The sequence below is a fragment of the Castor canadensis genome, chromosome 16, assembly GCF_047511655.1.
Source record: "Castor canadensis chromosome 16, mCasCan1.hap1v2, whole genome shotgun sequence".
Classification (NCBI taxonomy): Eukaryota; Metazoa; Chordata; class Mammalia; order Rodentia; family Castoridae; genus Castor; species Castor canadensis.
In genome coordinates this window covers 27,230,098-27,345,531 of record NC_133401.1, presented here as the reverse complement: position 1 = coordinate 27,345,531, position 115,434 = coordinate 27,230,098, and the positions used below count along the sequence as shown (strand labels likewise).

Here is a 115,434-nt window from a genome sequence, read left to right as displayed (position 1 = left end):
ACCCCAGCAAGAGAGCTGGAGCCCATTGCCATACACAGGCTTGAGCCAGATATAGGGGATAGTGGAAAAGTACCAGGAAGGTCACAATGGAATACAGTTGCTGGGCAACCGAGGAAGATAAGTTGTGGTTAGGCCACTGTCTGTTCAACTGTCCTTGGCACCCATCCAGAGATAAAGGTTAACAACTGTCCCTTTGTCAGTCTATGGGATTGGGTGGGGAGTTTCTAGTAAGCCACCTGCAAGGGGGGAGGAAGTCTGATCCTAACATGGCTGTCCTCACTTAACCCCAACAAGAATAACCTGATTTGAAATACTATCATTGTTGCTTAAAGACTATGTGTCTCTCAAGAAGGAAGAGATACAAATTTTGTTTTGACTCCAGGAAACTTCCTGAGTCACATTTGCTAATAAGTGGGGGGGGGGGGGGGATACATAACCACAACCTTTGAAGTGAGACTTGTTTGTTTCCTTTTTTAGAACAAGAATGGTAAATGGTTTCAAATTTTTTACCACATTTCACTCCTCTGCTTTCTCTCTCTGCCCCTTTCCCACCATCAAAAGCCCTTGATTGGGCCCAATATTGCAACACCAGCAAGCAGCTCAGTACAGTGACTCCTGGATGACTCAAGAACTGAGCTGAGCAGCCTGCATATACAGCCAGAAGGAGGGTGTGTAAAAAGTCAAAGGTGTTTGCACCAATCATAGCACAGCCTTCCATGCAAATAAAGAGCCACATTGCACCCATCTCTGTGCAGTATGAAGGACTGTGCTTGTGCCAATCACAAGTCTTCTGCTGGTCCACCGGGGGAAGTGCTCTCCCCTTGATCTGGGTGCAAGTGGCTACTAGAGTTCACTGAGGTCTACACTTGATCTTAGCCAAAAGGCCAAGAAGCAATTATTCAATGAGGTATGGTTTCTCTTTCATACATATTTTGGTCCATTATTTCCAATTTCATTAGATTCTGTTCTCTTGAGTGCAGATAATTAAAGGTAAGACCTTAAATTCAGGCCAGATATGGGGATGACAAAAAGCTTTCTTGGACCTCTATTGGACTCAACCCCAAATTCTAGGGTATTAGCAAATTTTTTCTATAAAGGGCCATGCACTAAATAATTTATGGTCACATGGTCTCTGCCACAACTGATCATTGTTGTCACAGTATCATGAAAGCATCTGTTGATAATAAGTAAATGAATGAATGTGGTTTTGTTCCAATAAAACTTTATTAACAAAAATGGATAGGAGGCTGAATTTGGCCTTTAGGCTGTGGATTGGTAAAAGATAAACCCTTTTACAAAGATTTATAACACCATTTCTGAGTGTAGTTTCCTTAAGTTTTTATTAGCATGTATTAATTCTACAAAGTGAGGGGTTTCATTATGACATTTCCATTCATAGATATGATGTACTTTGATCATATTTGCTCCACTATTGCCATTTTTTACCTCTTCTCCCATTTTCCCCTTCCTCCACATCCCTTAAAAGTCCCCTTTTATGATCATAGTTTTTACCCCTTGAGATTCCAAATATGAGAGAACACATGTGATATTTGTTTCTCCGAACCTGGCTTATTTCACTTAACATGATGATCTCCAGTTCCATCCATTTTCCTACAAACAACATAATTCTTTATGATTGAGTAATGCTGTATTGTGTATACACACCACATTTTCTTATCCATAGTAGATCCCATCTTATTGGACTTATTAGTATCAGGTGGTTATGACTCTGAGAGTAATAACAAGGTATTTTTGATCCTTTGCTGTAGTCTTTGAATGAACACATGTCCTCCACAAACTTACGGAGGGAAGCGATACCAGTCTTGGAAAGAGTCGGGTACCATGTGGATTGGCACTGTTACTATCTGTACAACCATCAGAGATCCTTTTGTGACATCTGGCATTTCTCAATACAACAAAGGGGAAAGGTGATTATGATGACTTAGACAAATGGTTCCCCTTGCTATTTCCTGATATGTGAATTTTATTATTTCAGGAAGGGCTCGTAGGCATGCTTCTTAGCATGTCTCATTAAATCAACAGGTGAAAAACTTCCTACTGGACAAGACATGACCACTGCCTGTGTATGAAGCTCGACTTCATCCTGTATCATTGCAGACATTGCTTCAATGTCAGCTTGTATCTATTGCTGTTTATACTACTTTTTCTTTATGTTCTGATGGTGGTAATTTGTTCCTTCTTAGTATGAATTATTTTTTATTTAGATTGAGGTAACTTAATTATTGTTATTTGTCCCTGCAGATTCTTGAATCACTTAAAATGAGACTTCTGAGAAATATCTGGATTTGTGATTGGAAGATTTCATGTCATCTCCCATCCTCTAAACAGGATCAACTTCTATTCACTAGCTCTTTTTTCAAGCTACCAATTATTTTGGTCAGTTTTTTCATCACTATAACCAAATACCTCAGGAAAACAGTTCAAAGGTGGAAAGATTTATTTTGGCTCACAGGCTTACAGTTTTAGAGGTTTTAGTCCATGGTTGACTGGCTCCATTGTCTGTGGAAAAGTAGAAACATCATGGTGGAAGTGTGTGGCAGAGAAGAGTTGCCAGGGATGGGGGAGAGATTGACATTCAGATAGAGATAGAATGGGGGGGGAGGGGGGAGAGAGAGAGAGAGAGAGAGAGAGAGAGAGAGAAAGAAGAGAGAAGAGAGAAGAAGAAGAAGAAGAAGGAGGAAGAAGGAGGAAGAAGGAGGAAGAAGAAAGGAAGAAGAAGGAAGAAGAAGAAAGAAGAAGAAAAGAGAAGAGAAGAGAGAAGAGATCGGCCAAGGTAGGACACCCCAGTGACCTACTTCCTCTAACCAGGCCCACCTCCTAATAGTCCATTGAAGCTGCAGTTTAAGCCCTCCTCCCCTGATCACATCATCATTTGGGGACCAAGCCTTTAAGACATGAGCCTTTTGGGAAGATGCTTCATCTCCAAACCATAACACCAGGAATCTGGTTGGACCCCAGGATGCCTGCATGTTTGAGGGAGTAAAGTGAATTGTGGAAGCAAATTTTAGGAACAAGAAAGAGAAGGGCTCAAGAATTCTCTTTTTTATTAATAGCAAATAAGTATCAGGTTTTGCTCCTGGAGTTTTAAACTTTTACAGTCCCTCTGGATTCTCACAAATCCACCTACAAGGGAGTTGACATGGAATTATGAGGCTGCAGTTCGGGCTCAGTGGGTTATCTTGATTGAAAGAGGGGGGTGAAGACTTTGCCTTCAGTTGTACCACTCTGCCTGCTAGCACATGGAGAATTCCAATTTATCAGGTAGAGAACCTGAATTTTGGCACCACTTGTCCTTTGCCATCACCACACACAGGCTGGCTTTCAAAGTAATGCAAGATCAGTGTATGCTAATTAAAAAGTAAAATAAAATAAAATAAACAAGACAATGCATTTAAATTGTAGACAAATTAGGGCTGGCAGAGTAGCTCAAGTGGTAGAGTGTCTGTCTAAGAAAGGTTCAAGCACTAGCAATGCCAAAAAACAAAAAGGAAGGATAAATAAAATGTAGATAAGCTAAAATGAAATCGTATTCTTCAGAGACATATCCGGGTGAGAGCTGCTGTCACTTGGCTTGTCTAAGAACATGAAACAGTGGCCCTTGACTTCATTCCATGTCCTGATCAACAAGCAATTGTTGATAGGGAAGGCTGGATACAGAATAAAAGACTAGATTACCAGTGTGATCACAATGTCACTATTTTGTGGCTAAACCATTCTGGAGTACACAGTTGCCCAGTAATTAGGCTAGCTATTTTGAACCAAGCATCTACAGACAGAAAGACTTTGATTGTGTACAATATGGAGATAGATTAAATACTACCATGGTTTCAATGTATAATATGTGAGTATAAACAACTTCAAGGTGACTTAACAACATAAATGTGATAAAAAAAGGTATCTGTGACTTCCACTGATAACAAATCCATAGCTATAAAACTATGGCTCAATGTCTGCATATCTAATGAAAGAAAAACACTATAATAAGGGGTTGAGGGGGAAGGTAAGGCAGAATGATGGGGGAGGTAAATGATGTGGGAGAATAAAGGACAGTATATTCATGGGTGAAATACATGGTGAAACCCCTTTGAACAACAAATATAAGCTTTAAAAAATGAATGACAGGAATGTAAAACAGGTCCAGTTCAGGGGTGAGTACTAGTGGGTGGGTACAGAGTGTGAGTGAACAGAGAGGAAAAAAGAAGGTGAATATGATTGATGTACTTTATACACTTGTATGAAGATAGAGCAATGAAACCTGTTGAAATTGTCTTAAATGGGGGTGGGGGGATGAGGGAGAGTGATGGTGGGGTGAACCCATTGTAAGCATATATGGAAATTCACAATGAAACCCCCTTGTACAACCAATGTATGGGGGGTGAATTCAAGTATGATATATTTGATATATTGTAAGAAGTTTTGTAAATGCCACAATGTACCTCCAGTGCAATAATAAAAATTTTTAAAAAATGTTAAGAAAATTGCTAGATTTTTACAATGTAAAGAAAATAATAAAATGACTTATCAATTTAAGTTAATGAACTCTCAAAATACTATCCATGAATCTCTCAGGGATCCAACAGTGGACTCAAAGTTGAAAATGCCTGCATTGATAGAAGGTGCTTCGGTCCTGGGACCTGCTTAGGAGGGCATTGCCTGGTGTCCACTGATGATCAATCAAGGAGCTCTTATATACTAAAGCCACTGAGATTTGGAAGTTGTTTGTTACACCATCAAACATTACTTTTTCTGACTAACACAGATATCAAGTCTTGGATTCAAGAAGTCCAAGCAACCCCAGGAGGATTAAAAAAATTTTTCACATAGACACATTATAATAAAATTGCATAACACGCAGACAATTAGATGATCTTTGAAGCAGCAGAGGATGAGAGAGATTGATTTCTGAGGAGCAGCAGCAACACTGACAGCAGATGTCAGTAATGTCAGTAGGCAGTAATGGAAGGCAGTGGGCAGGGTGAGATTTCCTTCTGTATTCTGGGAAAACAGACTGTGAACCTCAAATTCTACATTCAGCAAAAGCACCTTTTCACAACAAAGATTAAACAAAGACATTTTCAGGCGAAAGAAAAAATATTTTAAAAATATTAAAAAAATTGACAAGTAAAACCTGTATATATTTATAAAGTGTACAACAGGACATTTTAATAGATAACTGGATGGACAAGAGAATAGAAAGAACAACAGCTTTACACAAGTCTCCTCTGGCATCCACAAACTTATCTTTCGTTTGCAAAGAGTAGGAATCCTCCTATGTTGAATTGACACGACCCCTAAAACTCAGTGACATCATGTCATTTGCAGGAAAATGGATGGAACTGGAGATCATAATGCTGAGTGAAATAAATGAAGCTCAAAAGGTCAAATATTGCATTTCTTGCTTATTTGTGGAATCTAGATCTAATATGATGTTGACAAAGATGGCAGAGTCCCACATACACATTCATGTTATATACATTCAGTTGTATCATTCAGTGGGAGGTTCAGTGAGAGGGGGAGGAGGAGAAGAAGGACACTGAGGGGTGAAGAGGATAGAAGTATGCTGCTTATATACATATGAAGACCACAAAATGAAACCCACCAAACACTTCTTGATAGAGGGGTGAAGAGGGAGAGAGGGGGGAAGGGAATATAGTGGAGGTGGTGAAATTGTTCAAGGTACATGGTATCCACATGGAATTATCATAATGAACTCTCCTTGTATCCTTAATATATGATGAATCAAAAATAAAATTAAAGTTTAAAAAAACATTAAAAAACCCTAGGTGCTACATCCTTGCATGCATCCCAGAGACAAATCAGACCCCACCTTCAAGAAGCTTACAGTCCCGGCATGAGGACACAATAGAGAACATTAAGATTAATGTGTATATAGTAATGCTAACACGGGAAACTAGGCAGAGAGGTGCCTTACCTCAACCCCGAGGTCAGAAAATGTTTCTTAGTAGAAGAAGCATATACAGTGAAATCTTTAAAAAGTACATAAATGTTCCTGGTGAGAGTATCTGGGGCATGGAGTAGTTTATGGTATGACCCAATGTAAGTCAGGATGCAACAGGTGTGCATCCTGCACACCCATATTTATTGCAGCACTGTTCACAATAGCCAAGCTATAGAATCAGCCTAGGTGCCCATCAACAGATGAACAGATAAAGAAAATATGGTATTTGTGAACAACGGAGTAGTATTTGGCCATAAAAGAATGGAATTATGTCATTTGTAGGAAAGTGGATGGAACCAGAGATTATCATGTTAAGTGAAATAAACCAAACTCGGAAAGACAAATATCACATGTTTTCTCTTATATGTGGAAGAGAGACCCCAAGGGAGAAAATGGACATCAACATAAAGAGGGGGACTGTTAGTGGGGGAAACTGGTGGGGGAAGGGGAAGAGAGGACGAAGAGGAATATGATCAAAGCACATTGCATACATGGATGAAAAGGTCATAATGGAACCCACTGAAAATGTGCAAGGCAAAAAGGGCAGTGAGTGGTTGGAGGGAAGATAAGAAACAATAATATAGAATGTGAGTATGATCAAAGAATAATATATGCATGTATGGAAATATCACAATGAAACTGCTCATATTCAATTAATATGTACTGATAAAAATTACAAAGCTAAAACAAAAAAGAAAGTGCAGTGAGATAGGATGTAGAGGTTGGATTAAGAATTATGGGTTAACCAATGGAGTTTTCTTTATCTCCACTGGGTAATGAGAACCATAGAACATTGTAATCAAGAGAGAGCCATTTTGGGACCGGATGATGATGCATGGCCCCAAAGGTGAGGATCTTGTCTTCACATCTAGCCATTGCTACATTGCTGTGATCTGAGTTTGAGAAAGGGCTGTGATTTCCACAGAACACCTCCCCAGTTCTTTCTATGAGGATTCATGGGGCTCAGACAACCCTTGATCTGGGCTTAGCATTTCACGAGTTCCATGTACATACTAGTTTCTGTTGGGGATTCCTTGAGCCTCTGGGAAGTGGGAGTGATCTTTTTCCATGTGTAAACCCAATGATCCAACTCTGTGTATGTCACTTCCTGTGTCACCTCCTCTGTTTCTTCTCCTTCAGCCTCCTGGAAAGAGGCTAGTGTTGGGTGAGGTATGTGCACACATCCTTGTGTTGCATGGGAGAATACAACTTTATAGAAGAGGGTGAGATGAGGTGGATTTACCTCCATGTTCATGCTTCTGTTAACTTCAGGCTCTTGGTCCATGACAGCTGCATCTGTAGGAGACGGGAGTCATCAGAACATCTCATGGAGGACTTCTAAATGCTTATTTCACATTCATATGCAAATGCACTGAGGGATGCAGGGGGTACCTGAGGTTTCTCAGATACCTAAAAGCAGAGCTAGATATTCTGCCTATGTTCAAGGACCCATCCCATTAGTAGTTTCCAACTTCTATCCATTAATTCATTCTCCAATGTTCTCTCTTTCACAGAGACTTCTCCTAGATATCAGTGGCTTCAGAGCATGTGAGGATACAGTGAAGAATTTGACAATGGTATGTGAACTGAGGGAAGAGGTAAGGGCTCTGGTGTTCTCTCTTGAGATCCCTTCCTCAGTAGCCCCTGCCGTGGACCAGGTATCCTTCTGCAAACAAAGAACACCCACCTGCATTCTTTCATCCAGGCTGCCCCCGCACTGCCCAGATGGCACTCACTGGTTTCTTTTTCCCCAAGACTTACTCTTTTTTGTAGAGTGCCAATGATGAATGAGAAAGACAAGTAGGAAGGCAAAGAGGATGATGGCCACTGAGAGCCCAATCAGAAGTTTGTGGTTATCTGCAGGAAGATCTGAAACCAGGAGGAAACAAATCATACCAGCTCCCTTCTGATAGATTGCCAGAAAATCACATACTATATCTCTTTAGCACAAGTCCCTGGATGGCAGGTGGCATAGCTCTTTTACTTTTTTCTTACCTGTAATTCTCAGAATAACTGTAGAATGTGCTGAGTATGAAATGTGTTGAGATAAGTAGATAATGTTTAGAACAGCTCAGATCTTTCCATCGGTCCTGTAATGCTTTAGCCAAGAAGTTCCTGTTGCTCCAGGGTGTAATACAACTTTTGGGTTCCTTGATATTCCATGAAAGGAGATAGGACTCCATCCACCCTCTTCAGCTTTCCTGAGCCTTGGGATACCACAAATCTAAGACTTCTGTCATCCACTGAACTTATTTCTAATCAATAAGCCTGTTCATGCAACTTGTGTGATTGTTCCACCTCACCAGACTTGTTCAAGCAATAGAAACTGGTGTGACCCCAAGTGCAGACCATGAGATATTCAGAGTACTCCCTTGGGATTGATACCAGTGCACAGGGGATCTGCTTTACAATCTACATCCACAACACCCTCAAATCAATCATATTAAATTCTTCAGTAGAAGGGGAAAAGTGAAATCAAGGTCAAAAGAAGTGAAGTGGAGTTGTCTTGCATCATACAGCTGAGAAAGGATGATGAGGCATGTGAACCCAGGGGAACAGAATGCCATGTGATACTTTCTGTAATCCCATGAGGCAGAGATTAGAATGATTCTCTGCCTGTGAGCAGAAGGAAAAGAACAATCCCCTCTCTCAGCCATTGCTAGACATATTTGTTATCTATTTCCTTCCCCAGTATAGCCAGTCTTTCTGTGAGTTAGGAGGAAGCTGGCCAGTAAGTAGAGCTGTCTGAGTCTAGATCTGAACTCACTCAAAAGAGTATTGGTGTGCCCTTCCCAGTGCTCTGTGTATACAGGTTGAGCATGCTTAATCCAAAATTCAAAAATCCAAAGTGCTAAAAACAATCTGGACCTTTTGAGCACCAACATGATGTCACAAATAGAAAATTCCATGCCATGAAGCTTTGTATTATACACAAAATTATTAAAATATTGTATAAAATTACCTTTAAGCAGGCTATGCTTACAAGGTGCATATGAAACATAATTGAATCTCATGTTTAGACTTGGGTCCCATTGCTAAGATATCTCATTATGCGTATGCCAATATTCCACATTCCCCCTCCTCCCAAAAATCCCAAATGTGAGCACTTGTGGTCCCTAGTATTTTGGATAGGGGATTCTCAACTTGTATCTCCACAGGTGATTGGAAGGAGGTGGAGCTGAAGGTTTGGAGTAAGGGTATTGCAGGTGGCAAGTTTTACACCACAGGCACAGCTCTCTTCTGTCCTAGGACCTATGCTGGTAGAGAGGATGTTTTCACACTTCCAAAGTGGCCTATCTTCACAAAAGCCTTAGAGAAATGGTTGTAGCCTACTTCTATTGTGTCTAAACAGAATACCAAAGAGTGGGTAATAGTAAGATGGGGGAGGAAATAAGGAGAGACTGAAGGAGGGGGCAAATATTGTGGGTGCATTTTGTACTCATGTATGAAAACAGAATAATGAAACCTGTTGACATTGATCTAAGAAGGGAGAGGATGAGGGAGAACGATGTAGGGGACAAATCTAATGATATATTGTACACACATATATAGATGTCACAATGTATCACCCTGTACAACTATTACAAGACAATAAAAAAAATCATAAATAAAAAGAGAGATAACCATGCAGAGGTAGAGTAATGGTGGTTTGAATGTAAGTGTCATTGCCAATCTGGGCTAATATACCACAGGGTCTTTCATTTGTGACCCCAGCCCCATATATTTTTTCTCTCCTAATGACAAGTATGGATTTAGATGTAGTAAAAATGAGTCTCAGAAAGAAATGAGTGCAGCCCAAACCAAGCAACTAGGAAAAATGAGACCTGGCAGGACTTCCCTACAAATGATTCTACCTCAAGAACACATCTCATACTTATCTGCATCATCCATCTGATACCTAAGTCAGTAGCTCTTTCACCAGGAATATGGTTATTTGCTCTTTCAGGTCTCTTATCTTCCATTTGTGTATGGGAAAGTCTCTTGTTTGGGTATCAGTCACTATTAGTCATATATGAAACCCTAGTAAGAGCCAAGATGAGTTTGAATGGCATGCAGCACCAACTCCTTGTTCTTCTGAGTCCCCTTACACATCTTGTAATTTTCTCCACCTCACTTACAACATTTCAAGTGCAGACTCATCCTTGAACTAAAGAGCACTCTCCCGTTCCTACCTTCATGGCTAACAACTCTGCCTGGGATATTCTTCCACCAGTCTTCCAAGGGTTGAATTCATTTTGTCATTAAATTCTCAAATGGTGCTTTAACACTGCTGTATTTATTTTCTGCTAAAATGCCCACTATGTATTTATTTAAGTTTCATCACTTTTATTTAAGTTTATTTAAGTGTCTCTTCGCTATTGATCATTCACTCACTCACCCATTGTGCATTCATTTTTTGCCTTCTTGTTGAACCATTCTGCAATATCAACTTGCCAAGAGCAGAGGACAAATTCCTCTTGTTACTTTTTGTGGTAGGCTGAAGAATACCCTCTCCAAATGCTCATTTCCTCATCTGCACCATTTGTGCATAGGTTATATTGCATGAAAACTAGCATTTAAGGCTATTGTGTATGGGAAAGTCTCTTGTTTGGGTATCAGTCACTATTAGTCATATATGAAACCCTAGTAAGAACCGAATGGAAGAATGGAGGATGCTCATTAGATGGCAAAAAAAAAAATTAGGGAGATTATTTTGGATTATCTGGGTATCCCGCGTAGTCACAGAGTTCTTACAAGAGAAAGGAGAGGAAGAAACATGGTTAGAGAAGAAGGGACTGGGAGACTCAAGGCGAGAGAACTTGGCTAGTCATTGTAGGCTTTGACGGAGAATGTGGACCCTGGGAAAAGTAGGGAAGTAATTTGTCCTCTCTCAGCAAGGAACACAGCTTTGCTAACACCTGGATTTTCATCCCAGTGAGACCTATTTCTGACTGCTGACCTTCAGAAGTCTCTTTAAAATTGAATTATCTTAATTCACCAAAATTGCAAGACATTATTGCAACAGCAATAAAAATGAAATAAGCCTTTCATACTCAGTTCATGGAGTCATCAGTGAAAAGAGGGAATTAATGAATGTGTTGTGTCTGTGGATGAACTTGGTTCTGTCTTACTGTAAGGCTCTCACCCTACCAACTGCACCACAGTTGCATCCTGGCAGACAGAAAGGAGCTCATTCTCTGGTCAATGGGATTTCTCTAAGAACTCCTCCAACAGTTTTGTCTCCCTTTCTCATTCATCTCCTCCCCAGTAGGATCAGAGCTAGAATGAGTGCTGCGGGTCTGAGTTGCTCTCCTGTTCCTTTCTTGGAGGAGATCTTAGCTACAGGAAACTGGAGAGTCAGAGTCCCTACTAATCCTTCTGCTGGCCCCAGACCTCTTCAGCTGTTGTGAAGTTTGGGGATCAGAGAGGGAAGATGACAAGTCTAGGACCACAGAGCTGGAAGGTGGCTGAGCCAACACTAGAACTCAAGGCTTCTGGTCCCAAGGTTTCTACGGCAGAGAGAAGAGGATGCTTTACTCTTAGGCTGCCTGTCTTCCAACCTATGGAGGCTTCTTTGAGGTTGGTCAGGAGCCAGAACTCACTTTCCCCCCAACTCTGAGCCTTGTCAGTCCCAGGGTACCCTTCCCTAGAGTCTTTGGAGGAGATGACTCCCTCCCTGAGACCTCAAGCTGTGAAGAAAGGACAAGAGATGCTGGTGGAGAGATCTCTGTGTGTGAGAGGTCAGGAGGACCCACTGGGAAATGCATAAAGGTGAAGGGCTGATGCCACCTCTGACCTCCCAAATTGAGCCCCGCCTCACCTCCCCCTGGGTCTGCCCTGACCTCTTCTCCATCTGCCTGGCTATACAGACACCCCAATGCAGGAGGGTTTAGGAGGAGTCCTGTCTACCATTCTGCACCCTGATGCCCTCTCTCATACTCAGGCTGTGTTTTCCTCTCTCTATTTCTCTGTGCTTCTTTCTCTCCTTTCTCAGCAGGACATTCCTCAGCCATGGCTTTAAGATTCAGTTAGTTTTAGTGACAAGACGTGGGACAGATAGAAGGCTTCCTCACCTCTGACAGAAAGGTGCAGGGGGTCACTTGGGGATGACCAGGCATAGGGAGAGCCATTGAAGGAGCCATAGCATCTGTAGGTCCCTTTGTGGGTCACAGGACCCAGAGGGAAGTCAGCCTGGAATGTACCACTGTGACTCTGCACTGCAGGGAGACAGTGTCCCTGGGGCTCCCCCTTCCTAGACAGGTGGTACATGCCAAAGGAACTGTCAGAACTGCAGGACAAGGTCACATTCTCTCCTGACCTCACCACAAAGTCTGGCTGGGCTGAGATAGATGGTTTCTTGAATTGATCTGGAAGAAAAAGAGGCAGTTTAGTTAGGGAGGCTATTCCTTATCACCGTGTTCTTCACGCCTGACCTGAGAACTCTCTCTCTCTTCTCCCAAGACATAGCTGCACCTCACATATTCATATTTTATCTTTGTGTCAGCCATTTAGGCCCTGAGTTTTAGGGCTTTTCTTTGCCATTACCTTTCAGTCTCTCAACTTCACTACCCCCTCTACTCCCCTTCTTTTTCTGAGTCCCTCAGTTCCCATCCTTTGGCTCACTGTGTGTGTCTATGCGTGTGCATGTGTGTGTGTTTCTATGTCTTTGCTTTTCACTGAGTCTGTTTCTCATTGATTGGGTATCTTTGTCCTCAGTCATCCTATAACATCTTGCTCACTTTTGAGCATGGACCTGGGGAAAAAGTTAGGAGACACAAAGAACACATAACATAGGCACTGGTATTCTGCTTTTTTACCCAAAACCATGCTATTCTGGGACAAATTATGGCTCAATCACATGGAAGGAAGAAGTGTTAAAATGAACCCACATCTGTGGGTGCCTCCTGGACCAAGGCTTTAGGATCCATGGGGAATTAGCCTGAGAGCCCAGTTCAGCCCTGAAACTCAGGTCAGATCTGTGACATGCCTGGCTTATCTGGTAGAGAAGTGAGAGCAGAGATAAAATGAAAACCAAACTTCTGAACAGTCCCAAGTCTCTGAACAACATCAGAGTAGAGGACTCCTTTCTCTAACTTATGGTTATCTGTCACCATATCTCCATTTATGACTTTTCTGCATCACCCTTGTATATGTGATTTATACCATGAACAATTGTCTATACTTGTGTCTCCTTATTCATTGTCTGTTCTGGTAAAACTCACCAAATCTGTCTCTGTTCACAAGAACTCCACACTCATCTTCCTCATAATTCCTAGGGCTTCCAAATCCTAGAACATCTGATCTTTATCTCAAAAAGGATGAGGGGCAGATCTCAACACTCACCTGTGATCACAATGTCCAGAGGGTCACTGGGTTCTGACCACACATAAGGCTGATGATTGAGAGAACCATAGCATCTATAGGTTCCTGCATGGACAGGGGTCAGAGGATCTATGGAGACATTGGCCTGGGAACCCCCATCATAAGACTCCCCAGAAAGATTCAAGAGGTCCTTGGTTACTTTCTGTCTGTGTAGAACAAAAATGAAGGTCTCAAACATGACCTCAGAGCAACATTGTAGGGTCACCTTCCCTCCGTTTTTCACCAGGGTACTTGGCTGGGCCGAGAGTGAGGGTTTTTTGTAGATTCCTAAGGACAAAAGGGTTGTGAGTTTAGGAGACACCCTGGGACCTGGAAAGACAGGCTTTCCCTTGCCCAGTCTGTCTTCCTGCTGCTCTGGGTTCACATGTTCTTTTCTGTGTCTTGTCTCCTCTGTCCTCACCCCCACCATCTGTCTCTGTATCTCTGTCTCTAGTAGCACCAGGCTGTGTTCCCACTGGGCTCATTCTGGGCACATGTCTATTGTACCCATCTCCCATAGACCTCTTTCCTGCCTTTAATGGTGGGGTAGACAGGGACCATAGCAGGCTGTTCTTCTACCCTCTCTTTTCAGCCCATTTCATGTTCTTTTGGACAAAGTGGAAGCCCTGACAGGAAGTAAGAATTAGCTCCAAGGCAGATAACAGGAAATCTCCCAATGTCCACCCCACCTGTTCCTGGAAGAGGTCCCTTGCCATGTCTAGACATTCCCCATGGCCCCTCTTTTTACATGGCAGTCCTGAGTCTGAGTCCAGAAGTACTGACCCCTCCTAGCCTGGTTGTGGCCACAGTACCCTCCCCTTTTGGATATAGCTTTCCTTCTCTTGACTTCTCAATTTGTCCTTGACCTGGGTACCTGTATTAGATTTCAATTGATGCTTTAACAAACTGTCAAAACATAGTGCTTAAAAAGAACACAGGTATACTATCCTACAGTTCTGGAGGTCAGAAGTCTGAAATAGGTCCCACTGGTATGAACCAGGTGTCTACAGGGCTGTGCTTAGGAAGCTTTAGGGGGAAACATATTTGTCTTTTGCTTCCAGTTTCTAGAAGTCTCCAGCATTCCTTGGCTCATAGCCCCTTCTTCCGTCCTCAGAGCTAGCAGTGGATGGTGGAGTCTTTATTATGCTGCATTGCTCTGACCCTTAATTTCTGCTGCTTCTTTTCTGTGTGGAGCCTGTGGTTACATGGAGCTCACTTGGATGATCTAGGGTAATTTTTTCATCTCAAGGTCAACTGATTAACAACCCTTTTCATCTTCTACCTTGATTTTCCTGTGCCATGTAACATAAACACTCACAGGCTTCAAAGATCAAAATGTGGTTTTCTTTGGGTGACCATTGTTCTGCACACCACAGTATCCAGTTCCCTATGCTGAATCCTCCTTTATCTAAAACACATTCCTGTTGTTCTGATTGGACCATGACTGACATTCCTTCTAGAAAAATCTGGGATTTGAATACTCAGAGGAGTGAATTTCCACTCTGAACATGAGCTCTGACCTGAAACTTTGATCACCAGAGGGTCACTGGGTGCTGGAACTCCATTAGAAAAGTGAGGATTAGAGTTGTAACATCTGTAGACCCCTGCATGTGCTGGGGTCACAGGGCCCAAAAGGAAGCTCTTCTGGAATACTCTGTCCTGGAGCTCAGGGATATGAGCCCCATCTTCCTTGTCCAGCCTAAATATGTCAAATCCAAGACGAGAGTCACAGTGAAGAGTCACATGCTGTCCTTGAGGAACAACAGGGCTTGGCCAGGCAGTCAGAGAGAGCTTGTCATGATCTACTTGAGGAGGAGGCATAGAGAGAACAATATCAGTTTTCCTTTCCATCCTTGTGCTCAGTCTCCTCATTATTTCCATATTTCTTTTATAAAAAGATTTTATTAGTGCATATTAATTATGCAAAGGGATTTCATTGTACATTTACAACAAGCATATCGTGTACTTTGATCAAATTCATTCTGTCTATACTACTCTTTCTTAACTGTCCTCTCTCTCTGTCCCACAAATTTTAAGTTTTTAGTGGGTTTCCCTATGGTATTTTCCTACATATATAATGAGGGGTGAGCAGGACTACAAGAAGTCTCCTCACCACCACACAGACATGACACATCTTCCTATAACAAAATGTGTTGACTGAGAATCTTAAGCAAGTACTGAGTAAGGGACTCTCCCTAGATTTAACCTTTCAAAATTAATTGCTAAAACAAGTAAAATTAGATGTAACAGAGGGCAAGATGCGTGTGAGTGAAATAATGACAGCTGACGAGTGATGTCACCAAGAGGGTGCAATAGGAATTCTCTGTCTTCACAATAACGACCCCCCAGAAATCCAATTAAACACAGGCAAGAATACCATTGTCAATATCCTAGAAGTTGGAGGTAAGGCGTAGACAGTTTTAGAACCAAGAATTGAGAAAAACCACACTAGAACACAAACATGAGTGAGTCTCTTGGACCACAATGTCTGTTTTGTCCTGTGCAGGGCTGCATGATAGAAATCCCTGTGCCCATGGTTTACACATTTGGAAGAATGAGTTAGAGGCATACATTTGGCTTATGCCAGCTTTGGGACCTTTTTCAGGAAACTTGCATGGGAAACACTGGGAGTACTGGAAGGGCTGGATGATTTAGGGCCAGCTGGAGATGGGCGTAGAGCTCACAATGGCCAGTGCATAAATCTTGGAATTTGGTTTACATTCAGCCAATGGAGGTACCTCACAAGAGAAAAGAGCCAACAACACGAAACTCCAGGAAACACCATATAGACTCCAACCAAGAGTGACTCTCAGCCAGGAAGGACATCCTGCCAATCCTCCCCAGGCAGAGGCAATCATAGATCCCAGCCAGAAACCACACCTGGTGAAGAGTGCAGCCAGTGATCCCTCTGGACCTCAGAGCAGAGGCAGCAATGTCACTTGTCATTAGAGAACAGGGAGGAATCCAGTCCAGTTACAGAAGTGGACACCAAGGTCTGCCTGTCCCGGATTCCAGACATTTGGCCAATCTAGAATCCCAGGGTAGACTAAGTGGTAAGGCTATCACCACCAAAGTACTCCTGAAAAGACCACAAGAAGCAGTTCCCTTCTCAAATGTTCAGGTGCCAATGTATGGACTATAAAAAATCAGGGAAATATGAAGCAAGAAAAAAACTACTAAGCTCTAGTAAGAGAGCCAGGAAAAAGCAGACCTATGAAATGACCGACAAAGAATTCAGAGTATTTCTCTTAATGAAGGTCAAGGAGCTATGAGAGAGTACAGATAGAAAATTCATTTACCATTTGGAAATAAATTATTGAAGAACACAAGTAGTTTGACAATGAGAAAAACAAAACTAGAAAGAAAATATATAAAGAATATAATCCAAAATTTAAAAAAATAGATAGCTTCAACAGTAGACTTGGTCAGGCAGAAGAGTCAGTGAGCTCAGAATTTGAAATTATCCAATCAGGGACAGCCAAAACAAAAACCAATTGGACAAATAAAGAGGGAATGAAGAAAAATTACATGATTTATGAGATAGCATCAAAAGAGAAAAATTTCCATTTTTGGCATTTAAGAAGGAATAGAGAAAGACAAAAGAGAGTGAAACTCAGAGAAATAATCACAGAAACATTTCCATAACTGAAGATAGCTATAAACATCCAGGCACAAGAAGGTCAAAGGACACAGGTGAAATTAAATCCAAATAACATTACCACAATGCATATTATCATCAAACCATCAACATATCAAAGACAAAGAGAGGATCCTGGAATCAAAGAAAAGCTACAAGCACCTAAAGGAATTTCAATATGGCTAGTGTCAGACTTCTGAGCAAAATCCTTACATGCCAAGACAGAGAGGAATGAGGAATTCAAAGTATTGAAGGGAAAATGCCTACCTCTAATAATGAGCCCAGCAAAGCAGCCCTTCAGATATGAGGGAAAGACAAAGACTTTCTCAGAAAAACACGCTGAGGGACTTCATCACCACCAGACCTGACTCACAGGAAATGCTAAAGAGAGTTCCTCAAGCTCAAAGAAAAGGTTGTCAATGAGTAACAAGAGCACATCTGGGAGCATAAAACCCCTGGAAAAAGTATGAAAAAGTAAGTAGAGTGAAAATTAGAGCCTGGCAATAGTGTAATGGTGGTGCCAACTCATATGTGCAGCATGAAAGTTATAACAGAAAAATAATAACTTTAATCATTTGTTATGTTATGTGCAATCTAACAAGTCAGAAATTGTGACATAAGGATCTAAAAAGATATGGGGGATGGCTGAGAGGTGAATAAAAGTTTAGGGCTTTTTTTTTTGCAATGGAAGTTGGAGCCTGTCTTATCCATTAGCAGAGTAACTGGACAGGTCTGGGACAGAGTTGGGGGTGACAGGTTTCCAGGACCACCACTTTCCAGTTTATAAGAGATTTGCCTACAAGTTTTCCCATAGTCAACCCACCAGCCCTGGTCCTGTTCTTCCTGCCTTCCTATACAGTAACATCTTTCCATTAGAGGTGGATGGTGACCCAAGGTTTGGGGACAAACTCACCCACTTGTGCCCAGATCCTCTGGATCAGGAAGAACCCTGGAAAGAAAGACTCATGATAGACAATGCATCTTCTTACAAAACTCAAAACCTTTATCCCTCCTGCTCCTTCCTGGTCTGTGAACCTCAGCAGCTAGACCCCGCTCAACAAAGGTCAGCTCTGTCCTCAGTGCCCACCCACACCGTGGAAGCAGTGTTCTTTTCTGTGGCCAGGGCCAGCCTCCCAGGCCAACATTTCCAGCCTCCCAGGCCAACATTTCCAGCCCAGTGCTCCCTACCCTTCATTCCCAGCAGGACTCACCAGGACACGCCAGGCAGATGAGCTTGGGCAACATGGTGCTGAACCTGCTGTTGGCGGGCAACAACCCAGCAAAAGTGCACAGGATGTTGTGAGGTCCCCAGCTCATCTGGCTTAGCAATTGACCACAACACGGAAAGATGACAGACATGAAGTCTTCTTACCTTCGCCTGGAGGAAGGCAGTTTCCTGGAAATTTCTCAGACTTCAGCTCTCCCTTGGCAACATGTGCTATGGCTGGACCTGCAGCTCATCTTGGACCCAATCCATTTTATTCAGAGTGATTAAAGTGAAATTGCATGTAGATGTCACAATGTAACCCTCTGTAAATTTTTAAAAAAACATTTTGATGCATTTTTAATTTTTTTCATACTAAGTCTGTTTAATATGATTAGCTAATATGAATTGTACAAAACAATGGTTTTCCTAATCACATTTTAATTCAAGTATATAATGTAACTATATTCACCCCATTACTCACTCTTGTTATCCCTCCCCATCCTATTCATCTTTTTCCTCTTTTAAAATCATTTCCCCTTCTATTTTCATGTGTTTTAAAAATAAGGATTCTGCATATGAGAGAAAATGTTTTTCTGAGTACTTGTTTTTCTGAGTCTGGGTTGTTTTATTTAACACAATGATCTCAAGTTCCATCCATTTTCCTGAAAATGACATAATTTTGAACACATTTGTGAATAAAAATTCTGTTTATATACCACATTTTCTTTATCATTCATCTGTTGATGGCACCTAGGCTGATCCCATAGCTTGGCTACTGTGAACACCAATAAACATGGGTGCCTGTGTCCTTAGCAATCATCAGTCCCCAAGACTTCATGTAAGCACAACTTTTAAATTAATCTCATATGTCAGCACCATTGTGGACCACATGGGATTTGTCCTTTCTTTATTGTACGGTCAAATGTAGTTTTGCCTCCCTAAGAGATAAGTTTGCCTCTGTTTGAACTTCATGGAAATAGACTATCCTCTCCCACACTTTTAAACCATCCTGTGTTTATTCAACATCATGCTTTTTTATTGTGGTGCTGGGTTTTAAACTCAGGGCCTATACCTTGAGCCACTCCACCAACCTCATTTTTTTGTGAAGGATTTTTCCAGAGATGGTCTTGAGAACTATTTGCGTGGGCTGGCTTCAAAACTTGATCCTCCTGATCTCTGCCTCCTGAGTAGTTAGGATTAAAGGTACGAGCCACTGGGGCTTACTAACATCATGCTTTAAGACTGATCTCCATTGCTGTTGTCAGATTAGTTTGTGCATTTTCATATAACATTCCACCATAGGTATAAGGCATTAATACTCATTTTTAGTAGATGGATACTTGAGTTTATAGATCTTGTCCAATATGAAGGGCCCTATAGATGTTCCTATGAGTGTGTCCTGGTGCACAGTCACACTCATTCATCCAGGGTACATGAATAAACTTCTTGGCAATGCATCTCCTCCTTTAAACTAGATTGTCCAAATGCACTCCCCTAACTGATAAAACAATTGGTACTCTGAGTGGTAATAGACTGCAATTGTATGTGATCAAGATTTTCTCCCAAATGAGGTTGCTATTTTTCCCCTAATGTTGATGTGCTAGGACTCTAGTATCTTAATTCCCTAGAAACAGTTCTGTAACAGTATAGCATGGTACTGTCACAATCTTTAAACAAAAGGAGACAGGTGCACACGAGGCTGACAGTGAGATGATTGCTGCTGCCTCACACTAGCTACAATTTTGTGCATCACTTCTGACTTTCCACCCACAGATGGAACACTGTTGCCTGGAAAGTGGTGTTTACACTGTGCACATTGGCCAAAGCTCCAAGCAGGGCTTCTTTTAAAAACTGACTTTTTGAGAACTGGTTGCCAGCTCACCACTGGGCTGTTGCTTCAGACACCAGTGTGTTGATCCTATGTGATGACATGTGACTAAACTACACAGGTGGTGTTGGATGCAGAGAGAGAGGGTCTCAGGGCAGTTTTGGGATGTATCTTTTCCAGGCTGCAGTCTGGTTTGTACATAGTTATCCTGTTACTTAAACCAGATTATGTATTTGGAACAGAAGATGTGGAGACTCATTAGTGCGCACTGGGTCATGTGATCATTAAAAATAAAGCAAACTGTGTTGCATAACAGTGGAGCAGAGCACGAGGTTACAGAGGAATGGGGCAGAGCTGTCATGGGGAAGTAGCCTCATGTCATGGGAGTGAGAAAAGAGGGCCATAGGCAGAGAAAGCCAAAACCAGCCGAGAGGAGTCACACAGTTCATTGGAGGAACAGTCGTCTATGGCAACAGCTCAGATGGTTTTCCTGGGCGCAAACTTGTTTATTTATTCAACTCTCTGCAGACAGCTTCTTCAACTTATGCCTCAGATTTTTTTGAGAACCTCCTGGGACCTTCAAAATTATTTCCAAGTCTCTTACAATCATATTGCTCTCTTTCCTATTTATCTCCTGGATGCATGCTGGGTCCTTCTGTGACTCCACTGAGCCTCAAATAACAGAATCCCAAGGACAACCAAGACCACACCAGGCATGCCCATGTGTGTGAGATTCTCCACTGTGTAATCCCAGAGGTGTGAGGCTGGGGATTGTGGACAAAAGGCCACAGAGGTCATGGCAGGGCAAATCTACTCCTGGATCCCTGGATGTCCACTCAGGGGTACCTGCCTTCCTTAAACAGGACTTGTTCCTTTGTATCCATCCTATAACTCAGAATTCTCCTTACTAACCTGTCTTGGGGTCTGGCATGTTCTCTAATGGGCTGATGGCCCCAGCAGCTCCCGAGAACCAAGGAAGACGAATAGGATGTGTGAACTGTTGAGGACACCTGAGCCTTTCCCCTGGTCTCCACATTCTTGTGTCTTATCTTCATGACATAACATCAAATAGATCCTAAATGAAACACTTCCTTGATGTATCAGGATTCTCCCTGATCTCCTCATTGGATTCTTTGCTGATCCTACCCTAATTTTATTCAGTTCTCTTTTCTTTGTTGATATGGGACACATTTGTCTATGCCCAGATAGAAAAATTTTCTCTCATTCAGAAATAATGGAACCCTCGTGTTCTCTCTGATGAGTCTGGGACACAGGACTGTGTAAGCTAATTCCCCCGGAGATGAACTTCCCCTGAGCAATGTGCAGCTCAGCACCCAGGGACCAGGGGTGAGGGGTTGGTCCTCAGAGATCCTGCATATCAACAGCACAAGGGGTGACAGTCTGGGGCTGCCTCCCTGCACCCATCCAGCCCATTCCCCTGAGGTTCATCATCTGTTTAACTCTCACTAACCAATTATTACATAGTTAGTAATGTCTGTAATGGGATATGTGTGTGTCTATATTACATAAGCATCCATTTCACATACAAACACACATATGCCTCCACACAGGTGTGTTGCATATGCACCTATGCACATAAATATTTTTCCAAATACTGCTTTTAAGTCATTGGTTATTAGGTATATTTCTAATTTGAATGTAGTTGGGTAAAGACAAACATAAGCATGGAAACATATACCAAAGAAAGTCAGGTAGATGAAAATTTTATACTGCAGATTGTATGTGCTATGGTTTGAATATTTGTGATCTCATTAAAATTCACATTGAAATTCTAATTCCCAGAGGAACAGTACTGAGAGGAGGTATTTTTCAGTGACTAGGCCACAAGGACTATGTCTTAGGCATGGCTCAGTGCTCCTGTGCAGGGATGGAGGACACTGGCTGGACCGCTTCTGTCTCTCTGTTCTTCGCACCATGTTAGGAGGCTGCATCTCCCTCTGGAGAGCACAGCATTCAAGCAAGCAGAGCCTGGATCCTTGCAGATGCCCAAGTACCTGTGTCAGGACTGTAGACATCTAGTCTCCAGATGCAGGCAGGAACTGTTACCCCGTCTCAAGGGTTTTATAGCAGATACTACCTGAAACAATCTATATGTATGGAAGTATGTGCATGCAATGGACATATGCAATTTTATTACATATATAAATAAAACTATGAATATGTACATATGTGTGCATATGTGTGTGGATGTTGAAGAGAGAGAGAGAGAGAAAGAGAGAGAGAGAGAGAGAGAGAGAGAGAGAGAGAGAGAGAGAAAGTTTTGAAATGTATTCTGAACAGTGTCACATGAAGATCTCATTTGGAGGTAACATTTAAACTGATCCCTGAGGGAGACAGGAGACTGGAAGGGAGACACATGAAGACCCTTCTCTATTCCTGATGTCCATCTTTCATTTTCTCTCCTTCACTCATCACATCTCTGCTCTTACTGTCTCTCATGTTCTGCGACCCTATTTTGCTTCATCCCTCATCACACCAACAGATCATCTGGGCCTAAATAAACCATGAGCCAGAATATGCCTTTCTCATCAGAGATCTGGATCTCCAAGGGGGTCACTGGGTAATGACAACACTTGGAATTTGCTCCTGTGATAATGGCAGCATATGAACTTCCACCTTTGGCTAGGGTCACGATGACCACAAGAAACAGGGTTTCCATCTTCTCCTAGGAATTTTGATGTGAGTCCATGGTCCAGAAAAGTTTGTGCTCTCCTGCAGTCATAATGAACCTGCTAAATACCATACTATACTGAAGGTCATGGTCCCTCCTGAGGTCACCACAGGGCTGGGCAGACTGGGTTTGCTGTAGAATCCTAAGACAGACAGAGGCAGTGTGTTAAATGTGGTCACACCTCCCACATTATCCCCAGGGCTGGCTATGAGACGGGGCACCCCTAAAAGCAGACCACCTTCCTGAGGGTAGAGTCTGGGGATGGGACCCCTGTATGTTAGCTCACCTGTGCTGCCGGGGTCATTATGCTTGGTCAGCCAGCAGGACTATAATACTTGCAGCAATATGACCCTGCATATTCATCTGTCACTGAGGGGACTGGAAACTTGGTCTTGTTCCCAGGCTGCAGTGGGTAATGTCTGTCCCAGGGTGCTGGGCTTCCTTATACAGATGATACTCTTGGACCTCCAGGATCCTTGACAACAGATGGTTACAGTCTTCCCCCAGGTGATCACAGAGCCTAGGTCAGCTCAGAGGGTAGTTTTAGGGAGGGTCCCTGCAAAAACAATCAGAGACTAGTTCCCAGGACATTCCTCCCTAAGATCCCTGCTCTTAGCCCCAGGATGCTCCCAGCACCCCCAGCATCAACCACACATGCTGTTCTCTATCCCTACTGCCCAGTGGTGACTCCTTGTCTCCAATGAGGAGTTGGCACCTGGGGACACACTCACCTGCCTGCATGTGGTTCCTTGGCTCCAGACTCAGTCCAGGAAGAAAGCCCCCTGTGAGAGGTTTGTCCCTGAAGCCTGAGCTGGTCCTCTCTTCCCCAAAGCCTCCTGAACTATTGGGGTCTCCTGATAGAACAAGACTTTTCCTGCCTTGGATTGGGTGTTCCTCACTGGCAAGGGCATCCCCTCTCCTCTTCACAACTCACCAAGGCAGAGTAGGTATATGAAGGTGGGGTTCATGGTGTCTCTTCCCACTGGACACAGTAGTGAAAATGGATAAGACCACAGAGAAACACCCAGGGTATCATCTTTTGAGGCTGTGTCCTCCCCATCATAGGGTTGTTACATTAAAGCAACACAAAGTGGAACTGCTCTCCCATGAGCCTGGTTCTTGTTTTTCCTGGGCTTGGGCTGAAGTGAACACCATGCTCTATGCAGACATCTCAGACAGAAATGGGATCTCCCCTGACTACGTCTATCGTCTTTCTGATCTGTCTTCATCCCACTGAGGTACAGGATCTAGCACAAAAATTCCAGGTTTGAAGTTGACAGTGTGACTGAAGTGGTAGAGCACCTGGCCAGCAAGTACCAGGCCCTGAGTTCAAACCACAGTACCACCACAAAAAAGCCCCCACACCTGGTGCATTCTCACACAGGTCAGTTCCAGGTAAGGTTGAAGGAGGTCTGGTCCTTCCCTCCCAGAGTCTCCCTGTGATTTCTCCTTCATTTCTTCAGCCTGTCCTTACCACAACCACTTGTCTCCCTAGCTTTGTAGATGACTCAGGAGGATGCAGGTTTCTGCTGCAGGTAGAGAGCAACAGAGATACAGTGAATATTTGACTGTGCTACTAACATGGAGTTTCATCATAGGAGGGGTACAGCATAGATGCAGGGAAATGGGGGATGATAGTGTGAATCTCTCCTTACCCTGGAGTGTGGGTTTTCTTTGTAGCAAACATTCTATTCACTGACTTCCCTTTTTATCATACAAGGACATCCATCCCCTCCCTGCACTCCACATTTGACTCAATCCTCCTCCTTAGAGCCCCTGTTTCTTCTCTCAGAACTCTCCTTGCTTAGTGGTCCTGCCTTGAACATTGGCAATGATTTAGTTCCCACTCTGATTTTCAAGAGAAAGCTGACCCTTATTTAAACATTCATCATCCACCATTTTTTTGACCTTGAACATGCATTTCCATTTTCTGAGCACTTATAGGCTCAGACATTCATCTAAGTGAATAACCAGAGTTCAGTTATCATAAGTAGATCCTGTCTGGTCTGAAGGAAGAGGCGGATGAGTGTTTGCTCTTTCCACCATGGCACAACATAGTACTCAAAATCCTAGACAGATGTACTAGGCTAGAAAATGACCTAAAAGGAATCCAAATTGGAAAGAAAGAAGTGGTATTGTTTTTGTTTGTTGATAGTGAGATCTTATATATAGAAAATCCTGGCAACTGGACAAGAAACAACTGTTAGAACTGGCCAATGAACTCAATAAATTTCCATAATTAAAAATTAACATTCAACAATCATAGCTTTTCTACACATCAACAGAACACTGTCCAAAAATATATCAAGGAAACAATTCCATTTACATTAACTACAGATTATAAAATGCTTAGGAGTAAATTAAATAAAAGAGTTTAAAGATATATACTGAAAAGTACAGACCATTAATGAAGTAAATTGAAGGAGATGGCACAAATAAACAGAATTTATTAATTCCCTGTCCTATGAATACCTGAGAAAAAATTTCTCCTATTCAGTGGGTTGTCTCTTCACTCTATTTATTGTTTATTTTGTTGCACAGAGTTTTGTAATTTGGTGTCATCCCACTTATCACTTTTTGCTCTTATTTCCTGAGGGGACCTGACCAGACTATCGTTGTCTATTTCTATACTTCAAGTGTTTTCCCCATCATAGTTTCAAAGTTTTAGGTCTATACTAAGGTATTGCATCCATTTTGAGTTTGTACAGGGTGAGAGAGAAGAATCTTGTTTTGATCTTAGACGTGTTGATATTCAGTTTTCCCTAACACTACTTGTTATGGAGTCTATTTTTTAATGTATGTTTTGAGCTCCTTTATTGAAAATCAAATGGCTTTAGCTGCATGAATTTGTGTTCGGGTCTTCTGTTCCTTTCCGTTGGTCTTCATGTCTATTTTTGTGCCAGCACAGTGTTGTTTTTATTATTGTGGCTTTTTAGTATAGTTTGAAGTGAAGTATTGTGATACCTCCAGTGTTGCTCTTTTGGCTCAGAATTACTTTGGCTATTCCTGGTTTTCTGTGCTCCCATACGAACTTTAGGAATGACTTTTCTATCTCTGTGAAGAATGTCATTGGAATTTTGATAGGGATTGCATTGTACATATAGAATGCTTTTGGTAGCATAGTCATTTTTCAATATTGATTTTGCCAATCCTTCAGCATGGGATGCCCTTCCACCTTCTAATGTCTTCATTGATTATTTTCTTAGTGATTTATAATTTTCATTGTATAGGTATTTCACCTCCTTCAACTAGGAATAGAAGGAACATTTCTCAATGTTATATGTCATACTACATATGACAAATATATTTGGTTCTTTTATTTTTCAAGATATCTATCTCTGCTAAATTTCTCATGCAAATTGTTGAATTTCTTGTCCAAATAGTTGAATTTCTCATACAAGTCTTCAGTTGACTTCTTCACTTCATTTATCGTTGAATTGAATTCTCTTTGAGGTCATTGGTCATTCTTAAAATTAGACTTTTGAATATTTGTTTGGTATTTCAGTTAACGAAGAGTTATGACCTTTTGTAGGAGTCATGTTACCTGGCCTTTTCATATTTTTTGTGCTTCTATGTTGTGATTTTTACATAACTATGATTTTTATAAAATGGATATCTTTCCAGTTTTATAGGGTCTTTTTAGTAAGCAGCCTTCCCTTAAGCACTCAATCCCCTGGTTAAAGAGAAAGAAAATTAGTATGACAGCAACAACATCAAAGCATTGCAGATACAGAAACACAATACAAACTAATTCAAGACAACTAGTACACACCAGTAACCACAGAAAATTAAAAGCAAAAACATAGTTCAGGATAAACTATGAAGTTAAAAATTGATAAAGATAAAAGTAAACAATAAATGAATGTAATGAAAGAGGGGGGGCAGGGAACAGGAAAAAAGAAGTAAGAGAGATTAAATAAAAGAAAACGACAAACACGGGAAATAATGTGAAGAAGAACAGAAAACAGTAAGAGATACATTGTAATCATGTATGAAACTCCTTTGTACAATTAATTTACACTAATAAAAATGAAAAACAAAAATAAAAATTTATCCTGTCTATGAAAAGAAATTGGCAGCACTGAGGTTTGAACTCAGGGCTTACAGCTTGCAAGAAAAGTGCTTTTACCACTTGAGCCACTGTACCAGCCCAAAATTACAGGTTTTTTTTTTTTTTGTGGTACTAACCTTGAGCCACTCCACTAGCCCTATTTTTGTGATGGGTATTTTCGAGGTAGAGTCTCATGAGCTATTTGCCTGGGCTGACTTCGAATCGTGATCCTCCTGATCTCTGCCTCCTCTGGGATTACAGCTGTGAGCCACTGGCATCCAGCTTCCAAAATTACAGTTCTATAATATATTATATTATTGTATGTTATCTATCAGATCATAACATATATCATATATATGTTTGATATGTTCTGCATATATGGTAGATACATGTATACTATAGAGATTCTATAATTGGTATCATTAGAAATGATGTTTTCGTTAGATTCTATAATTAGTTAGACTAATTATTATTTTTAAATGTAAGGAACAGAAGATAGCGCCAGGACTTAAGTTTTAAAACACAGACCCACGTTCAAGTGTAGGCCTTAAAAGTACTAGCTGCGTGATCTGGTCATGCATCAGTCTTCTGGTTCATAAATTAGGGATAAGCAACTCACATAGGCTTGCTGTGAAGAGGAAGTGACATCACACATGTCAGGTAATCAATTATAGTCAAGATGAACTGAGGTCACACATGTCAGGCAAATGAGTTATGGTCAAGGTGAACTGAAATCACATTTCAGTCAATTAAGTTATAGTAAAGGTATGCTGGTGACTGACCCCTTGCCTGCACCTGGGCAGGAATTCTGGGCAGGATGAAGCCCATGCAATCAGACCAGAAACAATGGACTACTGAGGAAATGATTCCAACACATAGCTATCATTCTGGGCTATGGGGAAACTCAAATGGGTTGAGTTGTTCTGGAGTAAGCAAAGTTTTCTGCAGGACTCATATTTGATCTACAATCAGAGGGAAGGTGTTATAAAGAATCAAGAAGAAAACAAAGAAACTGTATTTCTGAGCAGATGTAAAATCTAAATTGAAATAGGTTGTAAGTATAAAATGAACATTTAATTGCAAAGATGATAAGAAAATAAAAAGAACATAAAAATATCAACTGTTAGCATTTTATATCAATAGTATTTTGATATGTTGAATTAAATAAAAAGTATTTCAATTAACATCCCCCCAAAAAGAATCAAGTAGAGAGCAAAAGTTTCCTTCAGCAGAATCTCACCAGTGATGCTGGTTGGACTTCAGAATAAACAGATTTGCTTTTCTTGGGATCAAATCCATATGGAATGAGGGAAACAGTCTCTAAAGATACTCTTTAGAGACTACTGGCAATGCTATCAGAACTCCCTGTTTAGGGCATACTCTCTTTATTTGCTAATAATAAAGATAGCACTTGTCTTAAGTTGAAAAAAATTCAATTGCCAAATGAAGGTAAAATAAATAAAATTTGGGGAAGGTAAGAAGATAAATAAAAATATAAAAGATCTTTAAAAAATAAAATACAGCAAAAACAATAGTAAATTATATTAAAGAGAAAAAAGTAAAAAAAAAAAAAAACAAAAAACGAAAAAACCCCATTGAATTAGGCTTGGGGCATGGCTCAAGTGATAGTGTACCTGCTTAGCACATCTGCGAACCTGAGTTCAAACCCCAAGTACAGAAAAAAAAAAAAGAAGCTTTGTTTTAGGTCCTCTAATCTTGGTATCCTTCTTGTCTGTTGGGGGCAGTGTGTCATATGCTAGCTGAGCACACAGGTCAGTCTATCCTCTGCTCTCAGAGTCAGTTCACTTCACAAGTTTTCCTTACTTACCCACACATAAATCCACACAGATACAGCCAACTGAATTTTGACAAAGGAGCACAAAACCCACAATGGAGAAAAGACGGCCTCTTCAACAAATGTTGGGAAAACTGGATATCCACATGTAGAACACTGAAACGAGATCCCTGTCTTTCACCAACATCAACTCAAAGTGGATCAAAGACCTTGATAGAAAGCCAAAAACTCTGAAACAGCTATGGGAAGTAATAGGAAATACACTGGAGCATATAGGTATAGGCAACGACTCCTTAAATAGAACACCTATGGCTAAGCATCTAAGAAACAATGAACAAATGGGACTGCATCAAACTAAAGAGCTTCTGCACAGCAAAGGAAACATTCACCAGACTGAAGAGACAGTCCACAGAATGGGAGAAAATCTTTGCCAGCTATTCATCTGATAAGGGACTGATATCCAGGATTTATAGGAAACTCAAAAAACTCAACCCCCAAAGAATCAACAACCCAGTGAAGTAATGGGCAAGTGAATTGAATAGGGAATTTTCAAAGGAAGAAGTACAAATGACCAATAAACACATAAAGAAGTGTTTAACTTTCCTGGCCATCAAAGAAATGCAAATCAAATGTACACTAAGATTTTATCTCGCATCAGTTAAAATGATTATCTTCAAGAGCAAAATCAACAACAAATGATGTTGAGGATGTGGTGAAATAGGAACCCTTATAAACTTTTGATGGGAATGCAATTTAGTACAACCATTATGGAAAGCAGTATGAAGATTCCTCAAAAAGCTAAAAATAGAACTGCCATATGATCCAGTGATACTGCCCCTGGGCATATATCCAAAGGAATGTAAGTCAGGATACAATAGAGACACTTGCATACCAATGTTTATTGCAGCACTGTTTACAATAGGCAAGGTATGGAAACTACCAGAAAATGTGACACACACACACACACACACACACACACAAAATGCAGTTTTATTCAGCCATAAGGAAGAATGAATATGAAACTATGTGGCTTGAAGGTAAATGGATGCAACTGGAGGACATCATGTTGAGTGAGCCAGGCTCAGAAAGACAATGGCTGCATGTTTTCTCTGCATGTTGGAAGATAGATCCAAAAGATAAACATATACACAAAGCCAAACACGATCATACACAAATTCATATGTAGAACACATTCATAATAGTGGAACTCCTCTATGGAACTTAGGGGAGGAGTGGAAGAAAAAGAAAGAGTGTCAAAAATATCAAAATACATTACATCTGTGCCAATAGATAATGATATGCACTAAAAACTGTTGAATAATGGTGGGAGGGAAGGAGTAAGAGAGAGTACTAGGAGGGATTGAACTGACCAAAGTAAAGTATACTCACAGGTGGGATACATTGAGAAACCCCTTTTGAACATTTACTTTTGAATTAATAATGAAAGATAGGACTATAAAATAGGTACAGTGTGTGCGTGTGGGCACTGGTGGGAGGGGAAGGGTGAAAGGAAGAGATGAAGGTGAGGAAATATGATTGATGGGCTTCATATACACATATGAATTAGAACAATGAATACTCTTGCAATTGCTTTAAGAAGGGGGAAGAGGAGGTGTGGGGGGGATTGTGGGGGCAACCTAACCAATGTATAATGTAAGGCTATTCGGAATTGTCAAATGAATTCCCCCTGTGCTATGAGTATATGCTAATAAAAATGAAAAAAAAAGAACGTCTCCTTTCCCTGTACCAGGAGCCACCGCAGCCCCAATGGCCTGTGGGCCAGGAAGTTTCCCATGTGCTCCAGAGGCCCCCTAGCTTGTGTACCCAGAGTTAGCAAAGGTCCCAGCTGAGAGGTGTCCCTTATATATGTAGGAGAGTTGGGGAAGCAGACATAACACTGCATTCTGCACTGTAGGGAAGAACCTAGGGAACCAGCACTTTGTCTTTCAGTCCCAGTACTTTCAGACTCGGCCCAGCAGCAAACCACCCTATAGAAGGAGGAGGGTGCGGAAATCCTGTGATCTGCCAGACCTGGGCTCAGAGCTCTTACTCCCACTTGGCACATGTTGCAGGAAGCAATGCAATCACTGACCACAGACCCAGAGTTTTCAGCCCCTGTGGTGATGCACAGATGATGAGCCTCAGTCCTTGGCATGGAGCCTGGGCCACCATCTACCATACATCCTGAAGTCCAAGTCCCCTGCTACTTAAACTTCTTAGCAGTTCTGTGTCTCACTCTTTCCTTCCTCATGAATGCAACCATCTCCCAAATAGACACTGTGGCATGGTGTCCCCAGGATCCCAGACTTTTGATTGTTCCTTGTTTTCAAGTTCCCAGAATAGATCAGTCTCAATTAATCAGTTCCTCTCACGTTGGCATCTGGTTATAGCACTCCAAGATATCCTCTCTAGTGCTAGCCTGCCCTGAAAGGGGAGCCACTGTCATGCGAAATCCCCACACTGCATTTAAGGCTTGTGATAAGGCTATATTTCCCAGAAGCTAGGACTGCCAGTCTGCCATCATCGCATGGCTGCCTGGTTTACGTTGTGATTGAGACTTTGGCTTCCCTTCCCAGCCTGAGAGTTGAGGTTGGAGCTCAATCTGTTTCCCACTTTTCTCTATATCAAATTTCCATTTCATGCTTTTAAACTCTTCCCTCACCTCTTTCTTGATTCCTGATGATCTTCCTCTCCTTCTCTCCCCAAAATATAGTTTTTCCTTTATGACATTGACTCTTCTCATTCACAGAGAGACAGAGAAGAAACTTCTTGTCTTCCATCTTAACCCAGAATCAGTTCTGGAAGTCTTAAGTGCAAGACAGATGTTTTGGTCAAGTTCTCCCCATGGTTGTGATCCTCTGCAGGGCCCAGGGGAGATGCTGGTCGATTAAATCCTCCAGATTCTACAGGGTGCCATATGCATTCCTTCCTTATTAAAATCGTGATCACTCTATTCCAAATTCTGCTCCATCTTCTCACCAACTTCTTTGATGAAAACACTTATCCCTCCCTCTTTCATTTATGAAGGAATTTGTGGTTACCTTGAGCACACATACATGATCACCCCTTCCAAAATCCTTAAGCATATCTGTCCTTATTGCCATGAAAGTTAACATAATCACAGATTGGGGAATGAAAATGTGGACACCTTTGAGTGACCATCATTCTCCCTATCACAAGCTTTGGAAGATCTTTCAACCAAATGTCATATGAGACATTTATCATTGATGGTAGAAAGCTATTGAACCAACAATTCCTAATATTTGTCTTGGTTGGTCACTCAAGAGTCAGTTCATGATGCACAGCTCAGGGTGCATGGTGAATTAGCTATTTATGGGTAAACATGATCTCAACCAGAGACCAGTAGAAACCCAGAAGTTGTTTCCCAAAAGAAGAGCTCTCTGCAGAAATGGAGTATGGGACCAAAATCTGAAATGTTTGTTCTGTAACTTTTCTACAGTCTCCTGCCAGAGGGCTCTGTACGACACCATGTAGCACAGATGCTCCACACTGTGGCCTCTGCTACCAATAAGGCTCAGGCTTTCTGCAGCCTGGATCTGTAGAAAAGACTTCTATTTTTCTTGGCTCCACCCCAACCACAAGCCTTTCATGGTACTTAAGGAATGGGGTGATGTGGAACACCCAAGGATGCGCATGTTGTGTTCAAATTCCAAGAGGCACACTTGGTATCAGAATATGTTTCTCTTTTTATAGAAAAGTCTAATGGAACACCATGTCTTCACTTTGGATCAGAAGTCTCAACATGCATCAGGCAACCAGACTCCTAGAACTTTATCAAAGAAGCCTGAATTCTGATAGATTTAAATCCCCATCCCCTAGGAACACATTGGTCTTATAAACTGGATAGAATAGCTGCTCCTTCCTGTGAGGTCCACTTCATGCAGCCTCACTGTGCTGGACATGAGGTATCCTGAATAATGGAGAAGTTTGTGGCCTGCAGACCTGATGGCAAAGGCTGGGTTGACACAGAACTGCACAGGACAGTGGAGAAGCACTACTGATCCTCAGACCTTACATAAAGACTCATGAAAAATTGTCTTTGCCAGATCCATAGGTGCACTTGAGGCCAGGAATGTGTGGATTTTCCCTAGTAATTCAGCTTAGTCTTGAGCAGAAGATGGAGTTGGAATCAATATTTGATTCTCAGATCCACTGCAGGTTGAACAGTGCTCAGTCTTCTACCACACAGGATAGTTGCATGGGAACACTGGGTCCTTGATGGGATTCTGACCTTCAAAGTCCTTCCAGGAATGTGGAGTGACTGTTGTTTAACTGTTCTGTAAGAAGAGCCTTTCCTTCCATGGGTAAGTCAACATTATACATTAAACTACAAAAACTTCACAGAGGACATATTCTATTGACCAATAAAGAAGCTCATTGTCTTTCCCACAGCTGGGTGCCAAGTTTGAGAATCGTGATGATTTTCCTACCTGCCCCACTATGTGGAGGGGATGAGAGGACAGAGCACAGTTCTCACTGGATGAGAGGATGCCATGGGTGGGCATGCAACACCCTCATCTATTTTCAACACTGAAAGTTTCACAGGAAGCAAAACTGCTATTTCTCAACACATAGGCCTTTGGAGTTATCGAAAATAAGATATGTGACTTCTCCTTTTTCAAAAATCAATTTCTGCCAATCATGAACCCTGAGTTCCATACTTGATATTTTTCCAAAAATGCCATGGAGTGAAGAAAGCCCAATGTGGGAAGGTCAGAAGCAGCTTAGTTCTGTCTAAGGTCCCACTTCTCCCCTCATCAATGGTTGTGTTCATCTCTAAGTCTTCCCAGGTTAGGGAATCCTGGATGGATTGTTAATGTTACAATGGTAGCATGGATGAGATGTTGGGGGACTTTTTCTTATGGCATTGTCACTTGCTTGGGTCAAACTCAGCTCCAATGTGGAAGGCAAGGGTCGTACCCCCTCAAATGCCTCATGACTAAGTTGAGAGACAAACACCTCTTATCTTTTGAGGATGCAATGAGAGGTCAGTGCTTGATGATGTTCACTCGCCCACTGTGAGAACCAGGCACAGACATGACACTGTCTCTTGGGTCTTACATTTTAGAGTTCCATTGTCTTGATCAAGGGTGAGGAGCTGGAACTTGAGTGGGGAAAGTGCTGCCTCTGCTCTACCCATCCAGCCTTTATGTCCTGGTTCAGTTTTAGGTTCCATCTGTTTCCATCATAGCTATGTACACTCTATGCTCACCAATGGCAAAATTGCCTAAGGATGCATTTCTCAAAACACATTCTCTCAAAAAGTCACAGACAAATATACTGTAAATTATATCCAAAGATATGTAGAAAGAATTATGTTCCATGAGTGAGTAGAATTCACTCAAAGTATATAAAATCAGTATAGCACTCTGGAAAAAAATTTGGAGGCTACTTAAAAAGCTAGACATCGATCTACCATTTGATCCAGCAATACCACTCTTGGGGATATACCCAAAAGACTGTGACACAGGTTACTCCAGAGGCACCTGCACACCCATGTTTCCAAGTTATGGAAACAGCCAAGATGCCCCACCACTGACGAATGGATTAAGAAAATGTGGTATCTATACACAATGGAATTTTATGCAGCCATGAAGAAGAACGAAATGTTATCATTTGCTGGTAAATGGATGGAATTGGAGAACATCATTCTGAGTGAGGTTAGCCTGGCCCAAAAGACCAAAAATCATATGTTCTCCCTCATATGTGGACATTAGATCAAGGGCAAACACAACAAGGGGACTGGACTATGAGCACATGATAAAAGCGAGAGCACACAAGGAAGGGGTGAGGATAGGTAAGACACCTAAAAAACTAGCTAGCATTTGTTGCCCTTAATGCAGAGAAACTAAAGCAGATACCTTAAAAGCAACTGAGGCCAATAGGAAAAGGGGAACAGGTACTAGAGAAAAGGTGAGATCAAAAAGAATTAACCTAGAAGGTAACACCCACGCACAGGAAATCAATGTGATCAACTCCCTGTATAGCTATCCTTATCTCAACCAGCAAAAACCCTTGTTCCTTCCTATTATTGCTTATACTCTCTCTACAACAAAATTAGAAATAAGGGCAAAATAGTTTCTGCTGGGTATTGAGGGGGAGGAGAGGGAGAGGGCGGAGTGGGTGGTAATGGAGGGGGTGGGGGCAGGGGGGAGAAATGAACCAAGCCTAGTATGCACATATGAATAATAAAAGAAAAAGGAAAAAAATTTAAGTAATGTAAAAAATAGTCACAGCGACAGAATTAAGAAGAAAAATTACATGATAACATCATATCTGCAGATGCAGATAAAACATTTGTCCCAATCCCAAACTCAATCCTCATAAAAAGTGTCAGCACATTAGGAATGAGAAGTTTCTCAATCTGGTCAAATTATTATCAAGGAGCCCTGATGCTACATTACACATATATATATAATTGTGAGAAACCCAAATTTCCCACTATATAAGGAAGAAGGCAAGGGCGTCCCCCTGTCCACACCTTTTCAGCCTTGCACTGGAAGTCCTGGCTAATGCAGGGGGAGAAATAAAAGAAACAATGTACACAGATCGGGAAGGAGAAGTAGAACTATCTTTACAGATGACATGATTGTCTATGTTGAAAATCTAAATGATCTGACAAAAAGGAAAGAAAAACTTTCATGAAGTAATTACAATTATAGGAAAATGATTTAGGGCTAACACACAAGTGAATTTCTTTTGTACATGCCAGCAATGAACAGAGGAATTCAACTGTTCCTTCAAACACCAGGGTCCTGATGTCAAGTTGTTATGTTTCTAGAGAAACCATACAAGAAGCATCTCAATGAACTGAGCATTTGAGGGTCCACAGAGTGTTAGGATGTTTTTCATTTAGGTTTTTTTTTCAGCCTAGAATCTGGTTTGACTTATTTTTTCTGTTATTTCACTCAAGACCCATGTTCTCTGATGAAAATATGGAATCCCTTTAATGTCCAGTGGGAATGTAATAATTACAAAGGAAAATAGTACATTACAGTGAAGCAAAGAAGCAGGTGCACCAACCTGGCATGTGGGATTCACCCTGATGTCATGGAGGTGACAGGAGAGAAGAGACAGTCGGCAAAATTCCACAGCAAGGTGCAGGAATGCCCCACAGTTTATGGGGAAAGATCTCTGCACATCTGCATGCATGTGTTTCACTGTACCCAAACCATGGATGCTCCCTGCACATTCTCAGACACAATTCTGAGATTCTCCAGAGCCTCCTGGGACCTTCACATTCATTTCCAAGGCTCCATCACTGAGCAGTGCTCTCTTCTCTCACTTGTTTACCTCGGGCTGCATCTTGGGTCTTTCTCCTACTGTGCAGAGCCTCAAATAGCAGAATCCCAGGAAATACAAGGAACAGGACAGTCACACCTGTGCAGATGAGATTCTCCACTGCATAGTCCTGGGGCTGTGAAGCTGGGGATTGTGGACAAACAACAGAGAGATCATGGAAGACCAAAATCATCCTGGGTCCCTGCATATCTATCCAGAGTTCAATCTTCATCTGTACAGGAGTTAACTCTTTGTGTTCAACCTCATCATTGAGATTTCTCCTCTCTCATCTGTCTTGGAGAATGGCTTGTGTAGTGCTGGGCTGGTGGTGTAAGGAATTAGTGAGAACAAAAGAAGAGGAGCAGGATGTGTGAAGTGTTTAAGACACTGAGCCTTTCCCCTGGGCTCCACATTCCTACGTGTTATTTTCATGACATAACTTTCTGTGAATCCTGAATGACTCTTTCCTGCTGTATCAGGGTTCCCGCTCATTTCCTCATTCAATTCTTCAGCCTCACTGTGTTCAGTGAGTATAAAGCTTGTGTCTGAGTCATTTTAGAGCAAAGTTTATCTGAGCATCAAGAGACCTGGGTGAGTGAGAAAAATGGTCTTCAGATTTAGAAGTGATGGAGCCCTTGTGTGCTCTCTATTCAGTCTGGGACACAGGACAATGGAAGCTAATTCCACTGGACACTAGTTTCCACTGAATCACCAGCTAAGGACCCAAGTGCTAGGGTTGAGGGGTTGGTCCTTGGGGATCCTAAACATCAGGAGCACAGAGGGTGACAGTCTGGGTCTGCTTCCCTTGCACACCCTCAGCCACTTCCCTTGAGATTCATCATCTGTTTAGCTCTCATTAACTAATCCTCTAATAACTAGAAACACCTGCAGAGAACCACACACAGACACACAGATACATAAAAAAATGGATATGTACTCTAAATATACAGTGTAGTGTCAGTGGTTTACAAAAGCAGTGCTTCTGTTTCTTACAAGCATGAATCTGCAGAGAAGATCAAGAATTAATATGTAAAAACATACCAGTTGTGCCAGGATTGCAGAGGTCCTTGACCCGAAAGGGATCAGGGCAGGAATGAACAAGACAAGACACACAAAGGGTCTCACTCATTCAGGAAGGGAATGACAAAACACATATCGAGAGGGCCAGAAGGCTGATGACCAACTGGCAAAATTTTATTTTTCTCAGCAAGCTTTATACAAAAGATGAAGAGACTTAAACATCAAAACACTCTGACCTAGTTACAATCTTTCTGTTTTTGCCATCTGTATTTTTACTGCCAGTGTCCTTGACTAAGTATAAACTTTTTTTCAGTCAAGGGAAACCATTTAGTGTTCCTTCCCACCGTGATAGAGACATGGTGCACCTGCAGGTTCCAACCTTGTCGGAATGCTGCTAAGCCACAGTGACCTTGTCAGACTGTGGCTTTTGGTTCCCAACACAGTTGACAGGTATTTATATGGATATTTCCAAATATAAATTAAATAAATCTATAATGCATCTGTCCTGTCACCTCTCAAAACTCCTTCTTTCCTATCTGGCAAGTTTTGGATTTCAGTGATGGAGGCAGGGGTGGGCATCCATTGGAGGACACTTGTTTTCTTCTTCTCTGAAGGATGAATTCCTCTCTGGCTGACCCTCCCTAGGTTTCCTAACTCCCATTCTAATCAAGATCTGTTCTAGGGGCAGGGCCCTACGTGACCCTTTGAGCTCAAAGTGGATAGGATCATTGGCCCCTCACCTGAGGCCATAAATACCAAGGGGTCACTGGGCTGTGACAACAGGTAAGGGTATGAGCTTTGGGGCCCATAACACCTGTAGATTCCCCTGAGGGCTGAAGTCACAGGATTCATGGAGAATTCTGCCTGGTGTGCTGAGTTCCAATCTTTGATCTTAGATGCAGGAGCAGGAGGGGATCAGCTGCCCCCTTGGACAGAAGGAACGTGTCCATCAGTTTCTGTGACTGACACAGCTGGGCTACATCCTCTCCAGAGGACACTGTGGGGCCTGGCTGCACTGAGATTGAAGGTTTCTTAGGGAGCTGTCCTAGAGAGAAGATGGAGGCTGAGGGACTACCCCACTTTGTTCTGGGTTGAGACTTTACCAAGGACTATGTCTGAGGATCTCAGTCTCTCTGTCTGTCTTTGTTTCTCTAACTTCACCTGTCCATAACCCTGCCCTGTCTCTGTGTCTCTCACCCTCCCTGAACCCCCAACCTCCATCATGCCTATTAACTCCTAGTGATCCCCTGCAGGACCTGTGCAGAGTCTGGTTGTTCACTTACTTTGTTGGGTTCCTCACCTGTGATCAGGATGTTCAGAGGGTCACTGGGGGCCGAACATGCAGAGGAGAGACTGTGTACTCCATAGCATCTGTACTGGCTCCCATAGGAGCTGCTCACAGGGCCCAGGTGAAGTTGGCCTGAGAGAGCCCAGCCTGAGACTGACTGCCAGGGAGATAGGGGAGGTCATGATCCCCTCCTTGGACAAAGCAGATCTGTCATATCTGATGTCAGAGAGACACTGGAGGGTCAGGTCCTCTCTAGGAGGCAGGACATGGCTCTGCTGGGTCCTCAGGGATGGCTGTCTGGACAGCCCTGGAGAAAAGAAAATCAGGGACTAAGTGGCCAGATCCTACCAAACACCTGTCCCTCCCCTCCTGTCCTGCAGGTCTCACTGTGTCTCACACTCTGGGTTTCTGTGTCAAGGTCCTCAGAGTTCTCTGGCAGAGGGTTCGTGGCAATGTGCCTGAGTCCTCAAGAAATAATTGGGACATTATGAACTTCCTCGCATGAGAAGACCTGCAGCTCAGGGGTCACTGAGCTCTCACCATCCAGCAGGACTGTAATAGTGACACAGATAGCGTCATACATGCTGCTCAGTCATGGATGGGATGCAGAACTTGGCCTTGTTTCCAGTCTCCAGTGAGGTCTGTGTGCCCTAGTTCATGGAGCTTCCATCTTTAAGCAGATGATGCTCCTGGACCTTCATGGTTCCCTCACATCAGATGGTCCCAGGGCTCCCTACGTGATCGTAGAGTCTGGTTCAACCCAGAGGGTGGGTTGGGAGAGGGGTCCCTTTGATGAAGCAGGTGACAATGAGGTGGGTCAGTTCTGAAGAGTGCATCTGTGACATTTGAATTGGAGATTACATTTAAGCTGACCCCTGAATAGCTTAAGGACCAGAGGAGTCAGGAGAAAACCCACCTTACTGTTGCACCCTCTGGCTTTGACTTTCACTGTCTCTTTTGGTTTCTATATCACTGGTCCCCTGTCTTCCACACCCTGTGTCAATGAGCTCAGAAGCCCTGGATCCCCTCACCTCACCATACACCAGACCTTCCTAGGGGCCTGTATCAAGTTCTCAGGTCTTTAAGCAAATGGCTGGGGCTTCCTCACCTGAGACATGGATCTCCAAGAGGTCACTGTGTAGTGACCAAACCTGTGGATTGCTCCTGTAAGAGCCATAGTATCTGAACGTCCACCCGTGGCTGGGGGTCACAGGGTCCACGGAGAACAAGGCCTGGAACTGCCCATTGGGGTGTTGCTGTGAGTTCAAGGTCCATGTGTGCTTGTATTCTCCTTCCTTAGTCAGTATGAAGCTGTCAAATCATTTCCATGAGCCACACTTGGGGTCACTGTCCTTCCTGAGGTCACCACAGGGTTGGACAAGGCTGAGAGATTGGGTTTGATATAGGTTCCTAGGAGAGAAGGAGGCAGTGTGTTAAATAGGCTCACACCTCCCACAATGTCCCTAGCACTGGGCTGTGAGAGGGGGACACCTCTGAAAGTAGACCCATTCCTGAGGGTGGCACCTGGTATAGGGACCTTTACATGTCCTCTCACCTGTCACCACTAACTCCAGGGGTTCACTGTGGTCAGATCAGCCAGCTGTGCTGTGATAGTCATAGTGATATTGCCCTGCATGGTGCTCTCTCATGGATGGAATGGAGAACTTGGTCTTGTTGCTGGACTGTAGTGGTTTCTGTCTGTCCCATGGTGCTGTGCTCACCCCTTTATAAAAACGATACTCCTGGGCTTCCAGGGACCACTCACACCATATGGTCACAGGCCTCTCCCTGGTAATCACAAAACCTGGCTCAGCCCAGAGGGTAGGTTTGGGGAGGGTCCCTGCAAGGAAATTAGAGGCTGGACCCTAGGACACCCACGCTCAGACCCCAGGTCTCAGCTCTAGGATCCTCTAGGCACCCTCACATCAGCTCCACCTGCTGTTCTCTAGCCCTACTGCCCATGGGTGTCCCCTGGTTCCCGGTGAGGAGGAAGGACCCAGGACTGTTGGGGACAAACTCACCTGCCTGCACTTGTGTCCTGGAGTCCAGACTCAGACTTGGAAGAGAGTTCCCTGTAAGAAGTTTGTCCCTGAAGCCTGAGCAAGTCCTCTACACTCAGAGCATCTTGAGCCTTGGGGTCTCTTCATGTCCAAGACTTGTCTTTGGGGTGGCATCCCCGCTAGACTAGGGAGCTCCCCATCACCTCTTCACCTCTCACACAGGCAAACCAGGGCCATGAGTATGGGGTTCATGGTGTCTCTTCCCACTGACCATGGGTGCACAGAAGGATAAGACCAAGATACCCAGTTGAACAGACAGAGAGATAAATGAAGTATGGCCACTTAGAGGGCAGGTCCTGCCTGTCACATGGTTGTAACATCAGCAGCCCTCCAGAAAATGAAAGTGCACTGCCTAGGAACCTGGCTCTCATTTCCCCAGTGCCAGGGCATGGTGAACACCAGGCACTGGCAGATACATGAGGTAGAAATGGTGATATCCATGACCTCTGGGTACTGCCATCTCACTTTATCTCCTTCTTTGCCCCAAAATCAACCACATATTTTTTGAGTATTTTCATTGTACATCATTGAATGGCATGCATTGAAATAACTAATTTTCAGAACTTGGAATAGTAAAGAAACACACTCACACACATACACACACACAAACACACACACAATATACTACTTTCCTATTTCTGCTATAATAAACAGTGGTTTAGAATAACTCAGATCATTACAGCTCTGTAGTCAAGTTTCCTGCAGGGCTCTGTCCGCTGCAGGACCAGGGCAGAATCTTCTCACTCACCTCTTCAAACTCCTGCAGGCTGTGCATCCTGTGTGATCTCTTCCCTTTCATCTCACAAGAGTGATTCTGGATCCCTTTTTCACTTATGAAGACATTGTTATTATGTTGAAGCCCTGTGGTTAATCTACAATCTAAGTTCCTTGACTTAAGCTAATTTGCAAACCCCTTTTCTGCCAGGTAAGGTAACAGAGTCATAGGTTCTGGGGATGAGCATGTGGATATGACTGTGCTTTAGCCCAGTGAGGTCTCTCCGTCCCATGGTGATGGGTTGCCCTCTTTCTCCAGAAGGTACTCTGGGCTTTCGTGTTCCCCTGACATCATGTGGTCACAGGTTTCCCCCACACCACACAACTTCTTCACCCAAATCGCATATGAGCCACTTCTGTAACAATGGACAGTGAATGAGTCCAGTTTAAGGTTGGGTGGGTCATGATGGTCACCTCCGGTTGCATGTTGACTCATCTATACATGGTCAGGCATTCATCCTCAGGTGGAGCTCAATAGAAACCCAGAAATCACTTACTCAAGATTGTCTCTCTGGGGCTGGTGAAGTGGCTCAAGTGGTAGAGTACCTGACTAGCAAGTGTGAGGCTCTGAGTTCGAAGCCTAGCACCACCAAAATAAAAAGGCAAAACAATTATTGTCTCTCTCAAGACAGGGCACAGTGTGGCTCTAAAACCTTTAGAATTGTGCTGTGACTCTTCACATCCTCCTGCTACAGACACTCCACACCATGGTCTCTGCTGGGTCCTGTAGTTCAGGTTTTCCACAGCCTGGATCTATTGCAAAGACTTCTCATATTTGCCATCCCACCTGAGCCAGCTGCCTTTAAAGGTACTTAGCAAATGGACTGAGATCACACACCCAAGGAGACACATGCTGTCCTTGAACTCCAGAAAAGGCCCACTGGGCTGCAGGCTTTTTCTTATATATGTGTCCAGTCGAACATGTCTTCACTTTGTATAGAGAGTCTCAACATACTTCAGGAATGTGGACTCCTAGGATTCATAGGCAACAAGAACCTGAATTTTGTTAGATTTATGTCCCCCAGTCAGAAATCCATTGTTTTCACCAATTTCCCCTAATAGCTGCTGCGTCCTGTGAGATCCACCTCACACATTGTCACTGTGATGGATGTGAGGCATCCTGCACAATGGAGAAGCTCGTGGTCTGCAGACCAGATGGCAGAGGCTGGATTGACACAGACCTGCATAGGACACTGGAGAAGCACTGCTGATCCTCAGTCCTTACTCACAGACCCACGGAAAATAGACTTCTGCCAGACCCATAGCTGTACATGGAGCCAGAGACATGTGGATTTTCCCTAGTAATGAAATCTTGTAAGGAGCAGCAGCTGAAGTTGGAATCAACACTTGACTCCCAAACCCACTGCAGGTTGCAGTCTGTTTTCTGCACACAAGATGGCTGAATGGGAACACTGGGTCCTTGATGGAACACTGACTCTCACAGTCCCTCCAGGAATGTGGAGTGACTGACTCAGTGATCTGTAGGAAAAGGCCTCTCCTCACCGTGCCCCAACCCGGCTTTTCTTTCTATGGAGTTTCTGATCTAGATGAGAAACAGGTGATAATGGTGTCTGTACCCTTTGACCACCCTAGAACTGGGAGAATATCTGTAGAGTGGGTTCAGGAGCTCAGCCAGACCCCCACTAACTACCCAACTCCTGGGTCATCCAAGGTAGTTAGCAGAATAGAACAGTCAACAACGAAGACTTGAGTGCAAAAAATCCACAGAGTAGTTGTAGTAGTTTTTAACCAATAAAGAAGGTTATGGTGTCCAGGAATGTCCAGAAAATGACAATTCCACATTTCAAACTGATGTTATTCAGTTTCTTCCAGCACATTCCATGTCTCTGCATGATAAACAAGTAATTGTCCTGTCAGGGAAGGAAGTGAACCTCAGAGTGTTATAGAGCTTCTCAGCAGAATTGGTGCAAACAAAATGCCCACAGAATTACAAGACATATTGTCCTTACTGCTGAAGCAAATCACCAACACATCCCACATGATTTCCAGCCTCTAAGAGAAAATAAATGGACATTTGCATAACAGTCAAATACATCATTATTGTAAAGTGATAATTGAGTAATTGATCATCAATGAATACGTTAAGAATATTTAAATGAATAATAAACTGAAAACACCAACGAAGACTAATAGGACAGATTCTTTATTGCTAGTTAAGTAATCAATTATTGGCAGAGCTGTCATTGATGCTGTAGGCAACCATCTGGACCTGACCACAGCCATCCTGATCAAAACCACCATGATTGTCCCTTACTGTCCCTGGTCACTTTCCCCACATGGTTCACACCACACTGTATTTGTGCATAGATCCATAGAGCAGTGTATGGAACTCTATGACAGGGCCTGGTACAGTCAACACCAGGAATGTGCCTGATGTGGGTGACATTGTCTTGAGGTAAACCGTGTGCATTCAGAATTGGAATTAGTCACTATTGTCCTGACCATGACATAAGCTCCCTGTCTTCTGACCCACATTATAGGACCTATTGATCTCTTTTCTACTCATGACCGTGTTTCTGTAAGCATCAATAAAGTGCACTCAGTAGGTGCCGGTTAGGTGGCTCAGTGGCAAAGAACTTGCTTAGCATATGCAAGGCCCTGAGTTCAATCAGATGGCAAGAAAAAAATCATACCCTACAATCCTGCATCTGACTATTTCTTTGGCCTCACAGCACCTTGGAACTGGTTCTCATACACAGAGACTTAGTTTTTCTGTAACTAATACTTGCTTTAAAATAATTTTAATAGACAAATTAATAACATGCCAGTGATTAGACTAATAAGGACAGTTATGACAGTGAAATTCAAGGCTTCTTTTAAACATACAAAACAATAATAAAAGCATGCCTCATTGTCCTGCCCTGTGGAGTGGGCAGAGCTGGGTGGTGAGTTTCAGAACTGCATGATTTTCTTTTCTGCCCTGCTGTGTGGGAGGATGGGAGGATGGGAGGAGGAGCCCCAAGTTCTCACTGGCTGAGAGGTGCATGGGTGGGCATTCATCCCACTGTGTTTCAATGCTGAAAGTTTCACAGGGCACTAAACAGCTATTTCCCAACACATCAAACTTTGTCGTGGTCCCAACTAAGATGCATGACTTCTCCTTTTTCAGAAATCAATTTCTGCCTGTCACGAACCTTAAGTTACACACTATACTTGCTTTCCAAATATTCCCTGGAGTATAGAGAGCCCAATGTGTGAAGGTCAGGAGCAGCCTGGTTCTGTCCACTGTCCTATTTCTCCCCACTCCTCAATGGTGTGTTCATCTCCACGTTTTCCTGGGACAAGGAATCCTGTGTGGATTATGTTCACAACAAGAGTGTGAATGGGGCCATTGGTCACAGCCAGTGTTAATGAGTGGAAATTATTGAGGACTGATAGAGAAGAAGGGGATTGTGTGGAGGAAGGTTCCTGAGCTGTTTCCAAGACAAGAGAGTTGTCAACAATGTCTCCCAATTAAATTTGAGTATGCATTCTTGGTTGGAATACCACTCTAGTGACACTGCCCTTCTCTGGTCCTCACTCGTGATGTTTTCTTGGAAAGGTTGGTTAACTTGTCATCCACCAGGCTTCTCCACAGGAAAGTTGATATTTGCCTTTCATCATTAATTATGTATTTCCATGAAGACACTTTGTGACAGTGTAAACAGTGTATTCCTCATTCAACTTTCATTTATTAAAACACTGACCTTTATACTATATCAAAAGCCTTTCCCGCTCCCCAACATTCAGTTGTGTATAAATTCATTGTTCATGACACCTCATCACCTTCATACACCTGTTGAATATGGTTGATTCTTTTTATGGAATAATAACAAGATTCTCTTGATTTTCTTATTTCCTTGGATTCTCATATATTTCCTACAGGAAAAATAGAGAAAAATTACCAAAACATATAGCCATAGGTAATGTCTTTATGAATGCAACTCCAATAACTCAGCAAATAAGAGAAAAGATTGACAAATGGAACTACATGAAACTAAAAAGCTTCTGCACAGCAAAGGAAACAGTCACTAGACTGAAGAGGCAGCATACAGAATGGGAGATGATCATTGCCAGCTGTACCTCTGACAAGGCACTAATAACTAGAATATACAGGGCGCTCAAAAAACTACCCCCCATCAACAACACAATAAAGAAATACACAACTGAAATGAATAGACAGCTTCAAAGGATGAAGTACAAATGGCCGTTGAATAATTGAATAAAATGCATCAGATCCCTGGCCTCGAAGGCAATGTAAGTCAAAACAACCTTGAAATTTCACCCACTCCAGTCAGAATTGCTGGCATCAAGAACACAAACAACAAATGCTCGTGAGGATGAAGCGGAAAAGGAACCCTATAGATGAGAATGTAAATTAGTACATAATATGGCAAGCAGCGTAAAGGTTCCTCAAAAAACTAAAAATAGAATGACCATAAGATTGAGTGATACTGAAGGAATGTGTGCCAGGATACAACAGAGCCACGTGCTCACTCATTAGTTTATTGCAGCACTATTCATGATAGCCCTGCTTTGGAAGAAGCCCAGATGCCCTATAGTTAATATCTGTTAAGAAAATGTGGTAGATACACAACAAGGATTCAACTTTAAGAGGACCAAACTTATGTCATTTCCATGAAAATTGATAGAACTGTAGATGATTGTGTGAGGTGAAGTAAAGGGGACTTGGGAAGGAAAGAATCATATGTTTTATCTCAGATGTGAACTTTAAGGAGAAAATGCATGAAAATAAAAGCAGCACTATTAGTGATTGGGAAGAGGCAAAGGGGGAAGGGGGAGAGAATGCCAGAGGTTAATAGGGTGAATAAGATCAAGGTATATTACATGCACAGATAAAAATGTCTCAAGGAAATTCATGATTTTTTAGAAAAAATTATTAGCATATAATAGTTGTGGAGGGGGATGCATGGTGACATTTATATGTGTATTTACAATGTATCTTTATTACATTCACTCCCTGCATAATTCTTCCATGTCCTCCCTCCTCTCAGTGTCAACAGTTTTCATTTTCTATTTCCATACATGAATACAAAATACATCTACCATATTCACCCTCCTTCACCCTTTCCTTGTGCTCTCCTCTCTTCCTCTGGTACCATTGTATCATATATACTTAAAAACGATTAAAAAAGAACCTGACAGTCATTTCAGAAGCTGCTTGGGTTACCTAGTCAATATGCACGTGTGATCATCACCATTTTATTGAATACAATTGTACATTTTCATGAGATACACTGTGATGACTCGATACATGTACAACACAATGTGTAACAATAAAATCAGAGTAATCAGCACTTTTATCTCCTGAAACATTACCATTCCTTTGTGTTGGGAACCTTCAAAATCCTCTCTTCTACTCCTTTATATGACACCTAATAATGTGTTGTGAATAGGAATCTCCCACTCTGTAGTAGAGCTCTAGAGATTAATCATTCTATGCAACTGTATTTTCAGTTAATTATTTCACTTATTTGTTCATAGATTGTACACCTTTGCATGCCTCCCTAAATAATACATATTATCTATCCTAACCATGCAATAAAATATATCCATTCCTGGGCTCCAAGATGGTGATTGCTGACAGACTCCAGATCACAAAGCTCCCACAAACCTGAAAAATAATCTTAGGTTTGTGACAGCAAGCATAGTTGGTCTGGTTAGTTTGCCAAATAAAAGGTCACCAATGTATATACAGACCATATCTACAATGACCAACTTCTAAATAAGCCTTTTAATGCATAAATCTTCCCCAAGTGCATGGGTACCACCAGGTAAAAAGTGCTCAGGTGGTGGATGTTTTTGTTTATTTGTTTTATCCTGGATCAGAGAAACCTCTGGTTGATATGGGGAGGGTCCTTGTAAGGAAATCAAGATGGGCCCAAGGACATCTACCCTTCAGATCTCAGCTCTCAGCTCCAGGACTCCCCAGACATCCCCAACATCTGCTGGAGAGAACTGGTGCTTTATAACCCCACTGCCTAGGGGTAGTCCTTTGTCCATGAAGAGTAGGAACCTAGGACAGTTGGGAACACACTCATTTGCCTGGACTCAGGTCATGGGTCCAGACTCAGCTTTGGGAGAGCATGCCCTGTGACAGGTTTGCCCCTGAAACCTGAGCAGGTCCTCTCCTCAAGGCTCTGAGTCCCTGGGGACTCCTGATGGACCAGGACTTGGATGCAATTTGGGGTCCCTCTCAGACTAGGGTGCCTGCTCCCCTGCTGCACATCTCACTGAGACATAGGACTATGAGGGTTTGGGCCATAGTATCTGCCCTCATTGGCACTGCCTGTGCAGATGGACGAGAACAGGGTGTCCACCAGTATAGACAGACACACGGGTCTGGCCACTCTGAAATCAGGTTTTTCATGTGACATGGTTGTCAGATCACCAGCATCACAGAAAGGGGAATTGCCCTTCACAGATGGTTGGCTCTCATTTCCCCTGGACACTGCAGTTTGGGTGAGCACCAAGATTTCTGAAGATAAAAACAGGGTCTCCATTGACCACATGCTCTGTGTACATGATCTCTCCTCATCTCACTGAGAGCCAGGACACAGGTGCAAATAGACCTGGTGCTTTCTTGAGCTGGCTTTGGCAGCTGAGAATGACTAAGGGCTGTTTCTTCCCGCTTAGAGCCTCCCATGGGGTCTCCTTCACTCCTTCAGCCTGTCCATCTGCACAGCACTGTGGTTTCCTTCAATGGCTAGTTGTCTCCCCAGCCCTGGAGATGTTGCAAGGAAGATGCTGCAAGGAAGGTGCTGCAAGGAAGATGCTGGTTCCTGCTGCAGAGGTACACAGTGCTGCAGAGACACAGTGAACACCTGAGTGGGAATGAGCAGAGGAGATGCAGGAAATAAGGAAGATACTATGAATCTCCTCTCACCCTGGAGTATGTTCTTTTTTTTTTTTATAACAAACATTCCTTTCCTGGACTTCCCTTTTTGTCTTAAATGGCACTGCCCCATTTCTGCACACCACACTTAACTCACTACTGCCCTTCAGTGACCCTGTTTCCTGTCTCAGAACTCACCTCACCCTGTGCTCCTGCTTTCAACCTCGAGGGGGAATGATTAAGTTTCTCTCCAGTTTTGAAGGGAAATCTGACCTTTACCTATTATTCACACATCATCCACTGTCTGTGTGACCTTGAGCAGGAACTTCCCTTTTCTAAGAACTCCCAGTCTCAGACTCACTCCTAGGTGAGTTCAGCCAGTGTCAGTAGAATCTGTCTTCTCTGAAGGAAGAGGCAATGAATCCCTGACCAACAGTATTTGCTCACATCACCTAGACACTACATAATGCTGCAATCCTAGACAGACAACCAGGCTAGAAAATGACCTGAACATCATTCACACTGGTGATTTAGAAGTGAGGGTTTCTCTGCTGACCTGCTGACGACATGATCCTATATATAGAAACCCTAGAGAATCAATCACTCATTCACAATTGCCTCTAGAAATGCCTGGGCATAAATCTAACCAATGATGTGAAAGACTTTCAAAATTAAAACTATACAGCACTGTAGAAAGAAATTGAAAACACTAGAAGAGGGAGAGAAGCCCCCATGCTCATGGATTGGCACAATTAATATCGTGAAAATAGCCATATTATGAAAAGCAATCTACAGAGTCAATGCAATCTCAAACAAAATTTCATTGTCAATTTTCATAGTAATAGAGAAAAAACCCCACGAAATTCATATGAAAACACAAGAGACCCTAAATAGCTAAAGCAATCCCGAGCAAAAAAAGCAATGTTGGAGGTATCTTTTCGACACATCTGATAGCAAAATCTCCAAATGAAATCAAGACGACAATTTTATTTACAACAGCAACAGAAAACATACTTGGGAACAATTTATCCAAGGAGTGACAGATATGCTGAAAACCATGAAATAAATGAAGATGACACAACTGAATGGAAAGAAATTGACGAGATAAATTGTTACTGTGTTTAGTTATTTGTTTTTCGGTGGTACTGAGGTGACAACATAGGGCTTCTCACTTGCAAGGCAGGTGCTCTAGGCTTGAGCCACACCTCTAGTTCCTTTAGCTCTGCTTGTTTTAGAGCTAGGATCTCCAGCCTGACCCAAGATCCTCCTATTTACTCTTCCCACTTTTGCTGCGATGATAGGCATGTACCACAAAGCCTAGTTTTTTTCCACTGAGATGGGGTCTCATAAACATTTTTCCCATTTCGTCCTGAAACAGTGATCGTCTTTATCTCAGCCTCTTGTGTAGCTGTGATGACAGGCACACACCACTGAACCCAGCTATTGGTTGACATTGGGTCTCACTATTTGCCCAGGCTGGCCTCGAACTGTGATCATTCTGATTTTCAGCCTCTCAAGTAGCTAGGATTATAGGCATGAGCCACTAGGACTAACTATTTTTCTTTCTTTTTTTTTGGGTTTGAACTCAGGGCTTCACACTTATGAGGCAGGTGCTCTAGCACATGAGCCATGCCCTCAGCCTGACATTGTTAAAACATTCATACTATCAAATCTATCTAGAAATTCCATATAATACCCATGAAAATTCCAGTGCCTTTTTTCCACAAGAACAGATAAGCCAATCCAATATTTGCATGGAATCACCCATGGTAGACCCATAGTAGCCAAAACTATCTAGAGAAAAGACTCGAAGCTGGGGCTGTCCCACTACTTGACTTCAAAATCCACTACAAGTGTACGGTAGTGAAAACTGAGTGGAACTGGTGTAAACTCAGACTTATAATCACCGGGGCAGAACAGAGAGCCCAGAATAAGTCTTTGCACTTATGATCAAATGGTTTTGGGTGGAAGTGCCAAGATCACACAGTAGGGGACACGGTCCTTCAATCAATAGTGCTGGGAAACCTGGATCCTGACATGCAGAAGAGTGAATGTGGACACTGTTGCAACCTCATATAACACTCGTCATCACAAGACAGAGTCAAGATTAAATGTAGGATGTGAAACAGCAACACTATTGGGGAAAGCATAGGGGACCCTACATGACATTGGTCTGGGGCCTCAAAGCACATGCAGCAGAAGCAAAATAGACAAAGGGTGTTAGGTCAACCTAATAAACTGCAGACTAAGAGAAGCAGTCAAGAGTGAAGAGACACTCATATGGTATTTGTAAACCTTTATTTGCAAAAGGATGAATCCCAATATTCATAAAGAACTCAGACATCTCAGCGAAGGAAAACTGGGGCAAGAACCTGAACAGACATTTCTCAAGGGGAGACAATGGGCCAGGGATCCGTGGCTCACTACTGTAATCCTAGCTACTTGTAAGGCTGAGATCAGGAGGATCTCTATTCAAGCCCAGCCTGGGGAAGAAAGGTCTTAGGATCCTGTTTCAACAGGGAAAAAACAAAACAAAGCAAAAAACAACCGAGGAAGGTGTTGACACCTGTCATCCCAACTACCTTGGGAAGTTTAAAAAACAAAATTGCCATCCTGGCTTGTCTAGGAAAAAGTGATAACTTATCTCCAAAATAACCAGAGCAAAATGGCTTGGAGCCATGGGTAGGGCACCTGCGTCGCACATGTGAAGGTGTGAAGTGCTGAGCTTAAGCTCCAGAACTGCAAAATAAATAAGTAAGTACACACATAGGCAAATACATAAATGAAATAAAAGCAGAGGACATGCAAATGCCAGTGGGTACACGGGAAAAGCACAGATCAAAGATGTGTTTGCTTTGATTGAGATGGAAGTTTTCAGTTATTCTGTGAGTGTGCTGAAATACACTGATTGAGTTTTGGACAATGAGTGACCTTTCCATTGACAAAAACAAAATATCAGTGTTGTCCTGATGCACTGTCTTTTTCATGCAGGAATGAACATTAGTGGTGATATTTTTTACGGACTGACTAAGTTCATGTGAAATGTCACCTGCTCTCTGTCTCTTTTCATGGCTAAGGTTTACAAATGCCATTAATGTTTTAAGAATGGACTTTTGGGTACTGTTTATATTCATCTGTTTATGTGTTTGTCCTCATTAGTAACTACACTTGTCATATTACTTCTTCCCTGTGCCTTTATTTGCAATAGGCTTTTATTCTCTATTTTCTCAATATAATAGATAAGGTCATTGATTTAGAAAGATTTTTCTTTATTTATTTGTTAGTGGCTGTGATTTTCCAGTTTCATAGTTAATGTGTCATGGTTACATGATCACCCGATTCAAACCTCCTCTCACCACAGTTTTGTTTTCTCATGTCACACATTCCTTATTGACAAGTCTCTGGCTTTATTTCCAAATTGTTGGGATATCAGTTATGTCTAACTATCAGAATCATTTGAGTGCTGCAAGTTCCCAGAGGCTGCTGGTGCCACATGAGGTATCCATGGTGGCTGGGCTCAATAGTCAGTGTCCACCAGGGCAGGTCCCGTGTCCCCTGAGGGCCCTGCGTGGAGTGTGGGGTCAGGGTTTTTCTGGCCTGATGTACACCAGAGCAGTGAGCTTGTTGGTCTCAGCTGAGCTCCTGACTGGGAGGAAGGAGGTGCAGTTGTCCTCTGTCTGAGTGTCACATTGCACAGATGGGCATAGGTCACATCCTGGGGATCCTCAGATGCAGTAGCCTGGAGGGGAGAGAGTGAGTGTGAAGGTGGGTGCTTGGCATTGGGTTGCCAGGGGCCTAGGGAGGACAGGTCTTACCTGACTGTCCATCTGTCTGTCCCTTCCTGGCTGTCTGTCCTTCCTGTTCAGAAAATCCCAAACAGGGGGGAAGGAGGGGCAACCACTCCCCTCCTGAGTCTGGAGTGGTTCACCTGGGCATAGGTCACTCCCTGTGGGTCTTCCTCAGGTGAGTCCTGCAGCAGGAGACAGTGAGACAGAAACAGAGGCTCCTGGTTCCACCTGGAACTCCTCAGCCAGTTTTCTCCATGGTGGCCAGAGTGATCCTTTGAAAACTTAAATCAGGTTATTTCATTCCTGATGGGGTCTCCAAGGACTTCCTAAGGCCTCAGGGGTGTAGCAACTTCATTCCTGTAGTTCTGAGCTCTCATCCTAACACTCTGTCCCTTGCTCACTTGGCTGCAGACACACAGCCCATCTTCCTGAAAGAGTTTGTTCATGCCTCAGGACTTTTGCACTTGCTGTGTCCCCTCCTGCAGCAGCTGGTCCAGTAGATTTGTGTGTGGCCTTTCCAGGCTTCTTCTCAGAAGACACCTTGTCAGAGTCTCCCCTGTAAATCACACTGGCCCTCTCTGCCCTCTGCTCTCTGTTCTTTGCTTCATTATCCCTGACAGAACTTGCACTCCTGAGTCCATTTACTTGCATGTCCTCTCCACATCTGAGGGAAGCTCAGAGCATGAGGGCAGCTGTGGTTGCTGCTGTGTCTGCAGTCCTTACAGGGAGTCTGGTCAACATGGGGTCCTCTGTGGGTGGCTTGGTGAAGGAGTGGAGGGGACTCATTTACTCATACAACTTTCTGAGATCCAGGAGCATGCTATCAGGAAGATAGGCAAGCAGCTGGAAAGAGAACAGAAGGTAGGGGCCCACAAGTTCACAGAAAAACCAGGAGACAGGGAAGACACACCAAGGGAAGGCAGGTGGTTCCAGAAGGAAGTGATCAGAGAAATCTCAGGATTTCTCTGAGAACTGAGGGGAGGTCAAGGACGATCCCTTGGATGAAATTGGGCAACCAAAGCCATTGGTGCCCTGGATGGTCGGGGCGGGGGGTCTCATCTGATTGTTCAGCTGCACCCCTTCCTTAGGCTATGTGTCCTTCACAACAGAATCTGTGGAGACAGAACCTGAGGGTCACCCCCTGGCCAAATTCCTGGGTTGTCTAGTCCTGTAAGTCCCTGCACTATCCCAGATGGGAAAAAAGAACCATAGAGCAGGTGAAGTCCCACGTCCACAGTGTGGGTTTCAGTCGACTCATCCCAAGCCCAGACCCTCCCCACCTTGCTCTCTAGTGCTGAGCCCTCAGGTGTCTCCCTCCCAAGGCCCCTCTTCCTCTCACAGAGGTTTTCTTCCTGGACAGCAGCAACTGGGTTGGAGCTGGGGTGACATGGGGGGGTGGTCAAGTGTTAGTGAGGGATGCAGGCATGTGGGAGTCTGGGTCCTAGGGTAGGAATTACCTTTTTTGCAGTTCTCTGTCCCTGGATGTTGGATGTCCCTGGATGCTCCATGACTCCTGAAGGATGTTGGAAGTCAGCCTCTCTGTGGGTTGCATGACAGGGAAGAGTCTCAGGCCAGGAGGGTTAGAGCCCCATTTCACATGCTCCTGATGGGGGTATGGGGACTTTAAACACACTGGACACATGTTCACATGTTCCTGAGATGGAGAAGCTCAGAGAATGCCTGAAATTTGCACAGGTTTGTCAACAAGTGTTTCCTGTTGTAGGTTTTCTGATCTGAGATTCTGCAGAAGGCTTTCTCAGCTGTCCTGTAGTCACCAGGGTAGATTCTCTGGGGCTTGGTATTCTGAGCCCAAACTCAGTCAGTCCTCAGGGGAATCCATAGTTTCCTGAGACCCTTGTCACCCACTCCCTACTCACCTGATCTCCTGCCTTTGCCATGACACCATTCTCTGAGGAGGAAAAGCAGGAGCAAGAGGAAGAGCATCAGGAGGAAGGCCACTTTGACCCTGATCAGAACCTTCAGGTAGCTCTCCAGACCTTGGGCACATGTGACACAGTGAATGAGGAACAATGCCATTTAATTCAGCACATACTGTGTGCCAGGCCCATGCTGGATGTTTGTACCCTTCACCTCCGACCCTCACATTCGTGCAACATGGGATTGCCACTCCCACCTAGCTAGTTTACAGAGGAGGAAACTGAGGCTCAAGGAGGTGCATCACCTGCCCCAGGTCACCTAGCAGGAAGCACAGATTGGACTGGATGGGATTGGATCTGGGGAATCTGACTTCCAACCTTGCTCTGTCCACCAGAGCTGAGACCCCCGAACTGGATAGAAAGACCCTGATCACCCCTGACACAGCCCTTTTACCCTCCTTGCTCAATGTCACCACAACCCAGCACCCTCATTCACAATGTCATCACAGCCCTGTACCCCTCCTTGTACAATGTCACTGTCACTGCATCCCTCCCTGCACAATGTCACCATCACTGTGGCAGAACTGACAGACCTACTACAGAATAAGTCCTGGATACTTCCCTGGGAGCCCTGTTTTCCCAGAAGGTCATAGCCAAGGTCAACAGTAAAAAGAATTTGGAAGCCTGAGCCAGGTCTCTCCTTTACACTTTAGGACCCTGAGGCCCAGATGGGGGAGGAGCTGGTCCAACTCAGCATCTGCAAAGGAGTCTTCACCAACCCCATAGCTCAGGTCCTGTAAATGACCCCCAAGTCCCAACAGAGCCTCTCACTTACTTCTCTGGCATCCTGACTCCATGGGGGAGAGGAGCTGATACTCAGGGCCTGTGGGAATGGATGGGAGGTGAGGGGCTAGGGGCCCTGCTCCTCACCTCATTCTGGCTACTCCTCCCCTAGGCTAGACCCAACATCTCCAATGCCTTGACCCTACCTTCATGCAGCTTATATTCTTAGCCTCTGGGGCTCTGGGTCCTCGTTCACACCCCCACCTGACATCTAGCTGCTTAGACACAGGTGGAGCTGAGACAGGAACTGATATGGGCTGAGATGTCTCCAGGAAGGGACCCAGGAAACTCCATGGATAGAGGCCCCTGAGACTCATCTGTTGTTGGATAGACACTGAACATGGAATGCTGGAGCAGAGGAGCCTGCAAATGAGGACAAGAGGATGGTGAGGTGATGGGGAATTTCCTGGGACCTTATTTCTGCTCACTGTCCTCCATGTTCCCTGTTGCCTCCCTCAAACCCTCACTTAACCACCTCACAACTTTTGGATTTCAGTAATAGATTCAGGGGTGGGCATACATTGAAGGACCCATGTTGGTCTCTTCCTTTCTGAGGGGTAAATTGCCCTCTGGCTGACACTCCCTAGGTCCCCTCACTCTGATTCCAGCCAAGAGCTCTCCTGACGGCAAAGTCTTGAGTGACCCTTTGGGCTTAGTGGGACAGGGTCAGAGACTCCTCGCCTGAGACCATAAGCACCAGTGAGGGGGGTCACTGGACTGTGATAACAGGTAGGGGGGTGAGCTTTGAGACCCATAACACCTGTAGGTTCCCCCAAGGGCTAAGGCATGAATTCACAGCATGGAGAATTCTGCCTGGGGCTTCTGAGCTCTGGACTTTGATCTGAGACACAGCGGTACACCATCTGTCCCCTCCTTGACAGAAAGACAGTGCCCACTGTGCTCTGTGACTGACACATCAGGGTCACATCCTCTCCTGAGGACATTGTAGGGCCTGGCTGCACTGAGAACAAAGGTCTATAAGGAAGTTGTCTTAGAGAGAAGAAGGATGGCGAGGGGCCCCATCATGTTCTGAGGGGAGACTTCACCAGGGCCTGGGTCTGACAACCTTGGTCTTTTTGTCTGTCTCTGTTTTCTTTGACTCTGCCTCTCTACAACCCTCCCCTGTCTCTCTGTCCCTCTCTCTCCCTGACACCCCCACCTTTCATTCTGCCCATTAACTCCTGGGGCTCCCCTGCAGGACCCGTTCAGGGTCCCTGGATGACCCTGCTGGGCTTCTTACCTGTGATCAGGTTGTCTAGGGGCTCACTGGGGTTTGACCACTCAGAGGAGAGAATATGTGTACCGTAACATCTGTACCAGCCCTCGAGGGAGCTGATCACACGGCCCAGGTGAAGTTGGCCTGAGAGAACCCAGCCTGTGGCTGTCTGCTAGAGAGTTAGGGGAGGTCATGATCCCCTCCTTAGACAGAGCAGATCTGTCATATCTGATGTCAGAGAGACACTAGAGGGTGAGGTTCTCTCTGGGTGTCAGGACATGGCTCTGCTGGGTCCTGAGGATGACTTTCTGGACATCCATGGAGAAAAGAAAGCCAGAGACTAGTGACCAGATCCTACCAAACACCTGGCCCTCCCCCTCCTATCCTGCAGGTCTCACTGTGTCTACACTCTGAGTTTCTGTATCAAGGTCCCTAGAGCTCCCTGGCAGCAGGGTTCATGGAAACATGCTTGAGGCCTTAACACCTAATTAGGACAAGATGGGGCTTCCTCACATGAAACCTGGAGCTCAGGGGGTCACTGAGCTCTGACCATCCAGAAGGACTGTAATAGTAACAGAGATAATGTCATACATGGTGCTCATCATGGATGGGATGGAGAACTTGGCCTTGTTCTGAGTCTCTAGTGAGGTCTGTTTGCCCTAGTTCACATAGCCTCCCTCTTTAAGAAGATGGTATTTCTGAGCCTCCAGGGTCCTCTGACACCAGATGGTCACAGGGCTCCCCCAGGTAAGCACAGAGCCTGGTTCAGCCCAGAGGGTGGGTTTGGAGAGGGTTCCTGCAAAGAAGCAGGTGAGAAAGAGGTGGGTCAGTTCTGAAGAGTGTAGCTGTGAAGTTTGACTTGGAGATGACATTTAAGCTGATCCCTGAAGAGCTGATGGACCAGAGGAGTCACGAGATAACCCACCCCACTTTTGTAACCTTTGGCTTTCACTTTCACTGTCTCCTTTCCCCTGTCTCTCACACTCTGTGTCAATGAGCTCAGAAGCTCTGGCTCCCCTCACTCCACCACACACCAGGACCTCCCCTGGGACCTGTATGAGGTCCCAGGACTTGAATCAAAAGACTAGGTCTTCCTCACCTGAGACCCAGAGCTCCAGGGGGGGTCACTGGGTACTGATCACACCTGAGGATTGTCATTGTAATAGCCGTAGCATCTCAATGTCCAACTGTGATTGGGGGTCACAGGCTCACAGGGAACAGAACCTGGAAATGCCTATTGGGGTGTCATTGTGAATCCATGGTTCAGGACAGCTTGTATTCTACTTCCTTAGAATGAATTTGTCAAATCCCAGCTATAAGCCACAATGGATGGTCATATTCCCTCATGAGCAGGGAGCTGAGCAGGGCTGAGAGCCTGGGTTTGCTGTAGGAGAGAAGGAGGCAGGTTGTTAAATGGACTCACACCTCCCATGTTGTCCCCAGGGCTGGGCTGTGAGAGAGGCACCCCTGAGAGCAGATGGATTTCCTGAATGCAGAGTCTGCAGCTGGGACCCCTGAGTGTCCTCACTTGTCACCACCAGCTCCAGGACATCACTGAACAGGGTATGGATCCAATAGAAAAAGTGATATCATCCTGCATGGTGGTCTTCTGTGGATGGTATGGACAATATGGCCTTATCTCTGTGCTGCAGTGGTCTGTCTATCCCAGGGTGTTGAGTTTTCCTCTTTATACAGAAGGTACTCCTAGGCTTCCGGGGAGTCCCTGACACCAGATGGTCACAGGTCTTCACCAGCTGATCACAGAATCTCAATCATTCCAGATGGTGGATTTTGTTAGGGTCTCTGCAAAGAAAATCAGAGTCTGGGTCCCAGGATATCCCCCCTCAGTTCCCAGATCTCTGAACAAAGACCCTCCAGGCACCCCCAACATCAGCCCTCTGTTCTCCATTTCTACTTCCCAGGGGTAGCCCCTGTGATAAGTGAGGAGGAGGAGGAATCTGGGACAGCTGAAGACTACTCACCTGCCTGCACTGGAGTCCAGGGGCCCAGACTCAGCATTGGAAGAGAGTTCTCTGTGAGACCTTTGACCCTGAAGCTAGAGCACTTCAGCTTCCTGAGTCCCTTGGGTCTCCTGATGATCCAGAGCTTGGCTCTGGGGTGGGCTCCTTCCAGACTAGGAACCCCCTCCCACACTTCACATTTTATCAAAGCAGAGCATGGTTGTGAGGGCAGAGACCATGGTGTCTGATCCAACTGACCACTGCCACACACCTGATGAGATCTCAGCATTCAACAGTGTAGACAGATACCCAGGGTGTGGCCACAAGGACCAGGGTCCTCTCATGTATGTGGTTGTCACAGCAGCAGCCCCAAAGGAAGGGGACTTGCCTACCCGGAGCCTGGCTCTCATTTCCCAGTACTGTGGCTGTGTTGAACACCAGAGTGTTGAGTTAGGAATGGCGTTTCTGCTGACTCGGCTGTTTTGAGTTGGCCTGAACTTGTTGATTGCCCAAGAATCATCACGTATTTTATGAGCATTTGCATTTTAATAACTGAATGAAGTAGATCCAAACAGTTAACTGCAGATGCCAGATTAGTAAGAAAACCACAGATATCTTGTATATTAGCTTCCCCTTCCTGCTGTAACAGTAGCTCAGAACAACTCAGATCATGATATCACAGCTCTGTGGGTCTGAAGTTCAGGGTGAACTCTGGACTTGAGTCAAGTTCCCCTCAGGGCTGTGTCCTCTGCTGGCTTAGGGCAGACTCTGCTCACTCACCTCTTTAAGCTCCTGCAGGCTGTGCATCCTGTGCCTCCTCATCCCTCCCATCTCAGAGATGAGCACTCTGTTCCCACCTCTACACTATCTTCTCACCTCCTTCTCTGAATGTGCCTCAGTCTCTAACTTACACAGACCTTATCATTACATTGATATCCCATGAGTAATTTCCCTTCCAAGATCCTTAAGTTAAGCTCATTTGCAAAGCCTCTTTCTGCCAGGTAAGGTAACATGGTCACAGGTTCGGGGGATGAGCATGTGGATATGACTGTGCTTGACTCCAGTGAAATCTCTCTGTCTCATAGCACTGGGCTTTCCTCTTCATCCAGAAAGTACTCCGGGTGTCCAAGTACCTCTGACACCACATGGTCACAGATCTCCTCCTGGTGGTCACAGAGCCTGGCTCAGCCCAGAGGTTGGGTTTGCTATTTTGCACACCATATGTATTTGATAACTTTTTCAGCTAAATCGCATATGAGGCACTTCTCTGACAGTGGACAAGGGATGAGACCAATTTAGGGTTGGGTGGGTCAGTCAATACCTGTTCATGATTGTTGCCTTTGGTTGCAGGATGACTCAACTGCACATGGTCCAGCATGCACACTCAGGTGGAGCCCAGTAAAAACACAGGAATCATTTTGCAAACATTTAGCTCTCTGAACAAGTGGCACACTTTGGGTCTAAAATATTAAGATCTGTGCTATATTCCTTCACATCCTCCTGACACAGATGCTCCACACCATGTCCTCTGCTGCGTAGTGTGACTCAAGTTTCCTGGAAGCCTAGACCTGTTGCAAAGACTTCTCTGGCTCTCAGACCCACCTGAGCCAGTTTTTCAAGGTTCTTAATGAGTGGACTGAGACCACACACCCAAAAAGGCACATATTGTCCTTGAACTGTAAAAGAGGCCCATTAGGCTTTGGGATTTTAATTTATTATACAAGCATCCAGTGGAACATGTATGGCAAATCACAATGTACCTCAGGCACATGGATTCCTAGGACATGTACCAGACATCAAGGATCTCAATTTCTATCCTTTATGCAGGAACCCATTGTTTTCATCAACTTACAGTAGAAGCTGCTGCTTCCTGTGAGGTCCACCTCTTGCACTGTAACTGTAATGGACATAAGGCATCCTGCTCAATGGAGGAGCTCATGGCCTGCAGATCACCCAGCAGAGGTCTGCAGACACAGACCTGCAAAGGACAGTGGAGAAACACTCAGCCCTTACTCACAGGGCTGCCAGATTTAGAGTGGCACCCAGGGCCAGGGACCTGTGGATTTTCCTTAGTAATGAAAGCCTCATCAGGAGCAGAAGCTGCAGTTGGAATCAACAGTTGACTCCCACACCCACTGGAAGCTGCACTGTCCTCTGTCTACTGCCACACATGAATGTTGCATGGGAACATGGGGTCCTTGATGGGATGCTGACTCTCATAGTTTCTACAGGAATGTGGAGTAACTGTTGTCTCACTGTTCTGTAGGAAGAGGCATCTCCAGTACATCCCTGTGGCCTCTCCTTCCATGATGTCTCTGACCCCAGGTTAGAAACATGTTCAAAGAGTGCCTGTACCCTTTGATTGTCCAAGATCTGGGGTAATTTCTATGAGGTGGGTTCAGGAATCCCAGACAGCCCCCAGTAACCAGCTGATCTGCATTTGCCTCTCTGTTGACTGCAGACATTCACAGTAGTCCTGGAATATACAGGCTATTTAGCAGATGGAACAGTTAAAAATGAGCACTTTAGGGCAAAAAACTGTACACGGATGTGTTTCTTTTTTACCAATAAAGAAGGTTATGGTATCCAGGAATGTCAAGGAAGTGACTGATTCCACATTTCAAAATGATTTTATTCAGTTTCTTTCCATGTCTTCACATGCTAAATAAGTAATTGTGCCTATCAGGGAAGGAAGTGAACCTCAGAATGTGTTATAGAGATTTTCTAGACAAACAGCAGAATTGATGCAAATAAAATGTCTCATGAAATTAGAAGACACGTTTTCTCAGTGCTCAAGCGAGTCACTAACACTTTCCATGTGATTTCCAGCCTGTAAAAGAAAATAAACAGACATTTATATAACAGTCAAATGCAGCATTATGAAAATGATTATTGATTAATTGATCACCAATGCTTCAATTAAGATTATTAATAGCTAATAAACTGAAAACACCAATGGATATTAGTTAGCCAGATTCTTTATTGCTTGTTAAATAATCAATTATTTACAGATCTATAGGTAACTGTCTTGACCTGACAGCAGTCATCTTGAGTCAAAACCACCATGATTGTCCCCAATGGCCCTCATCTCCTTCCCCACTTGATTCCCAGCACACTGTATTTATGCACAGATCCATAGAGTGGTGTGTGGAGCTCTATGAAAGGGCCTGCACAGTCAGCACCAGGAATGTGCCTGACATCTTTGATGTCATCTTGTGATAAACCATGAACACGATGGTTTGGATGAAGTCACTTTTTCTGATTACTACATAAGCCCCCTTCCTCTAACCAAATCACCAGACCCACTGGTCCTGGTGCTCCCTATTGCCACACTTCTGTCAGTGAGTCCCCAATAAATCACACTGTGCAGCCCTGGGTCCATCTGCCTTTTTCTTTGGTCTCCTGGCACCTTGCAACTGGTTCTCTTGCACTGAGGATAGCTTTGACCAAAACCAACTCTTATTTTAAAAGTAGTTCTGAATAATTTGCCAATAAAAATAAATGTTAATAAATAATAATTTAACAAAATGCCTGTGAGAAGCCTACTTAGGGATCATCATAGCAGTAAAATAAAGGATTTCTCTAAGTGTACAAAGCAATAATGGAAATACCACTTATCTTTACCTACGGAGTAGGCAGAGCTGGGTGGTGAGTTTCAGAATCATGATGATTTTCTGGCCTACACCACTGTGTGGAGGAGATGGGAGGAAAGAACTTAAGGTCTCACTAGACAGAAAGACCCCATGGGTAGGTGTGCACCACCCAATTCTGTGTTTCTACTCTGAAAGTTTCACAGGAAGCAAAACTGCTTTTCCAACCCATCAATATTCTCAGTGGTCCAAAATAAGATACACAACTTCTCCTTTCTCAGAAATCAGTTTCTGCCTGTCATGAACCCCAAGTTCCATACTTCAGATATTTTGCAAATATGCTATGGAGGAAAGAGAGGACAATGTGGGAAGGTCAGGAGCACTCTGGTTAGTTCAAGGTCCCAATTCTCCCCTTCATCACTGGTTGTGTTATTCTAAATCTTCCCAGGTTAGAGAATCCTGGGTGAATGGTTCATATTACAACAATGGTGTGGATGGGATGTTGGAAGACCTTTTCTTATGGCATTGTCGCTTACTTTGGGTCAAACTCAGCTACAAGGTGGAAGGCAAGGGTCCCTCTCTCCAGGATTAAATTGGGGGTGGGAAGCACCTCTTCTGCCTCATGAGGATGCAAAGAGACTCAGTTTGGGGTGATGATCATGCTACCTACTGTGCGTACCAAGCCGAGAGGACAGAGGTTGGGGCCCCTGATGCAAGAATGTCCCTTGGGTCTCCCATTCTGCAGAACATTGGAGGAAAAAAGTATAGATCAACATTTCTCATGAACACAGGTGCAAAACCCTCAGAAATAAATTCACACTCCACATAATGGCATTTGAGTCAATGACAAATCTCATATGGGATGGTGACCCCACAGAATTAGAGAACTTAATGACATTTGAACCATGTGACATTGTGTATGTACATTCTGTGATCACACAATGACAAAATTGCATTTCTCAAAACAATTCTTTCACAAAGTCATGAATATATATATTGTAAATTTAATCCAATTATGTGTAAAAACAACTATATTCCATGAATGAGATACACCCACAGTATGTAAAGCCAGCTCAATGTTCAAAACCAAAATAGTCACAATTGAGTTAAAAAGAAAAAATATCTGTAGATGCAAAAAAAGCATTTGTCATGATCCTAAATCAATTCCTCATAAAACGTGTCAGCAAACTAGGAATTTAGAAATTTCTCAATCTGGTTAAAATCATATACAAAGAAGCCTGATGCCTATTTACATCATATTTAATAGTGAGAAAACAAAAATTTCCCATTAAATAAGAACAAGGCAAGGGCATCCTCTCCCCTCTCCATCCACCCCTTGTCAGCATTGCACTGGAAACCCTGGGTAATGCAGGAAGAGAAACAAAGGAAACACAAGGTGCACAGATTAGGAAGGAGAAATAGAACTTCATTTTCAGATGACATGATTCTTTATGTACAAAATCTTTTTTAAAGAAAATCTGAATGATTTGACAAAATGAAGGTTTGTCAAACTTCATTACAGGTTAGGTTGATTCATGGTTAATACACAAGTGAATTTCTATTGGACATACCAGCAATGAACAGAGGAATTTGAAATGAAAAACACAACACCAGTTGAGTTCATTGCTCCGCAAACCCTCAAGCCTGACATGACATCTGCATTTTGAACCTGGCCATGAAGGGAATGCATTCAGTTTTCAGCCAATGCCACAAATCAGGACTACATTTTACAAAGTGAGTTTTTTGAGAGCCATGTCAACAGTGACTGCCAGACTGTTCCTTCAAACACCAGTGTGCTGGTTCCAAGTTGTTACGTTTTTGGAGAAAACCATAAAAACATCATCTGATGAGGACTGAAGGCTCGAGGGTCCAGAGAGAGAGAGAGAGTTATGACATCATTGTGAATTTAGGGTTTTATTCATATTGGAATCTGAGATTTTTCATTTGTTCTATTAATTGAGACAAGGTTCACATTCTTAGATGGAAAGGTAGAGTCTAATTAAAGCACAACGGGGAATATGGTAATTAAATATAGAGGAAAAGTTACACAAATGTTACATGAAGCAAAGTAGTAGGTGCACAAAGATGAGGAGGACCCAACCTGGCCTGTGGGATTCACCCTCATGTTATGGAGGTGAGAGGAGAGGAGAGGAAGTCAGCAAAAGTCCATAGCAACAAAAAGGAAACCACAATTTAGCAGAGAAAGAGCCACCCAACCCCAGAGATTCCATCCCCCAAACCACATTTGCTCCCTGGACGTTCTCAGAACACAGTCCCCCAACTCATGCCCCAGATTTTCTTCCAGATCCTCCTGGGATTGTCATATTCAGCTCTGAGGCTCCATTGCTCTGCATGGTGTCCTGTTACTTATTCATCTTCAGAGTGCATCTCATGTCCTTCTCTGCTGTGTTGAGCTTCAAATAGCAGAATGCCAAGGACCACAAGGACCAAGCCTGCCATGCCCAGGCGAATGACATTCTCCACTGTGTAATCCTGGGACTGTGAGACTGGGGATGTGGGCAAAGAGGACATAGAGGTCAGAGCAGGACAAAATTAACCAGGACCACTGCATGTCCCCCAGGACACCTGATCCCTTGGAGCAATAGGATGTGTGAAGTGCTGAAGAGACCTGAGCCTTTGGCTTAGGCTCCACATTCCTGTGTCTTATTCTCATGACATAACATCATGCATATCCTGAACAAACCCTAGTACTTCTGCAGCAGGGTTCCCTCTGACCACCTCATTGCATTCTTCATCCTTACTGTGTTCTGTGAATTCAGAAATTGAGGTCTGACCTCTACAAGGAAAACTATACACTTCTGAAGAAAGAGATTGAGGAAGACTATAGAAAGTGGAGAGATCTCCATGCTCATGGATTGGTAGAATCAACATAGTAAAAATGTCGATACTCCCAAAAGTAATCTACATGTTTAATGCAATTCCCATCAAAATTCTAATGACATTCATTAAAGAGATTGAAAAATCTACCGTTAAATTTATATGGAAACACAAGAGGCCACGAATAGCCAAGGCAATACTCAGTCAAAAGAACAATGCAGGAGGTATCACAATACCTGACTTCAAACTATATTACAAAGCAATAACAATAAAAACAGCATGGTACTGGCACAAAAACAGACATGAAGACCAGTGGAACAGAATAGAGGACCCAGATATGAAGCCACACAACTATAACCAACTTGTCTTTGACAAAGGAGCTAAAAATATACGATGGAGAAATAGCAGCCTCTTCAACAAAAACTGCTGGGAAAACTGGTTAGCAGTCTGCAAAAAACTGAAACTAGATCCATGTATATCACCCTATACCAATATCAACTCAAAATGGATCAAGGATCTTAATATCAGACCATAAACTCTAAAGTTGATAAGGAAAGAGTAGGAAATACTCTGGAGTTAGTAGGTATAGGTAAGAACTTTCTCAACAAAACCCCAGCAGCACAGCAACTAAGAGATAGCATAGATAAATGGGACCTCATAAAGCTAAAGAGCTTCTGGTCATCAAAAGAAATGGTCTCTAAACTAAAGAGAACACCCACAGAGAGGGAGAAAATATTTGCCAACTATACATCAGACAAAGGACTGATAACCAGAATATATAGGGAACTTAAAAAACTAATTTCTCCCAAAACTAATGAACCAATAAAGAAATGGGCAAGTGAACTAAACAGAACTTTCTCAAAAGAAGAAATTCAAATGGCCAAAATACACATGAAAAAATGCTCACCATTTCTAGTAATAAAGGAAATGCAAATTAAAACCACACTAAGATCCCACCTGTTAGAATAGCCATCATTAGCAACACCACCAACAACAGGTGTTGGCGAGGATGCGGGGAAAAAGGAACCCTCTTACACTGTTGGTGGGAATGTAAACTAGTACAAACACTCTGGAAAAAAATTTGGAGGCTACTTAAAAAGCTAGACATCGATCTACCATTTGATCCAGCAATAGCACTCTTGGGGATATACCCAAAAGACTGTGACACAGATTACTCCAGAGGCACCTGCACATCCATGTTTATTGCGGCACTATTCACAATAGCCAAGTTATGGAAACAGCCAAGATGCCCCACCACTGACGAATGGATTAAGAAAATGTGGTATCTATACACAATGGAATTTTATGCAGCCATGAAGAAGAACGAAATGTTATCATTCGCTGGTAAATGGATGGAATTGGAGAACATCATTCTGAGTGAGGTTAGCCTGGCCCAAAAGACCAAAAATCATATGTTCTCCCTCATATGAGGACATTAGATCAAGGGCAAACACAACAAGGGGATTGGACTATGAGCACATGATAAAAGCGAGAGCACACAAGGAAGGGGTGAGGATAGGTAAGACACCTAAAAAATTAGCTAGCATTTGTTGCCCTTAATGCAGAGAAACTAAAGCAGATACCTTAAAAGCAACTGAGGCCAATAGGAAAAGGGGAATAGGTACTAGAGAAAAGGTTAGATCAAAAAGAATTAACCTAGAAGGTAACACCCACGCACAGGAAATCAATGTGAGTCAACTCCCTGTATAGCTATCCTTATCTCAACCAGCAAAAACCCTTGTTCCTTCCTATTATTGCTTATACTCTCTCTACAACAAAATTAGAAATAAGGGTAAAATAGTTTCTGCTGGGTATTGAGGGTGTGGGGGGAGAGGAAGGGGGCGGAGTGGGTGGTAAGGGAGGGGGTGGGGGCAAGGGGGAGAAATGACCCAAGCCTTGTATGCACATATGAATAATAAAAGAAAAAAAATCAATAGTATAAAAAAAAAGAAATTGAGGTTTGAATCTTTTGGGGACAGAATTTATCCAATCCCCAAGCGTTCAGGATGAGGGGGAGAAATGGTCTCTCAGATAAGAAATAATGGGCCCTTCTCTGCTCTCTGTTTGGCTACAATATGGGACCATGTAAGCTTATTCCCCTGGAGATGAGTTTCCACTGACTCAACACTGATGATCCAGGGTCTTGGGGTGAGGCGTTGGTGCTCAGGGATTCTGACCATCTTGAGCACAAAGGGGTGGCAGTCTGGGGTTACCTCCCTTGTACTCCACCCCACACAGTTCCTCTGAACTTTACCATGCCCTTAACCTGAAATGTAGTACACACACCTCCCCTCACATGCACACACACACACACAGACACACACACATGCACACACACATATTTTAAAGAGTGGTGATATCAATGGTTCATCAAAACCATATTACTTATTGTGTTCCCTCAAAGAAAAAGAATAGATAGAACTACCATGGGATCCACTGATACCACTCCTGAGCACATATCCAAAGGATTTTCCCTAGGATATGGTAGAGCCACTTGCACACCCATGTTTATTGTAGCACTATTCACCATAGCCAAGCTTTGGAAACAGCTCAGATGTCCCATGACTGATGAATGGATTAAGAAAATGTGGTGAGGGTGTATGGTTGACGGACTTCATATTCTTACATGAAATAGAACAAAGGTAACTCTTGGCAATTGCCTTAAGTGGGGTGGGGAGGGAATTGAAGTGGAGAGATGATGGGGGCGATGTCACTAACATACAATATAAGGGTAATTGGAATTGTCACTGTGAATTTCCCCCTGTATAACGAATGTACCCTAATAAAAATTTATAAAAATTAAAAAAAGAAATTAACTGGAAACCTAAAAAAAGACAAGGTGGTATATATGCACAATGGAGTTTTATTCAGTCATAAAGAACATTGAAATTATCTTGTTTGCAGGTAAATGGATGGAAGTGGAGAACATCAGGTTAAGCAAAGTAAGCCAGGATCAAAATGTCAAAGGTTGTATGTTTTCACTCACTTGTGAAAGCTAGAATTGTAAGTTAAGTGTATATGTAAATATATATGATCATGTATGTGTACATTCATATATATAGTAAGAAAGAACAAAATTGTTTTAGTAAGTCTGTGTGAGAGGACTATGGGAGGCAGGAAAGTGAAAGGATTTGTTAGAGGATGAAAAATATGGAAACAACCCATGTACACATGAATATATTATACTTATTATAAGTTATTGAGTATTAGGGAAGGACGGTGATAGAGAACGAGTAAGTAATGAGGGGTTAATTTGATTAAAGCACAAAATACACAGGCCTAAAGTACCAAGGTGAAACCCTCTTAGTTTATCAATATACACTTCAAAAATAAATGAAGGGCAGGAGGGTAACATAGGTCTTTTCCAGGGGCGGGTTGTAGTGGGAGGGGTGGGCATAAAGAAAAGGTGAATGAGGGTGAGTAGGTAGATGAATTTAGTATTCACACATGAAGATAGAAGAAAAACGTGTTGAAATTGTTCTGGGAAGGGGGAGGAGGAAAAGGGAGAATGATGGAGGAGGTGAACCTAACTAAGATACATTGTAAAAGCATATGTGAATATCTCAATGTACAACTATTATATGCTTATAAAAATTTTTAAAGAAAAAAAATATTGCTACTTTTACAAGTGTATATCTACACAGTGACCAATAACAAACATGTAAAATATGCCAGTTGAGCAGTATTGGTATGGATGAATATTTTAAAATATTAAACAAATGTAAACTAGATAAACATATGCATATATACACTTTATATAGGGTATATATGTAATTATATACACATATTTAAGGTAAGAATAATGTCTATATCTTAGAAATGAAGGAGTGAAATTCTATCTTATTTTGGCTGATATAAATTTTATCAGTAAATTAAAAGGTATTGGCTAAAATTAGAAGGAAGAAAACTCAAAGTTAATATGAAATAAAATTAATAGTCACAAACCAATAGCTTTCTCATATATACTTAATCATTACTTACAAAATATAAAATAATTAAAGACTTAACTTAAAAATTATTAAACTAGCCTTACAATTGAGAAAATTTCCTCAATACATAATTTTTATGAATAAAAGTGCAAAACATGTTTCTGTTTCTTGAGACCTGAGTGTGAACACAGGGTTTCAAACTTGCAAAGCAGGCACTCTACCACTTGAGCCACACCTCTACTCCATTTTGCTCTGGTTATTTTGGAGATTACAGACTCACAGACTGTTTGCCTGAGCTGGCCTTGAACTGCGATCTTCCTATGTAGCTAGGATTACAGCACCTGGTGCAAAATACTTTTAAAGTCTATAATAATTCTCAATTTAAATATCTAGAAAAAGAAGACTTGATATGTAGAGGAAGTTATTCTCCATAATTAATGAACAATGATATCTAAACCTCTGCAAACTGAATAACTTCCTTTTAAAGTATATATCCATAAATTTCCACATGAAAATATTATTTTGAATGTGTCAGAAAAATAGAAAAAGCATAAGCAGAAAATTGAATTGCATAGAGACAAGCTGGGTAGGGATCCCAAGTCATGCCAGTGAGCAGGTACATGGGCCCTCCTTAGTCTTAGGTGAGCACTGTGTAAGGAGGCCACAAGGTGAGCTCAGAAGGGGCCATTTCCAGCAGTCCCCACACATAGGATGCACGTCTCTAATGGAGTAAGTCTGGTGGGGGCTCCAGTCTCACCCACAATCAGACCCCACCATGGGCTGAGCATCCTCTTGACCTTCTCAGTGAGGACTCAGGGACCTGGCAGGTTTGAGTGAAGACTGTGTCCTCAGGGTGCCTTAGAAATGACAAATAAGAGCTCCTATGGAAGTGTCCCTGTGTCCTGTCCTCAACTTTCCCAGCTGCACCTCCTCCCCCATCAGCCCCAGCATCTTCCCTGTTTCCAAGTCATGTCTGGAAACCTCATCCTGCTGGCCCACCCAGTTCTCCCTCCTCTTCCCACACATCCACAGGGACAGGTGCTGGGGACTCAACACAGAGATGTGTGCCATGGTTGCTCTCATGAGAAAATATGAATGATTTGAAATTTGGAACAAGACAAGACTGATGATTCTCACCACTTTTAATCAAGATCGTAATGGAAGCTAGACATGGTGGCACACACCTGTAATCCCAGCATTTAGAAGGCAGAGGCTGGGTCATTGCAAGTTCAAGGGCAGCCTGATAATATACTGAAAATGTCTCAATAAAACCAAAGGGCTGGGAATTTAACTCAGTGGGATAGCACATGCCCAGAATTCACAAGATTCTGGGTTCAATCATTAGCACCAAAAAATGAAAGAAATAAAAGATAGTTTGGAGGCCCTATCTAGAGCAGGAATAAAGGCCCATTTGGGGGAGTGGCTTGTCCAAGTCAGTGTCTCTGGAGGAGGCTGCTCTAAACCCAGAGCTCAACCCCTGAACCCTGACCCATACCTCCCACAGCCCTCACTTAACCTCTCTGGGGTTCTGACTCCAACGGGGTGAGGGCTGACACTCAGGGCCTGTGAAGGTGCACAGGAAGTGAGGGGCTGGGCGCTCTTGCTGTCCACCTCAGCCTGGCTGTTCCTCCCTCAGACTGAGCCCCAATATTTCCCTGTGCCTTGACTCCCTAAATGTGGAGTGCTGAGGCCACCAGAGGGTCCTGTGAATGAGGGTAAGAGAATGGGGAGGGGTTTTGAATGCCCCTGGGCACTCTGTCTCTGATCACTCTCTTCCATCTGCCCTGTCACCTCACTAAAACCCTCCCCTTTCCCATCTGACATCTTCTCAATTTCAGTGAAGAGGTGGGGGTGCACATGCCTGGGGGACCCCTGCTATCCTCCTCCTTCCTCAGGAATGAAGCATGCTCTAGCTGGCCCTTCCTAGGTCCCCATACTGCTATCCCAGACCAGAACTTCTTTTGGCTCAGATGGGGCAGGGGCCACTCACCAGAAACCACAAGATCCAGGGGGTCACTGGGGAATGACAATAGGTAGGGGGACAAGATTTGATACTCATAGCACTTGTATGTTCCCCCGAGGGCTGGGGTCACAGGAGTCATGGAAAATTCTGCCTGATGCTGCTGAGCTCAGGACTTTGATCTGAGATGCAGTAGGGATTGGCTGCCCCCTCCTTGGACAGGAGAAAAATGTCCATCGGGCTCCATGACTGACACAGTACGGTCACATTTTCTCCTGAGGATACCGTGAGACCCAGCTACACCAAGGAGAAGGGTCTGTAAAGTAGCTGTCCTACAGAGAAGGAGAGTGAGGGGCTGCCCCACCTTGTCCTGAACTGAGAACTCAGAAGGGCCTGTCTTGAGAACACGATCTCTCTGCCTATCTTAGTTTTCTCTGATTCTACGTCTACCAATCCCTTCCCCATCTCTCTTTGTTTCTCTCCTTCCCCGAGGCCCACTCCACATCCTAGTAGGGCCTAGGCACAGTCTGGTTTCTGATTGATTCTGTTGACTCCTCACCTGTGATCAGGATGTCCAGGGGGTCAGTGGGAGCCGACCACTCAGAGGTGAGGTTGTGTGCACCATAGCATCTGTACTGGTCCCCATGTGAGACACTCACAGGGCCCAGGAGAAAGCCTGAGAGAGTCCAGCCTGCTGCTGGCCAGGGCATTGAGGGGGTCATGTTCCCCCTCCTTGGACAGAGCAAATCTGTCATAGTCAAAGTTGGAGCAACACTGGATGGTCAAGGTGTCTTCAGGGTCCAGGACATGGCCCTGTTGGGTTAAGAGAGATGATTTCCTGGACACCTCTGGAGGGAAGATGAACTTGGGTTGAGGGGCTGGTTAGTGCCAAATGCCTGTCTCCTCCTGTCCTGCCTTCCAGGTTTCACTGGCTCTCACACTCTGGATCTCTTATTCAGGGTCCCCAAGCTCCTCCAGTTCTCCTCCCACCTGGGGTTCCTTGTAAGCAGGACTCATGGCAACATGTTTGGGGCCCCCCAAAAAGATTGGGTCATTACCTGAGATTTGTAGCTCTAGGGGGTCACTTGGTCCAGACCACATCTTGGGGGTCCTGCTGTAATATCCATGGCATCTGAACTTGCTATGGCTGGGGGTCACAGGGCCCACAGGGAACAAGGACTGGAAATATCCATATGAGTTCTGCCATGAGTCTAGGTTCCAGGAGAGTTTGAGTTCTCCTTCTTTAGTCAGAATGAATCTATCATATCCGTGGCATGAGGTACACAGGAGGGTCATGTTCCCTCTTGAGGTCACCACAAGGCTGGGCATGGCTGAGAGGCTATAGACTCCTAGGAGAGGAGGTAATGTGTTAAATGGACTCACACCTCCCACATTGTCCCCAGGGCAGGACTGTGAGAGTGGCGGTAACCCTGAGAGCAGCCCCCTTTCCTTAGGACAGAGCCAGGGGCTAGGACACTTGAGTGCCCTCTCACCTATCACCACCAGCTCCAGGGCATCAGTCTGCTCTGACCATCCAGCTTGGGTTTGATAATAACAGTAATATTGCCCAAATTGCAGACTTTCATGCAATGGATGGAGAATTTGGTCATGTTCCTGGGTCTGTGTCTTCCAGGGATCTGAGCTTCCCTCTTTATACTCCTGGGCCTCCAGGGTACAGACACCAGATGGTCACAAGACTATTGCAGTTGATCACAGAGCCTGACTCAGCCAAGAGGCTGTGTTTTGGAAAGGGTCCCTGTAAGGAAATCAGAGGCTGGGTCTCAGGACATCACCCCCTCCTTTCCCATATCAGAGCCTAGGACCCTACAGGCACTCCCAGCAAAAGCCACACCTGCTGTTCTCCATCCCCACTGCCCTGGTCCCCAGTGATGAAGGACAGCTGGGGATACACTCACCTGCCTGAACTTGTGTCCTTGGTTTCAAACTCATCCCTGAAAGACAGTTCCCTGTGAGAGGTTTGCCTCTTAACCCTGAGCAGGTCCTCTCCTCCCTGGAGCCTCCTGAGCCCATGGGGTCTCTTGATGGACCAGAATATGGCTATGGTTTTGTGTTCCTCCCAGACAAGAGTACCCATTCTCCCTCATGTCTCACTAAGGCAGAACAAGGCTGTGAGGGTCAGAGTCTTTGAAGCAATTGAGGTCTGAGTCTTTTTTGGACAGATTTTATCATATCCCCAAGGATTTAGGATGAGTGGGAGAAATGGTCTTCCAGTTCAGAAATAATGGACCCCTTTGTTTGCTCTCTCTTCTGACTAGAACACAGGACCATGTAAGCTAATTCTCCTGGAGATGATTTTCCACTGATTCACCACTAAAGATCCAAGGACATGGGTGAGGGGTTGGGGCTTAGGGATCCTGAATATCAGGAACACAAAGGGATGACAGTCTGGTGTTGCCTCCCCTGCACCTTACCCCAGCCAGTTTCTCTGAACCTCATCGATGCATTTAACCTCTTCTTAACAAATCATTGTATAACAAGAAACACCTGAAATGTAACACACATACCGCCCCCACAAAAGTGAATGCATACATATTCTAAAGAGTGATAGTGTCAGTGGTTCATAGAAACCATATTGGTTATGGAGGTCTCTCAAAAAAGTGAAGATAGAACTACCATAAGATCCAGTGGTACCACTCCTGAGCGCATATTCAAAGGAATTTGCTCCAGGGTTTGATAGAGCCACTTGCACACCCATGTTTATTGTAGCACTATTCACCATAGCCAAGCTTTGGAAACAGCTCAGATGTCCCATGACTGATGAGAGGATTAAGAAAATGTGGTGAGGGTATATGGTTGATGGATTTCATATTCTTACATGAAATAGAACAAAGGTAACTCTTGCAATTGCCTTAAGTGGGTTGGGGAGGGAATTGAGGTGGAGAGACAATGGGGCGATGTCACTAACATACAATATAAGGCTAATTGGAATTGTCACTGTGAGTTTCCCCCTGTATAACAAATGTACCCTAATACAAATTTATAAAAATTAAAAAAAGAAATTAACTGGAAACCTAAAGAAAGAAAATGTGGTATATATGCACAATGGAGTTTTATTCAGTCATAAAGAAGATTGAAATTATGTTTGCAGGTAAATGGATGGAACTGGAGAACATCATGTTAAGCAAAGTAAGCCAGGATCAAAAATGTCAAAGGTTGTATGTTTTCACTCACTGTAAAAGCTAGAACTGTAAGTTAAGTGTATATGTAGATATATATGATCATGTATGTGTACATTCATATATATATATAGTGAGAGAGAACAAAATTGTTTTAGTAAGTCTGTGTGAGAAGACTATGGGAGGCAGGAAAGTGAAAGGATTTGTTAGAGAATGAAAAATATGGAAATAACCCATGTACACATGAATATATTATACTTATTATAAGTTGCTGAATATTAGGGAAGGACGGTGATAGAGAAAGAATAAGTAATGAGGGGTTGATTTGATTAAAGCACAAAATACACAGGCCTAAAGTACCAAGGTGAAACCCTCTTAGTTTATCAATATACACTTCAAAAGTAAATGAAGGGCAGGAGGGTAACATAGGTCTTTTCCAGGGGCAGGTTTCAGTAAGAAGGGTGGGCATAAGGAAAAGGTGAATGAGGGTGAGCAGGTGGATGAATTTAGTATTCATACATAAAAACAGAAGAAAAACCTGTTGAAATTGTTCTGGGAAGGGGGAGGAGGAAAAGGGAGAATGATGGAGGAGGTGAATCTAACTAAGATACATTGAAAGCACATATGTAAATATCACAGTGTATTCCCTGTACTGCTATTGTATGCTTATAAAATTTTTATGAAAGAAAAAAACATATTGCTAGGTTTACAAGTGTGTATCTACATAGTGACCAATAACAAGCATGTAAAAACATACCAGTTGAGCAGTATTGATATGGGTGAATATTTGAAAATATTAAACAAATGTAAACTGGATATATGGTGTGTGCAATTATAGATGTGCATATATACACTTTATATAAGGTGTATTTATGATATATATATCCTATATATATAGATATATCTATATATCTATCTATCTATCTATCTATATATATATATCTATACATATATACGCTATAAAGGGGTAGTCTAAGATTATGAGATGTCTCCAGGAAGCCTTAGAACCCAGAAAACTCTTGACAGAGGCCTCTAAGACTCACCATCTGTTGAGATGGGCCCTGAATATGGGAGTGTTGGTATCCCAAATGGTCCTGTGAGTAAGAACAAAAATAGGGTGAGGGATTGGGGCTGCCCCTGATGACCCCATATCTGCTAACTCCCCTATGTCTGCTCTGTGGCTTGTTCAAGGAACTGCCACTGCCCATATGCCACTTTAGGTTCCAATGAAGGGGAGGGGGTCACATGCTTGGGAGGACCCTGCCATCCTACCCCTCTCTGAGGAGTGCTCCTCTGTCTGTCTCACTCCCAATCAAGTTCAGAGCTATCATAGGTGCGGAGCCCTGAGTGACCCTAAGCTCAGAGTGGACAGGTTCGGGGGCCTCACATGAAACCAGGAGCATCAGAGGGTCACTAGGATGCAACAATAGGTAAGGGGAATGTGCTATGAGAACTGGATCTCCTATAGGTGCCTCTGAGGGCTGAGGACACAGCAGTCATAGAGAATTCTGCCTAGTGCTGCTGAGCTCAGGACTTTGATCTGAGACACAAGAGAGGAGAATGGAATCAGCTGCCCCCTTTGAACAACAGGGTCCATGACTGACACACCAGGGTCACATTTTCCCCTGAGTACATTCTGGCACCAAGCTGCACCAAAAGGGAGGGTTTGTCAGGGAGCTGTCCTAGATAGAAGAAGGGTGATGGTTGTCTCCACCTTGTCCTCAGCTGAAACCTCACAGGGCGTGTCTCTGAGGATCTACATCTCTCTGTCTCTCTTTTCTCCAACTATTCCTTTTCACATTCCTACCCAGTTTCTATGTCTCACTCCTAATGCCCACATCAACTTTGAGGCTCCTCTAGCAGGCCCCGTGCAGAATCTGGTCTCTGACTGTCATTGATGAGCTCTTTGCTTGTGATCAGGATACACAGGGGGTCACTGGGGACCAACCACTCAGAGGAGAGGCTTTGTGCATCATAGCATCTCTTCTGGCTCCATGGGGGGGTCACTGTGCTCTGACCAGCAAGCAGGACTGTGATAGTTGCAGTGGTATCTTCCTGCATCATACTGTGACATGAATGGGATGGAGAACTTGGCCTTGTTCCCAGGCTGCAGTGTCTTCTGTCTGTCCCAGGATTCTGAGCTTCCCTCTTTATCCAAATGGTACTCCTGAGCCTCCAGGGTCCCCTTATACCATATGATTACAGTACTCCCCCTGGTGATCACAAAACCTGGCTCAGTCCAAAGACTGGGTTTGGGGAGGATCCCTGTAAAGGGGGTTTGAGGATAACCCCCCTCCTATCCAAGCTCTCATCTCAGTACCCTCCAGACACCCCCAGCATCAATCACACCTGCCATTCTCCATTGCCACTACTCTTGTCCCCAGTGATGGGGAAGAACAGCCAGGGAACACACTCACCTGCCTACACTTGAGTCTTTGGTTTCACACTCAGCCCTGGAAGAGAGTTCCCTGTGAGAGATTTGCTCCTGAAGCCTGAGCAGGTCCTTTTTCTCTCTGGAGCCTCCTGAGCCCCTGGGGTCTCCTGATGGACCTCATGGATGGCTGTGGTTTGATGTTCGTCCCACTCTAGGGTATCCCTTCTCCCTCATGTCTCACCGAGGCAGAACAAGGATGTGAGGGTGAGGGTCAAGCCATCTCCACTTATGGCTGTATTTACGGATGGACAAAACCACATTGCCCAGAAGGACAGACAGACATAGAATTTGTGGCATTGAAATCTGGGTTGTGCCTGTGAGAGGATTGTTATGTCAGCAGCGCCACAGGAAGAGGAACTGCTCTTTGCAGGAGCCTGATTCTTGTGGACCTATGGCTGGGAATAGGGATGGCACTAGGCTCTGTTCCACTTCCAACAAAATCAGGGTGTCCCCCACCTCCATGCATGTCCACCTGATCTGTCCTAATCTCATGGAAGGCTAGGTTTAGCAGCAAATAAACCTGGTTCTTTCACCACCAGCTTCTTCCATATGAGAGTGACTGAGTTCTGTTTTTTCCCTCTCAGAGCCTCCCATTAAGTCACCTTCACTCCTTGGCCCGTCCACATGCACTGCATTGTGAGGTCCTTACCATGATCAGTCACCTCCCCAGCCCTGGTGCTGCTGCTGGGAAAATGCAGGTCCCTGCTGCAGGGAAGATGCACAGCAGAAGAGACACAGAGAACACCTGACTGTGCAGCTCACATGGAGCTTCATCATGGGATGAGCACAGAGGAGATGCACAGAGGGGATGCAGGAAATAAGGAAGGAGACATGGCTCATCTCTGGGCTGTGGTTGTGGGTTTCCTCTGCTAAACCATCCCTTTCATGGACTTCCTTTTTCTTAGCAGAATACCCTCCCCCAGTTCCCCAGAACAGACTTCAGAGCTGTTATCACCTCTTCAGTGCCTCTTTTTCCCAGGGGAGAATTCTCCTGGGTGAGTGGGGGCTGATTTGTGTTTCATGCCAGCTCACCACCCACTGCCTGGGCAGTTTATTTGAAGATAAACCTAGTTGTAATGAACTTTCTCAGCATTTGTTTGTCTGAGATCTTCATCTCTCTTCCAGTTTTGAAGGAGGACATTTTCATATAACTCAATTCTCCTAGTTTCAGGCATATATGAAAAGAAATGAAATCAGGTCCTAAGGAGATGTCTGACTCTCATAACACAGCATTATTCCCAATAGCCAGAGTGTTAAAGCAAACTAAAATCCTATTGGTGGACCACTGGGTGAACACAATGTGGTTTAGACTCACAACAGAATGTGATTACACTTCCAGAAAGAAAGGGATCCTGCCATATTTGACAATAAGGATGATACAGTAGAGTAGCCCAGTCACATAAGGACAAAAAATGCATGGTGTCACTTAAATAAGGGATCTAACACATTCAAACTCATAAAAACAGACTGCTCATGGTGGTTGTTTGGTCTTTGGGTGATAGGGTTAGGAGTTTATGTCCAATAAGGATAAAGACACAGTCAGATGCTGTGAATAAGTTCTAGAGATCTGCTGCACAACAGGATTCCTGTAATTCACAATAGTGTATTGAGGATTTAAGTTTTTCTAAAGAGGGAAGCTTTCTTGTTAAGTGTACATAACAGTAAAGTAAAAAATGAATAAAGATTGACCTGAGGCTGGGCATGGTGCTCCATGTCTACAATCTCAGCACTCAGGTATCTGCAGCAAGAGGATCACAAATTGAGGACTGGGAATGTAGCATGATGCTGCCTTGAAATTCATTTGTGATCAATTCATACCTGAAATAATGACCATTAAATCAGAATAAAATATTGATTAACATTTATGGAATGCACCATAAACCACAGAGAGAACATAAGTGGAGAAATAGAACAGATGACTAATATGCATAGGAAAGAATGAAAGGAGAAAAATAGATGCCTGTCACATTCTGGGTGGAAAGAAATGGAAGCATTAGGCAATATTTGCAGAGGTAGTGGCTGATATTTTTATAGAAATGAAGGCAGAACAGGAATTTAGTACAAGAATGTCACAGTTTGGAACTTGAATGTCCCCAGAGGCCCCTGTGTTGAAGGCGTGCTCCCAGCCTGTGGTGCTATTGGGATGTGTTGGGGTTGTTAGGAAGTGGGGCTTAGAGTACGGGAGTTAGGTCATGGGGTCATGCCCTCAAAGGGGTATTAGGTCCCCAGTCCATCTTCCAGCTGCCATGAGGTGAGCAGCTTTGCTCCATGTGCTCTCTACCATGACGTCTGCCTGTCCACTGGCCCAAAACCAACAGAAACAATTGACCATGGGTTGAAACCTGTAAACCACGAAGAAAAATAAAGCCTTCTTATTAGATTGGTTTCCTCAAAAGTTTTCTCATAGTAATGGGAACTAACAACATTTTAATGCGATTTTGATTTGTATTTTTCTGATGATTAGTGATATGGAGCCATCTTTCATACAGTTTGGTAATTAGTATGTCTTCTTTGGGATGCCATCCTGCATTTATGGATTGGAAGCATTGAATTGCTAAAATGCCTGTATGACCCTAAGTGACCTGCATATTCAATGCAGCCCCTTCAAAATCAAAGTGATATTTTATAGGCAAGCAGATAAAACAATCCTAAGATTCATATGGATACCCAGAATTTGGTAAGATGGTGGATTAGAATCTTCCTCCATGTGACTCATTTAAGAAAGCAAAGGAAAGATCATATTCCCAAGTGAGAGTGAGAGAGAATCAGTAATTAAGAAAGAGGCAGAGGACACCAAAAAAGGATGGAGAATCAGAAAGGCAGTGTAGATTATAGAATGAAAGAGTCCATCACTCCAACTCTGGCTCCCAGTGTGGAGGAGGGAAAGCTGAGGCCTCACAGACAAGGTAAGCCAGGTAGCCCTGGTGACAACACACTGGGAGTCCTAGGTGTAGGAAGAACCCACAGTTCTCCAAGCCTCACATCCAGTGGGGGATGTGTTGTGACAGGGGATCTTCTTGCATGGCAGGTGACTATTGGAGGAAGAGTCCATTTTGGGGGCAATCACTCCCCATATTTCAGAGTCCTTTAGCCAAGTACCATCTTGAAGGGGGGGCATTGCTTGGGGATGAGTTACTCTGAGGACCTGAACACAAGAAACAATCACAAGTAAGGGAGCCTGGGGTTACCAACCATAGTGTCTGGAAGAAGACGTCCAAGAGAGAGGGTTGTGGAATTGGAGATGGTCAGCCATGGACCCACTGAGAATTGTAAAAAGCAGGGATCTCAGGTTGTGGTGAGGACATTGTTGCTGGTGATGTCACTATGGCCAGGAGCAATTCCCTCACCCATGGATTACTCAGAGACTAAGAACACCAAGCTGTGGCCAGTGATTTCTTGTCCTCTGGAGCTGCATCCCTACCACATGTGGTTTGTTGGCAAGTGGGACAGAGAGCTCTGAGCTTTGGTCAGTGAATTACTCCACTTACTCCATCACCTCCCTGCCATGTGTGGTTTGCTGTTGGGTAGATTGAGAGCTTTGAGCCCAGGTTCCAGGGATCACTTGGTTTCCCCTGCTTCCTTCTTTCCTCAGTGTGCTTCATTGCTGAGAATCACAGGCAGAGTGCCAAGTTCCCTTGGCTACCACCCTCCAGAACTTGCTGTCCTCCATTGTGAAACTGGTGGCAAGGACCACCTCTCTCTGAGGCACCAAGGCAGGAGTTTAGATAATGTTAGATTACTGTTAAACACTGTCCAAGCATTGTTGGTGTTAATAATTAGCCTTTCTTTTAAGCAACCCATTTTTCCCTATAAATGTGCTGAGGTAAGGGAGTTTAGGACAATTAACACTCTGATGGCTCTTAGACCCTTCCCTGGGGTCCCAGCTACCTTGAATAAAGGAATACCAGCCAAGCAGCATACACTCTTCCCTTGTTCCAGGACAAGCTGCTTTGAAAAATCAACAGACATCATGAGGAAGCAACACTACAACCATGACTTGTTGCTGAAGCACAACTCTAACTCCTGAAGGCACTGCCCCAGTAAGTAGCTTGTACCAGACTTTTTGCCACCACAATCCTGGGAGAACTATTAAAGGCCAGACCATCACTTCTCCCAAGGCCAGAGGGGGCACACTTCCTTTCTCTGGTTGCCTGGGAGAAGACCTGTGACTGGTGCAAACACAGTCCCTTCTCTCCCATTAGGGACTGCCATAATTGGTGACAGGGGCTGTACCATGATTGGTGCAAACACAATCCTTTATTTGCATGACTGCAAGACTGCTGCAGACACTCTGTCACAACCCTTTCTGGTTAAATATAGTTTTTTTTTGTGGTACTGGGGCTTGAACTCAGGGCCTTACACTTGCTAGGTAAGCACTCTTATCACTTGAGCAACTCTGCCAGAGGTTAAGTGTAGTTTTTTGATAAACCCTTTTTGGATACATCAGCAGACTTTGACTCACATTGTGAGCAGTCAGGGGACAACAGATCCAGCTATGGAGAAAGCAGGTCCAATGAAGATTTCTCTCAAGTGACTTCCTTGCCTACTTTTGATTTTCATCATTAGGAGAGCAGCTGAGCTGGTAACAGGAAGAAGAAGAGAAGGAGCAGTGGTAGCAACAGGAGCAGTGGTAGTGAGAGCAGAACTGACACTGGGTGATCAGGGTCAGATGCAGGAAGAGATGTCCTGCTGTGTGTTCCAGGCCCCTAAGGTCCAGAAATGGCAGCATGGCCACCTGCACTTCAACCACTCTGTGTTGAACATGGAGGCTGGTGCTGACAGGCAATCTAGATCCTGACCAGGTGGTTGGCACTGTCAAGGGTCAACTGCTACCTTCTTTCAACTACAGGATTGTAAAAAGCAGCCAAGAGCCTGGGATAAGGAACTTCTCTTTGCCTACCCATGTGTCCATCCAGGTAGAGAAGATGGACCCCAGTCAGCTGGCTTTTAGCACTTGCACTGGAAAATGTGGGCTGTGGTTCTCAAATATCTCAAATATCTGTACCGAAAGCTCTTGTTTGTTGGTTGTGTGTGATGACTTGTGTCTCTAATACAACCTACATGGGAGGCAGAGATAGGAGGATTGTGGTTCAAGGCCAACTTGGGGGAAAAAAGCAAGCCTTACCTCAAAGAAGAAGCCAGGCATGGTGGTGCACCTCTATCATCCTTGCTATGTGGGAAGCATAGTAATGTGGATTATGATCCCACACTAGTCTGGGCAAAAAGCCTGAGAACTTATCTAAAAACAACTAAAGCAAAAGGGCTCAAGTAGTAGAGCAATTGCCACACAAGCATGAGGCCCTGAGTTCAAAACCCCAGTACCAATAATAACAAAAATGTACAGATGCAAATGCTGAGAAACAATTGTGCAGATGCTAGTGGGCAGGGCTTCTAGGAAGGCCCAGAATACAGACACCCAGATATCTCTGGGGTGGTGGCTGATTCTTGGGACCCTGATGGACATAAGAACAGGGGTTCAGTGACTGAGTTAGGGTGATTGCAGCCCTCCACTGACAACTTGGAGTCACTCTCCTTTCTTCCTTCTTCCCATTCACAAATGTCTCCTCTGCTCTCTCCCACTGTTCCTTGGGTCTGAGCTGACTGGAGTTTCTGGGTGCTCACCAGATGGTGGGGGCTTCGGCTGGCTCTGTGCCGATGGTCTGGTTGGCGTCTGTCTTCTGTCTGCTCCTTCAGGTCTGGGGTCATTTCTTGTTGACTGAACATCCCCTTAGTCCCAAGGAGTCTGCACATCCCTGAGTACCTGTTCCTCAAATACATGTATTAGAGATAAGATGTGGTGTTTTGATATGCACTGTGGTAGCACTTCTGCCCAGCCAGTTCTTGCTAGTTCCACTGTCTGTTTTTCTCAGTTTTTAAGCCATGCAGACTCAGAAACATTTTCTTTTCTGGTTTTGTGGTGGATTCTTTATGGTTGTTCTGAATACAGGCACACAATCAAGATGAGACACTCTCTCTGCCCCTAGTGGTTCTCTGTGTAATTGTTCATTTTTATTGTATTTTATTTATTTACTATTTATTTGTTTTTATATTATTGTTGTATTGGGGCTACATTCTGACATTTACAAAAGTGCTTACAATATAGCTTATACAAACTAACTCCCTCCATCATTCTCCTTTATCTCCCAATACTTTGTTCTTGAAGTAGTTTCAACAGGTCTCATTTTTCCATTTTCATACATGAGTACATATTACTTATACCATATTCACTCTCCTTCATCCTTTCCCTATATCCTCTTTCCTTTCACTGGTGTCAGCCCCCAGTGAAACCCATTTTTACCTTCCTGTTATTCATTTTTGAAAAACCACATTTCTGTTTAAGATAGTTTCACAGGGACTTAATTATTCACTTTTAATTTGAGAGGAAAGAGCATGTAACCCTTCACGAGGGCAGAGATACTGATAAGTTACATCTCACAGGGGACTCAGGGTTCTCCTGGTCCCTGTGTATATCTGTGAGGGTATACACATATGTACATATGAGTAAGTAAAGCTGCTCTGCCCTCACCCAGCCATGCATCCCCTCAGATCTCTCTGTCTTAATCCCTGATCCACACAGTCCATCAGGAAACATGGACCCCAAATTCACTGGTTCAATGAGCCAGTTCAGGGATCTAGGTATGCAGTCTGTCAGTAGTAGATCTTATATGTGTTTGACTCCAGCCATGGGTACACAACACACTTGCACATCAACTCCTCACATTGCACACCTCGAACATGTGCAGTCTTGGTCAATTAGATACATTTGTGCCTCTCCTTTCCCCCTCTCAGCATTTGGGAAGGCAGAGAAAGGGGTCCACATGTCTGTGTGTCCAGGACCTTCACAGGTCTGTAAATGTTCATTGTGTAAAAGTGTCCACTGATGCACCAAGCTGTCTGATGGGGAGAACGGGCTCAATTTGTTTAAGTCTCTCTCTGTATTCTCTTGGATATATATTGAGAACTGGAATTGCTGAGCAAGGGCAACACTTCCTTTACTATTTTGAGGAATGATCATAGATGTGGGTAACTATTTACATGGTATGCATTTGTGGCAGTCTAATAAGCACAATGAGGCCTATCTGTTGTCATTTTTACTCAATGCAGAACCCCAAAGTCCTTGCACATTGACTGGCATAACAGATGGGCCCACACCTATTGGTGGTGATTGCACAGACAATACCATGTTCTGGATCTGACAGCTCAGAGACCATACTAGGATGTCCTCATTCTCTGCCTAACATGCAAAGCAGAATTGTGAGGCATGGGCATCACTGAAAATGAACACAAGGGGCTGAAGGTGGAGAAGCCCAAGGATGCCAGGGAGGAGATGCTCACCATTCAGTGGCTTTGGTTCTGGATCTGGGTCATGCAAAATGATAAAATGGAAGACAGAGCATAGAAGCAGACAAATATGTTCACCAGGGCCAGGATGGTGCCTGAGGCCCGCATCTCGCAGGAAGCTCTGGGGGAGAGACTGCTGCTGTGGATGTCTGGCCCTCTGCCTGTGCTGGTGCAGGATGAGGACCATGGAGCTGCTGGTGCAGACCATGAGGCCCAGGCACATGGCATCCGTGAGGGAGAACAGGACAGAGCACACCACGAACACAAGTCTCCCTGTAGTGGGGGAGGAGCAGAGGCCATACATGATCATCACACTCATTCTATGCTCTTCTTTGGGCCAGTTACATACATAACAAGAGGGCTGTTTAACACAAACTTCAGAATCCAACAGAGGAAACAGCAGAAGACGATGCACTTTGGGGATCTCATTCTGAGCTCCAGCCACTTGGAGACGCTGGGAGAAATTTTAATGGCCTGAAAGCCACTGAGGAGGCAGGTGGTGCTGAGTGTGACCCCCCGGGCACTCTGTGTAAATAAAAGACAAGTTTGCACGTAGTCTCATCCAGGAAAGATTTCAACCCCAAAGCTGGCATTGTCTGAGGGATTCCTTTAGAGAAAAGAACCAAGTTGTTAGCTAAGACCAGCTGGTTGAGAATCAGGTCTGTGGGTCTCAGCATCTGTAAGGTGAGAAAAATCAAGTTATACAGGCAAAAGAGGGAACAATTTCCAAGGACTCCCGCACCAGTCTGAAGGAATAAGTTTTACCCCAACTTAAGTTAGCAGACACCCATTTGCAGTAGATGTTGGAGTGTGATTTCATTTGTATTGAAAGATGAAGACTGAAAGGGAAGAGTGGGTTATTATTACAACCACAAAATGACACTTGTGACCAGAGAAGAAGGTCTATTAAGAAGATATCCAGAGCAAAAGGAGGGATGTAGGAGCATCAGATAATGTCTGCAATGGATTATTATTTTTCCTTTTGGTGGAACTGGTGTTTGAATTCAGGGCTTCACACTTGCTAGGCAGGTGCTCTACCATTCAAGCCACTCCACCAGTCCATCAAATAATGTCTGCAATTGATTTAAACATGGTGTTTTATATATTTATGTTTAATACTTTTATAACCAGAATAAAGAATAAACTACTTCATGTTTGAGGAACATGAAGAACCCAATCATCATATTGAAAAGATGGAGACAGAGGGAAAGAGTCAACATTTCCTTTTTGTATCTGAGCTAATCTGCAGGACACTTAGTGTTGCAGGAGTTCTCTGCTTAATAATGGCGAAGTGTGGACAGGTGTGCATTGTCTGTACTTTGAGTGTTCAAGCAATAAACATCAATGGCCCTAGGTGTTGGTGGATGTGATGATAACCACAAATTTGTCCCTCTGCCATAGGCAGAATTGAAAAGTAGAGAACGAGAGACACAGAGACTGTGGGTTTCACCGTGACTTTTAAAATCTTTTGTGTTACCATGTCTTCAAATCTAGATTGTTTTTCAAAATATCTTTAACTTCTATAAACAGCAAATTTACAATGAAATCCAAGCCTAAGTGATGTCATCAAGATGGCAGAAGAGGCAACTTTGGCCTACATACCCCCACAAATAAAATTTCCCCCACTGTCTATGGACACAAATACAGCTGTAGGATTCCAGGACTCCAGAGGGGAGAGTATACCACCCAATTTGAGCAAAGATTGGAAAATAAATGCATTTGTTATTTATCTGCATCCCACTCCCCCTATGTTGCAGTGACTAGGAGGTGGGAAGAGGAAAGAGGAGATGTAGCCAAAGGATACAATGTTTCAATTTTTCCAAGATGAAAAAGTTCTGGAGCTCTCATGGGGAACTTCAGGTACCCCTGACACTTGATGAAAATAGGTCCTAGGTGTTCAACTGGTGACTGTGAAGTTGATGAATGACAATTATATTAGCTGTGTTGATTATTTCATAGTGTGCACACATACATAAAATTCCAACTGTGCATGTTTAATGTATTCATTTAAAACATGCCCAAAGCTGAAGAACAGGATGTGTCTGTTGTTCATTCTGGACCCATGGGTCCCTCTCACTCTTGAACCTGGTAAAGGATAAAGCTGTGACATATTAAGAGCATGACCACTTGAAGCATTTCATTATTTCTCAGCAGTTGAGAACAACTTTTCCATTATTAGAGTTGTTATAATTGTCAACACATGAAAACTGCTTACAAATGAGAACCCACCTTTTAAAATTTAAATGTCTCTAGTAAACACAATCAAGAAGGCAAGAAACAGTCTAACCATAAATGTATATTTTTCCCAACAACAAAATTACCTTTTTAGTCTTTGGAAATGAAGCAGTTATATGATAACTAAATACTATAATTTTCCAATAACTAGAGTAAAATTAATTTTATTAATATTTATGAGTATTAAAATATATAAATTCTTTGTAAAACAATTATTTGCAGATTTTTTCTATGGAAAGTTTTATTTTTGAAATTGTGAAAAAATAATTGCTTGAGAAAATATATGTAATTGTATAAATCACCCACACAATGAAATAAATGTAGAAGAAATAGTACAAGAAAATGAATAAGGTAAAATAAAATCTGAAGAAATGCCGAGAAACCACCATCCTGCAGAGAGCCTCAATATTTTAAATAATTTGTCTAACAAAATATGTGTGCATAAGCAGTGTATTTTATAACCAAATGCCAACATTCTGAAATCATCAGTACTAATACAAAAGAACTCAGAGAAATGAAATTGGCCATAATAGGACAAAGACCTTTACCCAGTATTTTAGAAACACAAATAGAACTTGGTTACAGTGAATGAAGAATGTAGAATAGACCATCAAGAAATTAATGAGAAGCATTTGGTAAGAACATGGGTAGAATAATAGACACAGAAACATTAAATTGGTTAGATTTGTGTATTGAAAGAACACAGAGGTTGAGATGTATATATATATGTATATGTATATATTAGAAACTCAGAATATGTGTGAAAATGAACCAAGAATCAATTGGAAGAAAAATGACTAAATTCATGGCATTAAAATATTTTAAAACTTAGTTGGAAAATGGTCAATTCCTTTTTCACGTCATATATACAAATAAACATTTATATACAGGCAGACAAATGAGAAGTTAATATCTAGGAGATTAACACATAAGAACAATGTGTATTTTTTAAACATGAGCTGGAGGAAATGCTTTTTTTATTCATATGTGCATACAATGTTTGGGTCATTTCTCCCCCCTTCCCCACCCCCTCTGTCCCTAACCCCCCCCTCTCCCCCCACATCCCCTCGCTACCTGGCAGAAACTATTTTGTCCTTATCTCTAATTTTATTGAAGAGAGAGTATAAGCAATAATAGGAATGACCAAGGGTATTTGGTAATTAAGATAAGGATAGGTATACAGGGAATTGACTCGCATTGATTTCCTGTGCATGTGTGTTACCTTCTAGGTTAATTCTTCTTGATCTAACCTTTTCTCTAGTTCCTGGTCCCCTTATCTTATTGACCTCACTTGCTTTAAAGTATCTGCTTTATTTTCTCTGAGTTGAGGGTAACAAATGCTATCTAGTTTTTTAGGTGTCTTACCTATCCTCATACCTCCATTGTGTGCTTTCGTTTTATCATGTGCTCAAAGTCCAATCCCATTGTTGTGTTTGCCCTTGATCTAATGTCCACATATGAGGGAGAACATACGATTTTTGGTCTTTTGGGCCAGGCTAACCTCACTCAGAATGATGTTCGCCAATTCCATCCATTTACCAGAGAACGATAACATTTCATTCTTCTTCGTGGTTGCATAAAATTCCTAGTGTATAAATACTACATTTTCTTAATCCATACGTCAGTGGTGGGGCATCTTGGCTGCTTCCATAATTTGGCTATTGTGAATAGTGCTGCAATAAACATGGGTGTGCAGGTGCCTTTGGAGTAACCTGTGTCACAGTCTTTTGGGTATATCCCCAAGAGTAGTATTGCTGGATCAAATGGTAGATCAATGTTTAGCATTTTAAGTAGTCTCCAATTTTTTTCAGAGTGGTTGTACTAGTTTACATTTCCACCAACAGTGGAAGAGGGTTCCTTTTTCCCTGCATCCTCACCAACACCTGTTGTTAGTGGTGTCGCTAATGATGGCTATTCTAACAGGGGTGAGGTGGAATCTTAGTGTGGTTTTAATTTGCATTTCCTTTATTGCTAGAGATGGTGAGCATTTTTTCATGTGTTTTTTGGCCATTTGAATTTCTTCTTTTGAGAAATTTCTATTTAGTTCACTTGCTCATTTCTTTATTGGTTCATTAATTTTGGGAGAATTTAGTTTTTTGAGTTCCCTATATATTCTGGTTATCAGTCCTTTGTCTGATGTGTAGCTGGCAAATATTTTCTCCCACTCTGTGGGTGTTCGCTTCAATTTAGAGACCATTTCTTTTGTCGAGCAGAAGCTTTTTAGTTTTATGAAGTCACATTTATCTATGCTATCTCTTAGTTGCTGTGCTGCTGGGGTTCCACTGAGAAAGTTCTTACCTATACCTATTAATTCCAGAGTATTTCCTACTCTGTCCTGTATCATCTTTAGAGTTTGTGTTCTGATATTAAGATCCTTGATCCATTTTGAGTTAATATTGCTATAGGGTGATATACATGGATCTAGTTTCAGTGTTTTGCAGGCTGCTAACCAGTTTTTGTTGAAGAGGCTGTCTTTTCTCCATTGTATATTTTTAGCACCTTTGTCAAAGACAAGTTGGTTATAGTTGTGTGACTTCATATCCAGGTCCTCTATTCTGTTCCACTGGTCTTCATGTCTGTTTTTGTGCCAGTACCATGCTGTTTTTATTGGTATTGCTTTGTAATATAGTTTGAAGTCAGGTATTGTGATACCTCCTGCATTGTTCTTTTGACTGAATATTACCTTGGCTATTCATGGCCTCTTGTGTTTCCATTTAAATTTAACGGTAGATTTTTCAATCTCTTTAATGAATGTCATTGGAATTTTGATGGGAATTACATTAAACATGTAGATTACTTTTGGGAGCATAGACATTTTTACTATGTTGATTCTATGAATCCATGACCATGGGAGATCTCTCCACTTTCTATAGTCTTCCTCAATCTCTTTCTTCAGAAGTTTATAGTTTTCCTTGTAGAGGTCGTTCACATCCTTTGTTAGGTTTACACCTAGGCATTTGATTTTTTTGAGACTATTGTAAATGGAATTGCTTTCATAAATTCTTTCTCAGTTTGTTTATTATTAGTGTATAGAAATGCTAATGATTTTTCTATGTTGATTTTATATCCTGCTACCTTGCTATAGCTATTGATGGTTTTCAGGAGCTTTTGAGTACTTTAAGGTATAGGATCATGTCATCTGCAAATAGGGATATTTTGACAATTTCTTTACCTATTTGTATTCCTTTTATTCCTTCTTCTTGTCTAATTGCTCTGGCTAGGAATTCCAGTACTATGTTGAATAGGAGTGGAGATAGTGGGCATCCTTGTCCAGTTCCTGATTTTACAGGGAATGGTTTCAGTTTTTCACCGTCAAGTATAATGCTGTCTATAATTTTGTCATATATAATTTTCATAATGTTGCAGTACTTTCCTTCTATTCTTAGTTTTTTAAAGCTTTTATTATGAAATGGTGTTGGAGCTTATCAAAGCCTTTTTCTGTATCTACTGAGATGATTAAGTTGTTTTTGTCTTTCCTTTCTGTTAATGTGGTTTATTATGTTTATTAATTTTCATATGTTGAACCACCCCTGCATTCCTGGGATGAAGCCTACTTGGTCTTGGTGAATCATCTTTTTGATGTGTTGTTGAATTCGGTTTGCCATTATTTTATTGAGGATTTTTGCATCAGTGCTCATTAAGGAGATTGGCCTATAGTTGTCCTCTTGGGAGGTGTCTTTGCCTGGTTTTGGGATAAGTGTAATACTGGCTTCATAAAATGTGTTAGGCAGTTTTCCTTACCTTTTTATTTTGTGGAACAGTTTAAGGAGGGTTGGTATTAATTCTTCTTTAAAGGTCTGATAGAATTCAGAATAGAATTCATCAGGTCCTGGACTTTTCTTTTTAGGGAGACTCCTGATTGCTGCTTCAATTTCATTTTGTGTTACAGATCTATTCAGGTGATTAATATCCTCTTGGTTCAGTTTTGGATGATCATCTGTGTCTAGAAATCTGTCCATTTCTTTAAGATTTCAAATTTATTTGAATATAAGTTCTCAAAGTAGTCTCTGATGATTTCCTGGTTTTTCATGGTGTTTGTTGTTATCTCCCCTTTTGCATTCCTGATTTTACTAATTTGGGTTTTTTCTCTCCTCATTTTAGTCAGGTTTGCCAGGGGTCTATCGATCTTGTTTATTTTTTCAAAGATCCAACTTTTTGTTTCATTAATTCTTTGTATGGTTTTTTTGGTTTCTATTTCATTGATTTCAGCACTTATTTTTATTATTTCTCTCCTTCTATTTGTTTTGTGATTTTCTTGCTCTTGTTTTTCTAGGAGTTTGAGATGTATCATTAGGTCATTGACTTGAGATCTTTCAGTCTTTTTAATATATGCAAGTTTGGCTATAAACTCTCCTCTCAGGACTGCCTTTGCTGTATCCCATAGGTTCTGGTAGGTGTTTTCATTTTCATTGACTTCCAGGAACCTTTTTATTTCCTCTTTTATTTCATCAATGACCCATTGTCCATTAAGCAATGAGTGATTCAATTTCCTGCTGCTTCCATGTGTTTTGTCTTTATTTTTGTTGTTGAGTTCAAGTTTTATTGCATTGTGATCTGATAGAATGCATGGTATAATTTCTATTTTTTATATTTGCTGAGGCTTGCTTTGTGCCGTAGGATATGATCTATTTTGGAGAAGGTCCATAGGTTGCTGAGAAGAATGTATATAGTGTAGAAGTTGGATGAAATGTTCTGTAGACATCAAGTAGGTCCATTTGATCTATGGTATATTTTAGATCTAGGATTTCTTTACTGATTTTCTGTTTGGATGACCTATCTATTGATGATAATGAGGTGTTAAAGCTTTCCACGACCACTGTGTTGGAGTTAATATATGCTTTTATGTCCTTCAGGGTATGTTTGATGAAATTATGTCATTGACATTGGGTGCATATAGGTTGATAATTGTTATTTTCTTTTGGTCTATTTCCCCTTTTATTAGTATGGAATGTCCTTTATCTTGTTTGATTGATGTAGGTTTGAAGTCTACTTTGTCTGAGATAAGTATTGCTACTCCTGTCTGTTTTCAGGGACCACTGACTTGGTAAATTTTCTTTCAGCCTTTCATCCTAAGCCTATGCTTATTTCTATCAATCAGATGGGACTCCTGTAAGCACCAAATTGTTGTATCTTCCTTTTTAATCCAGTTTGTCAAACAGTGCCTTTTGTTGGGGGAATTAAATCCATTAACATTAAGTGTTAGTGTTGATAGATATGTGGGTGATTCCTGTTATTTAGTTGTCTTAGTTGTTTGAGGGTTTGATTGTATTTAAGTAAATCCATGTTACTCTCTACTTTCTTGATTTTTCTTTTCCTGTAGTTTGGTACTGCCTTCCCTTTCATGGTTATTTAGGGTTTCACTTTCTGTGTGCAGAACCCTTGAGGAATCTTTTGCAGTGGTAGTTTTGTGGTCATGTATTGTTTTAGTTTCTGCTCATCATGGAAGACTTTTATTGCTCCATCTATTTTGAATGATAGTTTTGCTGGGTAGAGTATCCTAGGGTTAAAGTTATTTTCATTCAGTGCCCAGAAAACCTCACCCCAAGCTCTTCTTGCTTTTAATGCTTCTGTTGAGAAGTCTGCTGTGATTTTGATGGGTTTACGTTTGTATATTATTTATTTTTTCTCTCTTACAGCCTTCAATATTCTTTCTGGAGTCTCTGTACTTGTTGTTTTTATGATAATATGCTATGGGGTAGTTCTATTTTGGTCTAGTCTTTTTGGTGTTCTGGAGGCCTCATGCACCTGTATGGGCATAGATTTTTCTAGATCTGGGAAATTTTCTGTTATTATTTTGTTGAATATATTGTGCATTCCCTTTGCTTGCACCTCTTCTTGTTTTTCAATGCCCATGGTTCTCAGGTTTGGGTCAATGCAGATGTGCTGATTGCCATGAGAGCACACTGAGTAAGTAGTACCATTGTGAAAACATGACCCAATAACAGTATCTGCACATGAGTTAGTTATGAGACAGCAAAGTTCTGGTAATGGCATCCCTAGTCCAAGTAGTGCACAAGCACAACTCACAGGATGAAGGGTTTAGGCTTGTAGGAGGAACAAAGAATAGAAACAACCAGAAACCATACCACATCCTGTCAACAGGAGGAGAAAGAATGCCAGAAAGAGCCCCTTGATTTTGCTCTATGCTCTTGGGGCAGTTGCTGTTATTTCTACTGATCAAAATAAGGTTGCAATACAAAGATGAGAGGTGGGTAACAGATGGCAGAACTGAAACACCACCATAGACCACTGCCCATGAGAAATAACAGTCCATCAACTATCTGTCCAGTCGACTCCTCAAGCTTCTGCCTTGCGTACACTAGTCAGCTTCCGGTTTGTGGCTAGGGCAAAACTGAAGGTCCTCTCCTCAGGGTCAGTTTGAGGGGATCACTGGAATCCAGTTGACTCTTCCACTCTTGCCTTTTTCACTCAGGTGTGGTGGATCCATGGGGTGATCTCTGTCACCTTGATTGCCATAGGAGTGGTTAGGATCACCAAATAGGGCCCTCTCTACTGAGGCTGGAGAGGCTGAAAATTCCACTCCTTTATCCAAACTTGGTCACCTGGCTTAAAGGAATGTACATCAGTGGTTAGGCTAATAGGAAGTCTTTCTTGACTCCAATAGGCCATTGATCACCTTTCCCAAGCCACACATCTGTTGGAGCAAAGTTAGATTTCCTATCTCTTTTAGATCTCCCTTAACGTCCTTTATTAGTGAGGGTGGCCTTCCATAGAGAATCTCATAGGGTGAGAACCCAGTCTGTTTGGTGGGACTACACCTGACCCTAAGTAGGACCAATGGCAAGACCTGTTTCCATGTCAAGTGTGTTTCCTGACAAAGTTTACTCATCTGAGTTTTCAGTGTCCAATTCATTCTTTCAACTTTGCCTAAACGCTAAGGCCAGAATGCTGTATGAAGGTTCCAGCTTATTTTTAGTCCCTTTTCCAGTTGTTTAAGTACTTCTGCCACAAAAGCTGGTCCATTGTCTAACCCAATGGAGATGGGGATCCCATATCTGGGAATTATCTCCTTTAGTAAAGCACAGACCACTTCTTGGGCCTTCTCTGTTTGGATGGGGAAAGCCTCTACCCACCCAGAGAGTGTGCACACAATCACCAGAAGATGTTTGTAGCCACTGGTTCAGAGCAGCTCAATGAAGTCTACTTCTAAGTCTTCAAAAGGGGAACTACTCACATGTTGGATTCCTGGTTTAGGGAGGTGCTCCTGCTTGGGGTTATTTTTGGCACATGTTCCACATTGCTTACAAATATTGCTGGCTAGACTGGTGAAGTGGGGGACATAGAAATACTGGCTCAGCAATTGCTCAAGGGCCGACTTTCCCATATGAGGGTCCTGCTGGACATTCTTTACAAAGGTGGGGGCAAGTGTCTCTGGAATCACTATCTGCCCAACTGCAAGCTGATACCATCCCCCTCTACAATATTTTTTTCCTCTTGAGTAAACCACTCACATTCATGACAGGAGTAATGTGGAACACATTCTGTCAGTGGAGTAGGAAGGAGTGCAGCAGTTACAGCCACAGATAGGGTGGGTGACACCCAGAGAACTGCTGCATGAGCTTCCTGATCTGCTCTCTGGTTTCCCAATGCCACCGTAGACTTGTCCTTTTGATGACCTGGACAATGCATAACAGTGACCTTTTGGGGGCCCCACACTGCCTCCAGGAGTTTAAGAATCTCTGACCCATATTGGATGTCTTTTCCTCCTGAGGTAATCATTCCTCCTTCCTTGTATATAGTCCCATGAACATGAGTGGTAAAAGCATATTTAGAGTCTGTGTATATGTTAACAGTCTTCTTGGCTGCCAGGAGGAGGGTGCGTATCAGTACAATCAGTTCAGATTTTTTTGCGCTGATGTGCCTGGAGTTAGAGCCCAAGCTTCCAGGACTGAATCCAGAGATACCACTGCATAACCAGCATATCTTGTTCCTTCCTTAAGGAAGCTGCTCCCGTCTGTGAATAGTTCAAGGTCAGGCTGAGCTAGGGGCTGGTCTGGTCACTGAGATCAGGGTGGCTCGAGAAGACCTCATTAATCACCTCAAAACAGTCATGACCCAGAGGCCCTGCAGCTGATGGGAGGGTTGCAGGATTTAAAGTCCAGACAACTTCTAGCTTCACTTGTGGATTTTCACAGAGCATACTCTGGATCTGACCATCCTGGTATTTGTCAGCCAATAGTGTCCCTTGTATTCCATTAGAGTTACTACAGAATGTGGGACCCTAACAGTTATTTCCCCTCCCAGTGTTAACTTTTCTGCCTCTGATACCAGCAAGACTGTGGCTGCAAGAGCTCACAAGCAGGGAGGCCATCCCTTTGTCACTAAACCCAACTGCTTAGAGAGATAAGCCACTGGCCGATGCCATGAGCCTAGGAATTGGGTCAGGACTCCAAATGCTATGCCACGTCTCTCAGGTACATGGAGGAAGTAAGGCTATCTCACATCTAAGAGTCCCAGAGTAGGGGCACCGACTAATGCCTTCTTGATGGCACAAAAAGCCTGTTGCTGGTCAGATTCCCAGATTTAGGGCTCCCTTTTGCCCCCCCTTGTGGCTTTATATGAAGGTTTTGCTAGCAAGGAGAAGTTAGGTATCCAAATCTGGCAGGACCCAACTGCTCCCAAGAACTCACAGATCTATATTCTTGAAGTTGGGGTTGGACTTGAACAAACAGTTTCTTTTCTTTCTGTGCCAAGGTTTGTTGGCCCTGGGTGATGTGAAACCCAAATATTTGACCTGGTCTTGACAGATCTGGGCCTTCTTTTGAGATACCTTGTAACCAGCTTCCCATAAGAGACAGAGTAGGAACTGTGCCCCTTTAAGACAGTCTTGGTGGTTAGCCCCTGCAAGGAGGAGGTCGTCCACATATTGTAAGAGTGTGCAGCCAGCTTCCTCTGCTGGGTATGCTCGTAAATATGATGCCAGAGCAGTTCCAAAGATGGTTAGGAAGTTCTTGAAACCCTGTGGGAGATGGGTCCAGGTTAACTGCTGTTGCCCCCATGACTGGGGGTCCTCCCAGTGGAAAGCAAAGATGGGTTGGCTCACAGGTGCCAACTGGATGCAGAAAAATGCATCTTTTAAGTCCAAGCATGAGAAGCAGGTGGCCTCTGCTGGTATCAGGGCCAGCAAGGTGTATGGATTAGGAGCCACCAGGTGCAGACTCACAGCTGCTTGATTGACTTCCCAGAGATCCTGCACTGGGCAGTAATCATTGGTGCCCGGCTTCTGAACTGGCAGCAAAGGAGTGTTCCAGGTAGATTGACAAGGTCTCAGAATTCCATAGTTTAAAAGTCTCTGGAGGTGATGAGATATCCCTTCTCATGCCCTCATTGGGATTGGGTATTGTTTCACTCTTTTTGGAGTGACTCCTGGCTTTATCTCTATTACCACTGGAGGAATGTTGAGGGCCAGCCCCGAAGGATTGTCTTCAGCCCATACTACCAAGACATCAAAGGGCATCTCTGGTGCTTTTAAGGCAGTCTCTACTGAGTGTAATTTCCATTCTTCTTCCTGGGGAGTGATGAGGGCTAGGACTCTAGGGGGCCCAGAACCAAAGCTCAAACCCGCTTGTCCATCCGCCTGAAAACTGTTCTGGGCCTACAATTTGCTTAGCAGATCTTGACCCATCAGTGCCACTGGACATTCTGGTATATAGAGAAACTCTTGAGTCACAAAAATGTCTTCCCAGAATACATTTTTGGGGCTGGAGAAAAGGGTAGCAGGTTTGGATCCCTGTGGCCCCCACAATTGTCCAATGTCTTTTTGAAATTGGTGCCACCCATCAGGTCACCATGGAATGCTCAGCACCAGTGTCCACCATGAAATCTACAGGTTGGTCCCCTACTGACATATGGACCATGGGCTCTTGGGGGCCAAGGAGGAAAGAGCCCATTCAGCCCTAATCCTCAGCTTGTTCAATGCTTGCAAACCCCACAAAGTCCTCTTTCTCTTTTGTCACTCTACATCTGACCTGGAGCTGTGGGCACTCATTTTTCCAGTGTCCCTCTTGGCGACAGAAGGCACATTGAGTTTTCTTTAGGGGCTCTGATCCCTGGGTATTTTCCTAGGGGCCTCCCTTTGTTTCTTCAGCCTCTGCCTCGAGTGGAACTGTGCCCTCCCTGTCCGTGTATTGCTGCTGCCAGGAGATCTACTTTCTTTTTCATCTTTCATTATGCCTCCTTTTGAGTTTCCTGGTCTCAGTTAACAAACACCTTGGTTGCCACTTCTAGAAGCTGCGATGCATTCATGCCTGCAAAGCCTTCTAAGTTTTGCAACTTTCTTCTAATGTCTCCCTGGACTTGCCCCACAAAGGCGGCATTGATCATTCACTGATTTTCAGGAGCCTCAGGACTGAAGGGAGAATATAGACAGTATGCTTCACATACTGTCTAATAGAACTGTGCTGAACTCTCATCAGACTTCTGTAAAGGCTGTCTAGGCATAGGCTCACCCAGCATTTGTCCCATTGTGAGCATGAGCCTCAAGCCAATGAAGGGCTGCCTGGACAACTCGTCTCCATTCCTCCATGCTTAGGAGTGTTTGGAGCAATTGTCTACAGTCCTGCCAGGTGGGATTGTGAGTTTGGATGATGGACTGAATCAAGTAAACTATGGCCTGTGGTTTCTCGGTATAAGAGGGGGTATGATTTTTCCAATTTAAGAGGTCCGTGGTGGTGAAGGGCTAATAAGTGAACAAGGGTCCACCCCCTTGCAGTTCACCATTTTTATTATACCACATGGGCCCTCTGGTCTCCCTGAGAGGCATCTGGAATGGTACCGGTGCCATTGAATGGGTTTTTGGGTGAGCTCTTGACTGTGCAGGGGGGCTGGTTGAAACTCCTGCTGAGGGAGGAGAAGGGGGATTTCCTGAGTCCTCAGGTTCTGAGTCTGTTGTGGGATCTGCTAGAGGAAAGGGCAGCCAAGGTACGGGCAGATAATTTGGGGCATACAGTGGTGGGGACAGGTCAGGATCAGCCTGGAGCACTGAGGACACTTTTCTCTCTTTTCCTTTCTTTTAAGAGTCCCAGTATTTGTAGCCCTTGCCATCATAATCTTGCAACTGTCTTCAAAGTATTTCTTAAGCCAAGGATGAGAATGAGCTGTCAATATTTGCCATATGTCTATATAGGGGAAGTGGTCATGATGGCCTGGTGTTCCTGTCACTACCTGATAGACCCTACGTATGGTTTATCACTCCAGAAATCCCTCAGAAGGTCATCCAACCTTAAAGGACACCCAATCCATTTCACAGACTCTCCAAAATTTCTGGGGTGTGAGTTCCACACCATAATCACCTGAATATCCTTTCTTGAAGTTGTCAAGCATACACTGCAAAGGAGTTTTTTACTTTGGCTCCCACCCATATTGAGACAAGGTACAAGAGAATCAGGGAGTTTGGAAATGAGGTTTGGGGTCCTCAATTTCTGACACAAAGGGAAGACAAACAACTTTCACTTTGTCTGTCCCTAGCTGATGTCCTCACAGAGATATTTCAGATGTCTCATAGCCATAGCGGGCCCATAGAAAATAATCCTCAGACTGGTGCTCCAAGGGGAGTCACCCTAGACCATATGAGAATGCCTCTGGCTTCTGGAAATGGACTCCACACACCATGTGGTGACCAAAGTCACACTTATTTCATGCTGTCAGTTGCATATCACACATTCATCCAACCCAACAAACCTAGTCTGGAAGGTATCCGATCTTCCTCTTGAATAATCACAGAAACCAAAAAACCAGATTCTGGAGTACTAGTGGAAACCTTAGAGGTTGATCATGCCCCTCTTCCATCCTCTCATGGACAGGACAATTCTCACGGACCCAGGTCCTACCTGTTCCAGATGGGTGCTGCTCCAAATTTTCCTGGTTCCTAGGGTCTCTACCCAGGTTCCATTGGTGTGTACTGAGGCCTCAGTCTCCGTGGGAGGCTTTCCTAGTCATCTGGACTAAGTGTCCAGTGGTGCCTTGGCTGGGTTGCCTCTGCAGGACTTGGGCCACAGCCCAACAGCCAGGAAGGCAAAAATGCCAACTTTGGTCTCTCCCTTTCCTGGCCAATGCACCAGAAATGTTGCAGGAAATGGCGAAGGAAACAAAGTCACCGAGACCACTTTGTAGGAAGCAGGAATTTTTATTACACTCGTGGACTCAGAGGAGATAATTTCTCAAAGCCCTGAGCCCCAGTCAGTGTCAGGAGATGAGTTATATATCCCCCAGGTGGTTTATGTAACCAGGGGGTTTGCAGTAGATGGTTCACAGGTGGTTAGAAAGACAAACCAGTTACAGAGAAACAGGCTGGTACAGAGCTTCCCCACTACCCCCCTACAGACTGTGGTCACAGTTACAGGAAACCTTGCAGGGCCTAACTGGAAGTCTGTGACACGTTTGAGCTTGCAGAAAGCTGCTTGTGGCCCCAGAGTAGGAAATTCAAAGCATATTCCAGACACATAGTAAATCCCAGAAAAATAGCCAGGTTGGCTCCAACACTGTGGATTTGTCCCTAAGGGTTAGGAAATCACTCACATGTACTAACCCAGGAACGCATCAAAATGTATCCATGATATGGTTTGGGTATGAAAAATTTCCCAAACTCTCATATGGTGAAGGCATCATCTGATATGAAGTGTTCAGTGGTGAGATTTGGAGAGTGACTGGACAATGAGGTCTCTGATCTAATCTATGATTCATACATTGGTGGATTCAAATTTTATGACATTATTGGGAGAAAATGGGAACTAGGAGGTGGGCCAAAGGGAGAAAATGGGACACTGGAGGTTTGACTTATTGGGTGTATCTAGTGCCCAGCCCCTTCCTTTCTCCCTGCTCTGGGCTGCATTGAGGTGAGCAGCATTGCTCCATCACAGGTTTATGTCATGATGTTTTTGGTCTCACCTCAGACTCAAATCTATGGGACCAAGGAACAATGGACTGAATCTTGTAAAAACAGAAGCCAAAATAAAACTTTGCTCCTTCAAATCATGTCTTTCTGATATTACGCACTCAATGAAAAGTCTGACTAAAACAGAACATTAACCATGTACAGCTCTCTCTATGTCAATCTCACCCAACAATGTGTTTAAGAGGGAAGAAAATACCCTGACATGCTGCACCTCAATGATTATGTCCTCACCAAAAGTGTCCCCATGGGCAATCATCTTTACTCTGTTAGAATCCTTCATATCCTTGGGGTGGTTGTGAACCTTCATTTAGCCCACGTGTATTAGGACTCTGAAATACTTGTCATGTGAATGAGTTTGCATCAAGGTTACAAAATATCTGAGCAGAACAACTGAAGGGAACAAGGAGTCAATGGGTTCACACATGCTTAGGTTTCAGCTCATAGTAGCTCTCTTGATCTCATACTTCATGACACACATGTGACAAAACACATGCCAGAGGCTACTCACCTCCAGGTAAACGAGAAGCAGAGAGTGAGGAAGAGACTGAGCACCACATAAAATCTTCAAAGTGACAAACTTTATCCAGCTAAGTAAAACTCCGTAATGTTTCCATTACCTCCAAAAATGTAACAACTAAGAATTCAACATGTAAGCCTTAAAGAGCATTTCATATTCAAAACATAATATCTCATCCCTGACCCACAAATGCTCACAATATAATGTAAAAATTTTTTCCTTCATTTGCAGGAATCCCCAAAGCCTCAGCAGTTTCAAAATTGTCAAAATTCCCATCTCAGACTCAAGACAAACTCTTAGCTGTGAGTCCCTGGAAATTAAAAGGGAAATTAGATACTTACAACACACAATGGCTCAGTGTAACTATTCCCATCCAAAGGGAGTCACAGGGGCAGAGCATGGAGGAATGGACCAAAGCAAGACCAAAACCCAACTGAACAAACCTTAAGTCTTCCAAACCCAAGTTCAGCATCCACACAGATAGGCAGGGTATTTGTGGGACAGGGGAGGGTGATCAAAGGAGGTAAAGTTGAGAGGATGGGGTTGATGGACTTCATAGACTTACATGAAATAGAAGAAAGAAACCTCTTGCAATTGCTCTAAGTGGGCAGGGAGGAGGTCAAGGGGGAGAGATGGTGAGGGCCATCTAATCAATGTACAATATCAGCCTAACAGAACTGTCACAGTGAATCTCCTCTGAACAATAAACATATCAAAATAAAAATTTTAAAGAAAAGAATGTTCCCATTAACATAACTCTTCAGGGTTCTTACAAACAAAAGCAACAAGAACCATAAAGGGGTGGGAGCAAACTTATTAAAAGTATTTATTTCACCTCCAAAGTTATCATATTGATCATTACCCCCTCACAAACAAAGATGGAAGGACAGGATAATATAGAAAATGCTGCCTTCAGGTGATGGGTGACAGGCAGTATTGAATGGTGGCACCCAATAAAGAAGGAAACAGTCAAGATTGACCATTGCCAGGGATTTATGCTCACAAGACTTATCTAGACCTCTGCCCTTGGGGACAGAAGCCAAGCCTGAGTGATGTGATTTGGCTAATTATATGGGAGCTGAAGTCATGTCTCCAATAGCAGGGACACCAAGAAAACCATCTCTGCTAGTCCCTGTGTCCCCATGAGATCAGCACATCCAAGGCTGGCGCTGTCACTTCCACTGGTGCTGAGAGAGGAGGCCAGGAAGTTCAGGAGACACCAAGCTATAAGCAGAATGCAGCACCCACAGATGTCCACACACCTGGTGATGGAAATTAGGTCATGCTCCTGTGTGGAAATGAGGACTTTGGCATGGATCACATAGACCCCATGATGCACAAGAGATTATGTTTTCACATCATAACTCTGAGGGGAAAGAACAGCCGTTGTGGAGCTGAGAGCCACACCTTCACCTATCCCATCTTATGGTTCCATCACTTCCTCTGCTGTGAAGATGATGTAATTACAGACAAAGAATTCATCTGAATCACAGAAGGTATCTTTGATCCTGACAAAGACCCCTTTCTTCTGTAAGGCCTAACTGACCATCATACCAATCCATTGTTTTACCATCCAGGAAATTAACACCTCACCCTAAGTGGTCTGCAGATCTTTTCCCCATCTATAAAATCTTTAATTATGGTACAAAGTCAGCAGATGGGCACTGGTGGCTCATGCCAGTAATCCTAACTACTCAGGAGGCAGTGATCAGGAGGATCGTAGTTCAAAACCACCCATGGAAAATAGTTCCTGAGACACTATCTTGAAAAACCCATCACAAAAAAGGGATGGTGGAATGATGCAAAGTATAGGCCCTGAGCTCAAGCCTGGTAACAAAAAAAATAAAAATTAAAAAGTAAACTACAATATAGAAGAAGACGTTAACTGTCATTATTTTGCTCACGGCTGTATTAGTTACCTTTGTATTGCTGGTTTGAAAATTGCTAAAAGAACAACTTAAGAGAGGAAACATTTTATTCTGAGGGTTCAGGACATCGTTGCTGACCCCATATGCCAACTCAGAAGACCATGGTGGTAGGATCAGGTGGCAGAGATGGTTGCCATCACAGCATTTTTATTTCATTATAATTTAACAATATACCACAAAAAAATGTTTCAAATTTTTGTATTTGTTGACTGACTTCCTAGTCCAAAAAGTGATCTATTCTGGAGAATGTTATATAAGTTTTGAGAAGAACATGTATTCTGCAATCATTAAATGTGATATTTTGTAGCTATCATTTAAGTCCATTTGCTCTGTTGTATAGCTTATCTCAGAAGTAAGTCAGGATTAAGTTTTTATTGTCTAGAAGATGTATCTATGATGAGAGAGGGGTATAAAGTCACTCCTTACAATCAGACCCAAACTTATCTATCCTTTTAGGTATACTAGTACTCATTTTATGGCTGGGTTGCACCAATGCTTAGTGATATATCATTACCTTTACTCCTATGTCTTGGTCGTCTTTACCTCTTCTGACTATTGCATTGAAGGATTATCAGATATGAGCATTGTTGCCTATGTTTATTTTCTGCTTCCACTTACTTGGTACATCATTTTTCACACCTTCCCTTTTCATTGGTGTCTTTGCCTGAGAGGTGTGCTCATAACTGACAAAAAATTGTCTGATCTCATTCATCCAATCAGCCAGTCTGTTTCCTTTAATTAGAAATTTAAGACCATTTACATTTACAGCTACCTCTCATTTACTACTGAGAGGTACTTGCTGACTACTGTATATGTGCTGGATGGATTTTTTTCCTTGTTTTACCCTTGGGGTGGTCACACCCTGTGGAGGGTGGAGGTCTTTAGGGCTGGCAAATAGAAAATACAGGGTCTTCTGCACTCCCCAGTAGAGACATTGAGAAGTAAATTATCTCCTAAGGTTAATTTCCCTTCCCAGGTACCATGAGCAAGTTAGGAAGATCAGGAAATCCCTTCTCAGACCTCTTCTAGCTGTTAGGTGTGTAGACTCTCATCATAAATGTCATTTTTTCAGGGGCATCACACAATGAAGTCACAGAGGATAAAGAAGATAGAAGGCAGACAAGGCTCTAGCAATTGGTAAACCTATGCTATAAGCACGGTACTATGAGTCATGAAATCCCAGCCACATCATGGGGACTCCACCCCATCTCCAGACACTGAACACAGAATAGTGGGACCACAAGTCCTTTAACATTATATATTTCAACATTTTGATGTGAACAAAGAAGGGTTAGGATGACCCTTGCCCTAGGGATCCCTGGATGCACTTTTCAGGCCTCATCTGCTCTTCCAAGCATCCAGCAATGCAACCCCAAGGACAAGCAGGAGAAGGCCAGTTATGCTCAGTCAGATGACATTCTTTTTTCTGTAATCCGAGAGTGAAGACTCTGTGGTGGAAAGAAACAGCATTTAACATGGAGCTGATGGGTCATGTGGTCACCTGTGAGAAACATAAGAAGCACATGGAGAGCACTCTAAAGAGATATTATGAGAAATGTGCTGCTTCCAAGAAAAACCTGGGTGTTGTGGGTGATAAAGGAATTGAAGACTCCAGGGGGAGGTGGAGAGACAATTATAGACCAAGGTAACTGGATGACGGAGGATTTTGGTACAACCCTTGGTTATGATGGGATAAAGACGTGACCGGATTTCTGGAATGTTTAAGGATGAAAATTATTTGATTTGGTGATGAAGCTTGTAGGAATTTCCAGTAAAGAGGATCATTGAAGGACAGTCATTAGAAAGGACAAAAGGTCTCTGCTGTGATGGGTAGACAAGTATGAGGAAGGCATTTGGATATTTGTCAATAAGAGCTCTGTGGAGATGCTCACTGGGTATCTGAACAGATAGATTTCCAAGACTTCATTGGATACATAACTCTGAAACAACTGAGGATGTTCTGACTGCAACAATAAGAATAAATCTATCAACAAATATTGCACAGAAGCAGATGTCTAAATACTTGTACCCCAATACTTGTACCCACAAGCTGCTCATATACAAATTCCATTAATGCACCATGTCCTGCTCTGCCCTATCCCTGATGGTTCTTCCTTAGGATTCCTGCCTACTTAGGTCCATCTTTCCATCCTTAACTTGTGCACACTCCCACAACTTCCTATAATTCCTAGAATGTACCTCTGTGCCTCCACCTGCCTGGAACATATACCCTCCCCAAAACCCTGAAAAATCCCAGCTAACCAGAAAAGATAAGGCTTACAAATCATGATCCCCATCCACGAAAAGGCTAAACTGCCACCTCCCTTCATAGCTCTGCAGAATCTGACCATAAATTCCTCTTGACCATTCAGTAAATGTCCTTGGCTTCCTCTATTGGACTGGCGACTGTTCAGAAGCACTATACTCACAGCCTCACCTTCTAAATGTTGTAGAAGACACAAGGATCCAGAAAGACATCCTGAATGAAGAAACTAATGGGGACATATTGACCTTTCTGTCACCAAAGTTGACAACATGCTTATTGTCACCAACCCATACAGAGAGGGAGGGGCTGTGGAGGCACTTCAGGAGGTGACAGAGTAGTCAGTGAGCAATACCCCACCTGTTATGCTGGCTCCCAAGGGTTGCCACTAGATCACAGAGCCTCTTTCATAGAGAGATGTCATCATCCTTTCCCCCAAAAGAATTTAATCATTTCTATACCAAATTGCATATTGAGCATATCAGTATCCAGGATTTATAAATCAAATCCAGTGACCTTAGACTGGAAGAGCAAGAAAGAATACAACTGACACCCCACACAGCAGTCAGACACTTTGAGTTGAATAGCCTCACCTGAAACATCTTAGGACAACCCTGAGACAAGGTGAAGGTGCTAGTACCTGACCTTACTCACCTGTCACTGAAAGTTCAAGGGGGTCACTGGCCACTAACCAGATGTGGTTGTATATGGTCGAGATGTAGCATCTGTAGGTTCCCCCATGAGTTGACTTCACAGGGGAATTAAGGAATGTCTTGTGGGTCTGATTTGAACAGTCCTGGGGAAAAAAGTTCCTCTGTCTCTACACAGAATGAAGATGACAGCAGAAGAAAGTGTGTCACAGATGAGAGTCACATTTCCTACTGAGGCCACCTGAAGATCTGGATGAGCAGTCAGGGAAGGTTTGAATGGGTTGAAATCTGGAATAGAACAAATCCTGTTATTAAAAACATAATTAAAATAACTCTGCATTCTTGTAGTCTGACATGACCAAGGGAGGATAAACCAAAGAAGAAAATCACTCCTTGCTAACTTACAGGATTCATAAGGATAAAAACACACTTGTATTATTTCCACGACCAGGACCAGAATGTAGCTATCTGTGTATAGACAAGGCTGGGATCTGTCCCCATGTGGTACATCCTCTGGGGATGGTAGTAGCCACCTAGCTGAATGGAACTAGGACCAAGTCAGAACAGAGGGAAGGTGGGACCCAGACACAGGGTGCAAATATACAGGGCAGGACACATGATGGGTACATCTGGTCCAGTTAAGTGGACAGCAAGATCCAAGGCTGCATGACAGTGTCCTTGGACTATTCCTTACCTTACCACCAGCTCCAGTGGGTCACTCCGATCTAACCAGGTTTTTTTATTGTTTTATTATTCATATGTGCATACAAGGCTTGGGTCATTTTTCCCCCATGCCCCCAACCCCTCCCTTACCACCCACTCCACCCCCTCCCTCTCCCCTCCACCCCCTTAATACCCGGCAGAAACTATTTTGCCCTTATCTCTAATTTTGTTGAAGAGAGAGCATAAGCAATAACAGGAAGGAACAAGTGGTTTTGCTAGTTGAGATAAGGATAACTATACAGGGAGTTGACTCACATTAATTTCCTGTGCGTGTGTGTTACCTTCTAGGTTAATTCTTTTTGATCTAACCTTTTCTCTAGTTCCTGGTCCCCTTTTCCTATTGGACTCAGTTGCTTTTAAGGTATCTGCTTTAGTTTCTCTGCGTTAAGGGCAACAAATGTCTAACCAGATATTTTGCCTCCAGTATTGACAGTGGTAAATGCTTGCGTGGATGTCTATCATACTCAGGAAGGAGAACTCAGCCACCTTCTGGGCTCCCTGTGGATTATGATTATACATGCTTCCTTTGAGTTGTACGTGAAGTAGATGCAATGCTGTCACCCCTGGAGGAATACTGCAGAAAATGGTCACAGAACTCCCATGTGGATTCACTGTGCTCAGCACTGCCCAGATGCAGGGTTTGGGTGATAAATCTGGAGAGAAACAGAACCAGAACCCAATCATCTGATGTTAAGAAGCTCTTGTTCCCAAGGGATCCTGCAATGGCTGAACCTGTGGTGAAGGGTTAGAGTCCAGGATCTGAGCTGTGAGCCCAAGTAGTGAATCTTGGCCACTATACATCAGAAGACTAACTCTTTCAGTGGAGGGATGTCTGTCCCTCATCTGGAATTTGGGGTCATTATGAGACCTGAATGTGTCATCAATATGTGACACCACCCAGCCTGCAACGTGAGACTTTCACGTTGTGGGTCCATCTTCCAGGACCCACACACTTTCTGTCTCTCCTGAATATGCTGTCTCCATTTCCTAGGCTGTTTCCTGTCATCTCCAAACCACCACACAATGGAGTGACCCTGGGCTCAGTCTTTCAATCAGTATCTCTATTCTGCAAACACACATTTTGGGAGCCATTACCAATACCCTCGATCATCTGTCTATCACCTATCTATCATCTATTATCATCATAATCTATCAAGCATCTGTAACCAATTGGTATCTACCACCTATTTCGATCTGTGTGTGTCTACTGATTCACAAGTCGTCTATGTACAGACACACACACACACTTATATACACACACTCAAACATATATACACATTCACCCATCAGCTGGACTCCATACTAGTTGTCCCAACCATAAACAGACACTTCCAATGGGAAGTTCTAATTATGTTCCAAATTGAACTCCAAGAATATTCAAGACACCTAACCTACACTCAACTTCCCCTGTCAATGTAGGAATAACTGTCTTTCCTCGGCACTGTACTGACTGGTTTCTATCCTCCTTCCTACAAAGCCTGGAAGTGAATCCTGTGGGTCGACCATATTATCACTACACTGTCCCTAATGATGTGGCCAGGAGACATTGTGTCTTATTGCATCATTGGTCTATGTCTGACATTGGTTCCTTCCCTAACCCTTCCCCACCCCCATTCTCACACAGAGGCCTTAGGCCCTATATACAATATCAGTTATCTACTCAGAGCCTCCAGGGTCCTCGCTCTCATATGCAGAACTTGTGACACTGTGCCTGGTCAACAGAACTCTGTGTGGCCTGAGTGTGACCTCTAACCTCCTCCCTCACCCATTCCCGTAACTTCACACATACTGGCCACAGTCAAGATCATGTCAGGGTGATCAGCAAATCTTCCCTGCAAGGTGGTACTCCCCATGTGGCCTAGGCTCACCCTCGGAATATTTATTCAGCCCAGGGTACTGAAACACCTCCCACTGCTACAATTGTTACAACTGCATCTTCCCCAAAACATATGCCCAATGCCTTTTCTGCCCTTGCCATTGACCTCCCAACAAAGCACATATTGAAGTGGTCCATTTTAAATATTATTTTCCTTCAGTTACAGGCCATGGGCATTACTGAGTATTCCAGGCCTTGTGCCCAGTACACACAACAATGTGTGACCACAGCCAGGACCAAATATATCTGACTTCAGAATAAATGCAATGGGGTGTGGTGACACATACCTGTAATCCTGGCACTCAGGAGGCTCAGGCAGGCATATAATCAGTTTGAAACCATATTGGGCTTCTAGCCAGATTCTGTCTAAAAACAATGAACATAAATCCAGGAGGTACAAGAAAAAAACAAATAAAATTTACATAAAGTGCTAAGAACACTGCCTTCCAATGTGAAATACGAAGAATGTTATGCAATTGCAAACTCTGAGTAATGGATGCTTAAAAGAAAGCACTGCATACTCCTTTATGTGCATTGGGTCTGCACTAAGCAATGCTCCACTAATTTGAGGTCACACAGATGTGGAATTGGGGTCAATGCCCAACACTAGATTAAAGAAGGTGACAGAATCAGCAAAAGCCAAGGTCTACATTGACATCAAAACTGTCTGATGAATGACGTTTCTTAGCCAGGAATTGATATCAGCAATAATAGGAGAAGTAGAGCAGTTGAAAACAGGTGGAAAAAGGTGACAAACACAAACACTGATGTCCACATCCCAAAGGCAGAAGTGCCCCCATCCTCTGAATCTACAATTATCAACGTTCATCATGGCTGCATTTCCTATGTGCAGTACTAACACACTGGGCACACCCCAGGATGGATGCCACAGCAGGGATCAAGGGTGAAGTGGAGAGTGCAGATGGCAGATCAGTGTCGCGTCAAACTCAGGATCAGATCAAGATGCCTCCAGCTACTTCCACACTCAGCAAAGCCAAACTCAGACCCATCTAGGACACAAAAGGAAGAACTCACCCTCGTGTGCCCAGGTCTTCTCGTCCAGATAAATCACTGACGTAGAGAAAGACATGGTGAGAGTTTCCTGCCCTTAAATGTACAGATTCTACCCTATGACCTAGGAGACCACACACATCCAGGTGGATAGAGGAGAGGGTGGTATGATCTCCTGGTGGCCACCTGACCAGGACACCACAGAGATTCTGGAACCACATGAAGCAGAATATCATGGCACCAAGATCAATTAGCAGGGGGTCTTAAGCTTATATCGGGGGGGGGGGAGAGAGAGAGAGAGAGAGAGAGAGAAACAAGGGATCTGGTATACCTTCAAAGGCATGCCCCCAATAACCCACTTTCTTCAGCTAGGCCCTTCTCATACAGTTTCTACCACATCTCAAAAGAGTACCACCACCTGCTGACCAAGCATTGAACCCTTGGCATGGAGGGGACTTTTCATATCCAATCATAATATTTGGTGTGAAATGAAGGCTGTTGTAATTTTATCTGATTTACTTATATAAATTATTATGGTTTTGATCATTTTAAATAATAAAAGACAGACTATGTCATTTGAATATATGATTCAAGTTTCTGCTTGATTAGCCGTTAGCTTTTTTTATACTGGTACTGCAGTTTCAACTCAGGGGTTTGTACTTGCAAAGTAGGTGACTTACCACTTGAGCCACACCTCCAGTCCATTTTGCTCTGCTTATTTTGGAGATGGGGCTCTCACAAACTATTTGTGCTGACTGGCCTCAAACCACAATCCTTTTGATCTCAGCCTCCCAAGAAGCCAGAATTACAGATAGGAGACACCAGCACCCACATTCATGAAATCTTTGAAGTATAAAATGTGAGACTGCTTGTACATTGAAATAAGGGTTTGTTTCCTGCTGTCTACATTGGAATTCATTCCATTAACTGCTCAGGATGGTTTTCATTCTTCAAAGGAAGGCCTGAACTCTGGAAAATGGATGAAACTCTCTGAAGCCCAAGCTCCTCATTCATTAAAGAGGTCTGTAACTCATAATACAATGATATGTATTAACCAAGAGAGATGGGAGAATGTGGATGACACAGCTGCACTCTTGCTCACAGAGAAATCATTATAATTCTTTAAGATTCTTTATTTTGCCTTCAAAATTATCATTTCTATCATTACCCTCACCAAATAATGTAGAAGGAGAATGAAATATGGAACGTTCTGCATTCAGATCATTGCTGACAGGCAGTATTGGATGAAAACAGCCAAAAAAGAAGGAAACAAACAAGATTCACAATTGCCAGACATTTGTACTCACAAGGCCTATCTTGGCTTCTCCTCATGGAAGCACAAGCCAAGCCCAAGGGATGTAGTTTGGCTAATGATATGGGAGCTAATGTCATGTCACCCAAAGCAGGAACCAACAGAGCCATTTCTACTAGTCCCTACGTGCCCATGAAATCAACAAATCCACAGCTGCACCTGTCACTTCCACTGGTGCTGAAAGAGGAGAAATTCAGGTGACACCAAGCTGTAAGCAGAACACAGCACCCACAGAGTCCCACACACCTGTTGGTAGAATTAATGGTGTGCTCCTGTGTGAGAACAAGGGCTTTGACTTTGCACAGACACCCTGAGGCACAAAAAGTCATGTTTTCACGGCATCACTCCGAGGGGAAAGTAATACCGTTGTGGACCGGAAGGACATACTTTCATCTACTTGATCCTAACTCCATCACTCTTTCCACTGTGAAATTTTCTTGATAACAGGCAAAAGGTTTGATACTGATCACAGAGGGTCTTTGATTTTGACACAACCTTACTCTCTAGCTTGGCCTCATTTACCATCATTGCAAACCATTGTTCCACCATCCTTGAACTGCATGAGTAACTCCTCACCCTTTGAGGCTAGCAGACATTTTCCCCCATCTATAGCACTTTTCACTATGGTAGAAAGTCAGCTACAGGATGGAAGTTAGCTGTCTTCATTTTGTTCCGTGCTGTTTAAGTTACCTTTGTGTTGCTGTGACCAAAAATCCTAAGAGAACAACTTAAATGAGGAAAGATGCATTTTGACTAATGGTTTCAGAGGATGTAGTACATGGTTTCTTGGCCCCAGGGGCTAAGTCAGAACCCCGTGGCAGTGGCAATATGTGGCAGAGTCTGTTATTGTCACAATTTTATTCCACTATACTTTAACGGTCAACAAATTATCTCAATGTTTTGTATTTATTAAGTTCTAGCCTAAAATGTGATCTATTTTGTCAAATGTTATATAGGCTGTTGAGAAGAACATGTGTTATGCAGGATATTTTGTTGACATCTTTTGAGTCTATTTCATCTGTGGTGTAGTGTCATGTTGTTGATTATTTTTGCTTTAGAAGACGGATGGAAGTGGAGTATTGAAGTCTCCCACTACTACCCTACCCAAACCGCCTTATCCTGTTATGTTCAGTAGTGCTTGTTTTATGATATTTGGTGCAACAATGATTGGTGAATAATCATTATTATATCTTCTTAATGAATTGTTCTATTTACGAGAAATTAGTAATTTCTACTAAAGTTCTAATATGAAGCCAAGGCTGGTTTCTGACTTCCTAGACAGGCCAGGCTGACCTCAGTTCTCAATCCTCCTGCCTGTGTCTCCAAAGTGCGGTACTGCAAGTGCACACCACCATATCCAGTGGAAGAGATGACAGAATGCACTACCAGAGATTTGTTTGGGGAGACAGAATGAAAGGATAAGAAAACCCCAGGATTCTAGGCACATGGGGAACTACTCCCAGGCAGTGAGAAGAACAGGCACAAAGCTTAGAGATAAGAAAGAAATCAAGTGACCCACATACAGAAAGAGTAAATAGATACATGGGGGGCTGTCCCCAGATACGGATGGGAGATCTGGAGAGGCTGTAATGGTTAAAAAAAATGAAGACTGGGAGAAGCTGCACAGAAGGGTCTAAAACAGTAATGGCCCGCAAAGAGACTGACTAGTCATGAGTGATGTGTGGTTTTAAAGAAAGATTGGGCTTCTGTGTGATAAATGGATTTAAAAAGTCAAGCAGAAGTGAAGAAGTGATTTTAAATCACAATACCTGGGTTGCTGTTGATCTTGGCATGACACTTGTTGATGATGGGTTAAAGAAGGGACTGGATTACAGGGATGTTTTAAGAATAGAAATGATTTGATTTGGTGACAGAGCAACAGGATCATTGAAGGACACTCGTTAGAGAGGGCAAAAGTTATCCACTGTGAAGGGTGGACAAGTATGAGGAGGAATTGGGATGTTAGTCAATAAGAGCTCTATTGAGATGCTCACTGGGTGTCTGAGCGGATAGATGTTCAAGTCTCCATTGGATACATAACTCAGAAGATCCTGGAGATGTTTGGACAGCACCAATAAGAGTAAAGCCAAAAACAATATTGCACAGAAGCAGATGTCTAAATATGTTCAGACCACCTAACACATGTGCCCACCAGCTGCCCATATGCAAACTCCAGTCACTATGCTGCACCCTACCCTATCCCTGACATTTCTTCCTTGGGATTCTTACCTACTTAAGTCCATCCTTCCATCCTTAACCTGTGCACACTCTCTCAGCTTCCTATAATTCCCAGAATGTACCTCTGTGCATCCACCTGCTTGGAACATATCCTGTCCCCAAAATGTGCAAGCTAACAGGAAAAGATGAGTCTTATGAACTTGACCCCCATGCACCAAGAGTCCCCGCTTCATAGCTCTGCAGGATATGACCTTAAATCCCTCTTGGGCATTCTGTAAATATCCTTGACTTCATCCATTGGACTGGGGATCTGTTCAGAGTATTATAGTCACAGCATCACCCACTAAATGTTGTAGGAGACACAGGGATCCGGAGAGACATTCTGAATGAAGAAACTAGCAGAGACAGTTTTTACCTTTCTTTCCAACAAGTTAATAATGTGCCTGCTGTCACAAACACACATAAAGAGAGAGGGAGGGGTGGGGGATGGGCTTCAGGATGTGATAGACCAGTCAATGAGCAATACCTTACCTGGGATGCTGGCTTGCAAGAGCACCACTACATCACAAAGCCTCTTCTAAAGACAGAAAGGGACATTTTATTTTAGTTTTTTTTTCCACAGGGTCTCGCATTTCTTGCCGAGGCCAGCCTTGGACCTTAATCCTCCAATCTCTGCCTCCTGCACAGCTGTGAATACAGGAGAGAACTACCACACCTGGCTTGTCTCACTCACTTTTTGCCCAGGCTATGGCCTTGAAACACAACCCTCCCTATCTCCACCTCCTGAGTAGCTGGGATTAGAGTTGTGAACCACCACACCAGTTTTAATAACCTGATTTTAAAATGAGCAAAAGATCTGACTTTTATTTACTTCTTCAAAGAAGACATAAAATGGCAACAGGCACATGAAAAGATGCTCATTTATCATCTGGTAAACACAACCCAAAACTACCATGAAATATCACCTCACACCTGTTAGGATGACTATTACTAAAAAGAGAGGAAGTCAGTGAGAGTGTGGTGAATAGGATATCCCCATCACTGTTGGTGGGGTATAGATTGGTGTGGTCATTAGGGGTAACAGTATGAAATTCCTAAAGAAATTAAATTTGGTATATACCAAAATGAAATGATATCAATACCTCATAAAGATACCTGCACTCTCATATTTATTGCACTATTACTCACAAACCAAGTTACAGAAATGACTCTTGTTTCTTGTGCCTGGTGCCTGCAGTTGACCTGAATGGTTTTAACTTGTCAGTGACCCAATGTTTCCTTGTTCTGGAAGGTGACCATCTCTTCATTTTCCAAGGTCCAGACCACATGGCTGCCTCCTTCTGTAAATGGTAAATTCCTTAAGACTGGAAACCACGTTTACTAATCTACATATCCATAGCATAGGCCCAAGGAAAGATTCAACTGCAGACATTTGGCAGATATACAGGTGATCAAGGACCCAGGAATCTACTGAAAGATGCTTGATGGGTCTCAGAGCTGCTTCTTCACAGTTGAGAAAACTTCTCTCTACTTGAGTCTTGGGGACATGTAAGCTGATGACTGGGATTTGGGACATGTGCAAGATTCTAGCAGAACTACCTCTGGCTGAAGGGGCACCTGCACACTGCCCCTCTTACCACAGGCTTAGCTCTCTCCTCTTGAGACAAGGCAAGAGAGGTGTACACACAGGGCTGTGCAGATGGATCCTGAAGGGTCCTGGAAGGAAGTGGATTCACAGTCCCTGTGAGGATCTCTTGGTGCAGCTGGCATATGTCACTTCCTGTATATCTTCCTCTGCAGGGACCTGCCACTGAAGACACATAAAGGGTAGAGAGACTAGGTTCTGGCAAAAAGAGGAGGTAGGTGGGATAGACTCACCTGTGTGTCCATGTGTCTGTCTGCCTCAGGCTGGAATTCCTCCTAGTCACCACCTGAAAGGACAAATGAGGGGGTGGCCTCCAGCATGAGAGCCTCATATTATCTATCTTGTATTCTGTATTTCAGAGATGGATGACTAAAAACTGGGGAAGGATGGTGACATCGCACAAGAAGGTGGCACATTCCACCTTTTCTGCCCCTCCCTGAAGGTCTCCTAGGTCCCCCAAACATCCTCTGTTCCCCACCCAGACTGCTCCTCACCCTCATTTCTCCATTATTTCGAGCTTTGTGGATGTGCACAGTCTGACTGGAGCTGAGGAAAAGGAGGTAAGAATGTGTCTGAGAAAGTATGCAGGAATTCAATTTTTTTACTAAAGGAGTTCAAATTTCCCTACCTCTTATATTCACTTGGCTGTTGGTCCCACCATCAGCGGCCCCTGTGGAGGACAATGGTCAGCCTGGAAGAAAACACACTAAGTCCCTCCCCACATTCCTCCCCTGACCCTCAGACCTACTGCATTTGGCCCTATGCTAGCATAGACAGATCAGGAGGAGGAGGAGGAGGTGGAGAGGAGGAGGAGGAGAAAGCAGACAATGGAGACTGAGATCACAATCACAGTGGCACCAGGTAGACCTAGGATTTAGCAAAGAGTAAATAACCATTATTGAATTCTGCTTGGATTAATTCTCTCATTTAACAAGATGCTTGTTGAGTACCTACCTTTCATGAAGCAAGCAGTTGGATCTTTGGGACATTGTACAGACCTTACCCAACAAAACAACTTAGGCAATAACTGGCTCACAGAGGCAATATTTATGGTGAGGTAAGTTTTTGAAGCAGGGTCTGATTATATAGCTCAGACTGGCCTCCAGCTTCCTAGACAGCCCAGGCTGACCTCTGTTCTCAATCCCCCTGCCTGTGTTCCCAAGTGCTGGGATTGCAGGTGCACACCACCATGCCCAGTAGATGAGATGACAGAAATGCATTGTCAGAGATTAATTTCAGGAGATGAGATCCAAAACCCCAGTTATCTGAAGCACTTGGGGAACTACTCCCAGCCAGGGGAGAGTAGGTAAGAGGGAGACCAAGTGATCAACATACAGAAAGGGTAAGTGGGATACATTGGAGGCTGTTTCCTGATAAGGATGGGAGATCAGGAGGCATCATCATGGTCAGAAAATGAGGACTGCGAGAAGCTACACAGAGAAGGGTCTAAGGCAATAATGGCCCACAAAGGAACTGACTAACGACAAGTGATGAGTGGTTTTAAAGAAAGATTGGGCTTTGTGTGATAAATGGATTTTAAAAGCCAGGCAGAAATGAAGAAGTAATTATAAGTCAAGGTAGCTGGGTGGCTGTCAATCTTGGCATGATACTTGATGACGGATTAAAGAAGGGACTGGATTACAGGGATGTTTTAGAAGAGAAATGATTTGATTTGGTGACAGAGCAAGTGGGCATTGACAGAAAAAGAAGATGAGTGCAGGACAATTGTTAGAGAGGGCAAAAGTTATCCACTGTGATGGGCAGACAATTACAAGGATGGCATTTGGATATTAGTCAATAAGAGCTCTGTCGAGATGCTCACTTTGTGTCTGAGCAGATAGATGTTCAAGACTCCATTGGATACGTAACTCTGAAGCTCCTGGGTATGTGTGGCCTGCACCTATAAGAGCAAAGCCATCAACAGTATCGCACAGAAGCAGATGTCTACATATGTTCAGACCACCGAACACATGTGCCTACCAGCTGCCCATATACAAACTCCATTCACTATGCTGCACTCTACCCTATCCCTTAGAGTTCTTCCTTGGGATTCCTGCCTACTTATGTCCATCCTTCCATCCTTAACCTATGCACACTCTCTCAGCTTCCTATAATTCCCAGAATGTATCTCTGTGCCTCCAAGTGCCTGGAACATAGCCTGGCCCAAAAACATCCCAGCTAACAGGAAAAGATTAGGCTTACAAAACTAGATCCCCATCCTTTAAGAAAGTTGCACCACCTACTTCCTTCATAGCTCTGCAGAATCTGACCTTAATTCCCTCTTGGGCATTCTGTAAGTATCCTTGGCTTCTTCCATTGGACTGGGGATTGTTCAGAGTACTATAGTCACAGCATCACCCACTAAATGTTGTAGGAAACACAGGGATCCAGAGAGACATTCTGAATGAAGAAACTAGCAGAGACAATTTTGATGTTTCTTTCCCATAAGATAATAGTGTGCCAGCTGTCACCAACGCATATAGAGAGAGATGGGTGGGGGTGGGCCTTCAGGAGGTGACAGAGTAGTCAAGTAGCAATACCTTACCTGTGATGCTGGCTCCCAAAGGCCACCAGTACATCACAGAGCCTCTATCGAAGACAATTAAGGACTTCTCTTCCTCCACAATAACTTGACTATCTCTGCCCCAAAACTGCATAATGAACATATCAATATTCAGGATCTATAAAGCAACTCCAGTGGCTTTAGACTAGAGGGATGGGACAGAATAAAACCATCACACCACACAGCAGGCAGACTCTAGAAGTTGTACTCCGTCATCTGAAACACCTTCGGACAACCCTGATACAAGGTAAAGGTGCTACTATTAGACATTACTCACTATGACTGAAAGTTCAATAGGGCCATTGAGCAGTGACTAGACACATAGCATATGTAGGTATCCCCATGGGACAGGCTGACAGGGGAAATGAGGAATGTCCTGTGGGTCTGACTCGAGCAGTCCTGAGAGAAAGAAGCTCCTCTGTCTCTACACAGAATGAAGAGGTCATAGTAATAATTAGGTATGTCACAGATGAGAGTCACATTTCCTCCTGAGGCCAACTGGACACCTGGATGAGCAGTCAGGGAAGGTTTGTTGTTGTGGGCATCTGGAAATAAATACAGCCCATTATAAAAACCATTGTTAAACTAACTCACCATTCTTAATGTCTGACTTGACAGAAGGAAGAATGAAGCCAAGAAGAAATTCACTCTTGCTAACTTACAGAGATCATAAGGGAAAAGTACAAGTGTATTATTGTCATGACCAGGACAAGAATGTTGCTCTCTGTGTATAGAGAAGGCTGAGATCTGTCCCCAAGAGGTTCATCCTCTGGGGGTCACAGTCATCTCTCAGAATGGAATTGGGACCAACATCAGAACAGAGGGAAGGTAGGACCCAAACACAGAGAGGAAAGACACAGGGAAGGATCTATGAT

General features: G+C 43.3%; 2 pseudogenes; both read right to left on the bottom strand.

The window, feature by feature from the left end:
* Nucleotides 1-13,264: 13,264 nt before the first annotated feature.
* On the bottom strand, nucleotides 13,265-47,642 carry LOC109685400 (leukocyte immunoglobulin-like receptor subfamily A member 6; annotated as a pseudogene).
* Nucleotides 47,643-63,473: 15,831 nt separating this feature from the next.
* On the bottom strand, nucleotides 63,474-81,128 carry LOC109685399 (leukocyte immunoglobulin-like receptor subfamily A member 6; annotated as a pseudogene).
* Nucleotides 81,129-115,434: the final 34,306 nt, after the last annotated feature.